Source organism: Scatophagus argus, chromosome 20 (assembly GCF_020382885.2).
Source record: "Scatophagus argus isolate fScaArg1 chromosome 20, fScaArg1.pri, whole genome shotgun sequence".
Classification (NCBI taxonomy): Eukaryota; Metazoa; Chordata; class Actinopteri; family Scatophagidae; genus Scatophagus; species Scatophagus argus.
The window spans coordinates 530,117-674,295 of NC_058512.1; the positions used below are offsets into that span (position 1 = coordinate 530,117).

The window sequence follows — 144,179 nt, forward strand, 5'->3', positions numbered from 1 at the left end:
CGTCTCCAGCAGGTGAGGCTCGGTGGCTTTAACGTAGGGCACCGACGCTGCCAGACGCTGCCACAGACTCAGCAGGTAGTGAACGCTGTTGGGGGCGAACTCCCAGTGCTGACACACGGCAGGACAGGAAGAGGAAAAGGACAGAAAAGAAGTTATTAGTCCAAATATAATTCACGTTACACGCTTCTGTGTACACTCGTCCAGGTTGCAGACTACAGGTGAACAAACCCTCAGGCCCACCTGCAGACTGGTGACGGTGAAGTTTGCTATGAGGCGAATAACCTCCGGGTAGTTTTCTACTTTGACCAGCTCGCCCAGCTGGTAGTTACTCTTCAGCCTCGCTAGCAGGCGACAGAACTCGTGGTAGTTATTTGGATCGGGCAAACACTGAAACACAAACGAGTCACACGGTCACAGCAGAGCAGGAAAACTGAGTGTGTGTGAAGCAGGAAGGCTGACACACCTGTGGGTTGGCGAGGATCCTCTTCACTCCGTCCACCAAATGTGAAAGAAACTTTGCTCGCTCTGCGTTGTTGAAGAGAGACCTCCTGACGGAGGCGATCTGGACCAGACATGACAACACCTGCACATAAACACAGCAGTCAGTCTGCAGCAGGAAGCTTCACACCTTATTCTGCATTACGATATTATCATGAAGTACTGAGCACCTACCAGCGGGGAAAGGGATGGAGGGATGGAATGATATAAATTGAAAAAGAGCTGCAGGGTGGAGGAATCAAGAAACGCTGCAAGACAGAAACAAAGCTGAAGTTGTCAGTACAAGGCTGTGGGAAGCTGGGCCAGAGAAAGCTCAGCACTTCTGCTTCATAACCACGTCAGTCATTTTGCAACCCATTAAAGTGTACAGTTACAAGTGGAGGTGAACAGATGTCGTCCTTAAAGCCATCACTCTGGGGGCAGACAGACAGCTACCTGATCTCCACGACGTGGGGATCTGCACGGTGCACAGGTCGTCCGACGACTCGTCTGTGGAGGTTCCTATGAAGTCGTAGTTGAGACAGTTGTAACTGAGTTTGAGCAGCTGCATCAGCAGGCCGTGCTGAGACTCATCGTTCAGGTTCAGGTTCTTCCCCGAAGCCTAAAACACACACACACACACACACACACACTCAGCCTGAGTCAAGCGGCAGCCAAAGAACTGATGGAACAGCAAGTCTCAGGTTCTGCATCCAAGCTTATGATCTTAAAGTCCCTTTAAAGTCTCATATTGAACTAATCAAACTAACATTTGGAACTGATTTACATCTGCGGTAAAAATAAAAATCTCTGTGTCAAAATACAGAACAACCAGTGACGGAACGTCAGCGAGCGACTTCAGTTTTGTACTTTGTTACATTTGTTAGATAAGTAAAGTTACTGGTTACTTTCTTTGGTTGTTTTGACCTGCTAGTGTGACATGTCAGGGGTTAAAGGTCACTTCCTGCTCTGTCAAAGTGCAGCATATAAATGAATGAAACGTCGGCCCGTCCTGGCGTTTGATTTTATCTCCCACTTCCTGTTTCAGATCGTAGACAGAAACCAGACGTCACCTGTTTGAGGAGGTTGCAGGACAGAGTGAAGATGTCGAAGAGCGAGGAATCTCTGAATGACGACGCGATCTTCCTGTGTTTGGTCAGGGGATGCGTCGTGTCAGCCTGTCAGGAGGAAACACACCGTGCTCAGCGTTTTCATCGTGACACACACACAGAAGAAACTGGAGGCTGCAGAGAGGAGGACACAACTCACCTGATTGATCTCATTGGTCAGCTGGGACAGGATGGTGACTCCGATGATGCAGTGCTCAACGCTGTCCTGTAATCACACACACACACACACAGAGTTACACAAACACAAAGAGAAGAGCCGCTGCAGGGTTTGACCACGTGATCAAACACACACACTCTCACCTGTAGAAAGCGCGTCACATCGGCGATGACGTTCCTGAAGACGTAGTCATCCTTCTGGCAGTCGAACCAGCCCAGTTTGGTGATCCTGGCGTACAGCTGGATCAACGCCTGGGTCACAAACGCTGCTAACTTTGGCCGCGTGGCCAAATAATTCAGCACGTAGTTCCCTGAAGGCCACACAGAAACAGCAGCAGTTTCACGAGAGGAGAACAACACACCCGAAAGACTTTCTCAAACTTATTTTCTATGATTCAAATGCAGGTAAACTGCACTGGAGCCTGATTTGAACCTGGTCTGTCTGCTCTTGTATTAACACACAGCAGGAGTGTTAGCATCAGGCCGTATGAGTCTATAGCTGCTGCACACACATCCTGCTTTACAGCTAAACCTGAGGGAAGAGCCGAGACGTGAGATGAAGAAAAATGTGGTTTGGTTGTGGTTTCTGAACGACAAGCCAGCGGAGCTGCAGGATTTCACCACAATAAAAGAACAAAACCACATTCCTGACTGTATGTTACCAAACATTTCCAAATGCTGTCTTTGTGTTTCTCTGGCACAAACGTGGGAATAAATAACATTTTTTGTCTTTAATTGGCTCACGGTGCTTCCTTGTCATATGCTGCATGTGTCTGTGAAGGACAGCAGAGGAAGAAATGTTCAGTTTCAGCTTGTCTGTCTGCGGTTCACAGGCCAACCAGGAGCGTCTGAGCAGAAAATGAAGCAGGAGTTTCGCTAACTGTAGTCAACTTTCCCACCAAGCCTGAGTCACAAGCTGTGAGAGAACACTGCAGACGTGAATCCACCGGAGGAACTTACGGATGTCAATGCGTTGCTCGAGGGGCAGAGGGTTGCTGGTCCGAGACACCAGTTTCGACAAACAGGTGGCCGCAAGCAGCTGGGAATATGATGACTGCAACAAGAGAGGAAAAGTGTTGTGCTGGTTAACTTTCACTGACATCCATCTTTTTATGAATTCCGATTTTTAGTTTGTGGGCTGCACCAAACTCCAGCATTAAATCAAACAAATGAAACCTTTACACAAACTCATATTTAACTTCAGTTTTATGATGAAAATATTTGCTCAAAAGTGTAAAAGGGTGGCTGTTAAAACACTTCAAGTCGTGTCGTAATTATCCCGTCTCAGGAATAACTCAGAAAACGTTTTGGGTCAGCAGACCAAACACATCATATTCAATTATTTATGTCGATTCTTTGAAATGTATTGGCCAATCACTGATCTGAAAGATTTAACTAACAAAACAGGTGATCAGTTTCTGTGCTGGACTGTTCACACCCAAACGTATGAAGTGAGTAAAACGTTAACACAATGATGTCACATCCACTCTGACTGGAGCCATTCTGGGAATACTTGTGTACTTGTACTCCTGTAGTGAACACAGAGTGCACGCTGAGTACTCACGCTGCCTCTCTCCAGCAGCAGCTGACATTTGCTGAGACAGTCGGGGCTGTTGGTGAACTCCACGAGAGCCTTCTCCGCCTGGTGTCGGACGGTGGTGTCGGTGGTCTCATACAGCTGCTTACACAGGATCTCCAGCTGGGCGAGGCCCTACGGAGACACCGAGAGCAGGAAGACACCGGCCTTATCAGTCAGCGACAGACAGGATAAAACTTTAGGAGCTAATGCACATCATGTTGACTTATCAATAAACAAGAGCAGCCAGACCAGAAAACCCCGAACATCTTGGGACTTCAGGAAACTGTGGTGGACGTTTGAGGGTTGACACTCTGATTAATGGATTAAAAGTTCTGCCTGTAATATGTTAGAAAACTGGAAATCTTAATTTCTTAAAAACCAAGATGACTTCATTAGTTTATTTTGTCTGACCAACAGTCAAAAATATTTTAAAACTGTTGCACATTAATCTTATTTCATCGACCGCTGACACAAATGAAGACGGCCAACGCGTCACGGATACGAGCATTTCAGCCTCTTTTTATAGCATCAAATGACAAATTAAAACCAAACTGATCAGAAAAACGAACACTTGATCAAACATCAGCATGATGAGAGCTACCTAAAAAGACAGACACCATCTTTGGGAAAAACTTAATTGATGTGTACTTTGAGTTTATGGTTTGGCTCGTGTCCCATCTGCTAACATGGACATAAAGTGCGAGGGACACATCAGTGTTTCCTGATATTTTGAACAAATAATCCACGTATTAATTTCTAATTAAAATAAATGCAGCCCTAATTTGCACAACACTCACTTTGAGTGACCGGCTTTCTGTATCTCGAATAACAAATGAGACATTTCCATTAAATATGCACACACCCATACATTTAATGATAAACACGGCTGGCAGAAAAGGTGCTGAGTCATGCACAGTCACAGTGAAAGGCCAGTCACTGATAAATCCAACATGGTGGGGTTAAAGAACAGAGGAGATCAGAGGTGGTGGACGATCTTCTGGGCTGTGGTGCACCTGACGGGGTCGTGTGCAGAGTTTGAGGTGTGGTGTGTTTGCTGGCAGGTGAACAGGTGAGCCTCAGCGTTAATGTGCTGCAGGTCGAATCGCGCGTGAAACTCTGCTGGCCTCAGATAAGAGCTCAGCACCAAACCCTGCCATCTGTCGCACCAGATGAAGCCAAACCTGATGGGACCGAGTGAGAACAGAAAAGCAGAGGACGTGACCACACGCACAGCACCGACACTGTGGACAACCTGGACTGAAACACGTCGTTTCCAGTCAAAAGGTTTGATCTGCGTCTTCTGAACGTTTACTGTTTTTAAACCCAAGTGTAGATCACCACAACAACTTCTACAAAGACCACAGCTATAGAGCCTTACGAAGGCGTTCATAAAGCTTTATAAACACACAATCCTGTCTGATAAACCAAACAGTCATTAAGCATTACAGACGCCACTGACACTGAATTATAAGTGTGTTGTGGACACTCTTGACTGACGGGGCTTACAATCAGCTGCACTGAGGACTCGTCGTGTGCTTTGACAGCCCTGCAGTATCAGAAGTTATCAAATGTGTGTGAGATGTATTTTCATGCGCTTAAAAGAATCTATACTGCTTAATAAGTGATATTGATGAAACTAAGAGCACCTCCGACGTCTTCATCTCAACCAGCGTCCATATTGATTCATCTGAGCTTGTGTCGGGTCAGCTCTGTGCAGACTGGATGCTTTCTGCCGAGACGTCGTCAGACGTTCAGAGTTTTGGTTTTGTTTCAGTGTGAAATGATCCCAGACATCAGACACTTCCTGTCGTTTTCTCCAGCTCGTCTCTCTGCACCGTCACTTCTTTATGTTTCATCAGTAATCATCGTGTGTGTGAAACACTGTGCTGCATGCACTCACAAGGCGTGAAGGTGAACATTTTTAACACCATCGCTTCCATTTTACACCCATACACAAAGTCTAGTGTGGATTCAACGCTTAACTCACAGGTGATGACATCAGTCAGTCCACTGCTTCAGCACGAGCTGATCATTCAGTCCATCCGTTCAACAATAAATAATCATTAGCTGCAGTCCTAATTTGTCTATAATGAATATTGAACAGGTAACGTTCAGTGAATGAGTGGAATAAGTCTCCTCTGTGCTGATGAGAGTCTCAATGGTCTCATCAGAAGAACAGGATGGGATGTTATCACAGTTGAAAATAAAGAACTTCATACAAGAATGCTGGTTGGTGTCTTAAATCTGATGCTACTGACAGCAATGTTAACGGTCCACATTCGTATTTTATTTCTGAGCTTTTGGGGAAATGCATTTAAATGAATATTTTACTGGATTTCTAAACAAATGTATGAGAGGATCAATAACACGCAGGGTTCTTGGACTGCTTCATTCAGGTCCTGAAGCCCCAAAGCTTCACAGGTTGTTTTCTCTTCTATAACACAATAACGTGAAATTTTTCAAACATTTGAACATCTGATGAGACTGATTTTTTTCCCTGACATTTTATAGAGCAACTAAAGCACTAACAGGGAAACTAATCTCAAACTACATCAGTAATCTTTAACGAGACACAATAGCTCATGACATCCGCCACGTGATGCTATGATGTTTTAAAAAGCCCCCAAAAACAACTGTACATCACGTGAAAATGTGGACGCTATGCAAAAATATCGTTAACAATCAGATCACGATCGCTTCCTCGGAGCTCATGTGACGAACCACTATGATCCAGCTCGTTTGGATCGGATCCAGAGAAACTCCGAGTCAATGTCAGGGCTGCAGCTCCTCCATGCTGCACGGCTCCGGCTTTAGCACGGAGGCTAAAGCTGCTCATGTCCACCGCGACTGCTGTCAGCTACCCCACACATTCAGCTCGCATCTGCCATGCTCGACCTGAGACGATGCGGCAGTTAAATTACAAGTTACTGCTCTTCGTAATCCTTTGTTAGCTACACGAGACCACAAGCTGCCAACACAACAATAACACGCTGCGTGAAGTTAGCTTTAAAACTAAAACGTTCATGTCTTTCTGGGGGCATTGCGGAGGACCGGCCGGGAAACTGAGAAATGTAAGCGGCATAGAACAATCTTACAGGTAAAATTCACGCAGTGCACCTTCCCCTGTCTGTGTGGCAGCTATTCCCACACATGTGTCCTGTCCAGACCACGGAGCAGCTAGCTTAAAGCAGGCTAGCTAAACAAAACAGCACTGCTTAGTTACGTACATAAACAACGCAGGGGTTAAATCCCCGATGCGTCCGATTTAATGTTTTCAATATCCAACATGGTGACAGCCGCTACGGGCCCGAAGCCGGTTTTACAGACAAACAATTAAACCAACCGAATCGTGTTTTCAAACGGACTCGGGCGGGAGAAGTTGACGTCTGGGCTGAAGCTAACGTTAGCATAGCTCGCCAGTCGTTCAGCTACCTTTAGCATAACTAACGAATACCTCCAGGAACATAAAGCTGCAACATAAGTACAAGTATTAGTAGCCAGCATCAGTTCTGTCCACACTGTGCGAGTTTGTCACTGGCGCCAAACTGACAGTTAACCAGTCGATGTTAGCCTGCCTGCTACTCGTCCGCGGCCAACCCATTTGGGTTTTATTGTTTACTTCAGTGAAATAAGCCGATAAAACAGAGCGTTAACCCGGTGCTGCTGCGCGCCCAGCTGACACGAACAACGGGGACTGTGCGGGTCAGAACCCAGAAGCTAGCAGGCTTCAGCTGTTGTTTTAGAGCCTGAAATCACCCTTGCAGCTAACGCAAGCTAGCTGCAACCAGTCAGCCCGAGCAATGACAGCAGGCCACAAGTCAACACAGGCAGTCACATCCTTTCTTTTACCGCCGACAGCCCAAACACGGCCGCCTCCGACCCGCAGCGGCCGCACACAGTCTCCGTGCCGGGAACACAGCGCCCGAATCCGCGTGCACACTCATTTTCACGCCCGTGGATAAACTGTCGGTTACAAAAACATGAAACCTCTGCTTACCTGCACATGATCCGCCATTTTTCTCCATTTCATGCACCTCTCACTCCCCCGCTTATGGGTATGGACAGTGACAACAGCGCCCCTGCTGGCGGACCTCATTCATTTCAGCCTGCTGACAAACAGCGCAAGGAATTAGTATATTTACAGACCTTTAACAGCAGTAAAAGGAATGACACACTGTAAATAACTTCACAATGAAATGATATCAAGACGATTAGTGTTATTAGAGTTAAGAATTTTGTGAATTTCCCTAATAAAGGCCCATCTTATCTTATATCATAAATGTGAGTCCAAATTAGGGGTGAAAATAGCTATCACCGTTGTCAGGTTATGTGCTGACTGTTTTCTCTTAACACAACTGTTTGTTTGTTTTTACTGTGTTATTCATATTTAGACAACACACATAATATCAGCACATCATCAACACATTTGTAGGGAAGAATAAAACGACTGGAATCAATCTTTAGTAATCCTTTTGAATTTTTATTTAGCATATAAATTTGTTACAGTTTAAAATGTTTTCCTCTGCCTCTGGCAGGTCGTGTTGTTTGTGGTGCCATGAAGAAATTTAATGAGACTGTGTTGTCCATATTCATTCAACTCATTTTGTTTTGTGACTTCATGTCATGTTGTCGCGCTTCTTTATGACCACCAGAGGGCGACACACTGTTGAACCGGCAGCAGCAGCACGCGTGTTTCTTGTTCCGGAAGCCGAGAACAAGTGAAAGCGAACAAGCAGGAAATCCCCATTCAAAAGCAGCGTCTTCCAATGCGAGCGCAGAGCGGGTGTGAAAACCGCAGTCCGGCCTCCTGGACGGGAGTTCGGGTTTCGGTGTGCCGACGGTGAAATGACAAATTAAACAAGTTCATACTGAACGAGTAAATGTGTGACGTCCGTCCGCTGTTTCAGCAGAGACTCGGAGCGGGCGGGAAGGGTGGAGCTGCAGCCTGGCAGAGTACACGACACGCCCACCGTGCGGCATGACACGCCCACTTCATCATCTTGTCCTGTAGTCGTTCAGTCAGATATTAAAGTTTTTGAGAATAAAATGGCAGGAAGTTTTGTGGAGGACAGGCTGAAGGCGCGGTGCAGCAAGACGGATGTCAGCTGATCAACAGGTGCAGCCGGAAGTTAATTAGTTTAATGAGTTTCAGTGTGATGAACTTCATAACTCCTGCCAGCTCTGAACATTTATGCTCAAGTGGACCAACATTTTCGTAAAAGCTGCAAAGTGGTAGCATGAACTGGTGTTTTGTTATGAATTTTCACATTTTTTCACAACTTTAGAGTTGCTCACAGTAAAGAACATTTCTGCTCCGATGCAGACATTTGAGTTAATGTTACTCAGTTTACTGCAGTCCTGATCGTGACATCCATTCATTCAGCACACAAGCACTCCATGGAGGATCCATTAACAATTTAAAGTCACCACCAACAAAAAAATCACAACTAAATTGCAACTAGATGAACAGAAGTAATTAAAAAGGCTTCTGTGTTCAGAGCATAAGTATTAGCAAGATGACTTCCCAGTCGGGATTTGTCTGGTGTTGAGAGCAGCAGGCAGTTTTCTGACTGTCAAAACGCTGGATTCTTACGAGGTTCAGCCTCTTCTCTGCTCTGGTTTTTGTCAGGTAAAGTCCTGTCGGAGTCATCAGGTGTGTTTCTGCTGACGTGATTCTGCTTCTGCTCGTGTGAACATCTGCTGACGCTGTGGGGAAACCAAAGGGAAGAGAAGTCACCTTGTCTTCCTGTGTCCATGTGTTCTGAGCATGTTGATCACATCTGTGGACAGCAAAGGGACGGATGTGTGGACGAGTTTAAGGAGCAGCTGCAGCTGATGGACGTTTGACACTTTGTGGCGTCTGAAGCATAAGAGCAGAACAAAGCGCCTTAAGATGAGAAAATGTCCCGACCGAGTGAAGAAAAGTCCAATCAGACTTGAGTGAAACCCTGTCCATCCTGCTGCTGGCTGCAGTTAAAGTGTGTCGTCTCACAGTCCTGTTAGCAGTGAGGACAGCCTGCCTGTCCTCGGTGTCCTCAGTGTCCATCTATGTGATGCTGATGAGGGCTCCTGATCCACTGACAGTCAGAATCACATCTCATGTGCACACAGCAGCTCACTTTTATGGAGCCAAATTACTGTCAAAAGTTTCATTCATTTGAAAAAAGATTTGAAATTAAAAGTTCAAATTTTGATGTTGAGCCTTGAAAACACAACATCGCACTCAAGCTAAAAATACATGTGGGAAAGTTTTTCAGTTTAAATATAATTTTTATTCAGTTCTGAATTATCACTATATTACATATTTCAACATTTGGTCTTATTTTTTGCAGTTGCAGATTTTAAGTTTTCAGGTGCACATCTTATTTTTTTACAGTTTCAAACTTTTGGCAGTGATCTGGCGTGGAGGCGTGGCATCAACTTAGAGGGGCGTGGCATCACCGTAGAGGGGCGTGGCACCGTGAGTGACAGCATAACAAAAAACAATTATCCTCAGCAACTTTATTTCATCCTTACGCACCTGAATCGCACCTGCATCACAGTGTGGATCACAGAGGACCGTCGGCTGTCCTCTCCCCTCCCTGAAGGACATTTACCTGCTGGTCACGCTGCCTCAGCAGAGTGACCAGCATCACCAGTGACGCCCATCCTGCCTTCCCTCTGTTTGACCTGCTGTCCTCTGGCAGGAGGTGCAGGTCCATCAGAACCAGGACAGACTCAGAAACAGCTTCTTTCCACAAGCAGTCATACATGCATACTGAACACACACACACACACACACACACACACTAACCACACACCATTCTGACCTGACGTGTGTGCAATACGGCTCTGCATCCATCCATAGACAATATTTATATTCATATTAACGCTCTGTTTTTGAATTATTTTTCTACTTATTTACACCTTATTTTATTCTATTTTTAGATTTAGAATAACACCACTCCAAGGCTGCTACAATTTCGTTGTATTCCTTGTATAACGACAATAAAGGATTCTGATTCTGAACTGTATGAGATGTAGTGTTGTAGTTCCTCCTGTGGCCACTGGAGGGCAAAACAAACAAGCAAACAGTTGAAAGACAGGACAGTCAGAACGCAACAACAGCGCTTCAAATTGAAACGTAAAATCAGCTTCCTGTCAGACGACTGTTGGGTCGATTTGACTCCAAACTGCGGTTTATCAGCTGGGGGTTAGTTGCCTTGCTCAAGGGCACATCAGCTCGGGGTGGGGGTGTTAAATAATTATTACTTTGAGGTACTAATTCAGCATTTAGAGAATCATTAAATTGACCTTCAGTAATGTTTTCATCACAGCGGCAGAAATGGACTGGAGTCATGAGATGCTGGTCCACATCACACTGGTCCACATCACACTGGTCCACATCACACTGGTCCACATCACGCTGGTCCACATCGCACTGGTCCACATCACGCTGGTCCACATCACACTGGTCCACATCACGCTGGTCCACATCGCACTGGTCCACATCACACTGGTCCACATCACGCTGGTCCACATCACACTGCTCAGTCACATCCTGCTGCTCGTCTCCATCAGTACTCACACACCTTAGTTTGAATTAACCACAACATGAAGCACATATCAGAGTAGCAAGCATCCATGTGAGTAACGCTGCTCCCACAGTGGCGCATTATGTCACACAGAGTCAAGTCACAGGAAGCAGCCTGTACTTTTACTGCTGATACTTCACATGAAGCTGGTAATACTTTTGCAGTGGTACTTAAGTACTTCTGATGAAGCAGAATTGTGAATAAAGAGATTTAAATTTGAGTATTTTCACACCCATGACGGTACTTTTGCTGAAGGATGCTGGTGATTTGTGGCTGGGAACTGGTGACACGTCCTATCCTCAAGGGGGCAGTATAGCATCAGGTACATCAGTGTGTTGGGTGTGTGTACGTCAGATGGCTGTGAACACACACACAAATCCCAAAGCTGATATGTTTTTGTCACATTTTTCCCTGCGCCACAGCTGCAGGGTGGTAGGGCGGTGGAAAGTAGATTTACTCAAATAGTGTAAATAAGTACTATTTCGAGGTATTTTACTGGGCCATTTCCATTTTCTGCTACTTAATACTTCTCCTCCACTACATTTATTTGGCAAATCTAGTTTCTTTGTACATTCAGATTATTAATACAAATTATAATCAAGTAAATTATGATGTATTGTTGCCGCTAAAATGAGCTCCTTGTTTAGCAGCTGCAACATTCACAACACAGTAACAAATACACTAACATGTTTAATCCTGAAATGGGCCAATCTGTATGAAGAGTACTTTAAGTACATTTTTATGCTTTAATACTTATGCTACTTAAGTAAGATTTAGAGTAACAGTATTTTTACTGTATATTTTTTTACTTCAGTAACTGAGTGCTTCTGTGTGGTTGTCACTTCAAGTGTGTTTGTGTGTGTGTGGTTATTAATGCACACACACACCTGCTGGCTGATTTATGAAAGAAAAGAGGCTCTGCAGACAGCGAGACAACGGAGACACGAGAGTCTAAAGATGAAAGACAGCAGGCACACGGACACTTCTACACACCGAAGAGAAAATGAAAGGGTGAGAGGACGAGGAGGACACCTGAAAGAGGGATGAGGAGAAGATGGAGAGCAAACAGAGGAGGGAAATGGACGTGAGCGAGCTTGAGAAAAGAAGAGGAAGACAAAAGACAAAATCATAAGCAGATATGAGGAGGAGGGGAAAAGGTCCTGAGGGTGTCGGGGCCACAGGTGGCCCCTCTTGACTCCATCACATGGAAGAGATTGTAGTCCAGGGTGAGCAGGAGGAGGATCGATGGGTGGAGGAAAGATGGAGACACAGCAAACGAGAGGAAATTAGCTGCTTCAAACATGTCCTCCTCTGTCCTGTCCTGTACTCGTCCATCATTTACTGTGACTGAGCGGAGACACTCGCTGAATAAAGTTTGTAATCCAGCAGACGACACATTTCGACACAGCAGCTTTTCTAACTCGTCTGAGTTAAAGCACATCCCTTCTTCATGTGCTGTTGTTGTTGTCTTCACATTTCCCTTTTTGCTCTTCTTCATTCTGGCTTCATCATCTTCGTCAGTCTTGTGACGTGTGCCACTTTACATCACATCCTGTTTCATCCCTCGTGTTCATCTGGACTGTAAATCCTCCTGACGTTTCAACCGGCCTGCACACAGCAAGCAGCAGCACGTGAGGTCACACACACACACACACACACACACACACACACACACACACACGGTAAGATGGAGGCAGTCCGTCCTGTAGAAATAAGGGCTTCAGTTTATCTGAGGAAATGTGTTCAGGGTCCCTCACGTCGCTGCCGTCTCTCACAGGAGCTGAAGCTGAGGAGAGTAATGAACATGTGTGTCAGCCGATGGGAGTGAAGCCCACGACAAACGTTTAGTGTGTTCGTCTGATTCAGAAGAGCTCAAGTTGTGTCAACCGGACTTCGGCTGAAAAGCAGGGACGTTTCACCTCCAATCCAAAAGGCTTCTTTAGTTTAGCAGCAACAGGTGAAATGTCTTCGCTTTTAAACTGAAGTCCAGTTGTCCCAACCTTCTGTCTGTTTTCAACTTCATCTTGTGAAGGTCTGGTTGGATGCGGGAACAGAAACTACTTGGCCAGGGTTGGGGTTGTCTTGGCTCAGCTAAGTCCCAGAGTCCACCTGTAATGCACATTTCCAGACGTTAACCAGCTAAGCTAGCTGTCACTTACTGCAGTCTGCATTGTAGATGCAGAACAAAGTGCCTTCGAACGCATCGCAAATAAAGAAGACATGAACAACGACTTAAAGACTGCTCCGCTGCCTTTTCATCTGTACTGGTTAGTGTCGGTCAGACGGACGGAAAACAGCTTCACTCACCGCGACACTCAAAGGTTAGCAACAGCTGCCACAACAGCCCGACTGGCTACCCGACACACTCAGTCAGGACCATACTGTTCGTTCTGCTGCAGTCCCTTTAAACATCTGTCAGTGGTTCGCCGTAACAGCAGTGAGAGAGCATGTGCTGACGGTATGCTGTAATGTCTGTGATCAGTGCACGTGAATGACCAGAAGAGTCAGGACTGAACGCACCTGCAGGGCAGCAGCGTCCCGAGCTCAGAGGCCGTCACCGCCGAGTCGGGCTGGACTTCACTGCTGTCGCCGTGTGTCAACATGCAGCACATCAACAGAAACAACATCAGCACCCTGAGGTTTCCATGAGGTGTGTTTTCTTACCTGCCCGGGGAGGTGTGTGTACAGAGCCGTCTGCTGTCACTGCAGCGAGGACACAACTGAAAACTGACACACCTGGGACTATTGACAGCATGGAGGGGAGTGTGTGTGTGTGTGTGCACTCGACACACAGTGAGGGCCGGAACAAGCTGTTAACCAACAGACTGAGGCCATGTTCGGACAGTTCAGGCCGGCGTCTAAAGCTTCAAACTGTTTTAACGGTTAGGTTGAAGGAACAACAGCTGCTCTTCCTGTTCTTGAAACCTTTTGATTGTGTTGTATTCTTTGGATGTGTGTCTGTTGTCTACCTTTATGTACACAGTTTTTTTAATTATTATTATTTTTTTATCTTTGTATTCTTTATCTTCCTGTGTGGTTTAAAATTGCTGTGGACCCCAGGAAGTGTTGTAACTACTTTGTGGAAGTGGAAGAAGATCCAAATAATTAAAATGATAATTCAGAATTAACTTTGCTTTTCAGCCAGATCGTACAGTCCTGTCCAGTGGAAGAGCAGCCCCTCTGCCAGAACTAAATGTGTGAACTGTTTCTGCACACCACAGATGTGTTACGTACGTATCACAGCAGGCTTTAAGCCACGTGTGTTATGTCACATTACACGTACATGAGCTGAATTTCTCGAGTGTTTTTCCTTTTCCCAGTCGAGGGCCCAGTGACAGACTGTGAAGTCCAGCAAGGTAAATTTGTGATTTGTGATACTGGGCTTTATAAACAAAAGGCAGGTTTGAAAACAGGGATTCTTCAGTGTGTGTCCATTATAAACTGGCACACCAATCAGCAGGATCCTTCCCCAAATCCCCATGGCAGGCAGACATGGAAGGAAGCTGGTGGTGCAAACACCAGACCGAAAAAGTCATGTTTTCTGGACCAGGATGCATTTCCTTGGCAGTGACAGAACTAAAGATCCTGGCATGACGTGATTGGCCTCAACTGACCACATTATTTTCCACCAGCGTGTTTTCCCAGCCAGAGAATTAAAATCCACGCAGGGATATGAGTGTCCACGTGGGACATAGTTTAAAGACCTGACATCAGAGAAACTCCCTCCCTCCAAACCTCTCAGCCACGAGACCGTAAGGGCCATCAGACTTTTCAGTGACAATCTGACGCTCACATGCACCTCACGTACCAACAGACTGTTAAACTGTAAAAAGGACAGATGATGACCTTCCTGCTCCTCTGCCAAACCTGCCGCTCACAACAACATGAGCAGCTCCATCAGAGTCATGAAAAGCCACCGAGAGGTCACATACAGCGAAGCTCTCTCTGCCAGCCTGCCCCTCATAGGTGATGTAAGGTATTGTGGCGCAGTCAGAGCTTATCAAAATGTGACAGTCGTAGAGAAATGGCAGAAAATGTTTCAGGGCTATGAACACCGCCAGGAGCTCTAAGTAATTTGTTTTGGCGAAGCGGGGCCATGATGGCCATTTGCCGTTCGCTACCATTTTGTACACAGCCTGAAGCCCATCAGACTGTTGTGACAACTTTCCTCTGCGATGCTGCTTCCTGCAGAGCGGAGCCCACACTAAAAAAGGTCTGGCTGTGTTCACTGGCTGAGTGTGGCGAGGCAGACTGTGGTCTGTTAGGTCAGCTGGAACTCTTCAGAGTATCAGCTGTCGATGTGGTCCAATCAACACGCTGTCGATGTGGTCCAATCAACACTGGAACTTGCGTTTATATACCACATAAATGTCACACTTAGCCCAACAGAATTCAATCTTCTTTCAGGCTTAACTGTGTCTTAAATGTGTCCCAGATGTACGTTAACGTTTCAGAAGCAATTCACATTTTCCCTCAGGTCTTGTGTAGCGCTATCAAACGATAATGCTAGCTGGTCGAATGCTACGGTGAGCTGTCACTGCTTCTGGTCATGAAGCAGTGAAATGATCATGAACTGTCAGATTACCTGCCTGAATTGGCACTGCAGCCCGGGACACACCTCTACATTACCCTCCTGATGACAGGATTTGAGCTCGCCTGGAAAATGGCCACCGTGCGAATATGACCAGCGGTTCAGTCAGTGTCCACGCAGTGAAACGACAGGCTGATGCTCCTCAGCATCCTGCCGTCATCACTGAACTCTGGCTGGCTGGCCTCTCAGCAGCCGACTGACTAAAATACTGTCCACTGTGTTCAGTAAGGGTGTCATTTAGATGATGACACTCATTCACGCTGAGAAAACCAACTACTTCACGTCTTTCTTTCTGTTGAAGGACACTGTTAGACCAATCAGGAGCTACAAGGTGTGACCCCACAAGAGGATCAACAAAGGAATGAATGGATTTAAAAATACAAAGAAATAACAGACTATAAAGAAGGTGAACTGTTTGACTAATTGTTTTTCCTTTTCAAAAACACTTCCGGCTGCGTTCAGAGCGAGCGCTCAGTCCAGAGGCAGTGCCGCTGGGGCTGAACCGGGCTCTCCGTTTTACCTCCAAGCCCCCCACACACCTGTTACACATGGATCACACCTGGCAGTGAGACCATCTGCTGACTCAAAGCTGTGCCATGACTGAGGTCTGTCATGCATCAATGTTTGAAACCACTGCACAGCAGCAGCTTTGTCATCTGCATTCAAATCTGCGTGGAAAACATGATTTTTTTTTACTTGTTAAAGCCACTTTGTCATTGTTTAAACCATCTTTCTAAATATTCTGATGACTTAAATGTTTGCAGAAAGAGGAGTTCAATCAGAGTGGTGGAAGAAACACTCAAATCTTTTACTTCAGTAAATGCAGAAATAACACAAAGTGAGTTTCCATGCTCTGGATTTTATGTGCAGTTTCACTTTTCAGTAAATTAAAACCTTACCTGAGCTCGGGTTTGTCCTACAGCTCAATCGGCTCTGGAGGCTCTGCAGGCCCACATGCGTCTCCATCCAGGATCTTTGACATTCTCAGCGCAAATGTTGCTGCATATAAACAACCGAAGCTGCTGGTTGGCGTTCATGTTAGTTTTGTTACAGAAACGTGACAGCTGGTGTTCCTGTGGGACCTGAAAGTTCGTCTACCTGCTCAGAGGTTTATGCTCCTTCACTGTCAAACACCGGATCATCTTTATGTTCGTATGTCCACACTTTGTAGGTCGTCTTCTGGTTCGTTCCATGTCATGACCGTAAGTCAGATCCTGAAGCAGCTAAATGGAATTCAGCCACAGTAGTATTTACACCAGAACGTTTCATACTCTGACACGTGTGCTGTGAAAAGGTCTGCGTTACTACATGGACATGGAAGAAGAAATGAGAGGAAACTGCAGAAGGTCTCTCACACAGGCTGAACGCTGTGAGCTTCTCTAATGGCAGACAGCCTGAAGGCGGGAAGCCGTCATTGGCTCCACCGGGCCCAGGCCAACGAGCACCACATCCTCCATGCTGTGCACACTAAGCCCATGTAGAAAGCTAATGGGTGCTGTGAGTCTGAAACCAGCAGCACTTAAAGCCAGCGCTGATGAGTCTTCAGTGGGCGACTTCACAACTGACGGCTGCTAAACGGCGAGCACCGGATCCAATTAGCTTCTCTCTTAAAACCCAAGGACAACATTTATTCTCAGTAAATGATCAATCTGATAGCTGATATAACTTCTTCTGTTCTGTATCTTGGTGGTGATTGTGAGAATTTTAATTTCACCAACGTTGTTTCCGCTGCGTCATTGTGTAGTTTATCAGCAGTTTAAGGTGTAGACCAGAGGCTTCACTTCAGCCATGTGTGACTGAGGTGTGGCTGGTTGGAGCGAAAATGGTGACCATGACAGAAGATGTCTCCAGTCAAAGGCCATGTGGACAGCACGATGGAGATCAGTCATTTCTGTCACCTTTCATGTGTCATCATTTTCTGTTTTTATCCACTAATAACCAATACACCTGATATTTTGCCTTCTTTTCAGTGTGTCTACTCAGGTGCACAAAGCAGGTGGAGGGAAAGACCCTAAACAACACTGCAGACGCTGAGGCGCTTCAGTCCGTTTGAATAAAGCATGACTCAGCATGCTGTCGGACACGTCTCTCATGTTTTGATTTAACTCCTTTCTTTGACACCAGTGTGGCTGATTAGCCGTTTCATATTTAGCGGTTCATGTTTGTATTAACACGTACAGCCTGAAGGTCTGTGGGTTGACCAGGGCAGAAAAGCAGAAACTCATCAGACTAACTACAGACTCACGGCTGTCCTCAACGCCACTAATTAAAACCTTCAACTGGAACAAGTGAAAACATTATTTTTATTCATTTTTAACTTGCTAAAATTGGTTATTTCGAGCTGCATTTTAAAATTCCATTCATCACATCTGAGACCCAGCTGGGTCTGGCTCCTGGCCATATCACAAAGCTTTTACCTCCTTGTCAGCTGAAGTGAAGCCTACGCTCTGCAGGCATGGCCCTTCAGGTCTTGGGTTTTGTTTGGTACACATGAAATGTGTACACAGAAATACAAGAAATAAATTTAGCTCCCTTGTGGCGAGAACATCAGCACCCTGATTTGACCCATTTTAGACATTAAAGGAAACACGTGATCACACATGCAGTCTTCCATGTAGAATCAAACATGCTCACATGAAGAAGTCAGACGACCGTCATTGTCTGGGTTTCCACTCTAAGTGACCATATATGGTCTTTATTTTGGACTGTTTCTTTTAAGGGCTTTCCAAAGACATCCAGTGCCTCAAATTCTAGACCCGTCCCCCAAACAGGACGGCGAAGGACAAAAAACAAACGAAAAGTCAAATTGTTATTGCATTTTCCTGTGGATGGTCACAGTTTTTATGGAATGTGGTACCTTCCAAAGTCCTGTTGGGGTTCAGAGGCCTTAAAATGAGCGAGTGAGCGTTCACATGAGAACAGCCAAAAAGCAGCAGCACATTGTCCACATTGTCACCATGAGCTTGTTAAACACAAAACCTGAATCCTGCTGACACAGGGAGGTGTGAGGTGAGCAGTTTCACACTGAGATGCATTCAGATGTGATGAACACGACTCAGTGAGTTTGCAGTGAAGACCACAGCTCTACTACATGCATGAATCCACCTTCTGATGACACTGATGCATACGTGTACGCATCTTCGCGCTGGCCCACACAACTTGGATCGGCATTATGGTTTTGTCTTACACAACACGAAGCCTGAACAGACGAGCGTAGAAACATACCTCTCCCATACACGTCAGGACGGGTCACTCAGCGGTTCCATGAGGACGAAGACCATGTGACTCGCATCCTTTGGGCTTCACAGTCATCAGATCTCGACCCAACTGGACAGGCAGCATCAAAACAGCCGACGAGAGAAAATCAGTCCTGGAGACATAACATCACAGAGACACATGTCACTGTGCAGGCTAACGTGTTCAGATCTTTGGGACCTGCTGGGATCACCTACTTCACAGCAAACTAGTCTTCACTTTATGTGTTTATTACTGTCACATGATCGTCATCAGGTGTGACAGTTCTCACACACAGCTGGTGTGTCCTTGTCTCCTCTGTGTCGTCAGCACAAACTGATGTCTTCTTTTCTGGACAGTCAAATAGCTTCGTAGATGCATCCTTGTTTTCACTATTTCAGCTGAATCACATCTCAGTCTTCTCTGTGAAGAGCTGTTCTATCAGAGCAGCCATGAACACACCGAGTGGTGGAGGAGCTCACAGACCTGCAGGATCACGTGACACGTGTGGTGATGTTCATGTTTTCACCTCAGTTCCTGTGTCCATCACGCGTGGACTGCAGGTTTTGATGCACGAGTCCCTTCATTACATGTTCTGTATTACTCAGATCTGTCAGTAGCAAACCTACCTTTTCAACTCACTTATGAGCGCTTCCACAAAGAAATTTATGCAGTGAGATCACATGAATAGCAGCTGATTCTTAACTGTAGGCAAAACTCCACACACGATTTCCTTTAGATAATCCAAATAAATTCTTCATGGCTAAAGCTGAGGTCACGTCCTCTCTCTTCTTCAGGGCTTCTGGAGGCTTTTGTAACCCAGTGGGAGCTGTAGAACAAGAGTTTGTTTCTGGCACAACTTCACTTACTTATGAAATGTATGGAGAAGGGATGTTAAGGGTCAAAACTTCACATTTTCTGTTACAGTTGAGAGTCTGTTGGCTTGTGACCTCAGTATTTATACAATCCTGTTTGACTGTGCTGTCAGCAGCATTACCATTCTCAGCTGCAGTCAGACTGCTTCTGCTGAAGTGTTTACATTGACACCATTTATGACTAACCCAATGTAACAAGGCTAATACTGTCAATAACATTAGATTTCACAGAAAACAGACTTTCATTGGCTGGTGGCTCACTAGGCCCCGCCCTCCTGGTGCTGCACGCTTTAAGTCTTAACCGTGATAGCAAATGTAGCCTGGCAAAATTTAACCACAGCCACAAAGCCAGGTCTTTGTGATCTTTAGGCTCATTAATAGCATTCAATACAGTAAAATAACTATACTGGCGTATTCTTAGTAAGTTATCATATTTATATTTATTGATGATTTTTATCTTACTTAGCTGATTTTGCATGCATATTTATTTTTTCAAATATATGTTTATATTTTTTACTTAGTGTTCTACTCACTGCAGTGTGGGTCTCAGAGTAACGCGGTTTCAACCCTCTGACAACAAGGCTGACTTTGCCTTTTCTTGTAATTCACTGGGCTCATAACTCCAGCATCAGTGCGTAAGCCTGAAACACTTTTGTCCGGGTAAAATTCCGGCACATTAGCGTTCAATATTTTATGATTTGTAGTCATCCGTTACACTTACGTGTTCGTGGTTTGAAATTTAATGCCAACTGTTACGTTTTACAGCAAATTTAACTTAACATACCTTAACCGTAACACCTCCGTATGTGCGCAAAAACAAGACGGCCTCCTACTTCCGGTTTCCTCTCTCGGCAATTCATTACGTCCGTTGCGCTCACTAGGTAACAGTCAGCGCCACCCAGTGGCGATAATATTTACTGCCGTATTTCCCATCTGGCTACACAGAAATTTACCAATTAACAATCTGGGCGGTTTTTAATAAAATAACGTTGCACCTGTGAAATGGTATGCAAATACTCATGCTTGGTTTTGGCAGCTGATTTTTACTAACTAATAACTGAGGAAAATCAAAGAGGAAAAAGCTGAATTACAAACCAGGATGATGTGAGGACCACAAGCACAAGCAACTAAAGCTGCAGTCAGGACTAAATAACAAGGACGAACTGACGACTCAGAGAGGAAACACTAATCACACTAATCATCTTCCACAGGTGAAACAAGTTTGATGGAATGAAGTTTGAAGCAAAACATGATACATGAAGAAATTGAACTTACAACATAAAACAGGAGCTAAAGGACTGCAGAAAAGCAGCAAAAGGTCTGTCTTTGTTCCACTGTTCAGGGCAGAATTATTCCATTTTGCTGTGGTGTTTGTGGTTTTGGAGAGCTGACAAAGAGAAGCCAAACTGCACTGCAGCAGCATGTACAACATGTGGAGAAGCACTGACGCTGACTGAGGACTTAGCATGAAGTGCGAACTGAACATGAACACTGAACGCACATTTGTGACGTTACTAAACAAAGCTGGGATCACAGGTGAAATTTGAAAGCAGGTGTAATAATGTGACAGAGAAATGGTGCAGGAGCAGCTGAGGTGACTTTAAAATAAACAGAAGAAAAATGATGTCATTCAGCGCGATGGCAGGTCGTCGATCGCTGTGTGACATGTGACATTAGCACCGCTGATTGAAATCTTAATTAGTCAATCACTGCTGTCAGAGTGAGCGGTGAACTCTGACACTTTGCCTCATTTTCATTTTTTTCTGAATGGGCCGCGGGGCAAACAGAGCGATTTATTCCACCTTTCACGTTCAAATCACTCCCACTCAAACCAGCCACAATGTGCTCATAATTAGACTGTTTTATGATTCTGATAAGAGCCTCAGGCAGCAGGAGATCAATACTTATTGACTGAGGAAAATACGATGAACAATTTAAGGACGCAGGGCCTCTCCACACACACAGGAGAGGTCGTGTCTAAGAAAGACATCTTGTGTAGACGTGCAGCACAGTGTGAGCTTCAGCGCACATCCATCACATCTGAGCATGTCACACATCACTCTGCTTTGACCGCCCGATGTTTCCGGCCGGCCGTCCTTCATCGCAGGGTCTCAGGTGGTTTCTGGTGTGAGACAAACCTGAGGACAAGCCCCAAGTGAAACCTAGAGAAACCGACCACCATCAAATGTGTCTGACAGTCAGAGAGGAGCATCAGCCTGACAGACAGCACAACGAACTGCTGGAGCTGTGGAGGACGACCACACACATCACACACGCCACGCCGGGGGTCACATGTTCGGGTACCGAAACAAGCAGACATGACAAACGACAGACGCAGACCAACTGACCTACCTGCTGTTTTATTCTCTCTGAGACAAAGTTACTCTTCAAAGCTTCATCTTACTCGCTCACTCAAAATGACCACAAGCTAATTTCCAAACTAAAATCCCAACACTCTGGGCCCTCCTGGTGCTTGGTGATCCATCTCTGGGAACACACGAAATCTTTTCGGTCTGTATCAATAATGACGAGTTAGCCATCGTGGCTGAATGAGAACCACAGTGGAGAACGTGCTTTTCGGTCTGTTCCCACCATGTGAGCGTCTGTCTGTTCGCCATGCAGCCGATGTGAAGACCTGAAACGCCTCTCAGGCCTTTTCTAATGAGGAGTGTGCACATGCACATGTCGGCGCTACGTACAGCATGTGCTCCAACGTGCGTCCAGCCTCCAGCTCTCCGTCATCCTCCCATCCGCCCAGACTTTCAGAGAGTTTGCTCTATCTCCGTTCACCAGCCTTCTTCATCCCTCCAGGCGTCCCTCCACCCCTCCATCACCGCTGCCTTCACCTGCAGCCACCGAGGCCATCGAAGTGACTCTATCTCTGCCATCTCTAAATCCTGCAGTGGGGTTACTGGAGTCATTTCATTGTGTGTTTTATAAGTAAAAGGCAGGTCTGTGTATATATGTGTGTGTTAATATGCCCGGAGCGAGGCCTTCTCGGCTGTGGAGCAGGATGAGGGTGTGTGTGTGTGTGTGTGTGTGTGTGTGTGTGTGTGGGATTGAGGGGTTGATATCACAGCCAGTTTATCAGCAGCTGGGGCTGATTGGAACTGGGCCTGAGGACAGGAAAGTAATATAGTGTTGAACTGAGATCTCTTCACATCAGATCCCAGGGCTCAGTGTGTGTGTGTGTGTGTGTGTCTGTGTGTGTGTGTGTGTGTGTGGGAGGTGTGCTTCTGTTTGTGTGGACCATGTTGTGTGTGTGACAGGCTGTAAAGGTTATGACTGACTGTTACTGTGTGTGTTCACTGCATGTGCTCACACACTCACACACACACCCACACACACACACATACACACACTGTGAGTAAGCCATGGAGATAAAAGTGAAAAACATAGAAGCAAACAAAACAAATGTTGTTGGCAAATTAAAATGCTGCTGTGTGCACTGAGTGAAATGAGTGAAATCTGCTCTGAGCTCCTCAGTGATTTTACTCGTCGTCCTGGATGTGGTTTGAACACGCTGAAGTTACATGATTTGCTTTGTAACGGACAGAAAGTAACTGAAGTCTCCTCAGGGGGGCACTGGAGAGCTGAAGGTGGGGATAAAGTTACTGCAGAAGGGTCAAAGAATGAGAAAAACACGAAGCATCGCAAAACTTTAACCTTTAATACACGTCCACAGTTAGCAGTTAGCACAAATATATTTTCTACACTGATGATTTTGCTCTTCTCAAAGTGAATTTTCATGTTTCATGTGATTTGCTTATTCAGAGCTAATGTACAAGCTGCGTCTGTGTGTTCAGCCTCTGACTGATCTCAGCACATCATCAGCATCTCTCTCATCTCCTCTTTTCTTGAAAACACAGTCAAAAAGGTGCAAGAAAAGCACAAATTATCTTCTCACCTTAACACATCCAACCACCTACTGTTTCATTTACGTATTTATAACACTCATAAATCAACACTTCAGTAAATATGCTAGTGTTAGCTAGCTGGCTAATTTTCATCCATACTTCCTCATTCCTAACCTATAAAGAAATGAAGTCATTTGATGAAGATGTCCTCATATCTGTTTCATTTACAGCAGCGTCCTGATGCAGATTCAAACAGTATGTTTTGACATTGTCTGTATGTGGAATTGTGGACACAGCTCGTCTCTTCCTTTTTAAAGTCTGTAGCTTGAACAACAACACAACCACACGGACAACAACACACCGTGAGCATACGTGTGTGTGTTTGTTGCACTGCATCATTACTCAGCCTCCTTTGGGGTTGCTATTGCACAACAAATTTGCTAGAACATTTCCCTGATTACAGCCTCGGGGTTGAAGAGTGTGTGTGTGTGTGTGTGTGTGTGTAGGTAGAGAATGAAGAGGTAAAGGAGTTCTGACATGTCTTTCAGCGAGAGCATCATCAGTAAATCGCTGTCTGCCCCCACATGACTCTGACTGCACTGAGCATGCTCTGTTGTCTGTGTGTTTTCTGATTTCCACCTGATTTTGAATAAACTTTACGTGTGCTGACATACCCACACAGGAACATATTGTTAATAATGTTCAGGTCTTCTATACGTCACACCACACGTAACACTGGTGACTAATGGCCGATCTCAAATCAAGCATGACGAAAACAGGCTTAATGCAAAAAGAATATTCTGTTTGTGTGAAGCTGCAGTAAAAAGACGACCAGGCAGACAGGAAGTGATTGTCGTAAGTGAACAGTAAAATGGTGATTCATAAGCAACCTAAGCAGAAACAGGTTCAGGCTGAGGAGGCTGGAAAGCAGAGGAAGTACCGACCATCTGCAGGTGGGGGTCAGGTGACGGTCACAGGTGGTCACAGGTCATCTGGTGGGCAGGTGGAGGACAAAGATGGAGATACGGACAGGTGAGGTGACACAGCAGCTTCTCCCTCTGACAGCTGCCTCAGAGTCTCTCTGCAGGACCCTGTCCAGGATCATCCTGTCACAACACCTGACAGGTGTAGCGTCACCTGAGGCCTGAACTACAGACACCAGGTTTTCCCAGTGTTGCTTACACTCACATAAAAAAAGTTTGAAGCAACTGACCAATCACAACGGCACACAGTGTGCTGACAGCAGAGCAGTTTATTTTACAGACAGATAATCCAGGCTGAAAGCCACACAGCTGCAGCTGCCAAACGCAGGAGGGACAGCTGGCAAAAACACACACTGCTGACTGACTGTGTGAGTTATTAACATTACAGCATCACTGCTCCATCATTAGGACACATCATCTGAATATAATTACATTCATGTACTCATTTACACTGATGTGTGGCTTTCATGAGCCAAACAGCGTGTGGTGTGTGTTTTCAACATAACTCAGAGCTGTACTTTCATATCTCGTAAGACATTAGACATCAGTGAAGCGGTTTGACAGGAAACAAAACGAACGGGCCGTCTCACATGGCAGGACGCCTCTGACTCAGTGATGAAGTCGTTCTCCAGAGAGGTGATTGGCCAGCAGAAGGTGCTTCGGGGTCACTTGTGGCGTACAACATAAGTTACCATGGTGAATAAGTGAAGAGGCGGCGTCAAGGTGAAGTCACCTCGTTAAGCTTCAGCCCTATCACATCGTCTGACATCTCTGTCATGTGACCTCCTCTCAGATTAGTCACGCTTCACTTCTCCTTCGTGTCTAACCTGTCGCGTCCTTCGCTCTTCATGTCCGTCACAGAGCAGCTCTGCTCTGATCACACGTCGTTAGCGGCTGTATCATTAAAGCTTTCTAATTATTTCAGGTCACTTCTAGACGTCCAACAGCGGGACCTGAAGCTGCAGCCTGAGACGTTCTGTTTCCAGGCTGTCCGTCCGTTTGTGATTGTGGGATTCCTGGAGAGGAAATTTCTTCAGAATCTGTAGCTTCTATGCAGCAGCATCCAAAGCTCATTGGTTTGAACATGAACATGTCCTTCCACGAGGCCCACTGTGATGAATTCATACGAAGTCCAGGAGCAGAAAAGGTTCCTCTTGTCTCTTACAGACCTGTAGACAGACAGTCACTGTCCTCAGAGCAGGACACAGAAACACAAGCTGTGCGTGAGTCTGCTGACTGTGGCTGCAGAGACACACGAGAGGAGCAGAGGACGAGCAGGCGCAGGACTGTGTGTGATTCAGGCTGATCAGGAGGACACTCGGGGGGACGGACAGCTCAGGGGCCCTCACTGATGTCTCTCTGAGTGAGTTAGAGCCTCTGATGGTCGGCTAATGAGGCCCTCTAACCTCCAGTCCAGCTGCAGGGGGGCCTCGTCTTCCTCTCCTGCTTTATTGATGCTATCAGACTCTTTCAGACACGATGAAACGTTCATCCACACTCAATTATCTCTGACGCAGCCTTTGTTACACACACACACACACACACACACACACACACACACACACACACACTGATAGAGAAATGGGGGCACCAGCTCTTCTGCCTGTGGTTACTCTGCTCACAGACATGGAAACACATACACAGGCCAAATTTACAAACCAAGACGTTCACAGATCAGGACTGAACTGGGACAGCGTACCGCTCTGCTGGGCTTTCTTTTCTCCCCTCATCTTCTTTTCCTTTTTCTTCCTCGTGCAGTAGATCTTCTTCCTCTTGTCATCCTTCCATCACTCGATGTTCTCTGACATTCTGCATATCATACATGCTGGCTGCCTCTGATGCATTTCAGAGTGCAAAGTCCACAAAGTGCAGGCCGTGTCAGAGGACCAACAGGAGAGGAACCTTTTCACCTTTCAGGGCACCCATCGGTGAATTTTTACTTGTTTATTCTTCTTTTGTTTGGGGGGGATCGGTGGCCATCAGAAGGCGGCGCCGGCGGTCGGCTTTGCCTTCAGGGGGTCACTGATCAGCACTGGTGCCCCACAGGATCATGTTCCTTCAGGTCTTCAGGTCTACTTTCCAACACTGACCAAAGGTCTAAGCAGGGATTCGCTCTGTGATTTCACAAATAAAAGTGACGTGACAGCTGCAGTCACTGCGAGAAAGTTTTCTGGGATGAAAGTTAAGTGTGCCGGTGACAGAAGGTGTTACAACAGAGAAAAGGAAGAGTTACGGTGTTGATCCAGAGAGGCAGATTAAGAGTGTCAGGTGAAGGGAAGCTGTGAGCGCCGTTACCTTGGGAACGACTCGCTCCTCTCTCACTGCTGCTGGGGCCCCATGACTTTTAATCCCCTTAATCTCAGCACAACCCACTGGAGTCGTTTCAAACCCTGTTTTGATCTTGCGAGCACATGTGCAGCTGTGTGTGTGTGTGTGTGTGTGTGTGTGCCATCTGCTGCACATATGCATGCAAATGTGGCTAAAGTGTGAGATTATGATAAAAAGAAGCAGATGATACAGAAACAGTCTGACTGCTGCACTGACGCTGTTTACCTAACCCAACTCGTCTTCTTCTTCTTCTTCGTTGCTGAGTTTCTGCTTTCAGCTAAAGAGAACATGAAGGATGCTGGGAAACACTTTCCACAGGTGAGACAGACAAACACTGACAACACACACACACACGAAGACTTTCATCTTGAAGCTTCAGATATCCCTAGCAGCCATTTCAGCTACTTGTTTGGGTTAAACGGTTCTTCATCAAGCTTATTTTCCTTTAATCCTTTGTCAGCTACGCAGCCTTCAGTGTCCTCTCTTTGATAAATCACGCCGCTGGGAAGACATTTTCAGAAGTTTCTTATTAAAGAAGAAAAAACACACACGTCACGAACATGAGGTGAGCGTTTACTGGCTGAACAAACTAAAAAACAGCAGCTAAAATACCTCAGACCTGAACTTTGAAAGTTCACTGAAAAACACACAGTGATCCCTCTCCAAACCCCCCTACGGTCCGGGACCCAGGTGAAGCGTCATCGCCACCTACTGATGGTTTTTGAAAAAAAAAAAAAAGGTGAGCAGAAGCGAAGGGACGACATCAGGGAGCCTTTCAATTTCCCAGAGATGTCAGATAAAAACTCAAGATCTGAACCATAAACTCCCATCCCACCCAAACCGGCGCCGGTAGAGCAGCCTGTGAGGTTCAGCCAATCGCCTGCCCCGTAAAGGAATCCACTGCTGACGGGGGCTTGATAAGACGCTCACATCCAGGCACCAGCTCTCCTTCATTGTCACACGTTAAGGTAAACTGTAATTTCACTGATTAAATAAGGCAGAAGCGTATCGACTGATTGTGGAGGATCCCTGCGCTCCGACGTTAGCAGTAAGTGGATGAGTTCCTGTGTGGGAGTTTGATTGCTGCTCTCCAAGAAGGTGCACAGCGGAGGTAAAGTTTAAAGTGTGGACCTCACATGAACGACTCAGATCCCTCAGTAGAAGTACTAATACCACACTGTGAAAATACTCCACTACGAGCAAAGGTCCTGAATTTAGCAAACTGTACTCAAAGTGAAAACGTAAAACAAAAAAAGCAAAGAAAAAGGAGAATAAACGCACATCTTCTGCTCAGACCTCCTGCGGTTTCTACATGAAACATGAGGACATTGTGTAATGATGTTATGATGAAACATATCCCCTTCAAACCCAAACGACTAAATGATCGGTTCACGAACTGAGAGGCACCGAAACCAAAAGGGCTTGTTTGCTCCGCAGCGTGAATAAACGTGGTGAACCAGAGGGAAACGTAACAGCGAGGATCTTCACATCCGACGACATGTGAGGGAAAACACTGGAAATCAGATTGTGACAGTAATTTGTTTTGACGGGATGAGTTCCTGCGCACTGTGTGGAGTGTGAATAAACAGCGTGAGGAGCTGAGGCTGATAATAAGACGAGCAAACATGGCGGCACCAGAGGAGCTGCTGCCTTCCTGGGGGTTGTGCTTGGCTTCAGGCTCATTAGAAAGTGTCTGATGCTTTTGATTGATAATTTTCTCTTCCCTCCTCGGTCTCTTTCCTTCTCCCTCCCCCGCTCGCTGTCCCCCTCTTCCCTCACAAACACACACGCAGTAAATGAGTGTGTGCATGAGAAAGTATATGGTGTGTGTGTGTGTGTGTGTGTGTGTGATAAGGGAGCAGCAGGTTGGTGTTGATTCAATAAGAAAGCTATTTTCTCTCCTTCTGCATCTGTGCTGGAAACAATCAGTCTTCAGGGTGATGTTCCTCTTACCCCTATTGATTTTAGCTCTGTGCGTGTGTGTATGTGTGTGTGTGTGTGTGTGTGTGTGTGTGTGTGTGTGTATGTGTATGTGTGTGTGTGTGTGTGTAGAATCACAAAATAATCCTCATCCATCCCCTCATTCCTCCCTCTCTGGTCCAGCTGAGTTAACCTATACAATTGCGGAGGGGGAAATCAATGGCTATCCAGCTATCCCTACCCCTTCACACACACACACACACACACACACACACACACACACACACACTGTACTCACACACAGTCTACATCCTAAACTATCAGACCTCTATAAGCTCAGCTCTGTAATAGCTCGACTGACGAGAAGATGGTCACAGTTCGTATGGATGCTGTTAATGATTTATCGCTGATGTACTGACTAACCTCACTCAGCGGCCGAAACGTCTGCGATAAAAAAATGATGACAGAACTTGTTATACTGCTAATTTTAGGTATGCACTTACAGTATTAAACATGAATGTATCTACTAAATAAAAACTAGAACTATCGCGGGCAGCGGTGACCCAGAGGGTTGGAGATGCGGATGCATTTCTGTGCGTGTGGAAACACTTTTTCCTCTTTGTTTGCAGTAATACATTATACATGTAAATTCAGTCTTTCAGTGATTCCATTAACATTTTTGGTAGCTATGAGCTAAATGCTAATATCAGCATGCTAACAATTAGTTATTTGATGCTATAAAAAGGGGCTGAAATGTCATGACTGACAGCTGAGTGTTGTTCCTGATTGGCTCAGACGTGTGTGGGCGGGAACTCGATACCACAGCTCCACCTCCTGATCACTACAGCACAGACTCTGGCTCCAAATGACATCGCCAGGACAAGATGGCAGCACTCGTATCAGGGATGTTTTCAAATGTGGGACAATTGCTTCAGTCCTGAAATGTTTGGCTCAGTCATGTGAAGCACATTGTAACTGTGTTTTGCAAAGTGCTGTATGAATAAAGTTTCTGTGTGTGTGTGTGTGTGTGTGTGTGTGTGTGTGTGTCTACAGAAGCGCTGCCCTCATTATGGTCAACAAGTGAGATATGCAGAGAGAGTGCTGAGCCTATCTGTAATTCACAGTTTTAATCAGCGCCATCAATCTTCACCCCTGTCCCCGCTCTCCATATGAAACACACACACACACACACACACACACTCCGTCTCTGTACTTTCTCCTCCTCTCTGCCGTGTGCTGGAACGTTTATTTGTGGGTACTTGACTCCCTCCCTCCAGATGAGCTGGTCTACAAGCAGGCTAATAAAGCGGCTAATTGTGTGGTTGTCAGGGCGGGACTGATTTGTCTGTTTCAACACTGATAACACAAGCAATCATCTCTCTCTGTGAAGCCTCCACGCACTGTGCTGCTCTGCTGTAACTGCTGACTTTTGACAGCCACAAGTGTGTGTGTGTGTGTGTGTGCATGTGTGTGTGTGTCAGAGAGATGAGCAGACTTTTGCAACAAACTTATGATGACAGCAAGGACAAATGAAGGTTTTTGGTGCTTTTTGTTTACCCCAAAAAGAGTCAGCGAGCGAACGCCAGGCAGCAACACAAGCTGCAGGACAAACAAAGCGAGGAAACATGAGAGCGGTGTTGTCTGCGACGGCGTGTCTCACTTTGTCTGCCTCCTGTAGACGAGGCGGATTGCAGATCTCGTAATGTGGACTGAGGCGGCACAGCTTCCTGTTCGATACCTCCATCAAGTCCGCAGCACAAGCAAACAGTTCACAGAGTGACATTATAATCCACGTGGAGTCGGGTTTGTGTCATCTGATGAATCTGAACCTGAGTTCAGTCTGTGGTCTCCACCACAGGATGTCCACCTGACATCCACCCAGACCACCACCCTGCGACTGCAGCGCTGTTTCTAAACGTACAAATGTATGAATCCTGCTCTGCTGGCTGTTCGCACGTGTGCTGATGTCTAAATGATGCAGCCTGTTCAAGAGGAATGTGTTTGCTAACATTTGACATGTTTATCTAGATTCTCCTCCATCAAATATAATCAGTCACTCTCAGGACGAACACATACGGCCGTGCGTCAGAAAGTGGGAAGCGATTCTTCTCAAAAATAAATCGAATGAACTGAAAGGAGCCAAACTCTAATTTCTCTTGTTCTGAGGAGGCACTGATTTCATAGCTTCTTCATTTAGTATTTCCCTTTGAAAAGTGCTGCTAATTAAAATCAGAAGCAACTCAAGGAAACCACGAGCCACAGCCAAACAAAAGGCTTAAAATGCTGTTTTCCCAGTGCATCCTTGAACACAGATTAACCCACGAGTCCCTGCGTTACACTGCTTTCACACATCACAGGGACGGATGTCTTCTTTCCTGTTTGTGACATCAAGGTTTGCCTATTTACTTCAAACGTTCACCTCGGGAGCAGAGCGGGACTCTGTGAAGACGGACGGTAAAGAAACAACAAACAGATTGAGGCGCTTCACAGAAAGACGAGTCCGGCCTGCGTTTCTGCAGATTCTGTTGGTAGACCCGTCAGAACCGTTCAGCACAAGGACTTTGATTCGTAACAATGACGAGGCACTTATTAGTTAGAATTAAACAGAACAGGATGCTAAGTTAGTTAGCGCACATGTGGTTTTGTTTCTGTTTGTCTGATAAAAACTGCAGAACAAATGAGTTCTACTGAATGATAAAAGCCTCAGGAGCTCTAAATCCTGCTAATTTACAAGCATTCAAACATTCAGAGGGTCCGCTGTTCAAGAATACGGACCCGAATCCGACGTAGACACAAGAGGAGAGGAGAGTCCGAGAGGGTGATTAGACCTGATCCAGAATGTGCTGGACCCTCACAGACAGAAACCACCAACACCAGCAGCAGCTGACGGTTTGTCAGTTAAACTGAAATTTATGTACTGACTGCTGGTTGGACAAGAGAAGAAAGTTGAAGACGTCACTTTGGACTTTGGGAAACTGTGATGAACATTCTGTAATAACTACAACACACAGCCTGCTGCTGCTGCTGCTGCACTCGTACAGGCTGATCTGAGATCAGTGAGAGGGTTGACAGTAACCACAGGAGGTGCTGAGGACACCTGGAGACTGACAGGAGAGGTCACCGCTGATCCTGACTCAGATTACTGAAACTCGATCTTTACATCCCCCTTCACTCCTCTCCGCTCGCACACAAATATGGAATGATATCTGAGTTACAAGAGGATCCTCACTGTGATCTTGTCAGACGCTCGGCGTACCAACCTCAGCCTGTGAGAGCATAAAAAAGCACTTTTGGTGAACCTAACGGTCGATTACGTCGTATTTGTTCTGTCGCTGTGGTATTGCTGCTTTGACGTGAGGAAGACATCTGAGTACTTCTTCCACGCGCGCTTCACAAAGTGGGAGTGACGCAGCATTCTCATTTGAAAGAATAAAAGGCTTCAAGAAAACCAACCTGAGCTCTTATCTCCACTGACACGGGTCACAAATCAAGTCCTGCCGAGTCCCCCGAGACTCCGTGAGGACCGAGAACCGAGCCGTGAGTGCAGGGGCCTCGCCATCATCCACTCATTACATTACTGAAACAGATGGCGACATCACCGGCTCATTAACTTTTCCAGCAAAGCACTGAAATCCAATTTTGATATGAGAGCCTTATTAGGAGAAGAAAAGCATGTTATTCTGCTGGCAATTACTCGAAAAGAGGACACAGACGCTAAATCACATTTCAGAGCGGAAAACAAAGGAGCAAAGTCAGTGAAGGTACTAGAGACGAGGGGGGAAAGCAGCAGACCAACACTGGATCCTCCGCTGCAGTGTGAGGCTCAGGACTCTGCTGTGGGATTCACAGTTTGTACTTTAATCTAACTATTTCATGACTTTATTATTGTCCTCATTGTCCTCACGGTTGAAGACAGACTGGGGATTTGCGTGTAAATGTTGGTCAGGGCTGTTGGCGCACAGCTCCATGGAGAGTGAACAGAGTGCTGTATAATCTCACTGCAGCACCTGACTCACCTCACTAAACCAGACTTATACCTCCCAGAGGGGGGGGGGGACAGGAAGACATAAGTCCGAGGCTTGGACCTCCAGGCAGGGATCACAGCAGTGATAAGGACACCGTGACTGACAAAATGGTGGCCAGTGAGCTCCTTCTTCATCTTGGGGAAGAGGAAGTAGCCTGATGGTGCCAACTCAGGTGACCCTAACCCTCAGGTGAACACGGCAGGTGGTGAAATCATCTCCACTGTTGTCTTGTGGAGTGTCGTTCGCTGCTCGTGTCAGCGTCCCGAGCCGAGTCTTCGTGATTCTGTCTCACATCTCTCAGTACATCACTTTGACCCCCAGGAGTCCATCAGCCACTTTGCATCTCAGGAATCGCAGGCCATCAACCTGCCTGCAGACCTCAGTGGTCTGTTATTTTGTCAGTGCATTTAACAGAAATTGTTCAGAAAATTTTGTGTTCTTGGCCTCCTCCCTCCTCTCCTGTGTTTATCTCCACTCTGGTGTGTTTTAACTCCCTGTGGAGGGCTCGAGTCTGCAGTAATCACACGGGTAAAGTAAATGTTTACTGAGCAGCTTCTTCTTCAGACCTCTGAGGGATTCACGTTGGATTGACAGACTGCAGATCTGTTTTCATGTTTCCTCAACAACTTTAAAGTGACATCTTTAAAAGCTTTTCACACTAACGAGGGTACGGGAGTTTCTCACATCTATTAAAGTGGTTGCTAGGAAACACATTCATCTTCTTTTGATATCCAAAACACAGTATATTCACAGAAACGCAGATGGAAGAACAACGATACTCACTGGATGCAGTGAGGAGGAATCGCAGCATTTGGAAAGAAAGCAAGCGACATCCTGCTAAGAGCTTCGCCACACTAAAACACGAGGCACGGGACAGAGAAAGTCCAAACATTTGTCCGTCTCTGAATACTTTTTGACTCTTCGGTCCACCTGTTCCTACACGTCTCACAAATGTAAAGGTTTTATGTTTAAGAAAGTAGTTTTCTTAAACAGCTGCTCACTGTGGCTTTTATCAAACAGAAAGGAAGAAGCGTGAACTTGCTGGGACTATTTCCAGCAGCGGAGACATTTGTCATCACAGAGTGAGAAAACCCTAGTAAAAGTACTTTGTTACTTTCCACCTCTGTAATCATGCTCATTAGCTTGAAGTAATGCAGTAGTTTATTTACACCATGTTTAAAACCTTTTCCTTTATTAAGGCATCAACTTCAGAGGATTTTGCCTCCCTGGAAGATGTTCTGTCTGAGTCCTTTCTAATTTGGTTCTGCCCTTCAGTCTGGATTAACTTTAATCCTGTGGAGTTTATTTGACATTTTTTCACGACTGTGTGAAGCTTGAAACAAAAACAAATATACAACATTCATAACTGAATGTGTTTTTCTGAATTGTGACTGTAAAGTTACCAGAATAAAAATGCATGTAATTACGTCCGGCAGCCGTGGGCAGGATAGAAAGCTGACGTCTGCAGGGCGGATTACGCTCGGTGCTTTTTCTACTCACAGAATAGGAAATTAACAGGAAAATGAATGTGTTCTGTGTGTGAGGAAGGGTCATGGGTTGGGTTAAAGCAACCACTTAGTGAAAGTTGGGACGCCTCCTCACCTGAACATAAACACTTGTTGTTACTGGATATTTCCTGTCATTTCTCCTTTCCCCCACTCACATCCCGGCCACCATTGAGAATGTTATTGTCCAAGACCAGCTGACCACTTTGACGGACAGCTGCCCTCCTCTTCCTCCTCCTGCTCCCACAGACACGCCGGACGACCTTCCTCGCCGCCTTCGTGTGACATTGAGAAAAGAAAGAATTCATAACAACCTGCTGACTCAAATTCTATTAAAATTCAGCAGGTTGTCAACTTCTTTGTTTTCTGCTTTGATTTCTGCTGAGTCTCGTCTTGTATGTGTGTGTGTGTGTGTGTGTGTGTGTGGGGGGGGGGGTCTTCTTCATTGTTGATGTGTGCGTGTGTGTGTGTGTGTGTCGCCTCCAGTTATGCTTTTTTGAAGTAAGGAACGCCTCCCTCCAAAATCCCCCTGCCTCCTCTTTTACCAGGCTGCTGAGAGGAACGATGCTTTGAACACACTCACACACACACACACGCACACACACACACACACACTGAGATGCAGTCACTTGTTTTATGTATGAGTCATTCTAAGTTTTTGTCTGATTGCTGGCCTTTAAGCCGCGCGTCAGTATTTATGAGTATGGATTTACATGCGCGTGTGCATCAGAGAGCTTTAAGGTCAAACTGAGATCATCTTCTGCTTGACGAAAGGCTTGATGTGGAGGGGGAACAGGCTCGTCCTGGTAGCTAAATGTTTGTGTGTTTTCCTAATTTGAGTCAGTGGGGAGGTGGAAAGATGAAAGGCGAGTGCTGCTTCCAATTTCCTCCTCACGCAGAGATCTCAACATGACAAAACACAAAGTGCGTCCTCGCGGAGAGACGCCCGCTCGGCTCAAAGACTCGCAGTCTTTGGAGTCGATTTTTCTTTCTGTGTCTTTTATTTCGGCGTCCGTTTGGAAGCTGAAGGCTGAACGCTCGCTGTGTTTACACACCAGTGTGATCAAAGCTGCTCTGTATGAAGGCAGCAGCTACAATTTGCCAGTGAGTCCACTGTAGGAATTAATATCTGTGTCTCATATATAAATAAATAAAGGAGAAGTCTGGAAAAGCTTACGGACGTGCAGTACTGCAGTACACACTGATAAAATAAAAGGTGGATGATGTACCTCAGCTTCACCTCTGAGGCCACATGAGGATTGTGGTGGATGTTGAAGGATATGAAAATATAACTGAAGTGATGTGAAATTTGTTTAAACTGAAAGCCAGATGGCAGAAACACATTCATGTAAGTGAAGACTGACACCATCTGATCCTTTTCCCGCTGCCGAACAATCATTAACCAGCACAGGAAGTGACAAGATGTGTCATCACTTTATAGCAGCTTTCAGTCTCGTGTTTTGACAGCTAACACACCAGTTAGCAGTTTTTCTGCTTTCTCACAGAATCTGCTGCATTTGTTTGGTTCAGATGGCTACAGTGGATTTGCTTGGCAGTAATTATGAATGAAGTGACAATCTGAAGTCAGTGTCACAATGTGCATCAGCTGAATCCAGACCAGCTGTTTCTCCCTGTTTCCAGTCTTTATGCTAAGCTAAGCTATCGGCTGTAGCTTCATATTGACCTTACAGACATGCGAGTGGCATCGATCTGAGCGTCAAAATGTTTAATGAAGCTTATTGCAGCTGCAGTCTCATTTTGGACAAACTGCTTACTCCTGTCATCAACCAACCTGCTGCGTCTGCTTTCCCTGTTCAGGGCCCAGCCTGCCCACCAGGAGCCTCCATCAGCCTCCATCAGCCTCCATCAGCTCTCCCCTGACTGAACATTCCTCATCTATCCCATATCTCCTGTTGTTAACTGCTTTCCCGCCCGTCCTGGGTGAGGGATCCCCCCTCTGCTGCTCTCCCTGAGCTTTCTCCCAGTGTTTGCTTGTTACAGGTTTCTGCTGGGAGTTTTTCCTCAGTCCATGTGAGGGTCGAAGGGCAGAGGATGTTGCTGTGATGTTATGTGAAGTCCTTTGAGACAAACTGCTTGTAAAAATGGGCTGTACAAATAAAGCTGTCTTGTCCTGTTTTCTGGTTTATTTTCCATGGCATTGAATAAAGCACCTGTGTGTTCACTACTTCACACCTGTTGGTTACAGGTGCTTCACGCTGACTGGTCTGCTCACAGCTGTGAGGCTGGAACATCCAACACTGTCACTGCTCACGCCGTCTGCTGCCCCTCCTGCGCCTCCACCCGACCTCCTCCTGATGTGGTTATTTCCAGATGTTCATGTCTGTGTTTACCAAATCTCTGTAACCTCTGGCTATAAACAGCTTATTCCTTGACCAAAGCGTCTCTGACTGAAGTGAGTATTGAGTGTCAGACGTACCTGCAGCTCTAGCTGTAGCTGAATACACCTGACAGAGGCAGATTAACGTTCCCACACAGAGGAAACAGCTTCAACAACATGGAACATAAAAACAACATTTTTCTGTTGTCAGGTGTTGTAATGTGTCTTATAATATGAGAGTGCAGGCGTTATCGTCATCAGACCTCTATCAGTGCGTCCAGAGCGAAGGAAATGGCTGACATTATGCCGGCGTTGAAATGTCCACGTTTCAACGAGGGTCGCCTCACACGACGCAGACTCCGCCAACAGCTATCTTCCTGCCATTTCCTAAAAGGAATGTAATTTCTGCAGGAGTCAAAACAAAAGCCAAAACAAATCTCTTCTGTGGCAATTTTCAGCTATTTACTTGTCAGGCTGAGCTTTTAAAGATGGCAGACTGATCAGACTCGACCGCAGACAGCAGCTGACATTCACAGATGCAAACAAATTACAGACGGACCCTTCAGCTGGAGAGAGCGAGGACGAGTATTCAAATACAATCACAGACTGTGGGCCAGTGTTTCGGGTTTCTCTCAGCCAGACGCAGACTGCACATTCTGCTCAGATAAATGTCACAATTACAAGCCGGCAGGTGGGCGAAAAGACGCACACAAGTGTGCAAACTAGCGACCAAATGGCGGCAAAGCAGGTACAAACAAAACTGGTATAAACACCAATAAAATCAGGCTTCGTTTTAAAGCAAACGTCCTGTGGTGGAAGACGAATTCACAGCTTTTACTGTAGGAGCAGAAGCACAATCAAAAAGGTGTTTTCCTCTGAGATAATATTGTGACTGTGTCGCCCACTGTGACTGTGGAAGTGACTCGCTGGATGTGGACCCCCCATTGGCTGCCTGCCACTGCTGGAAATGTCAGGTTAGTCCAACCTGGTGGCCAACAGCTGTTAGCTTTTGTTTTAATGTCAGGAACGGATAGAAAACGGATCCTCATGATTAAGTCAAGGTGAGCTTAGCCTAACAGTTTCAGTGCTCCAGAACACCTAAAGCCTCAGACTTCCTGTCCCATGGAACGTCAGGCTGTTGGCATGTTTGCGTGTGAAGACGCCAAAATGAGATATTTGAAGGTAATCTGCATGCTAACACACATTTCACTGTGTGCAATTCGTGCAATTGGCATTCAAGAAACGTGGACGTTATTTACATATCAGAAACTGGTAATTGCCGCAATTTCAATATGATGTGAACACGGCCTCACGCTCCAGCTGACCCTGACTCACCTCACTGCTCAGCAGAGTGGCTTTTTGTGTTTATCTCCACATTCTCCTGTCACATAATAACAGTGTTAATGTCCTTCAGAGCTTGTGCGATAATGACTGGACTCCTCACTCATCTGGAAAATGTCTCTCTGTCTGATAAATGTGAGAAACGTCAGAAGCTTTCTACATTTAAAGGTCAGCGTCGAGCTGTTTGAACTGGTTCTTGACGGTTTTAAGATGGCTCAGATTCGTTCAGGTGTGACAGAAATAGCAGGCTTGAGGTAAGAGCTGGTCATGATGTGATGTCAGGTTTTAATTGTTTTTGTTCATTTTATATCCATACTTTATTCATGAAAACATTTTGTATGGACCTTAGAGTTAAAATGGAGGGAGTTAAACACGTTTGTGCTGATTTCACAGATGCTAACACCAACATGTCGGCCCACTTGGTAACAGTTCAAACCGTCAGGAGAGAAAACCTGAAGTGAATTAATTCACATGTGACATTTTGAGGGTCAATCCTGTCCAACTTCCTGTGTGTGGCCCCAGGCCCAGCGGTTCCTACTGAAGACGCAACTGCAATTGTTCAGCAGATGAATTAAATGTTCCTTCCTGTTTAAAATCTTCCTTTAACATAGAAATCAGGCTTCTCATCGCACACAACAAAACAACCCACATATGAAGTTACACAACTGAATCATCAGAACGTGTTGGATTATCCCACACCGGAAGGCGTAACATGCATTTCCTGCACACCTACATGTTCAAACTGAAAACAATAACTCTTTTAACATAATATGAAGGTATTTTAATAGAATTTGTTATATCTTCTCATTTTAACCCATAATTAAATGGGGACCAAGCAACTTCAGGTTAAACACAAAACGCACTACAGGCTGATAAGAAATGTTGTTTCTGCTCCTTCACTCATTTACTGTTTTAATTCTACCACAAGCTAGCAGTCATTTAAAGGCCGGCTCTCTGATGGCGGGCTGAGGTCGACGCGACGGTCGCTCTTAGCCTCTTCTCAGACACACATTGTTAACTCAAGCCCATACGATTCAGTCTGTAGCTTCAAGAGAACAGCTAATGTTCACATTCCAGAGCTGAGCTTAGGTTCACCTTGTAGCCCCGTGTTAAGTCACTTCTCAGGGGATGATCCCGTAAACCCAAGCCTGCAAGTCGCTGGCTAAAGTCACTTTAACCCATTCTGAACCAGTGAGCCTCAGGTTACCTGCTGCGTGAAGAGCCGACTTCCCTAACTCTTTCTGAAATGGAAAATGCAGAGTTTGCTCTGTCTCAGGCTTAGCAAACTTTTCACCAAACCCAGGCTTAAGAGACCAACACAACCAAGTGACCCAGAGAACAGAAGGAGACTGACCGCTCAGTCCACATTCACAGACGAGCAGTCACACCAGACCAGATGTCAGCCGTCACTCCTAATGAGCCTCCAGCAAGTAACAGGAAACTGGCCTTGAAGCATCCTCAGCCACAGTTTGCCGCTGAAATGTAGCAGAGTACAAGTAATCTAAAAGCCAAAATACTCAGGTGAAATACCTCAGGATTGTATTAAACTTCAGCTCCTGAGTGAACATGAACAGAAGAGCTCAGATGGGATGTTCAGGAGACAGCAGGAGGCCGAGGGAGGTCAACAACAGGCCTGAAGTCCTCTAACGAGCAGACCGTAGTGATTAGACTAATAGGTGATCTGCCCCAGTGAATGTAAATCAATTCACTGACTTGTCAGTCAGCCTCCCATGCAGCGCTGCTCTCACGCACACACATGAGTGATCCATCTCCTCTTCCTCTTCCTCTTCCTCTTCCGCTGCTGACAAACAGCCGGCAGCAGCTCTCTTCAGCTCGTACACCAGGCAGTGCAGTATCAGCCCAACAAAGACATCAGCTCTCAGGAGGCTTTACAAATGTGTGTGTGTGTGTGTGTGTGACACACCGTAATCATGAATGACTGCAAGGATGTCGCTGGACAAAAGCCACATCGACTACATTATGAAAGAAAGAAATAAAAATTTACTGCAGCCATCAGATGAGGACATACGCTGCTAATAGACTCTGAGGAGCTTTAATGGTTCGAAATATTTTCCTCTCATTGTCCATCTCTCATAATCCAGAAGAGAGACGCTGTGGGCTCCACTGCTGAATTAGCTGTTAGCAGCTCCTGTTAGCATATGCAGCCTGTCTGTACAGACAGCCGTCACCCGTGTGGTGCTGAGCAAACGTAAAAAGACGCTTCATTAAAATGGAGTCAGAAGCCTCGAGCTGATCTATGACCAAATGAACCTGTCAAACACAGTCTGCTGCCCTCTGCAGACCAGGTAAATACAGGACCAGGACCTGAGACGTCTGACAGAGTCTCCACATTGTTTCACCGCTGAGCTTCAGTGGGAGGACGGTAACACAGAAGGGACATTTTGTACTTTGGACAACATGTGCTTGACTTGTGTGTCTTAGCCTGCTGAAGCCACTTATCTCCAGTGAAGCGAAGTGGTTTTGTCAGGACTCTGGTGTAGACACAAAAACGCGCCACTTCTTTCGCTCCGTGAGGCACTCACTCACTTCGCCAGGCGGCGACCACGTTCCCCCCGCCATAAATGAGCAATGCACAAACGTGTCACTTGCAGGATGCTGACGTCCTCCTGATCTCAGGTTGTGACGGCGCGCCTGATGTCTGCAGGCGGACTCAGGGAGTGGAGCTGTGGCGGCCCCTCTCGGGCCGGCGTCCTGCCGTGAGGCTATTAGAGCGCTCACAGAGAGCTGCCTTCCTCCTCCTCCTCCTCCTCCTCCTCGCTCGGCTGCCCTGCACTTCACCCCGCCCCTCCTCTGTCTCCATAGTTTCTTGTCTTGTACCTTCTGCCTGTGATTATCTCTCCTCTGCTGACGCTCGCCATGCGAGCGCTGGATGTGTTTATAGCGGCAGCGACGCCGCCGTCATCCGTCATGGCCCCCCTGCGCCTCGGTGTTTAGACACAGTGGGAGCTGCTCTTTGGTATTCAGTCGCAGTAGCTTCAAGAGTTTGGTCGGTGGGTCGGCGGTCGCCGTCATTTCGGCTCGGTCACGCCGCCTGGATCTGATGCTCATGCAGAAGCACTGACCGCGCACACGCACAGTAAAGTCATAGATAAGGTGTGAAAACATGCGGTGCAACATCGAGTGATTCTCTGATTGGTTGTGTGTGTTCAGAGATGACAGCAGGCTCAGTGTTTGATGTGCAGCGAGCTGTGCGATCACAGCAGGAGGCAGAAAGGCCTGCAGTGTGTGTGTGAATGAGTGTGTGTGTGTGTGAGAAAGAATGTGAGTGTGTGTGTGTGTGTGTGTGTGTGTGTGTGTGTGTGTGTGTGGTGACATTGAGGCGGGAGGAGACGCAGTCCTGATGCACTTTGAAGGTACTTTGATGTAACCTCAGTCCTTTGGTGCAGTAATCTCACTGTGTGCTTTAATGGCAGCAACAGGAAAATGAAGTCAGAGTCACATGACAGCAGAGGAAAAATATTCTCAAGTATTTTCTTCTCAGACTTTCTGGAAATTTGGTTAACATTTGGTTAACATTTGGTTAACATTTCTATGGGAACTGATGGCAGGTTTGAAAGCTCTTGGAGTTTAGAAGCAAAGAAAACAAGTACTTTTACTTTACTTGTGTATTTTCTCTTCGTGCATCATCTTAAAGAGAAGTCAGTTAGCTACTTTACAAACGTGACATATGGAGGGAAACTAAACTACAGTACAGTACAGTACAGTACAGTACAGTACAGTACAGTACAGCACCACAAACAGGCTGAACATTCAGGCTGCTGACGCTTCTTTGATTTCTGACCAGATGATATCGAACTGAACCAATCAGGCGCTGCGGTTGGCGGCAGGCTGACACTGAGCGCATGACTTAACGCGTGTGACTGAAGTCAGCAGGATCAATACAACCGGACCTGCACTGTCAATATGTACAGACACACACGCTCTCTAATTGTTCAGCACACACACTCACACTCACACACACTCACACACACACACGCTCTCCTGCCTGCTGATGAAAAGAAATAATTTTAATTGCTTTTGTGTAATTTGTTTTCCTTTTTTCATTTCAATCAGACCCGAACAAAAAGAGGCCGCCTGATGTTTTGCTGCAGCGTGGGCGTCTCTCAGGACGCCAGGTGAAAAGAAACATTCAGACAGGAAGCCATTTTGAACGCTTAGCTTTGCCACTTACTTCCCCCTGTTAGCGCAGCTGCAGAGGTTTGGTGCAGCTCAGCCCAGAACCTGGAAGACACATGTCCTTCTGCTGAACTGGACTGTGTCCTCCTGTCCCGGCGCTTCCATCTCCTGAAACAAGATGTCCTCTCGTGCTGCTCGCAGTGCTCTGAGACGTCTGCTGCGTTTCTTCTTCTCTTAGTCTGTAATTTTAAAGGTCGGCCGATGTTGATGTTTTAAGATTTAAAGACACAAAGCGACTCGCGCGTGTGCTGCACGTTTCCTCCCTCGTCGTTTGCAGGGTGTGTTTGCTTCGCCCGGTCAGACTGCGGCGTGCGAGCTGACCGACAGCTCAGACGCAATGACGTAAAGAAACAATTTGTCGGCCGCAAATTGAGATTCGCCGTAGAAGGACGACGAAGCGACTCAAAGTTGAATCGATTTCTGCTCTTCATCAGTCAAACGAAATCCACTATTGATCTATAACGGGGGCAGCCGTGGCCTCGAGGTCGTGATCGGAGGGTCGTCGGTTCGACTCCCCTACCGGACGGGCAGGAAAGATCTGGGTGTGGTGGAGTGATTAATGAAAAAAAATGCCCCCCGCCCTCCATTAGCCAGCTGATGTGCCCTTGAGCAGGGCACTTGCACCCAATTTGCTCCCCGGGCGCCTGACATGGCAGCCCCCGTGCATGTGTGTTCAACTGAGGATGGGTTTCAGTGTTGTCAGGACTCACAAACATTTCTTTTTCCAAACTAAAAGTTGAGAACTTTTGAGCCGTTTGCAGATGTGGAAAGTTTTCTGTGTTGATTTTTGTTTGCTGACGAACCTTAATAAAAACCATCTGATTTCAGTTGTGCAGTGATAAAGATTATCTTACGTACTCTGACATTTCACGGTTAAATGACGACAGGGTCAGAGGTTCATTATCTGCAGCCGAACACGCCGTCCACCTTCTTAAACGCTCCATATCAGGCCTCAGAGGACACACATTCTGATCCCCGCAGGCTTTAGGTGTAATTTAACCAAATAACCACGTCGACTCTCCAAAATAAAGGTCTGAGAGCCGCGGGCGGAGGTCTCTCCGCTCGACGTATTTGAAGTACTCACAGATAAAAGCAACAGTACAGGAGCTGCTTTTCTTCTCTTCCAGCGTCTGTCAGCCATAATTATACAGCAGTCACAGCATCAATCCTGGGCTCTCAGAAACACTTTTAACAGCCGGACCGTATCCATAACGACCAGCCACACGGCCGAGTCAGCAAGCACCTGCTCCTGTCAGCACTGCAGGGCCACGTACAGGTGAGACAGCATGTGCACGTGAGGACGGACAGGAAGACAGACAGACGCACTGTCGAGCAACACGACACACAGAGAGGCAGGCAGGCAGGCAGACAGACAGGTAGACAGCAGAAACAGACAGGTAGACAGCAAAGACAGGCAGGCAGGCAGGCAGGTAGACGGACATCAGAGACAGACAGGTAGACAGCAAAGACAGGCAGACAGGCAGGCAGGCAGGCAGGCAGGTAGACGGACATCAGAGACAGACAGGTAGACAGCAAAGACAGGCAGGCAGGCAGACAGCAGAAACAGACAGGTAGACAGCAAAGACAGGCAGGCAGGCAGGCAGCACAGACAGACAGGCAGGCAGGCAGACAGCAGAGACAGGCAGGTAGACAGCAAAGACAGGCAGGCAGGCAGGCAGGCAGACAGGCAGACAGACAGGCAGGCAGGCAGCAAAGACAGACAGGCAGGCAGGCAGACAGCAAAGACAGACAGGCAGCGGAGACAGAGACAGGTAGATGCTCCTCACAGTTCTCGCTTTGCAGAAAAGCCGCAGGAACACAAGGGTGGTGTTAAAAAAGTTAAAAGAGAAAACCTAATTAACGTTATCTGAACGTCCCTGTGGAGGAGAGTTGAAATTAAATTAAATTAAATCGCTGTTTGCTCGGCGTAGGCGGTGAGAAAGTGCCCACTTACAGCTCCGAGCTCGGTATCCTGACCAACACGTCTCACACTGATACGGCCTCACAGGTGTTCCCACAGGTGTGACCGTGTCACAAAACACAAGCCAGTAAAACAACCGTGAGAAAGAAACGGAAATCCTGGAAAAGAAGAGCAGCATGTGTGTGTGTGTGTGTGTGTGTGTGAGTGTGAATGTGTGTGCGAGTGTCCGTGTTATTATGATCTCATGGGGACAAAAACCTGTTTGCACAGCTACACGTGGGGACTCACCTCCCTTATGGGAACAAAATGCAAGTCCTCATGGGGACATGAACAACCTTTAGGGCAGGCATGTCAAACTGGTCTTGACTCATTTAATCAACTGATCTCCGTCTTCAGACAGCTGATTGGTCAAACGGTGTGCTCTTGGTTGGTTGGCACAAACCATTGTCATTGTCATTGATTGCCACGAGAGCACCGACCACCTGAAGGCCTCGATGGGTGCAGGTGACCCCTGCTGACCCTCCATGTCCACCCAGAGGGGCCACAGCACCGTGAGAACATTTTGGACGGACAGGATGATGTCCCTGAAAGGTGTGTGTCCTCGTGTCAGGGCTCACAGGGGGGGTGAACCTGCAGCTGGTTCATTTGTGAGAGTCTCAGCCCAGCAGGTCTGATGTCCTACATTTAAAAGCTTCAGTTACCCGACAGCGAAGAGGCCACAGCGAAGAGGCTCCAGGAGCATCTGGAGAACCCGCCGCCTTCAGGTCAGAGCCCGCTGACGGAGACGAGGAAGGCGAAGAAGGCGAGGAAGACGAGGAAGACTCCGTCTCTGTTTAGCCTACAGCTCGTTAAAGAAAACGACGTCATGATTTTCCCTGAAACAAGATGAAATGTCAGACTGGCCCAGAGTCTCCTGCGGGACAGACGCTGACCCGGACGTCCTGTCCTTCACAGAGCGGTCGCGTCTGAAACCAAAGGCCGACGACGGGACGGACAAAGAAAACAGGAAGCAGAAAGACTCACAGACGGAAGTCGCTTTCTCCACGCGACTTTAAACGTGAATTGCTGACATTTGTGCTCAGTGACTGAAACATCAAACCTGATCGTACGATCATGTTGAGTGACAGCACAAACAAACCAAACATGAGCTAAAATCATCTCACACATCGCGCCAGGAGCTCCATGAAGAAATGTGTTTCGAGATAAACAGAAAGGTAACCCAGGAGACATCACTCACAGTCATCACGTCTGAATCAGACAGACTTTCTGCTCAAACCGCAGAGCAGCAAAAGCTTTTCAGCTCTTAATTGTGCCTTCTGTTGAAAAGCTTTTCTGTTCGGTCCGGCCGCCGCGTCACTCACTTCAAACACTCGCATCCTTACGCCGTCCCAAACCCCACGCCTCAAACCCACAGGAACCTCTCGCTTCAACTCCGCGTTTCGTTTCAGAGTCAGGAAGGAAGTCGCTGGTTTGTACTGAAACCCCACGGATGGCGTGCACATCGCGGCTTTACGAGACGTTTAAAGCAGTTTTTCTACGAGACGCTGACGGAACATCTGAGTCGCCTTCCTAATCCTCTGCAACGCACACACACACACACACACACACACACACTCACACTCTCTCACACACACGCACACACACACACACACACTCACACTCTCTCACACACACGCACACACACTCACCGTTCAGGTGAAGCAGAGTGATCTGATCTGAAGTGCCGCTCAGCTTTGGTTTAGTTTAGTTGGAGTTTAGTTTACAGCTTTAACCTCTGGCCTAACTTTCCCGGCGGCGGGCGCCGATTCCTCGGCTGCAGACTGTGGGTGTGATTCGGTTCGTTCTGCCGGTCTGTAATTGTCCCTCCTAATGATGTCCAATCACTCTATCGCTGATGGATCCTCTGACTTCACCTCATTAATCAGTGTTAATTAGAACCTTTTGGAGTGGTGGCTGTAATTGAATTAGTGTCGGGAGGCGAGAGGAGGTCAGCGTGGCAGGAAGTTCAGGTTGGTGCTGCTGCCACAGAGGCGGAGCGGTGATGAACGGGTGGATGTGTGGGCGGCGGAGGATCATGACAGACTAATCCTGCAGCTGTCTGACAGCTGGCTCTTCATTGTGTTGTGAGAGTGATTTCCCAGCAGGCTGAATCTGGTTTGGGTTGTCACACTTTCTCCGCTTCATTTTCACACGTTTTTTCTTTTCGGCAAACCAAAACGTCCTCCTCTTCAGGAACCTCATCCTCATGTTTCAGCCAAAGTCCCTCTCAGTGAGATTCAAAGCCGCCTGTCAAATGAGATCACAACAAATGATGCACAACTTCTTGGATCTTGTGTTTGATTGGCCTGAATTGTTTGTGGCAGCAGCAGGAGAAAACGTGTGCAGAGGAAGAAGATGTCTTCACATCTTCACTGTGTGAAGCGAGGACTGATGTGGTCCAAAGCAGAGACAGGATGTGCTAACCTGGTTAGCGTGCTGACCTCAGTGGTTATCACAGAGAACCAGAAACTGTGCGATGACGAGGGCTGAAGTCAGACAAAGTGTGAGAGGAAGAGGAGGGACAGAGACACAGAGACGCGTCCTGTGACCAGTCCATCAGACAGCCGTCAGTGTGTCTGTCTGAACTGATGACGATGGTGGACTCCACCTACAGAGCCCAGTGAAAAGGGGGAAAGCTGAACTCTAAACCTTTTTATTAACCGCTGCCCTCCACTCTGCCTGATTTTCGGGGCCTCAGGCTCCACTGCAAAGCGGCGTCTTAGCAGAAGCTCTTATCTCAAACGGCTCTGGTGTCCTGTGATGTAAAGATGACTGTTTTACAGCCAAACCGGCGCGGCTGCAGAAACTCTCCCAGTGTTTGAAACCTGGCATCAGCTGACGCTCTGCCGCCGGCTGCGATTTCAAGGCCGACGCACGCAGCCTGCGCACAAAACTTCACGAATCAGAAGGAAAGCGTTCAGCTGTGCCAGCTGCTTTCTGAGCCAACGACAATCTGAAAGAGAGAAGAAGTGAAAAATCTCCACTGATGCTGATCAGTGGGAGGACATTTGCATTGGGACACAACTGCTTCACACCTTCAGAGGAACGCAGAAGGTGAGTAAAGAAAGATTTTGGTCGGCTGAAAGCTGGAGGGAACCTGAACACGTGCTGGTCATGTGAAATGTTCAAACAGGAAGCCTCAGGGGAACTTCTACAGGTCCAAATTTTGTTTTCTTTATCTTATTAGATGTATGACTCTGACAAGGACAAGGACACGAACCCACAGGACACCCGCACAACAAGTTCTGCTGGTAAAATGACGACTTTGTGGGGCGGAAAAAATACATCAACCATTCAGAAACACGTAGTGTTTGAAAATGAGCAGCAAATAAAAGTAATACGAATCACCTACTTTCAGGCAGACAGACAGTCAGACAGGCAGGCAGACAGAGAGACAGTCAGTCAGAGAGTCAGACAGTCAGACAGACAGTCAGTCAGTCAGTCAGTCAGACAGACAAGCAGGCAGACAGGCAGTCAGTCAGACAGGCAGACAGTCAGAGAGTCAGACAGTCAGAGAGTCAGACAGTCAGACAGTCAGTCAGGCAGTCAGTCAGACAGGCAGACAGTCAGAGAGACAGACAGACAGTCAGACAGTCAGTCAGACAGTCAGAGAGTCAGACAGTCAGTCAGACATTCAGAGAGTCAGTCAGACAGACAGTCAGACAGTCAGACATTCAGAGAGTCAGTCAGACAGACAGTCAGACAGTCGGTCAGACAGACAGTCAGACAGTCAGACATTCAGAGAGTCAGTCAGAGAGTCAGTCAGACAGTCAGTCAGACAGACAGCTGACGTGAACAGGTTCTTCTTGAGGAGATGTTGTGGGTCGTGTTCCCTCTCAGTGAGTTTTATTTGCAGCGGATGCACAGCTCAGTGCGTCCTGCTTCCTTTCATCTTGTTGCTGAATCTGACATAATGAGGGGGCTGCGTGCGGCCTTTTGTTGCAGCCTGCTGCTTGGATGAACACATCTCAAATTGAACGTATCATCCAGTTTGTTGGAGGGAGGAAGGGCCAGCTGGTTCACGAGCCCCCGTCTCAGACCGATAAATACTTCCACACTTACATGCAGTACACACCGAAGTACATTTAACCCTCCAGCTCAAAGTGTTACTCTGTGATGGGTTTTCTGCTATCTGGCCGCCTGGTTGGGGTTAACGAAGTCCCGGTGGTTTTGTTGTTCTCCACTCAAAAACAACCATAGAAAATGAACAAATACGTCTGAAAACACTTGGAACAAAACACCTGCAGCGGTTTGTCCTCCCTGGACTCCGTTCAGCCGAACTGCAGGCTACAGCGTGTAAAACACTGTGACTTCACTGTCCTGCGAGCTGTGACTGAGGCGTATAATACGTAAATATCACACGCACTGGAGTTTCTACTTAAATAAAAGTCCATACGCTTGTTTCTTAAAAGCAGCCAGCGGTTATCGAACCATGTGAGGGCTGACTGGCAGATCGTTCGCAGGGGATTCTGGTGAACCATGTGGTGAGCTAATCCAGACTTGATGGAAATTCGCTCAGTGAATGCTTTTAGTGTCACAATGCGAGAATACGTTCCCGCAGCGCGAGACACGTTCGGCCTCAGGCACAACGAGGAGCCCGGGATCACCTGCTGACATCTCACAGGCTATTTAATAGCTAAATTAGCTCAATTAGCTGCAATTTAAGAGCTAAAAATATGTGCAGAGAAGCAGCAGGTCTGCCTCTCGCCGTGCCAGCCGTGACTCACATTCTGTGATGTCGTAAAGTTTGATATGAAGCGCTGACTCATGAGCCGCATGCTAAAGCATGACGGGGAAATCATACGTGAATCACGACCGCATCACATCAGAAACCATCAGCAGTCATACACCAGTTTAACTTTCCTCTGAGAAGCTTCACCTCATCGATCACCTTGTCTGCTTTTAAGCGCACGAGCAAATTAACACAGAAGTCTTCTCGGCTCCATCAGCTCTCAGCACCACCTGCCACCAACCAACCAACCACCAACCACCAACCGCCGGCAGGCCGAGCTGCACTGTGGGAAGAATGAAAAAGAGCGTCCGTCCCGAGTCTGACGGCGTGACATGACAAACGTGTGGAAGATAAGGAGCAGCAGCCAGAGGAGCAACACGTGTGCTGAGGGTCCTCCCGCCCTGAGCTGCGCCTGACAGAAAACCCTGCAGACAGAACTCAGGGCTGAGGAGAGTCACTGCTGAAATCACGAGGTGTTCTGAAGTGAAGTCAGCGGGAAGAAGATGAAGTCAGAGCTGAGGCACGTGCACATTTCTGCTCACCTGACGTCACAATTCATCTTCTGTTTTTCACTTCACTGTGAAACCAAAACTGTGCCCGCGTGTGCTCACACTGGGGGAGCGCGTGCGCGGTGTGTGCGTGTCTGGTATTTGGGGTTGTTGGCTTTGATGTGGCCGCGCGCCTCATCACCTCGGGTCACAGTGCGGAGTGTGTGCACGCGCGCGTTCTTGTTAGACGCCTGGAGAAGTAACGCACGCGCGTAGAGTGAGCCTGTGTGTGTGCGCGCGCGCTGAGGGGAGGAGGACAGTGAAGAGGGGAGGCGGTTTCCAGCTTTTCCTCAGTGGTCGCACGCGCGAGGTTTGCTGAAGGAGACGCGAGCGGACGCGCGAAGCCGAAGTGGATCGAGAGCCACATCACAGGCAGGCGCGCGTGCCATTGCGCGTCAGGCTGCTCCGGTGCGCAGCAAACCGACTCAAGTGCGCACGTTGTTGTTTCCCTCAGTGAGACTGGTGCCCGTGTGAACGGACTGAGAGGGTCGGGAGGACAGACACACCGACCACCGGGAAAGTTGGAGGAGCGCGAGCGGACGGCGGTCAGGCGGCGCCTTGGATGTTTAACGTGTAGGGAAAGTGTTTGTTTCTCCGTTCACGAGCCGACCTCTCCGGATGAACCGTGGATACTCCGACGCGCGCCGCTGCACCGGAACATGCGGTCCGTCACGGACTCTGTGAGCGTTTGTCCCTCCGCGCTGCTCTGAGTCCACCGAGGAGGCTCCGGGCTCCCCGTCAGCACCGTCTCCAGGGGTAGTTAGTCGCTCCACCATGTCGGCGGCAGTTCTGCTGGTTTCCGTTTCAGAAAGAGACAGAGAGTGAGAGACGCCGGGAGGGAGAGGGGCAGAGCCGGGGCTGAAGCGGACCGGACGGCGCCGAGACCTGAACCTTCATTCCGTTTTACTGCCCCGTAGGATTACTGCTGGACGCGACATGATCCTGATTAACATCGTCACTTTGGTGTTTGTGCTAGGTGAGTAAAACAGTCTCACCCCACCCACGCGCACACAAACGTGCGCGCGCACACACGCACTGGACACACACCTGCAGGTGAGGGTCCACGGGCGGTCTATGTGGGACGTTTCCATTTCTCATTAAATCTTTGAGTCCTCAGGAGATGATTGAGATGTCACCCCCACACCTCCACCTCCACCCCCCTCCTTCAGCCCCCCCGCCCTCCTGCACCCTCCATCGCTCCGGTGAAGGTTCACGAGTCCGATTAAAACCACATTCAGTTGCGGGTCTCGTTTTGTTCAAGGCTCAGAGTTTCTCTTAAGAGTTAAGTAAGTGTTTAGAGGTTAGTGAGATCACATGTGTGATATCTGAGGTGTTCGCCTGAAACACACACACACACACACACACACACACACACACACACACACACGCAGACTTTACGCCACCATCGCCATTAAGTCAACACTGAGGGGGGGGACCAACCCTGCCGGGGGTCGGTCCCCTCCCTCTTTTCTCTCATGTTTTCCTGTGGCTGATGGCTGAGCTTGGACGTGAACGCAGCACAAACACAAGCAGCAGATCCTGTGTGTTCTTACAGGAAGTGTGAGGTCAGCAGGAGTGTTTGTTCTCATCTCGTTTTCAGCTTTATGTTCTCCGCTCCAGTTTTTCCTCGGTCCTCCTCTTATTTTCATTCATTCATTCTTATTTTACAACAGATTCGTATGGCCTGCGTCTCACTCTCTCCACAGTCCTGTCTCCCCTCCCTTTAGCAGGTCGAGACAGACAGCACAGTGTCGGAGACTGAATGTCCCCACAGCAGTCCAGCAACAGCTGCTGCTGCGGTACGGAAACACCACACGGACAAACCACAGCAGAACTTGAACTAGTGATCGGAATAACACGAATTTGTTTGTAATTACGGCGTTGCCCCAACCTTACACACCTTTGTCCCCAGTCAGGGACAGCTTTTGTCCCACATGGACAGGCCATCCCCAGCTCATTGGTCTCAGTTCTGAAATGTGTCCTCGCACACACACACACACACACACACACACACACACACACACACACACATATAACATTTACAGTACTTGTGCTGTATAGAATTGTGCATATGGTCCGGCTGGCGGGTGGGTGCAGAGTCTGTGCAGCAGGGCTGGAGGAAGTACTTACTGTCACTTACTCGGGTAAAAGCAGCAAAACAGCACAGTAAAAATTACACGTATCAAATTTTACTTAAGTACTACTTAAGTACATGCTGAGGCGGAAAGCTGGCTCCTGTCCTGTGGTGGAGCCTGAGGGAGGCAGCAGTTCAGAACCTGATGCTGGTCTTCATGTTTGACAGTCTGACATCAGACAAGTTTCCTCAAATGTATTTGTGACCAGCAGTTTGCAGTTGAACACTAACCTGCCCCCTGGTGGACGGACTGTGGAATGATGACACTGACTCAGAGCGCGTCACATTCCTCTGTTTCTGATCATTTATTGGCTGGCACAGGTATCAGGTATTGCCAGCAGCGTTTCATGTCACAGCTGGCTGAGGTGGAGCTAATTTTAATCTAAATAACCTACAGCACAGGTGTTCATCTCATCCGTTAGCCACGGTGAGTTGCATTGTGGGCAATGTAGGCGACAGGTTTTGGCCAGGCAGAGTCAACCTGAGTCTGACAGCGTGGCAGAATAAGTCAGTGGAGGAGCAGCTATTGCTAGTAGGCTTCACTGATACAACCTCCCACAATTCATTGCAATGTAGACGCGACGCTCTAGTTTGTCTGACTGCTGAGTCCAAACCAAAAAGCACATTAAAGACGTGTCAAACAGCAGCTTCATTAAAGCTCACAGCCGTGCAGTCTCAGACCGGACGTGACGACGGTGAACACGACGCATTACGTACGACTGACAGGCCTCGGAGGGTGGAGGTCTTTCCTTCCATCCAAAATGACATCTTCATGACTTTTCTTCATTATTTTGACTGAATGAATGGCTGACAGGTTTGATATTGAAACTGCTGAGTTTGATTTTCTGTTGGCTAACCGATCAGTCGTTGACTTTTTCCACCTAACGTCCCAAACGTATGTAAAAGAGTTTGAAGCCTGTAAAACAACGGAGGGCGAACGTCCTGCAAACAGACGCGACCTCAGCTGCCTCTCACAGGTAAACCTCACCTGTGACGCTCGGCTAATTAGACTCCACCTGCTTGTTAGGCCAGCAGAGACTGTCAGTGGATTATTACTCGTCATAAAGGCTGAACAGGGACAGCCTTCATCTCCAGGCTGCCACTAATGATTATTTTCATTACTGATTAATTGCTTAGTCTATTAAATGACAAAAACTATGAAAGATGCTCATCAGAGTCCAAAGTGACGTCTTCAAGTCCCTCTTTTTTCCAGCAATCCAAAAGACTCTTCAGATAGTGTCAGAAAATCCCAATTCATTGATTATCAAAACAATAAACAAACAAACAAAAGCACAAACCGAGCGAGCGTTTCTGTCGGGAGCATCTCAGATCGCCTCACCACAAACAGACGAGTGAAACGAGCCGTGAGACGTACGAACCGTCTCGCCGATACCCGATGCTCGCTTTGAGCCATGACGTCGCCGATGATGTCGCCGATGTCGTCGGCGAGAGCGTAAAAGGCAGCGGGTGACAGCATTTAGAGAAGCTTGTCTCAGCTGGAAGAGAAAAAGAGCTGTGCTGAGTGCTGCAGCGTTTCCCTTTAGATTTACAGCAGATGAAATCAGAGCCTCATTCAGTCAGGATCCAGGTCTGTGGAGGAGGTGGACTCACTGGATCATCACCTGCTCTGCTTAGTGATTCACACTGAATGTGGGTCATTTAATTAGAGCCACCATGAGCTCCTGTTTCTTTGTGGACCGGCTGCTCCTCGTGTCCTTTAAATCCCGTCTGGGGTCACGTCCTTGTGACTTAAAGTGGATCTCTTAGTTTGAGAAGAGCTGCTTGTTCTTCGTCTTTATTTTTAGCAGCTGAGTGTGAAATTCGATCCGCAGGTAGACGACGTTTCACTGCATCTCCTGGCCCTTCAAAATAAGACTTCTGAATCCTTTTGTTGTGAGATTTTGAGTCCCAAAGTAAGAGCACAGTAGCTGCACCTCCCTGCTCCTCCCAAACCTTTTTCAGTTCAAGATCCTCATAACAGACACAAATTAGTCCACAGACCCCCGTTAGTGTTGTCACAGGGTCCTCTTCTGATCAGAATTTTATTACAGAACAGCCAAACATTCTGTCATTGCGTCACTTATGGATGAAATTAGAGTGAAAATAAATGATTTCCCCTTTTTGCCAGGACCCCCTGGAACACCCTGAGGGACCCCTGGGTGTCCCTGGACCCCGCTTTGAAAACCACTGCTGTAACCTGAGCACAAGCACACATGAAGCCTCATTAGCAGTTCACAGTCTGAGTCGTGTTTGTCTTTCCCTGCAGATGTGTGTGTGTGTGACTCAGAGCTGGGCCCCCCCGGCTGGAGGGAACCTCTGGACTGCGTCCGAGCCTCTGAACTGTGCAACCAGAACAGCCAGTGCAGCTCTCGTTACCGGATCATGCGCCAGTGCCTCTCTGGGGGGGACAAGGAGCGCAGCGCCATGCTGGCCTCCAAGGAGTGCCAGGGGGCGCTGGAGGTGCTGCAGGACTCGCCCCTGTACGACTGCCGCTGCAAGAGAGGCATGAAGAAAGAGCTGCAGTGTCTGCAGAACTACTGGAGCATCCACATGGGTCTGACTGAGGGTAAGCCGCCAACACAGACTGTTAATTAGGCCTCCTGCTGCCTGTTGATTTCTCCTCAATGTTTGGAGCTGGCAGATGAAACAGAAAAAAGTTTCTTTGTGAGAACTTCACATATGCAGAGACAGAAGAGGGCTCAGCATCAGTTGTTGTGTGGGTTTCAGTCTGAATTTTGCCTGAAGTGTCAGGAGGGAAAAACAGAAAAGAAGGAAAGTGTTGCTGTTGTTTCTGCTCTCATTTTAAGATAAACTCCTTCATCATGTTCAAGTCAGTGTGTGTTTCCAGGTACTGTTGTTCTACTGCACGTGTCAAACAAGACGTTTCAGTTGTTTAGTGTCTCCAGGGGGCGCTGTGTGGCGTCTGACAGGTGTCCTCGAGTGATGTCAGAAGTTTGGAACTGAAACAAATGTGCGGACCAGACCTGTGGAGTTTAACATAACACACACAGCGGTCAGCAGGGCGAGTTGCATTGTGGGTAACGTGGGCGTGGCGGGTTTTGAGGGACATGTGGAGTAAAAAAGACCATATCTGCGGTTCTGCTGCATGAAACATTTTTTGAAAGCGAGTGTGGCGGCAGCGACACACCTGAGGAGGACGTTCATCAGCAGCAGCTTCCTGTGCTGCTGCTCTGTTTATCTGCTGAGGGAATTTTAACAGAACAAACATTCTCTCACTGCGGAGCTGCTGTGTTTGGAGTCACCTGGCTGATGTCCTTGGTTGGTTCAGGTCCCACTGCTGGTCCTGCACTGTGATCTGTGTGTGTCAGCACACACACACACACACACACACACACACACACGGTCTGTTGGCTGGCCTAGTTTGGGTCTCAGCAGTGGCAGAGCTCATTAAGAGCCTCTCGCTTTGTTCTCCAATCCACTAAGGATGTCTCTGTAGTGCCAGCAATGCTCGCAAAGCCACTGCATCACACACACACACACACACACGCACACATACACACACACACACACAGACAGGACATGCATTTAAACAATGCGATGCACAGAAACACAATCACATTATGTCAGACATCCAAAACACAGCATTTGTGTGTCAGTTCTGCGCGTGTGTGTCAGTTCTGTGTGTGTGTGTGTGTCAGTACTGTGTGTGTGTCAGTACTGTGTGTGTGTGTGTCAGTACTGTGTGTGTGTCAGTACTGTGTGTGTGTGTGTCAGTACTGCGTGTGTGTGTGTCAGTACTGTGTGTGTGTGTGTGTCAGTACTGCGTGTGTGTGTGTGTCAGTACTGTGTGTGTGTGTGTGTGTGTGTGTGTGTGTGTCAGTTCTGCGTGTGTGTGTCAGTACTGTGTGTGTGTGTGTCAGTTCTGTGTGTGTGTGTGTGTGTCAGGACTGTGTGTGTGTGTGTCAGTACTGTGTGTGTGTGTGTCAGTACTGTGTGTGTGTGTCAGGACTGTGTGTGTGTGTCAGTACTGTGTGTGTGTGTGTCAGTACTGTGTGTGTGTGTGTGTGTGTCAGTACTGCGTGTGTGTGTGTCAGTACTGTGTGTGTGTGTCAGTACTGTGTGTGTGTGTGTCAGTTCTGCGCGTGTGTGTCAGTACTGTGTGTGTGTGTGTGTGTCAGTACTGTGTGTGTGTGTGTGTGTCAGTACTGTGTGTGTGTGTGTCAGTACTGTGTGTGTGTGTGTGTGTGTGTGTTTGTGTGTGTGTCAGTACTGCGTGTGTGTGTCAGTACTGCGCGTGTGTGTGTCAGTACTGTGTGTGTGTGTGTGTGTGTGTGTGTCAGTTCTGCGCGTGTGTTGAGGAGCTGACTTGTGCTGTTGGAGGGCTCTATGGGCGCAGTAGAACAGTGTGTTATAAAACACTTCTTAAATGTTTTGGCTCATTAACTCGGTACACAACTCGACGCCGTGCGACGACCTCCTGACGTGGACTCACTCTGTTATCTGTTAGTCTTTTCTTTTTTGTGGTGTATTTTTTATTTAATTACTGCAGGATGTTGATCAGTTTACGTCAGGTCAGTGCAGTTGGGATTAAAACCAGAAGTGCAGGTGGGAACAGACAGTAAAGTGCTCAGCATGGGGTCTGTTTCTGCAGCAGCAAACACTCTGTGTTGTTGGTTATTGATTATTAGCTGTAGAGCTGATGTGATTGGTTGATTTATCAGTAAGTAGATCAACAGAATATTCATGGGCAACTTTTTTCACGATTAGTTTAATAATTCATGTTTTTGTTTTTAAACTTAAACGCAGAACAGAAACTGTATTGTTCAAATGGATATTTGTGTTCAGTATTCACTGACATTAAACTAAATATTTGGGGAGTTTAGTTAAAGATAAATCAGTTTTCTGAGCCGACGATTAGAAGCTGTGTTTTCTCACTTTAACTGGAGGAAATCTTCACATCTGCTGATGTTGAATTTGACGGGCATCAGAGAGGTTATTGATCACCATAACCAATACAGCATCATGAATGAAGTGACCGAGTGGAAGGTTCTAGACTCGAACCCTGCAGCAAAGCTCCGAGTGCTGTCAGAGTCCGGGGGGCTGAAGGAGAGGTCAACCAGGACAGTGAAAACCACTACAAGACCACATCTGTGATGACTGAGCGGGGGAACGAGACTGAGACAAGAATCAAAACCAGAGAGACGGCAGTCCAGACAGGCGGATCCGACAAGGAGCAGGCGAGAATCCTCAAACTAAAGTCAGGCAGGCAGGCAGAAACAGTTTGAGCCGAACTGTTCAGCTTACAAGGAAACCGTCAAGCTCCCCAACGAGGCTCGAAATGATCCGAAAGCCAACCAGACTGCAGGGCTGAAGAAGCAGCATTGTGATTTAAATCTAAACCGCAGGCCCAGCTGTAGTGTACGCAGCATTAGACGACATATTAGTGATTTCAGGAAATGTTTGACTTGGACTGGAGGAAAACCATCAGACACTTATTACTATTAGGAGACGACCCCTGCTCATGAAGCTTTCTCATTGGACGTTAGCGTCGTCCTCCGTCAGCCTTGAACAGGACCGTGCGTGTGGGGGGGCAGGACAGCAGGCTTTTTGAGAGCACTTTAGAGGGCGGGATTACAAAGGCACAGGTAAACGGGCTTATGTTCAACACACATGTAAACACAGCCGCAGTCTGTGCAGGTGTGTGCCCTCTAACACCAGCAGTTTGTTCACAAAGGAGCTAAATTATCTTTATTCCTCAGAGGAAGCTCGTGTGCCGCATGCTGAATTACATCACAAATGATTTTATATATGACTCGTCGACTTTGTGCTCCAGCTGTATTTTTTGTCTCTCGTGTGACAGTGAACAAAAGAGTTTTTCCTGCACTGCTTTTCTTCTGTCTCGCACTCGAGCATGAATATTTAACAAAGCAGAAGAGGATTTGTTGGCTTTTCAGCTTAAAACTTATAATAGAATCCAGAGAGGAAGAACAGGTGAGAGTGAAATAAGTTTCACTACGTCCAAGGTTAGTTTGGATTTAGAAGAAGGGATTAAAAATTCAAGAAGTACAAAGTCATGATTCGTTGGAGAGAGCAGACGAGAACTTTCAGCCAACAATACAGATTATTTATACAGTCCTTAAAACCGTGTTACAGAGTGCTTTACACAACACAGACTACAGAAAGGAAATAAACAGAACAGACACAAAGACGAACACCAGTGAAACAGACACAAGATGATGACTTAAAATATGAAATATAAACTGCAGCCTTTGACCTGACAGGCAGGTGTTGAGTGCGTTTAGACGCTGATGCTGCAACGCGTGAGTCACTGAATAGCGAGCCACACTGTGATGTTCTGGACCTGGACTTTCTCTCAAGCTGGACCCCCTGTGCTCGGGCAGCGTACCTGGTGGTCACTTTGTTACTGTCCAGATGTGCACACCTGGCGGAGACCTGCACTCTACTGAGTTTACTGTTATGATGTGAAAGCAACCGTGACTGACAGCAGCATCCAGCTGTCACATGGTGGAGCAGATCCTCACAGGGCGGCTCACAGGGTGGAGAAGTTGGTTGTGGGCGGAGAGAGCCGAGTCGTTAGTGCAACCTTTCCTTCTTTCTGTCTTTTTGTTCTTTGAGGACCATCACTACCAGCCTGAGAGCCTGCAGAGGAGATTCTCTCCCTCATTAAGGTTCATCCACCTGCTTTATGTGCTTTCTGTACATCCGGCTGTGGTGAAGGTTGACCTGCTCACGAAAAGTGTGCGGTCAGAGGAAGCGACATGAGTGTCGTAGCCATGATGCTAACAGGACGATAATGTTAGCATCCCTCTCCTGCTCTTTAGTGAACGGCAGGTTGGGGATGTTTTCACTCCAGAAAGGCCACCACGCTTGCATGTTATCGAACATGAAAAAGTCAGATGCAAAATGAAAAGCGAAGGACGCAAAGCAGCCACAGAGGCCAAACGACCGAAGAGACTCCATCTGACCCTGTTTAAAAGTCAAAACACTGAGGCTGAGGGTGCTGAAGAGGTCCAGCCTTTGTTGCTGGTTCCAGCTTTCAGCTGACGAGGAAGCTTCCTCATTGCTTTTCAAGAGACGCCTTTTCATTTTGCTCCTAATTCTGGATTCATCGCCTCCCGTCTGCCAGAACGATTTTCCACCCTCATGCAGAACATCCTCAGCAGCAGACTTTCATTTAGGTAAACAGGGTGGATCTCAGACATCTGAATTAGGATGCGTGAGACTCTTGGCTCTCTTCTCCACTGCCCTACTTTATACTTCAGCCTGAACAAAACGACTTTTTAAATATAAATCTCGTCTCATCCAGTTTGTCACCCAGCCTTACTTCTGTCGTGTCATCACCACGATTTGAGAGACCTGCTGCCGGTGACCCTAAGGGGCCACAGAGTTGTTTAGAACTCTGCTATTTATCATTTCAGTGTGTAATACCTGAAAATACGACATCCACGAGCGTAGCCATCACTTCAGAAGTGAGGGGGACAGATTGTTTGGGAGGAAGATGAATTTATTTAGTGATTTATTGGAAGATCCACTCCCATTCACCCGCGCATTTCCTTAGCAGCAAAGGCACCAAACCAAACAACCAATACACCTGATAAACAGGGGAAAGGCCATCTTCTGCAGCGGCAGCAACAGTACCACAAAGCCTGTCCTGAAATGTGCAAAAGGCTCTCCAGTCACTGCTGTCTGCCTGTCCGGCACATGTTTTAAATGAAAACATATTAACAAGACTTTCCAGCAGGAAGCTCGCTAGCAGGCTTGACATCATTTAGCTAATGTTATTAAAAACATTACTCCTCAACTTACATGGGCCGCTTTGAAAAAGAAACGCAAGGTTTTTTGTCTCTTGCTAGCTGGTCTGTACATGTCAGAAGTTAATTTCTGCATATAATTATGCACTGCTCCTCTGCACTCACATCCTCCTCGCTTGGCGGCACAGACTCCAAACTACTACTAAAATGAATTAGAGTTAGTTGTCCCTTCGGAATTACAGGTCGTGCAGGGGACAGGGGGGACAGATGCAACACATGCAGGGGGACAGGGGGGACAGATGCAACACATGCAGGGGGACAGGGACAAGGGGGACAGATGCAACACATGCAGGGGGACAGGGACAGGGGGGACAGATGCAACACATGCAGGGGGACAGGGACAGGGGGGATAGATGCAACACATGCAGGGGAACAGGGGGGACAGATGCAACACATGCAGGGGGACAAGGGGGACAGATGCAACACATGCAGGGGGACAAGGGGGACAGATACGAGACATGCGGGCAGACGGTCTAAAGTTTAAGCCAGGCGGAGGAAGTCAAAGAGCGACAGGTTAACTGACGTGACACGTAGCATCATCACACGTCCTCAGCGATGTTGTGACAAACCCTTCATTCAGTGCTGATTTACTGTTCACAGATGCTAAACGGTTGGTTGAAATGATGCGTTCGTAATTTTTTTTGTCAACAGATTTAATGCGCTCAGTCGTCCACAGTCCCTCAGTTTAACACAGTCTGCAGACTAATCGAAAAGGAAGAGGCCGCTGAGTGGCAGACGGACGAGCTGAGGGTATCGGAGGAGGATCAGTGCAGATAAAAGAGTGATATCCTGGGAATTAGATGAAAGCACGATGGCAGCAGATGACGGAGGAACAAGCAATTTGAGGACGAGGAACAGAAAAAGGAGCAAATGGAGTACAGCAGGGAGACATCAGAGAGATGGGATCAGGTAGACGAGGAGGCCACGGAGAGCAGACACAGGATCAGACCTCCATTTATCTGTTTTCTGACACACTTTCTCTGTATTGAAGGACAGGGGACAGTGTCTCGACTCAGGTTACACCAGCTTCCTCCTGCTTAAAAAGCCCATTTGAAGATTATTTGCTGTCACGCTCGACGTTTAAACTGTCTGGAAAACTTTTGTGGTTGTAAAGTTTTATCGTCTGTTCGGCGGCAGAAACAGTGAAACGGTCAATGAACCGCTGTCTGACTCTTTGATTACGGCCCGCCGACGTGCCGCTGAACACACCTGAGCAGATATATGGACATTTGATTTTTGATTGTCCCAAAACGATCTGCCACTTTGCCGCTGATGTGTGACATTCGCCTGGTGTTGGGTGTGATGGTTGTTGTTAGCCGGTCCATTAAACCACACTGGAGAATGGCGTCATTAGCCTCTGTGTGTGTGTGTGTGTGTGTGTGTGTGCTGCCACTGCAAACAGCAGGGACAACAGAAATAAAGAGGGGTTATTTCTTCAAAGAAAACCAGAAAAAATCAGACACTTTATAAATCATTAATATTTAATTAAAATATTTGTTTTTATGTCCACACGCTGCAGGTCATGCAGATCACCTGAGAAACTGACAAAACAGGAAAAATACCAGAAGTTTAGCGTTTAGTTAGAACAGTGAAAGTTTAGCAGCGTTTAACAGCTAACACGAACACAAAGATGAACTGTATTTATGAACTATGAGATTTAATATACTATATGGACAAAAGTATTGGGCCAGCTGCCCATCACACCAACAGGGACTTTAATGACGTCTCATTGTAAACACACAGACAGCTTTGCAGCTCTAACAGCTTCCACTCTTCTGTGAAGGCTTTCCACAACATGTTGGAGTGTTTCTGTGGGAATTTGTGCCCATTCATGCAGTAGAGCATTTGTGAGGTCACACACTGATGTTGGACCAACAGGCCTGGCTCACAATCTCAAAGTTGGAAGCATAGCATTGTCCAAAATGTCTTGGTGTGCTGAAGCATTAAGATTTCCCTTCAGTGGAAGTCAGGGGCCGAGCCCAAAGAGGGGTGTCTGGATACTTTTGTCTATCTGTATGGAGGATTAAAGTTTATGCACGCATATTGGCTTTACTGTCTGGCTTCTTGTCCCTGAGTAGCTGCGTGTTTCCTTCTGAGCGGTGATACATAAATAAAATAGTTCCTCTGTGAAGCTGCTCATTCGGTCTTTGGATCATCTTGAGCAAACCTGCCATGATTTCTGGAACGAGACGTCGCAGTGGAGCTTTTCAGGTGTAGTTTATGGCACTTTGAGGTCCACAAGGGAAACGTCATCTAGTTCCATTTCGTATTTTTGATTTTGGGGTTAATATTTTCAGTATCAATAAAGACAATTTAATTGTCGATGTGTCATTTCCATTCAGTCATCATGCATCAGTGTGAAACCGCTTTGATTTGAATAAACTCGGCTGTATTTTGCAGCGAAGCGTCCGGCTGTGCGCCTCTGAAATAAAACGCACCAACAACAACGTGTGCTTTTTAAACACTCAGTTCTGTGGGAGGAAAAGAGGCGAGCGAGGGAAATGAGATATAAATGGCTTCCTTCCTGAGTCACCATTTTTCAGAGATGTTCAGGGCACACCTTTCTCTGCATGAACAGTCGCTCTTATGGAAAAAATACACAGCAAATGACAGAAATGGAAGCAGACAAGACAGGCTGAGAGAAATGGCTGCAGAGGAAAAGTATATTACCAACCTTATCACAAAATAAATGCACTCGAGACAGACTGATGACATGAAGTAAAGTCAGAATACCTACAGGTAACTCTCAGAAAACATCCTCACATATGACTTTTGAGGAAAAAGCTCTTTAAAGTGTGGATCAGCAGTTCTTTCCACTGCTGCCTTCCTTATCAGATGGAGGGGAAATGGAGGCTGGCCTCTCAGTTAACTCGTGGAGAGCAGAGAGATTCAGGTGACTGATGGCTCAAAGACGAGTGAGGAAAAGCTAATTCATCTCATCTTCAATCGATTTGATACACTTCTGAAAAGCTTTGATAAAAGAGAAACAGTCTTCATTGATTTTTAATCTCTTTGAGAAACTGAATTTCGAGCAGCTGGGACAAAAACAGTAAAAATGAAGCTGTTTGCCACATCAAAGCATGACAGACGATCAGACCGAACACGTTTGTTCTCAGAAGAATGAAGCCTGTGTGAGGCTATAAGGCAACACGAAATGTATAATTATTGTTTTATCTCAATGAGAAGTTTGGCTGCGACTGAAGGGAGGATAGAGTGCGGCGGCTTTGCAGTAATCTGCACAGGGATTGGTCTAAGCTGTCCCTGGAGGGAGTCGCATACCAGAGGGCAGGCAGCAGGCAGCAGGCAGCAGGCAGCAGGCAGCGGCGTTAGTCATGGTAGCTCTCTGCACGGCGAGCCGATTCCTTCACCTCTGCTCCGAGCTCCTGGTGGGACAACCGGGCCGGAAAAACGGCTCCACTGCCTGCCATTACTGCTGCTGCTGGGGCCGTGGACGCTGAAGACTGCATCAGTCTGCACTCAGACAGCAGAGGACCACTGGAGGGTCTGAAGGTCTGAGGATCCGAGCCGAGCGTCTCAGATGTCCTGGTGTGGGACACCTGGATTATGTCCCAACACGGTGTTCCTCTGAGTGAATGAAGCACTACGTTTACATTTGAGGTGGTCAGCCTGGATGGTGTCGAGGGCATTGGGGTTTGTGATTTTGAGCTGCGTCATTATAAAAATAAGTGACTTGATGTAACCATAACAGTTAAATAACGCCATGGTCACAGCATACAGAAGGCGGTACCTTTCCAGTTATGTTAATTAACAGTGTTTCCCCCATGTCAGTTGACAGTGTAACTCAGCTGCCAATACGTTTCCCTGAAAGCGTATTTGCAGATTAATTGTGCAAACACGAGACAGGACTGACTTCTAAAGAGGAGTTCCTGTCAAACTATGGCTGAGTCGCCTGCTGATAGCATAAGCAGCACTGGGACACTCGTGATCCTCAGAGGATGAACCTTTACCTCCATCACCGTCATGATGCTGACATTTGTGCTTCTGTGAACGGAGGAAACAAGATCCAGCCGTCTAACGTTGTTGTGTTCACACTGTTGTTTCATGCAGCTCAGCTGAATGGGAAACCTTGGACCCGTCTGTAACGACTCACAAAGCGTTTTCTCCGTGTTCACTTTTGCTTGTCATGTCGTTGAACCTGACGAATGTGATCATCCAAGTTTGCATCGAGATGTAATTATGAAGTCATTAAGAGAATAATGTGGGAAACTCGGAACCCCAACGTACTCCAATTATGTTAATGTGATTGACTTAGCCATCAGAGTAGATACAAAACGCTGTCATGTGATCACATAGTTTCACCAGTTTGAACAGCTGTTAGCGCGCTGCTCCGTTTGTTATAACGTTTGTTATCGTGCTGATCAGAAACATAATGTGAGCAGCACAGTGTTTCTATTAAAATGTACATATTTTTACAGAGCGGCTGTGTGAACACGTAGTTTTAGGAGACAAACACTTTTAAATCATGTCAGATAAAGAGCTGAAGTTTTTACATTTCCTGAGTTTCATTCCAAACAGTAGATAAGAATAAACTGAATTCACCTCTGCCTCCAGAAGATAACGACCTTCAGAAATATGAAGTCGTTCTGTGTTGAACAGATTTAAACCCGACTGTCAGGCGACAAACAGTCTGCTTTCTCCTGCACTCAACAAATCCACGATGATGTCATATTACAAACTAAGACGAAACGTTATTGATCCCCGAGGAGAAATTCACAAGCTGCCCAGCTGATAAACTAGAAAAATAAATGGTTCTTTACTGTCTTTACAACAAACTTCCACTTTCACAACTTCACAGAATTATCTTCATCACACATGATTCACGTCACAATTCAAACTGGATCAGAAAATGATTGTCTTGTCTTTAACTACTATACAGTTTTTCTCAGTTCAGAGACTGAAAGAAAAGAGTTAACAAAAATGACTTATTTAAATCAGACCAAAGGGTTGGAAACTGTCATGGAGTTTGACGTTTGGCGGCTGCCTGCGGGTCCTTACAGGTGAGACGGACCTGGTGCGGCGCCGTCGGCTCTGCTCACTGACTGCATGTCCACCACTGACTGCTGCCAGCTGCTCTTTGTTAACAGACTCTGTGGAGGCAGAACAGACCAACATGCTAACAGACAGGACTGTCCAGAGACTCCCGGTGCTGAGGAGACAGCTTCCGGTCCCGGCTCTTATCAACAACACACAGCAGGACGTCCAGCACTCCTGAAGCAGACTTACAGCACACATGTCTACATGATGAGACGGACTGGCCATCACTGTCATCAAAACAACACAGCATGGGGTCCATACAACATGACAATAACAGCACGGTCCAGACAACCAGGTTCAATACATTGAACCGGCATTTCCTGGGAAATTTCCTGAAAATCTGGTTCCATTTCCCAGCTAAAGTTCCCCCGGGATCTGAGGTGTGTTTGTGTCTGTGTCTGTTAACTGCTCCCCTCGAACCAGATCATATTGTTTCCTGAGGAGCTCAGCAGGGAGTTAAGTAATTATAACACTGGATGTAACAGGAAGAACAACCGTGCAACAATAAAATCACAGTGCACCTCAGCTGCCTCAGCAGGACCCCCACCCTCGAACCACCTCAGCTGCCTCAGCAGGACCCCCACCCTCGAACCACCTCAGCAGGACCCCCACAGCTTTAAGCTGAGCTGCTGAAACTGCAGAATGATAAACTGTGCTTCAAGCACACAGTGACCAGTCAGTGTTTAACTAATTGCTCCGACTAGATTCCCAAATCCGTTAGCTAATAGCTGAGGGCACTCAATATCGACCGCAGCTGTTTAGCATGCATGCTAATATTTCAGGCTTTAAGTATTCTGTCCAGTGCCTAATCACAGAGGTGTTTAGAGTTCAGGCTGCTAAATTACACATTTAACACTGACATTGGTATTTAGCATGCAGTCAAATAAATGGCTAATTTATGAGTCTGACTAATGACTGATGTGTTTAGCATGCGGGCTAATGAGCAAGGTATTTAGCATGCGGGCTAATGAGTGAGCTGGAGGCTGATTAGTGTTGCTCCACAGAGAGAAGCCGCTGTTCACTGTTTACTCATCTCATTCTGAAACGCACACACAAAAACACACTGCGAGTGTGCTGAGCATCAGCAGAGCTTGCAGAGAAATGTGGACAGTGTGTGTGTGTGTGTGTGTTTAATGCATCGGCGTGTGCAAAAGACTGTTAGCTTAGTTCAAACTGGAGGATTTTGGTGCTCGAAACACTTTGTTTTCTCTCCTCTGAAATGGCTGTAATCACACATGAGTTTGGGTTCATAAACCACCCACATCCCCAGGTTTGTTTTAAGTAGCTGGCTTCTCTGTTCACTAGTTTGCATCTGGACGGGAGAGAAAGTCAAGCTTACCGCAAACACGACAACAATGTTGATGAGATGTTTTGAGCCTCAGTAATGTCATGAAAAACTCCTGACTTGTGTTTGATGCGTAATCTGTTTCAGAACTTCATGCAATGTAATGTAACCTTGGGTTTTAGTAGAAAATATTATGTTGCCATGGAGCTGCTCCTGTCAGCTGCTCTTGCTAGCTGCTCCTGTCAGCTGCTCCTGCTAGCTGCTTGTGCTAGCTGCTCTTGCTAGTTGCTCCTGTCAGCTGCTTGTGCTAGCTGCTCCTGTTAGCTGTTGCTGCTAGCTGCTCTTGCTAGCTGTTCTTGCTAGCTGCTCCTGTCAGCTGCTCCTGCTAGCTGCTTGTGCTAGCTGCTCTTGCTAGCTGCTCCTGTCAGCTGCTCCTGCTAGCTGCTCTTGCTAGCTGCTCCTGTCAGCTGCTTGTGCTAGCTGCTCCTGCTAGCTGCTCCTGCTAGCTGCTCCTGTTCGCTGCTTCTGTTAGCTGTGTAGCCTTGCAGCTATCGCTGTGTTACTCTGACACTGAAGGAAACTTAAAGCATGAAGGGAGTTCTGCAGTTTGGTTGGGTTGGTTGTGAAAGATGTGAGACTTTATTTTAACGAACTGGCTGCTAATAAGCTCGCCCTGAAATAATCTAAATTTCTGCACTGTGGGACTAAGAAAGGATTATCTCATCTCAGATGATCACACTACGTTTCACCGCCTGTAAGATGAATCACAGACAGACTTTGCCTGTCAGTATTCACTCCTGCTTCATGGAGTTTTATTCCCACCTCAGAAGTCTGTAAGAAGATTGTGTGCCATTCGTCTACTGACTGGAGTTCTGAGAGACTGAACTGAGCTGTCGGATCTCCGTTCAGGTCAGCCTTTACTCACACTGATGTACTGTGTGTTACAAACCGAGAGCGAGTGAGAGGTGACGGAGAGGCCACCGCCGTGAGCTGCCGTCACCTCCGTCACCTCCGTCACCTCCGTCTGTGGTGTCAGATGTGATCAAATACGAGCGTGTGTTTGCAGGCATCGTCGTGTTTGTTTGCTTCATAGTTACGTCATCCACCTGCAGATTGATGTCTGTCCATCTTTGCTGGTGAGCTGTCCTCTTCTTTTTGTCTTCTCTGGCTTCTCGTGTGTGTTTTCTTCTTCCTGTCTGGAAGCCAGTTTTCAAATGGAAACACTGAAGTGCTGTAATATCAGCAGCAGTTCAGTCTGCTGTAAGCTGCTGATGGATATGAACCTGAGAGGAGCACCTTTATGTAACGAGCTCTCCTGGGTGCACACACAGTATGTATTTTATGTAAAGTGGAGCTACTGTTCTCTCTCTCACACACACACACACACACACACACACACACACACTAATTACTGTTATTAGTGCTGAAATTATTCTCGGTTTCTTCTTTGACTCAGCTGACTTTTTTTTTCTCTTTCCAAAACTTTTCATCTTGAGAGGCTGACGTCAAACCAGACAGCACAGTCTGAACATCAGCCTGACCACATGTTACAGGTGAACACATGGAAAGAAAGAAGACATAAGAGGAACAACAAGCGTGAGCAGAATCAGGGCGTATTGACCGCTTTTGTGATTTAAATGGCCTCTCGGGGCCTCTTGGGGCCTCTCGGGGCCTCTAGGGGGCCTGGGCCTGCATTGCCCAGCATGGGGCTCCACGTGGTGTCAAACGTCTAGTTTGTATCGTAGTATCGTAACATGAGGACGAAAGTTGCATGATGTCTTCTGTCCGCTTGTCTCCAGCAGAGACGTTTACCTCCAAGTGTTGGACCTGAGCAGCACAGCTGGGCTCCGAGAGGAGCTGCAGACTCAGCTGATGGCTGTTTTAACATCTGATCGTTTGTTATTGTACAAACACAATTAAAAGCTGCTTCGGGGAGGAAAGACGAGAAGCAGCACGAGGGAAGAGAAACGAAGAGCTGATGTCGCAGCACTCGGTCGGATGACAGAAGCTGATGGGATATAAAATGGAAGACGACGCGTGCTGACGGTTTGAGAGCGTTTCAGAGGGTGGACACACACCCGTCTCCTCTGTCAGTAATAATTAAACGGGAGTGAAAGCTGAGAGGAGCAGCCAGGAGGAGTGCAACTAAGCACTTTGAGATTCCTCACATTCAGCTTATTACACACACACACACACACTTCCTACATGCGTGCAGCCTGCCACCTCACTGCAGTGCTATTAAATGGGTGTGTATCGTAAAGCAGCTTTCCTTCACAGTCGTATAATGAAATCAACACAATTCAAAACACACTTGAGCATTTCATTACACTCAGACTGACTGAAAACATCTGCTGTCAGCGCAGACGAAACCCAACAGTAAGTTCTGACCGTCCTTAACCGTCAAACAGGGTTTCAGCAGACAGGAGGACGAAGTCACAGCTTCCTTCCTCACTCTGAGACTCTCCTGGAAGTGACGGCGACAGGAAATGAAACGCAGCAAGTGTAACTAACGTCGAGTCGTTTTAACTCATTTTAACAGAGAAATATTGCTGATTGTGTCTTTAAGTGTATTATGTTTGTATGTGGACTTCAGTAAAAGTTTGACTGCTGGACATTTAAGTCAGCAGCAGGTTCAGGATTACACATTCACACGTCTAAATCAGCTCTTTAAAAAACCTCTGAAAACCGGCTGTCTGTGTGCGCTCAGGAACCTGGTCTGGAGGTCCTGGTTCCCCCGGGACAGCTGGACTCCACACACCTGAAGATCAACCAACACAGCAACTACAGCAACACACTGAACTGCAACATGAGTACTTTTACTTTAACACCAGCAGCATACGACAAGTTCAGATTCAGCACGCTTCCATTTGACCTGATCAGTGTGTTTGCAGGTGTGTGTGTGTGTGTGTGTGTGTGTGTGTGTTTGTGTCCATGGCTGCAGGTAAAACTACTGCTGCAGCTTCATACATAAACATCTGCCCTGTTTTTCACCACCTCACCTCCACCCTCCGGCTGGAGATCCAGTTCACACACACACACACACACACACACACACACACACACACACACACGTCCTGCTGCCACACTCTCTTGGTTTCAAGGTGGCTCGTAAAAGAAGAACACGTCTCTGATAATTAACCTTCAGTGTGTTATCACGAGACGCACGGCTGAGCAGAACATCTAAATGAGTCCACACTCCAAAATGATGTGAGTGCTGTCACGCAGTCACGCTTTTTTCACTCTGTTCTGGTTGATCGATCGATCGATTTTTGCAGACTTCTGCCTCTGCGTCACAACAGCAGAGCTGAATTGAGGTTCATTCTGTTGAAATAAATCGTCAGGTGAATTCAGCGTTTGTGCTGTTCAGCCGTCACACACGAGGACGCGTTACGCCGCAAAGTTTGTCTTCCACTGGAGGACGAAGGCTGGCTGACGTTAGCATGGAGCTACAAGGTAAAGTACACAGAGTGATGCACAAAGGTACACAGAGAATACCTGGCTGTGTGTCTGTTGATTGAGCCAATCAAATGACAGAACCGATGCTGTCAGCTGGAATCAAAGTTTGGAGATTGGAGACCTGCAACGTACGAGTTCCTGTCCTGGCAGAAGAATATTTCAAACTAAAGTTTCTTCTGTTTGGTTAATGCAGCTCAGGATGCAGTGCAGCAGTACAAACGATGTGAAGGTCGCTTCTCTTCCCTGCACTGAGTGCTAACCGCCCAATATGGACGGAAGTCCCAGGACTAACAAAAGCTCCAAACTGGCTGCTGCCGGTAATTGCAGACACACAGCAGCACTTTTGCCAAAGCCTCCGTTGTTTTTAGTATTCCTTTCATCTACCCTCAGCATCAATCTATGGACATCAGCCCAAAATAGAGCCAAGCAGTGGCACTCAGACCTGGCATTAGCTCCTGTAAACCTCCGGAGGCGTCCGCTGAGATCGCCTGTTCACGTGTTGGACATTTTCTCCACTCGGTCTCTACATTAGGTGCTCCAGTTGTCTGCGTCAGCCTTGTTTGTCTCTCATGAAGTATTATTTCACTCTGTGAGAGTAAATTAGCTGAAGCTCCCCAGGAGGTGGTGATCTCAGCTCTGTGACTCCAGGCAGGAGCTGAGCCAGGCGAGCGGCGGGAGGCCCCTTCGCCGCTAAATGCCAGACAAATGCTCACGGGTGGCATATGATTGTAGACAAAAATTAGGGCAGGACTGAAATAAATCAGCAGCGGAGTTTGCTGGTGTGGGAATGTGTGGTGCAAAGATTAAAGACACAACGGCAAATGAACAAAAGTTGTTAGCGTGGAGATCCTGGCGCGGCACAGAGTCTTCCTGCTGATGCCAATGAAAATGTCAAGCTGCAGTGTGAATAAGCTACTGTGTGCTGAGTGTTTACCTGAAGGATAAAGCAATCTGCCGTAATCCTCCGTCCATTTCCTGTTGGAAGTAAAAAGAAAACAAGCTCTTTGATCAGCCGCCGTCGGGGCGATGCTGAGCTCATGTGTCGGCGCCACATTTAGCGCTTCACTCTGCAGAGTCGTGTTCAGACTGCTGCACTGTCTTACAGCGTGAGGTGAATTCAATTAGGAAAAAAGCTTTTGTGTCAAAATGAAAAGCAGCCCTTTAATTCCCCCACTGCATATGAACGCGTTAAATGGTTTATAACACATCATAATGCTGTCGTAAGCAGTTAGAAGTCTTAATTAATGTCCTCATCTACAAGCAAAACTCCTGCCATGGTGACCTTAATGGACCAAATGTGAAATAAGATCAGAAGTTAAAATATGTATGAAATTTTGATGGCCACTAAATGTACTGCAGGAGGACGACAGAAAGGTGAGCAGGTGGTTGGGGCAGTCAGGTGATGGGGTGTGGTCAGAGCAGGGGTTATTACAGGTCAGGAGGGGTGTGAACCAACAGGATGACATAGTGACAAAAGCCTACCACTAATCAGGGGCCCCTGCTCACAAGGGGCCCCTCAGGTGCAACACAAACTACTTCCCTGCTACCACTTTCATATTACTGCACCGATCAGCAGCCAGTAACACATCATGATGTGTGACAGTGAGCCAAAGGAAGCAACGCAGGACGCAGGGGAGCCGAGCGCAGACACCACGTAGGCTTTAAATTCTCCAAAATATCAACAAGTTTCCAAGAAACTCTGCAGGGAACAACAAGTAAACACGAAGCAGCGGCTGCAGGCAGACACGCTGGACTTCCTGCTGTAAACATCACGTAAGGTGTCAAAGGCAGCTCACACACACACACACACACACACACACACACACACAGCTGAAGGGAACCGTTTGTCTGTGGGCTCAAGGCACAACATCACCACATGCAGCAGCATTCAGCACTGATAGAAACATGACATAATGACTTGTGGAGAAGCGGTTGGCGTGTTGTTGACTTGCTGTCTGTGCACAACAATAAGAACAGAAGTGAACGAGTGGCTGCTGGCTGATGTGTTGTACTGTAACACATCAGCCTGCCACGCTGACATCTACTGTGTGTGTGCGTGGGAGAAAACCAGCAGCCTTAACGCTGAAGCCTTGGTGACGCACGCAGGATGTGACACGCGAAGAAGACCTTCAGCCCCACGGAGACGCCGGAGACACGTGTGTGACGCTAACTTCACGCTGAATCCACTTTCCGAGTCAGTAAGTTACATGTGGGGTCACTTTACAGTCCTGGTCCCCTTCCGCGGGTCAGTCCAGTCCAGCCACACAAACACCACAGGACGTTTCTGGAAACTGGACATGCTGACCGCCGCGTCTCACTGTGCTCAAAACACAAAGGAGTTTGTGAGTGACCGCACTGGGACTGGTTTGAGTCGTTTGTCTCCAGCGGCACATCATCACACCACCTTCAGTCGATGAAGGTGGACCGCCAAACAGGAAGTCATCTGTATGGTTAGATTTTTTAAAATCACATCAGGTTTGGGCATCTTCATCCCTGTATCAGGGATTTATTTTCCCTGTCAGATTACTACATTAAACTGATACTAATCCACTGACTACAGGAGCCAGCGTCTCAGTGATAAGAGACAACACAGACGTGGATCTGAACGTTATCACTGGCTTTCATTAAGACTGACTCAGAGACTCAGTAAGAAGAAAAGCGTCGCTCAGGTTAGTGTGTTGTATAACGTGAACCTGTAAGAACACCTCAGAGAAACGGTCTTATCCGTGAACATCAAATGTGCTTTTATTCTGGTGGGTTTAAGTCAGTTTGTTTGCAGAGTACAAAAAAGTTGGGGCTTTTGACTCGCTGTTCAGTTTAGGTTTGATAAAATCCAAAGAAAACGCAGTGTGTGTATTTGTACTTATCATATTTTATGACCGTACTACTGACGTGTTTGGTGAATATTGTGGTAAAGCTGCTCACTGTGGCCACAGTCACTCTGCTGTGAAGCTCTGGCCTCATCATCAGCAGTGACTTCTGTTCACATCACTTCAGGTCAGGGTTTTTGGAAGCCGTCTGTCCTGCTGGTTCGGGCTCAGGTGTCTCTAAGCAGGTTTGTGGACATTCATTTGATGGACATCAGAGGTAAAGACGTCCTCAGGAAGCCACACTGAATCTACGTATACGTGCAGCATGTCTGTGTGTCCAGGTTGGACTCAGTTGTGACACACATCCATCATACCTGTACACACCTGACTCTTCCACCTTTACCTGACGTCTCACTGCCTACTACTCCTCAGGATGATTAACGTGTGTTAAACATTGTTTTTATGTTGGGGATTAGACTGACTGAAATAAAATCCATTCACACGAACAGTTTGAAGGTGGAGCCAGGTGTTCAGGTGTGCATCTGGCCTCACACACAAAGCTGCTGTGTGTGTGTGTGCGTACACGAACTGAACTCGTTTCTGCTGTTTTTCAGGGGAGGAGTTTTACGAGACGTCTCCCTACGAGCCGATCCATTTCTCTGAGGAATTCCGACACGCCTCCATCATCTCAGGTAACACAGTGTGTGTCAGACTGAACACACACACACACACACACACACGCTCTTCACTCAGCAGCAGTGAGTGGTGGTCTTTGGGAACAACAAGTAGAAAAGCTGTGTTGCTGCACTGCTCAGTAAGATGAACTGAGCAGCTCTCAACCTGCTCGCTCCATCTGTGTGTGTGTGTGTGTGTGTGTGTGTGTGTGTGTGCACGAGTGAGGTGGTTCTCCACATGGTCCTCATTATTGCAGAGATGTGATTTTTGTCCACTCAGGATGTTTTTATTGTCCTTACTGATCACCTGATCAGCCAATGAAGGGGCAGCCAACCAATAACCCTGATGATGTCATAGTGATGTCACCTGGGTCATCCTGTTGGGGGTTTCACATAGAAGATTGAAGGTGACAATCATTTAGGAGGTCTTGAGGTTCTACTGAAGAGATGCTGCAGAGATGCATTGTGGGAAATGTAGGATTCAGTTAGCCTTTGACTCAGAGAAGTTTTTGCAAGCTAAGCTAAAATCCTTCCTGTCCATCCAGAATAAACGTCCCTGAAATCCGCCTCAGAGGTTTTCTTCAGCATCTGAGTGAACCAGAACATGAGCAGATGGAGGACAGCTGACCTTTTAGAATCCGGTTCTGCTGATGGTCTTCAGTGGTTCTGTTCTCATGTCGGTTCCGTTCTGAAGCAGTACAGAGAGGACGTCAAACCGAGACTCAGCGGGGACACCGGGCTCAGCATCCATACAAACTGCCTCCACTCATGGACACTGAATCAGTTGAAGATGTTCCAGATGTTCCACCAGGGTTAGGTCACATTTCAACTGAGACCCGAAAGAGCGAACAAACCGTCTGCTCAGCGCCGCAGCCCACACACACTTTACAGCAAGAGACACACATGATCAAAGCGTGTGCTGCTTCACACCCCTCATCCTCACTCTTCATCACTGTGCCAGCTGACTGTACTGCCCAACACACACTCTGACCGGCTGTGTGTCCGCCTCACACGCCATGCAGGGGACTGTTTAAATGTCAGGAGCCCCGAGCAATACATCGCCATTTACACTGTGTGTGTGTGTGTGTGTGTGTGTGTGTGTGTGTGTGTGTGTGTGTGTGTGGTCAAACAGCTGTGAAATAGACTCGCAGCTCTGTAAATTGGGTTCTGCTCTCTCAGATTAACACAAGTACAAACACGGTCAAAGCAGCGACCAATGCAACTTCAAAAGCTCTTTTTCTTTCTTTCTTTCTTTCCTTCCTTCACTCTCTCTCTCTCTTCCCATCTTTCTCTCTCTCTCTCTCTCACACACACACACACACACAGTGCAGCGGTGCAGGTGATGTGTAACATTTCAGTAATTTCCATAGCATGGCTGAAAAACATGACTTCGGCCTCCACCCGTCTCCTCCGCGTGTGCGGCGGCGGCGGACGGCGCGTGTGTCGCTGCACCTGTCGGGTGCAGACTGAAAGCCTGATGTGAAGATCCACAGTGAAGGAGCCTCAGAGAGCAGATAAAGAGGAGACAGACAGCGAGAGGAGGGTGGAGGAGATAAGAGGATAATGCAGCAGTGTGTTAAACAGCAGTGGCAGAAGAAAGAGCACTGGAACATTAAAGTATGTTTCAGACAAGAGTGTCGCAAATTGATTGGAGGGGAAGGCGAGGCGTGACAGAGTGTTTGTGAATATGGAGCTGGAGTGTGTGTTTCTCACAAGTACTGAACTAAAGCAGCATTAAACTTCTCAGAGTGTGTGTGTGTGTGTGTTAGTAACAGTTAGCGTCACAGAACACACTGAACTGATTAAAGAGGAGTTTTGACCAGACCCGCGTCCTGCGCTCACGCGATTTACCCAAAGTGCTGGACCATGGGTCCTTTGGGAGAGCCGTGTGAGCTGAGGTGACCTGCTGGACCAGTTCCAACACTTTTGGTGGGTGTGAATCATTTAGACAGCAGAATGTGTAAGCACAGAGTTCAGCTGTAACACTGGCAGCTATAATCAATATTTTCCTATGAAAGATGTATGAGCTGACAGCGTGTTGGGGTCTCTGCTCGACCTGCCGACGGACACAGTGAGGGACGAGCTGGTGGACAGCGTCGGGCCGAGGCTAATGCGATAAAGATCAGGACACACTAAGGTCATGGTGTTTTACTATGCCGAAGTGTTTCAGCCATGTTGTGGCTAAATGGGTTGTCCACACACTGCTGCATTGTGGTTGGACCCGATCCTGACCGGCTGCGTGAAACTCGTCCAAACCGTTTCCGTGGAGAGCAACCAGAGTCCGAGGACGACGATGAACCCAACAGCCTGAAGTCATTAGCATGTTGTTTGTCGGCTCTGAATCAGACACGATCACTTCAACTGATGATCAGCTCATCATCGCCTCTCTGCTCTAAATAAATGGCTGGTCTTCCTCACTCCTCATCTCAGTCTTCATCTTTTTAAAGCTCTGTCAAATCTGCATCCGTCAGAGAGGAGAGAAACAAAGTGGAAAAGAGAAAAAGAGATAAGGAGGAAAGACGAAACAAGAGAGAAGGAGGCGAACAGGAACCGTGAGACGAGGGGCTGGGAAAGCAGAGGGGAGTGGATCATCTGTCCTCAGGGGAGGAAACAGAACGACGTGTCCTCCTCTCGACACACAGCTTCATCTGTGTGTGTGTGTGTGTGTGTGTGAAGCAGCACAGATGCTTTAAAATACATGAAAATTCACACAGCCATAACGTATGATATGCTGTCAGCGCTTGTAGCTTTCTCCTCATTTCTTCAGGTTTGGTTAAAGATGTCAGAAGCGCTCACCTCCACAGTCACAATAAAATTAAAACATGACTTTTAATCTTGGCTAATTTTGGGTGAGGATGCACTTGAGGCTCTTCGGGATTAACAGCGAGTTACGAAGTTACATCAGTCCTAAATGTTCCTGGCAGCCACTGAAGACACACTAAAATGAGAGCGATGAGTTGTCCTCTGGAAGGAGTTTAGCAGCAGACTCAAGTCAGACATGAGGACATGAAGACATGAAGACAACAGCTGTCAATCTCCATCAGGTCACGTTCTCAAAGCTCAGAGATCCTACAGTGAGAGTCTGGTTTCATGTGTGGACTTTGTCCACGCTGAGGTCAGACTTGGACAAGAGGACAAACTCAGAAAACATGTGAAAAGCTGTTTGATTTGGACTTTAATGGGCTCGATTAGGATTATCTTGGATTAGGATTTGGATTAGTATTTGGATTATTAGGATTAGCGTGATGCTACACGATGCAGCTTATGTTTTTCTTAGGGGACCTTCTGGTGAAAACCATGAATGTGGTTTCCCTAATAGTCTGGAGTTTTCACATGTTTGATGACACGCTAAAAACTTTTTATTTTAAGGCAAAAAATAAAAATAAAAAACAAAAAAATGAACTGCAGTATGCAAAACATGAAGGTCAAACATTGCAAATGCAGAAAACTTCCAGCTCTGACGCTGACAGGAAGTCAGGACTCTGCTGTTAAAAGCTTATTGGTGGGAACTGAAAGGTTTCATACGACTGAAACTCAGTGAGGTGCGAAAGCCCGCAGGTCACTTTGGCCTCAGAAACCCACGGGAACGTAGCGCCGTGTTCTGCAAGTTCGTTTTGATAAAAGCTGCGAAACAAACGTGAGCGTTTGCTGAGTCTGTCGGGACTGCAGCTCTGCGGTTTCAGAGCGAAGACGCCTGATCCTCGGTTCTTCTTCACGTCTTCCTCCGTCCTTTTCATCCCCCCTCCAGTCCTGCTCTCGACCTTGTTAGATCATGTCTCAGCGGTGTACACACAGCGGATAAATCTATATGTGTTTGTGTGTGACGGAGAGCGGATGTCGGAGCGCACAGTGTTTTAATAAAACATTAAGAGTGTGTGTGTGTGTGTGTGTGCATGTGTGTGTGTGTGTGCACACCCCAGGGCAGGGCTTTGTGTGTTGATCCTGTTGAGGTTGTGTCTGAGGAAGATAACAGGACAACCTGAGGGCAGCTCTCTAATTGGCCCGCACTCCTGCCCCGGATACTCGCTCTTTCTCTCTCTATATATATCTGCTCCTTTCAAACGCTGCTCTCCTATTGCTGCTGCTACTTCTTCTTCCTTTTCTTCTTCTTCTTGTGCTGCTGCTGCTGCTATCTGTGACGAGGAAGTGTGAGCCAGGCGATGCATTAAAGATGCAGGGGAGGAGGGGGAGGAGGGGGAGGAGGGCGAGGAGCGCGGCTCAGAGATGAGAGAAGGTGCCTCAGGTTCAGAGGGTTAAACAGGGAGGCCAACGCTAATGAAAAATTCCCTGTGAAAAATGTGAAGACAGTTACTGTACGCAGTGTGTGAACCACTGAAGAGCCGCGAAGGTCTGAACGTCGAGCGTGGAAGGTTTCACTCGTGAGGGGAAAGACGCTTTGCTCGGTCTTATTTTTAATTCCCCACTTTTCTGAGCGAATAAGTTACACATGCGGTCACTTTATTACACTCAGTACTGATCCCGGAGGGCCGAAGGACAGCAGCATTTGAGGCTTTGTAGTCCACCACAGGCTCTTTGGTTTGGATGATGCTGAGCTTCAGGTAACGAATGTGATGTGATGAAGCTCTCTGTCGGCGTCTACAGATTTCACTTACGTGAGTCTGGACAGACTGGATGGAAACTGAGACTTGACTGCTGGTGGAGGCACACAACAATGAGGAGGTGATTCTAGTTTAACTGTAAAAATCAGTCAGGTTTGTATGCTTTATCGCAGCTGCTTGTGGAGTCACAGCTCTGCAGCTCTCTGTGCTACCTGACAAGTAGGATTCATTGAGTTTATAATCATGTTGTCCGAATGAGTTCTGGCTGCTCAGAGTCTGTGGACTGAAACTTTGTGTGAAAATGATCGGCACATCACACCTTGAATGAATGACTTTTAGTCGGTCATTCTTTTGGAAAGTGTAATAAGGTCACAGATAAAGTGTTCATACTCGTATGAACCTGCACAGACTTTAATCTGCAGTCATTAAGACGAGCATCAAAGTGGAGCTGCTCAGAGCGTTAAGCCAAGTGTGCCTCCAGCCTGTTTCATTGCACACAATCACCAAGCTGCTCCACAGGGACCAAACGTGCTCATTTACTTGTTTCCTGCCTTAATGCAGTCATGAGAAACACTGAAGGGGCTGGAGTTTTTGTATGGGCATGAAGCACAAGTTTCCCATCTGCCCCTGAACACATCATTAAATGTTGTGCATAACAAATACTTCACAAACCTCAGCGGTGCCCAACCACCTTCATTTAGCTTTCTGGACGTCTACAGTTAAATCCTTGTTGTTGTCTCCCTGACTTCAAAGTCTGCTCTGTTTGGAGGAGGAGAAACTGAGTTCATCTGTGCCTTCTGTCGAGAGGAGACGTGTTTTTTGTTAGCTGAAACAGAACATCTTTCTGAGAGTCTGTGGAAAATAAGACCTCATGCAAGAACCACTCAAACCAATAGATTTGGACTAAAGTAGGACATCTGAGTGTATACAGAGTCAGGGTTACTATTGGTCACCAGCAGCTTTCAAGGCCTGGAAGAACTGAGCTTAGAAATGAAATGTCTTTGCTTTATATCAGCTTTTTGACACAACAGTGTTCAATTTGTTGCCCACTGATACAAAACTGCCCATGACAACAACAGCTGGTTTAATGATTTGGTTCATCAAAGCAACACAGCAGATAAAATAAGCAGAGCAGAAACATCAAATGGATTAGAGGTCCAATCCATTTGATGTTTGACTACGTATCTTTAAATCCTACAGAAATGACAAAAGAAATAAACTATTTTTCTGACTTCACAAGGTGCAATTCAACCACCACCACCAGGAAGTGAAGCTGGCGATACATGATATCACTGTGATTCAGTCTGTTATAACCAATAACACAATGATGGTCAAAAAATAAAACATCAAGACTGTCGCTCTTTTGTCTGATCTGACTGAAAGCTGCTCTTAAAGACTTTGAAGTTTACACTCCATGTCCTCCCTGCATTCACCTCTGCTTCTCTCACCCCTTCCTGTCTGTCTGTCTGTCAAATGTTTTCCACACTGTTGGATAAAGTGAAAAGTTTTTGGTACTCAACCCAAACTTTCCTGCCGCAGCTCTGCCAGACTCTTCTCTGCTTTCACTCTTCACGAAATCCAGACACAAGAAGAAAACATTCAGTAGAACATAAACAGTCTACCTCCTGTTCAAAAGCGAGTCAAACTTCATAAGTTTAAAGTTAAACTGAGGGAAAAGGGTCAACTTGTTCATTTAATGTCACTGAGATCTCATTTGCAAGAGAGTAAAGAAAAGGAAAATGATATTCAGATATAACACAACATCATCTGCATAGAAACAGATATTCTGTGTTTTAGTGATTTTCTTTATGTAGAGTGTAAACTGTGAAGGACCGAGCAAAGACCCCAGTGGTGCCCCCTTTATTTGTTCTGAGTTTGTTGGGGCAAAATGTCATCTGTGTTCTATCAGATGACTCAAAAACATCAACCTGATGGTGGCACTAGGGGACAACTCAGAGGCTCACCAAAGTCTTCAAACTGTGGATTATTTGTGTTCTGCTGGAAGTCTTCATGAGGACTCAACAGAACAGAGTGCACTCAGTGGGTCCGCCACAGCTTTGTGTTTGTGTGCACTGAACTGCCAGTAGTTTGACTTTAAAGAAGAATATATTCCACTAGGGGAGACTTTGTCAGAGATAATAAAATACTCTGAGGGACTGCAGTACTTCCTGTCTCGCACAAGTACACAGACAGACAGCATGTATGTGAGAGACACAAAAATGTTAATTGCGGCCATATTTGATCACATCTGACACCACAGACGGAGGTGACGGAGGTGACGGCAGCTCACGGCGGTGGCCTCTCCGTCACCTCTCACTCGCTCTCGGTTTGTAACACACAGTACATCAGTGTGAGTAAAGGCTGACCTGAACGGAGATCCGACAGCTCAGTTCAGTCTCTCAGAACTCCAGTCAGTAGACGAATGGCACACAATCTTCTTACAGACTTCTGAGGTGGGAATAAAACTCCATGAAGCAGGAGTGAAGTAGCAGGCAGCCTGATCTACACCAGACTTCACTCTGACAGGATGAACATTACAGGTGAAACGCTCACTGTTCTCCTCTATAATTTGACTTCCACTTCCTGAGGATGTCATTATCTCTGATGTCGAGACAGCAGAGTTCAAGCCTTTTGGCCAGGACATCCTTCTCAGGGTCTCATCTGATGTTCATCCAGTCAGAGAAAAGAGAGTCGTCATGTTTTTAAGTTTCCTTCAGTATCACAGTAATCCAGTGCTGACTGCATGTGCGCACACAGCTACGCTGCTGACACGAGCTGCTAGCACGAGCTGCTAGCACAAGCTGCTAGCACGAGCTGCTAACAACTAATTCAGCTGAGTCTAAATGGAGACTGTCTCAACTTTAAAACATAATGCCAGATCAGACTCTTGGACGATTTTGTTCAGCTATTCTAACAGTGATCCCATACTCTACGATGTAGAACAGGATGAACACAGATTACGTTTGCCGTGAAATTATATGAGTTGCAAACGATTGAAGATTCAAAAAACACGAGCATGAAACTCACACTGATAACATTTCATTAAAACACACTTAGCTCCATAAATAAAAAGGTGCAACGTCATAATTTCAGATTTTATTCTGATTAACAATTTTGTCCATTTAATTTCACCTCCCTCCAACAGAACATACTCCAGTTCAGTGATAAAAACGTGAGACGAGACTGCAGCTTTGACTCGGGGAAATGTCATCGTGCCACACTTTAAAGGGCTTTCCTCAGGCCAAGGTCACAGTTGTCTTTTCCATTAGACTTGTATAATTGGATGTGTTTTATTGGAATTTATCAGTGTCCACATGTGTGTGTTCACAGTGGATGGTGTGATGTGACACTGTGATCCAGCTCTACAGCACCTTCCCCTCCAGCTAACGTGGCGCTCGGTGCACTAAGGGGCTTCTTCTTCCTTTCTGTAGATTCTGATTTTTTCTGTAAAGGTGGCAGACATCAGCTCATGTCTGAAGAAAAAGCAGCTTCACAGACATTCACCGCTGCTGTCCCCAAAATCACTGGGACTCCACTCCCTCCTCTCCAGGACATTGCAAGGAAACGCTGCCTGACCAGGGCCCACAACATCACCAGTGACCCCTCCCACCCTCACCACGGTCTGTTCTCACTGCTGAAGTCTGGCAGAAGATTCCGCAGCATGCGGTGCAGAACAACCAGACTCGCAAACAGCTTCTTTCCATATGCCATAAGACTACTTAACTCTACATGATCACTTCCCCTCCTCAACCACACAAACACCACTCAGGACTACAGCCCATTTATTTACCGTGTAATATATTTATATTCTGTACATCTACAAAAGTACTATTTATTACAAATACTCACTGTGCAATAATAATTACATATGTATATATGCTGACTGACTTTTTATACAAAATACCTCATTTTTCAAGTACTTTTTACTTCATATTTATTGTGTGTATATATTATATTTTTTACTTTTTCTTTTAAAAAGAATATGTCAGTAATTCCTGCTATGCTTGAGCCACTGTACAGAAATTTCGTTTGCGATGAAAATCCAAATGACAAATACAGTAAGTCTAAGTCTAAAACAGTCCAGAGTGAACCCCGCCTCTCGCCTGTAGTTGGCTGGGATAGGCTCCAGCTCCCCTGCGACCCTGACGGATAAGCGCTATAGAAAATGGATGGATGAATATTAAACTTCAGAAGAAGAAAAGTTCAGCTGAATGGTTGTGAGAACTCCAGGGTGCGTCTCAGTTTGTCCTGAGGGTTGTGGTGCTGCTACGTTCTCATGGGCTGGATAAGAGCAGCCAAGTCAGGTGAAACACCTGGTGGTACCTTTGCGTTTGTAGTTTAGTAGAGATGTTAAAACTACTCTCAGCGACAGGAAGAAGACGAACTCTGCGGCAGGAAGGCTCCGACTCGTTGGCTGACCGTCTGTCCCTGTGCTGTTATTTTGCCCAGTGATCTATTACACACTTTCATCGGCTCGCCGTCCGTTCATTACGGCCCACTTAAGCTGCTCTTAAGATTTTATCGGCCCGTAGTCGCAGCAGCCTGTTATCAGTAAACACTGCTATCACATGTCCACAGGTCCTCTGACTCAAGATCAGCTGGTCTGGCAGGGTCTGTGGGATTTTCCTCTCAGACACTTAAAGGTTTTATCTTTGTGATATAACTACTGTGCATGTCAGTGAAGTCTCATCCATTTTACATTAACGACTGCACTGTGAATGTAATGAGATCAGAAAAATGGTCCACACAAAAACCTCGATTCACAGAAACTGTGCTGTTGGCCTTCAGTGTGTTTCAGGTTAATGATGAACAGAAGGCTGACCAGTCAGAGGCAATAGAGACATAAATACAACATCCTCAGCGTGAACGTACACCCAGTGGACAGGATGGGCCTCAAACTTTCACAATCAGGTCAACACAGAGTCAGTTTGAGTCTCGTTGTCTCTGTCACGTCCTGTTGCTGCAGACTTTTGATTTGGATGTTCTGATTTCATTCCTGCTGTGTTCACTCGGCCCCTCTGGTCACAGTCACTCATGTTTTGCTTGCTTGCTGCTATGCACCCATGACACTGGGTGTACTGATAAAACACTATCAAGTCTTTGTCACCTGTGATTCAGAATATAATTTCATCCTAATTCCCCCAGTAGCCTGGCAGGATTTCCCAGGGAAAATAAGCCTGGCGTTATCGCTGCTATTATCAGGGCTCGACTTTTCACCATTTTTCTAAAAAAAAATCCTCATTTTATACCTCACAAAAAGTTTTTCATACTGTTTCTAGGTCAGTTAGCTCAGGTGTAGTTGGGAAAGGATTTCATTTGACTCCCAGGCGTATTGAATCTCAAATTGAGTCTCCAGATTCAGTTAATCTGAACTTTCTTTACGTGTGCACCATCCTACCACCCACATCAGCAGCTGCACAACATGTGGGACTGCTTACATAACAACACAGAGCGATGAGGTGTTTCCACTGCACAGCGATCTGCTAACAGCACAGAGTGTCAGGCCTCCTCACCCTCTGAGACCAAACAGTCTGGAAATGTTTTTAATATTCATCACAAACGCCACCATCAGGTTTGATGACTGCAAATTTGCTTTAAATTTATTTTTGTTTTTTCCTGTTCAGATTCGTCTTTGTCGAAGATGAGCCCCTGCTCGGAGGCGGGGAAACCCTGTAACCCCTGCCTGGACGCAGCGAAGGCGTGTAACCTCAACGAGACGTGTAAACGTTTGCGCTCCGCATACAACTCCATCTGCAGCAAGGCCACGCCCCCACAGCCCTCTCTGGCCAATCAGGAGCCATGTAGCCGGAAAAGATGTCAGAAGGTTAGAGCACAGCGATCGTTAATTTGTTGATTATTGACATTAATGAGAAACAGCAGAGGGAATACTGACTGAACCTGCTTGGACTTCAGAACCGACCCAAGTTTATATGTGAAGAAACATGACAGAGTGGTGCAATCCCCTCCCCCACGGTTACAGACTGTGATATGACTCACTCTTTTCAGTTTCAGGAATTTTCTGGGGATTTCAATAAAGTAACCTTTTTCATTAGAATTAGACAGCAATCAAAAGTCGCACACCAAAACACTCAGTTTTTGCGTGTAAAGTTAAGTTGTTAGTTGCTGCTTGGTGACAGGAAGGCTTCGCTCACTGCACACAGATGCTGCTGGCAGCGTATTTAAGGCTAAAAGGTTGTTAACATTTCATTTTGTGCTCCTGTTTGTACCGATTAAACATTGAAGCGCTTACTGGCTGCTAACAGCTAAATGTGATTTCTCGTCCTCGCCTTTGCTCGAGCTGTTCCTTTGAGACGTGACCTTCACGCGGCTCCTGGTCGTTTCCTGTGATGTGCTGCATTAATCCCTGACGGTCTGTGTGTGTGTCTCAGGCCCTGCGTCAGTTCTTCGAGCGGGTCTCGTGGGAGTTGAGCTACCCTCTGCTGTTCTGCTCGTGCCCGGACCAGGCGTGCGCCGAGCGCCGCCGCCGCACCATCGTCCCCTCCTGCTCCCACCAGGAGAGGCACAAGCCCAGCTGCCTGGAGCTCCGACGCACCTGCCGCTCCGACGCTCTGTGCAGGTGAGATGTGTGGCCTTCAGCGGTCAATCAGGTGTGATCGTGACCTGCAGGGTTATTTTCCCACCCACACAACTCTGGCAGACTTTTCAGCTTGATGCAGCTCGTTTCACTGATTATTATCAAACGGGAGGAGGAACTAATCAGTGAAATCAGCTTCTGGAGTGTTTAATTAGAAAGAGCACACTCTTGGGTCAAAATTGCACGTTTGATTGATAACGACTGGCTTTAAAGGTTAGAGGAGCTTGAAGTGGGGGAAGTGAACGAGCTACACGCGAGGTGCCCTTGAGAAAGGAGACGCGCACACGCATGATTGGTTAACTTTGCCCAGAGGAGTTTATGTTAAATACGGCGATGGAGGGAGGAAGAGGAGGTTTCTGAGGGGGCAGGGTTGAAGAACGGGGCACAGGAAGTTCAGATGGGGGAGACAGAAAGACACTCAACCTTTGTGGGATTCTCAGAAATGTCCTCTCCATCTGTACGTCCACGTCCTCCGTTTTCACTGTCGCAGCTCCATAGCCAACATGCTCAGAAACAAACTTGTAGAGAACAAAGCTGCTTTGAGCTGCTTTTGGCTGCAGACGGCAAACTGAGCGCAGAGTGAAGGTTTGAGGTTGAGCTCCTGTCAGGTGATCTGCTGCCATCACGCTGCCGTCCCCAGGCTCCAGCGCTTACAGCATGCATACGGCTCGGCGTTTTCAGGTTTACACGTTCTCACCAAAAGCTAAAGCGGACACGTCGGAGGAGCTGATCATTTGAAGCAGAAGCAGAAGGTTTGTTTTCTGCTGTGAAACGAGGCTCACGGTTTGCACAAAGTAAAGTCCTCCAGCTCAGAGGATGTGAGCTGCTCATCAAGCATCAGAGCTGCTGCAAATAAGAAACAACAAATGGCTCAGCTGCACAGTTTGGCTTTTTAGAGCCAACTGTCACCCGGAGTTTTTGCATTTTACTTTTGATCTGTTTTTATTATCCAAAACCTAACACAACATGATTTCACGTCCGTCCTGAGGGAGCTGTCCACAGACGGACAAGTCTGAGTCCACGCGGCATCACAACGTGTCTCCACTGAAGTAAACACACGCATCACTGGAACAAACTCAGAAGTAACGTACAACATTTACAGATAATTACGAGTTTGTTCTAAACAGCACATCACCAAGACGTATCTCTTCCCGTGTGGTAAAGTCTGCACATCATTTAGCTCTACTGGCTGGGGTGTTTCAGAGATCCTCCTGTCTCAGCACAAAGCGGGACAGTCCTGAACGAGCTGCCTCCAGACAATCAGAAGATTAACTGCTCTTGCATACACCAAGTTGCTCTGCATTTCCTGTCCTGGTTAGGCGTCACAGACTCTGTGAATCAGACCCACAGAGCCTGCAGACCATCACAAACCAACCCCAAAAGTCCTAACGAGCTCTGACCCAAAAGGCCGCCGTATTTACATCCCGGGTTGAGACAACAATACATTCTGAGGCAGGCGACCGCTTCCCACGTAGAACATGAATCACATTTGATTGCGTGTAAAAAGGAAGGCAGAGTTTCTTCAGCTTTTCATTTTTGTCTGCATTACCTCCCGATGGAGAGCAGAGAGCTGCATAATCACGGAGTCCTGCAGGTCCTCTGGGTCTCAACAGCCTCTCAGGGGTCCTCCTCACCCGCCGCGGCGCTAACTGCTCGAGGAGCACTCTGATTGACAGAAAGAGTAATTAAATATGGTCCATTGCCACGAGTAATGCATGAGGAACCCACAGAGAGCTTTAAAAGGACTGAGGCGCTCATTTAAAGGGAAATTTCACCACTTTTTGTGATGCTGATGGTAAAGGGGATGTAAGAGAGAAAGCTGAGTTGTCTTGCTTCACCAGTGACGTAGTAGAAGAACCACAGGCTGTTTCTAAGTGCCAAACTGACATCCCATAATATGAGCTCAGAGGACGTTATGGACGATGGATGGATTTGACAGCATTTTGGCTAACTTGGACATTCAGCTGAAGGTCAGCTGCTGCATTAGGAGTCTTCTTCCTCCACATGAGGATAACCCAGTGGATTAACTTCATTTTTGATGGAAATGTCCTCACAGCCACTGAAAAAGTGGAGCACGTGAGGATTTTACAGACTGAGCACATTAACGTCAGCTGTAACTGGCAACAGTTTGAAATGACAGAAAAAGACAAAATAACTGATGGAAACCAAAGTAACACATTTAGGAAAATCTATTTGCACACTTTGCTTGCAGAGTCACAGATTCTCACAGAAGAGAAAATTTGTTTGCATCCTGCTTTAGATTTCAGTTTGTTTTTGAAACACTGCAGATCAGCAACACACACGGCAAAGTGTTTAAACCATTTAAAAGAGCTAATGTCTTCCTCCACAGGAGCAGCACATCGAGCCACCATAGACGACACCTTTTTTATCACATTTTTCATCCGTGATCCATAAAACCATAAATCCATAAAACAGACGGCTGAACTGAAGTGCCACACTAAGACAAACAGAGCATCAACAGACATCATACAGTCGCATGCAGCCATCACGTCAAATATACTGAAACAGGAAACAAAGCCGTCCACACAGTTTGCTCCTTTGTTTCTCTGTCAGCTGAGCTCATCATGTTGCTTTGGCTGAAACTTCTCACACTTCACATCCAAAGACCCAAACTGCAGACAGACACAAAGAACAGAAGGAAACTTTAACAAACTTACTGACGTAGCGGCTGAAGCAGGCGACTGGAGGTCCAGGTGAAAAACCAGGTGAATCAGGAGCCAAACGGTTTGAATCCAGGAGGAAACCAAAGCAAAGCAGGAACATGCAGACTAGCAGCAAAAGCTGGAGACAAAGACAGGAAGTGACAAGTTAAAGGGGACACAAGAGGAGAAAACTGGGAAAATAAAACAGGAAATGAACTGAAAAGATATTTCCAGACAATACAGCTGCCTCGAAAATAAAAGCAAACCGAAAAGCAGCCTGCAACACCAACCTAACTCAGACGCATTTCAGCCTTCCGTGACTGGATTTGATGATTGACATCGAACTGATTTCTGAACGTATTTCTGCTTCCTCTGCTGCTGGCTGATGGACCTCGATGGACCTGATGGCTCCTCGTCTACGCTCTGAGGGAAGGAAGCAGTTTAGTGCAACACAGGATGTGAAGGAATCTGACTTACAGTCTGTTTATTTCTTGTTGGGTTGTAACAGAACATCTTTGGACACCAAAATAAAAATGTGATCAACAGTCATCGTCCATCAGCACAGACAGTGAGTCAGTGCTGCAGGTATGACGTCAGGTCAGTGGTGCAGGAAGTAAACCCGCCCACTACAGCTGCACCTCTGACCAGCAGTACTGCCTCGGGACCAGGACCGATCGAGTACTTGGCTGAGGGCAGACGTGGAGCAGCAGGGATTATTCTCAGTGTTGATTTATCCATCAGTGAACAGATTTGTTTGTTTGTGGGCCAGCGTTTCCCGCAGCCCAGCCGACGTCCTCAAATGTCCTGTTTTGCCCACAACCCAAAGACATTCAGTTTGCTGTCACAAAGGAGTGGAGACAGCAGGAAGGATTCACAGCTCGGCAGGAAGACACAGATAAAACATCACCAGATTTATACTTAAAGTGCGTAACAGAAGAAGAGTCCGCAGGCCCGTGTGTCGTATGTGCAGGGTTACCCAGACAACATCGTTCTGACCGCGTGTGGGTCGTTTCAGCTTTATGTGCTCAGGTTTTTAAACATGCCAACCCGCCCGCCGTGGACGCCCTCAGACGGGGTCAGACTGAGAACACACAGCTTATCCTCTGACAGACCTGCTGCAGGTTTCCATCAGGACACATCTGGCGGCTGTGAAGATTTACATCATTCAGCTTCCTCCTGACCCCATCAGAGCGAGAACACTCCCACTAATGACAGTCGTGTGTATGCAAACGCACAGGGCCGAGCGCCGACGCGTGCCGAGCCGAACTGCTTCTCCAAAGCCGCCGGCAGCAGCTGAGTGGCGTTTTAAGGCGAGGCAGCCAATCTAGCGCCCGCGTCGCTCCATTACTCGGTCAGTGAGGTGAGGTGGTGAAGTGATGGAAATCGCTGCCTCTTTTCTGGAGGTCGCAGAGGACGACAGGAAGCTGCAGCAGGAACCTCCGTGTGTGTGTGTGTGTGTGTGTGTGAGTTTACACAAAAGCTCCCTGATTCATCTCATTTCCTCTGCGCTCGTCTCCGTGTGGCCCAGAGAGGCGAGGAGCGACGGATGAGTTTTTGAAGGGAGGTAAGGCGAGCGAACCCTCAGGAGGTGGAGCTCAGGGTGTGACCGAAGGCAACCTGAGCTGCTGCTGATGGAGAGCAGCCACCCACAACTCGCACAGATGTAAATATGCAAATGAGCAGTCCCACTTAGGGACAGTTAATTAAAGAGAAAACAAAGCAGCTAATCACCAAACACACACACACACACTTACATAATGAAGGAGGAAACCAAGCACATGTGCTTTGAGGTTAAAGACATCTTGACAAAAGCCTTCAGTGGTAACCACACAGCAGCGTCATTTCTCATATAATTTCCATCATAATGACACCATAAATCAAAGAGGAGCATCACAGCCGCCTGCGAGCTGCTGCTGATGTTCATATTTAGAACAAACAAACAGAAACTTCCTGCGTTGTGTCTGCACAACATAATGAGATCTAAACCCTGGAGACATTTTATCTCCACAAACGCAATTAGAGAAGCGTTGTTGACTTCAGTGTGCAGCTTCAACAGGAAACCACACACTCCTGAGCTCTCGCACAGATTCATCATCGCACTCCTCACTCACGATGGACAGATTTTTAAAAAGACGCGAAAACTTCCAAACCTCCTCAGAGCCGAGAGGGAAGAATTCGTCCGTCCACTTTCAGATTTGAAGGCGAGCGCTGATCAGGCTCAGAGCAGCAGCTCTCACTGCGATCCCCAGAGGCCGCAGGCACAAGGCAGCTCGCTAAATACCTTTAAACGAACGCTAACGGCTCATCTCATCACTTCAGCGTTCAGCCTGGACTCTCAGGCCATGACGCTCACACACCAAATAACGCTGAACGATTATCTTCTGGTTTAAAGGGGACTCGCACAGAATGAAAATCTGTGTGTGTGTGTGTGTTTTGTTTCTAACTGAATAACATGTGAGGGGTCTCTGAGTCCGTCACAGGACGACTGCTGAGTCAGGGTCACAGAGTGAGGTTTAACTCTGACAGCAGACCTCACCGTGCATACCTACGAGGTTTAACACGCACGTGTGTGTGTGTGTGTTGCTCTCCATACACACTGCTGCCTGACAGTCAGTAATAAGGCCATTTGCAGTCACTCAGCCTCGCTCTGATTTCATGTTAATATTCCTTCACCTCCTCTGACACGATGGAGGGCGTCGCGTGCCGTCACATGCGCTCGTTTTACACGCATGAAAATGTCACGAGAGCAAATAACTGATCCGTGTTTGTAATGAGTGTGATTTCTCCGACGGCCGCTTCGCCACGTCTTTACATGTGGAGCGTAAACTGGAGGAATCCATCTGTTTCCATCTGCTCCGCCCTCAGATGTTACTGAGTGACAGTCAGACCACTGCGCTGCAGTCAATATGAAGAAGATGAAGATGAAGATGCACAGGGCCAGACTTTAGTTTGAGTTTGTGCAGAATTCCCGTTAAATTACTTCAGATAAGACGTCTAAATGTGGCCAATGTAAGGAGTCCAACAGTTACAGGAAGTCCGAGGGAAAAACTACGCAGAGCTGAGCTGATGTGGCTTCTGAACGACTCATCACTGACTCAGGATCAGGGCTCGTTAAAACGATGTCCTCACCGCCGTGCGTTTCCGACAAGTTACTGAAAATGGCCTCCTGCTCATCACTCGCTGCACGCCGTTGTTAACGAGCCACACAAATCCAGGTGTCTCCTCTCATGACGAGGAGATCTCATTATCTCCAACGGCCATCCGCAGTAAATGTGCAGAAACCTGAAATCAGACGAAGACGACGCTTCGCTCAGCTGCCTGAGAATCCAGTTTTCCTCTGGATCAAAGGGCTGCGGCGTCAAAGAGCAGAATTAAGAGCTGGAAAGGACGCGTGCAGTGTGGATATCTGCATGTGCGGACTTTTGAAAGTTGTGCCAGTTGCTGATATGGAAGTGAATATTAGCAGTAATGAAAACACGAGCTGCTAATTGATCTTTAAACAAGGCTTTTTGATTGTCTGAGAAGCAGTTAGCAGCAGTGACAAGTGAAGGTCAGAGAGTCTGAGACAGACTGTCTGAGGACAGTTTGACAACCTCTATTTCATTCAGCAGGTTCAATTTGGGCATTTTAAGCCATTTTCCAAATAACATCTGAACTGATTTCCGTGACGTCTGCGAGATTTTGAGTGAGCAGCTCACATAAAACCTGCACAGTTCAGGTCCACTTTGAGCCCTCTGAATCTCTGTCCACAGCTCACATTCTCATCAGTGAATAAACTGGATCAGGTGTTAAGAAGGGGGACCTCGTCTTCCTGCACCAAAGAGGCAGAATGAATGAAAAATGAGAAGCATTGCGAAGGCGCCGTCTGGTTCCACGTACATGCAGCAGTGCAGTGTGTGTTAAGCTGTGAACATGTTTGACATGTGGGCTGGGAGACGCCAACATGGACGTGTTGTCCTTCAAAATCAATTCAAAAACTGGAGTCTCCACAGCCATCCGAGTCACCGCCTCTCACTGCAATGTGCCCTGTGTGTGTGTGTGTGTGTGTGTGCCATGTAGACACTCAAAGTGTGTCTTCGTCAGTGTGGCTGATGTTTACGTGTCTTTTGTCTGCAGCTGACATCGTTGGCAGGATTACTCAAGCAGGGTCAACACACACACCCACACACACACCCACACGTGCACCCACACACACACAGGTGCACCCACACACACACACACACACACCCACACACACACAGGTGCACCCACACACACACTGACCTCTTTGTGAAAGTCAAATGCGCAGCACTCAGACCTGTCAAACGATATCATTCTCTGCAGTCGACAGACAGACAAGCAAACACAAACACTCTCACGTGTGTGAGCAGGTTGTGTGTGTGTGTGTGTGTCAGTGCTTCACACACACAGTTGGACTGTGTCTATCACGTGGCATCGAACAGCGACAGGATCACACCTTTCTGTCACCCCGCTGATCGGACCTTATGACATCTTTCACGTTTCGTCTTGACACTCAGCGACGCTCGTCAAGACAAGAAGGAGAAGAAGAAAAAGCAGGGGGAGGAGGGGGAGGAGGGGGAGGAGGATGGTGTGAGAGAAACGAAGCAGCAGGGAGGCTCAGGACTTAAAGAGGACCGAGAGACGGAGACAGCATGGAGGACCACAGAACGGGGACAGTAGATGAAGCTCAGTGCAGTTATTGCCTGTGACAGTTTGTCATGCATTAACATATGCGTGATGTGGTGGATCCTGCAGGACACGCGTGCTGGAGACGCACACATAATCTCCCAGACTCCTGCATGAATCAGCCAGGATTTTCAGGTTTCTGCTCGTCTGTTTTATGTTTTCTGTTGCTTTTCAGAAGGACTTTAACCATAATGCAGTTACAGATCTCCTGTGTGAAGGAGAAGAGGAAAGAACTGAGTAAATGAAACGGTGAAAAAATGTTAGAAAACAGGAACACAGATGCAGACGGATCATGAATAATTAATATTATGAATCAGCGTGTGAAATAGTCTCTGTCCCCTTAATCATCCCCTGAAAACGGCAAATGTTTGGGTCGAAAAAATGAAGCTCTTTTCTATTTATCAGTCGTGTGAATCTAATTTGTACGTTGAAGTGATGAATTGATTGTAGGTTACATTCAACAGCAGACACTTCAGCTCACTTCATACAAAACTGAAGCGCATGTCCTGTTGCCGCAGGTCTCGGCTCGCCGATTTCCACATGAACTGCCAGATGACGTCTCACACCGTCACCAGCTGCCCCCACGATAACTACCACGGCTGCCTCATGTCCTACGTCGGCCTCATCGGTGAGATTAATCATCAGATTCTCTGCGTATGTGTGGCAGATGGTAGTCGATACCTTTGCAGGTGCTGAGCTGTGATTGGACAGTTTGTGCATGGAACAGTCAGTGAACTGGTGAATGAAGCGGTTTTCTGTTGAGCTGTCCTGTATGAACACTTGGCAGAAATTTCACATTAAATTAAATGTTGCATCCTTCTGTTTATAGGTGGGCCTTTAGTGTGAAAACAGATGAGGAAGTGTTGAGTTTGGTTGATAGATATCAAATGGAATTATTATTTTTTTATAACATGTCCCTGTTGCTGTCCAGGACCAACCTTTTTATCTTTATCTTATTCGACAGTCGGCCACTCTTTGAAGACCATCTTTTGTTTGAGAATATACAGTAGATGCTGTTGTTCCGTGTGACTCACATCCTCGCTGGAAATCATCCAGTGATTCAATTCCCAATTTGCAAAAATCCTCTTTACCTTTCTTCCTGGATAATCTCCATCCTAATTCTTATTCCTCCCCCTCTTTCTCCCTGCCTCCCCCGCCTCAGGCTCAGATGTGACGCCTAACTACAGCGACAGCAGTCCCTCCAACATCACCATCAGCCTGTGGTGCACCTGCAGGGGCCCCGGCAGTCAGGAGTCCGACTGCGACGCCTTCCACCGGGACTTCACACACAACACCTGCCTCAGTGAGTCCTCAGTCTGGCTGTCACCTCCACACTAGTGAGGAAAGTTTAGCCACAAAGCCTTGAAGTTTAAAAAGCAGCCCCTCCAGCTGGGGCTTGGCTGTGGCTTGACAGTAAGATTCAGTGCTGCATTTAGCTTTACCAGTTAATCTGCGGCTTATTCTCTCTGTTCATCCATTAATCATTTGTGCCGTTAATAAATAACATCAAGATGGCTGCCGTGTCTCCACTCCCTCCCACTGTACTAAAGTGAAGCCAAAATGTCCCTGATACGGCTGCCATCTTGTTCTGGTGATCAGTGTGATAAGAACTACCTAAAATGACAGAAACCGTCTCTGAAAAAAAATGATTTGATGTGTACTTTGGGTTTTCAGTGGGTCCTCACAGATTCTGATATGTGCCGGTTTGAGTTTGCCTCGTGTCCCATCTGCTAACATGGAGGAGGAGGGGCTTATGAGCTGTACTGCAGCCAGCCACCAGGGGGCAACACGGATGTTTTGGCTTCACTTCTGGGGAGCTCTTGTCATCCATCTTTATATTTACATTTAAATTATATGTACATTTACATGTAAGATACTTTTAACAGCTGATTTTTGGAATATTTGCTTGAAAAGTGACTCACATTTATTTGTCAAAATACTAATACAAATATTGATCAAGGCCTTATTTTGAGTATATTTGGTCACAAGTTTTCCTCTTGTGTAATTTTAGTCATCTGTGATCACATCCAACCCGGTATCACAGACAGAAACACCACAAACACAACAATAACCTTCGCTCAGTCTCATCTGAAGGCAGCCGTCGCTTCATGTCGAGTGGTTTCAGTCGCAGGTTCATCAATCATTCACCAAACACATCAGAGTGGATTGAACCACATACAGCAAACCCCTGCCGGGAGCTTCTGACGACTCTGCTGACTTGTTTTTGTGGAGAGTGTTGAAGTGAAAAGGTTGTTGGCTGCTGTGGTCAAAGTGCTGTAAATATACTGTATGTCTATATTTGTACAATATACACAACGCTGTCCTTCATTCAAGTCTCCATTAGCTTCCACAAACTGGTCTTCCTGGGGTTTGTTTTAGTTGATTCATCTGCTTCAAATTTCATTTTTTTATTTGTTCCTAAACCTTTGTTATTTTTCGAATTTGGTTTTTTATTATTTCTACTTTTTGCAGGCATTTTTTATCAAAGCTTCTGTTTTGTACTTCTTGGTTTGTTGGATCTTTTGTCTGTGTTTTATATCCAGGTGTATTGTCAGAGAGGTGTGTTTCTAAGCTGAAATAAAGGTTGGAAGAATGTCCAAGGCCAGTGAATATAATGCTGTTTGAAAGATGTCAAAGAAGCCTTAATTGTCCATAAGCCTCGAACACACAAGCCGTATCAAACGTGAATACACAGCAGCTGAGAGAGACTTCCATATTTTCGTCAGTAGCTTTTTCAGTTGGTTTTTTTTTTGGACACTTCAAACTAACTTTATTTTCACCTTGACATCTTCCCACTGCATACACAAACTCCTTTATTTAAAATAATGCTCCCTATGAGCTCACATGCTGATGATGACTTTTCAATATCATTCACGTTTTGTTTTTTTTTACCGTAAACTCCACCTTGGCCTCCTGCCGTTGCACATCCGCCAGGTTTTCCATAACAATTCTGAATTGTACCTACTCAGTTCAAAGCCATTTGTAATGTCTCGCCTTTCATTCACCTTCACCTGACACTCATGGTGTTATATAGACTTACTTCCTTTCCACTGGCTAATGTAGGTACGTAAAAAGTGTTCATGTGGTGGGCAGCAAGCAAGATATGGATTACACCACCAGCAAACATAAAAACAGGAAGTGAAATGTCTTGGTGAGCAGACAATAATTTTGCTGTCACTGTAATTTGGCTAATAGTGGGATTAAAGAGGGTCAAATATGTATAATGCTGCTGTCTCTTCACCTGTTTCTCGTGTTCACTCCCTCTGCTCTGCTTTCTTTGTCTCTGTGACAGAAAATGCCATCCAGTCGTTCGGTTACGGCTCAGAGGGAGGGACTCTTTTTGTCACCGAGCCGTCGTCCACGTTCTTACCCCCCGCCCAGCCGCCGGTCATGTCCAGACCTGCTCCCTCTCTGCAGGGCAATGCAGTCAAACCCCTGGACAGCGCTTGTATGTTTTCCACCTGTGCTAACCTGCAGGTGAGTTTTCTCTCATTGGATGTGTTCATGATGTGGGAGGACCACTGCCCCGCAAAACTGAAACAAAGCAACCTCACATTAGATTGATCCCTGCAATGGTAATTATTCAAATAATCAGTTGAGTCGAAACCTCACGTCAGTGACTGATTTCAGTGAAAAGAGCAGCTTGTCATTTAGCTGATTGATGATGAACAAGAACTGTCGTTAAAGAACATAATGATGTGTTAGGCAATAACAGTGTCATCACTTGACACATGTTAAAGCAGCCAGAGCTCCACAGATACACACACAATAGCACACCAAGGCGTAATGCTAAAGCTAACAGATCCCAGTTTAAAGCTGCTTTACTCGCTAGTTAGCCACACAGAAAAAAGCTTCACAGTAACACGCACAATTATAAGGTTCATTAAAAATAGCATAACTGGTTGACTGTGGAAAAACAAACTTGGACAAGAAACACCAATTTTGGACAGATTTATGCTTTACTGTTTGTAAGTTAAAACGCTTTGAGGATGGAGACATTAACGCAATCTAATAACTCCAGCTCAGTGTGTTAGCATGATGTGCTAATGTTAGCAGCTTACATTAGAACTATAGACTGTAAAAAATCACCATGAAAAACCGCAGGAAGAGTTTTGTGTTCTCACCTGACCAGAGAAAGAGAAATGAGGAAGTCCAAGCAGAGCAGATTTCTTCACGCACTTTAGCGTCATCCTGCATTCAGAGAACATGGAAACCCATCCGTTATGTGCAGGGCAGAGGTGGAAGGCCAATATAAACTGCTATCCATTATGTAAGAGATTCAAAGCATGAATTACAGAATGCTTCAGCATGGGCAGATGTAGACATGTTCTGCTCAACTTCTATAGTTTTTACTCATTTATATTGTAAATGTTAAAGAAGCCAAGAAAACAAAATCCTGTCATTATCTACTCTGACCCATACTGATGAAAAGGCGGGTGACTTCAGCAAAGGCATCAGAACACTTCAGGAGTGTGGTTTTTCCACCTTTTTATTTCATTAATTCTCATTTCCAGCAGACCACAGTTGGAGCCGCAGCCTCCCTCCTCCCACAGCTCGTGCCTCCTGTCGGCTCATTGTGATTCTCCCTGAAGGCAGCCATGCCTCGGGCTTGGTGGTGTTTCCCTTTATGTGGAGTCTCGTTGCACTCGGGTGGTGTCTGGTGCCAGTGGCGCGCTCGATACACAGTGGGGTTTTTTTGGGATTTGGCTGTCTTCCACCCAGCTGACGTGACTGAGCGGCTGCAGATGCTGCTAAGACAGGAGTGCAGATTATTAGATTCTGTCAGAGTGCTCTTTGATGAGGACGCTGTGGGTGGGCCAGGATTCTCTTGAGACAACAAAGATGAAGTCGAGGAAGACCTGTGAGCCTTTATAATACACAACCTCGGCCACATTTTAATATTCTCTTGAGCTAATATTCACGCATTTTCCTCCTGTTATTATTCTCTCTTGCTTTTATTTGGAGGATAGTTGATCGTTTTTAAGCACAACGTGTGATTCAAACTGTTTTGTCTCTGATTTTGCCATTGAAAAACAAAGCTGCTTTTGTGAGAAGGAAGGAAAAACATTCAGTGCGTCCTCACACATTCTGATATGTGCTGGTGTGAAGTGCTGGATGTGAACTGTTTACATGAGGGCTCCACAGGGGAGCTTTAAGTGTGAGCTGAAGCTAAGCCTCCACACTAATAGAACTGTTCTGTGTGAGTGCGAACCCTGATGTATTTAGTGTGATGTACTGGCAGAAAGGCATTTCAGCTCCCCGAACTCGAGGAGGTGAAACTCAGCCTGGTTTCTGGTTTTTGCTGAAGCAACATCACATGGACGTGAAACCTCCATCTCAGCATCTGCTTTGTCAAAGCTCGTGAGTCCGGATTAGCAACATGGAAGTACGGCATAGCGTAACAAATACTGATTTCACTGTTTTCAGTGGAGTGTATGTCACAGGGATGAGCACATCACATTCTGTTTTATTTGTGTTGTGCACAGAGTATCGGCTGTCTTGGAATCAGGCTTGCAGATGATATGAATCTGTAAATTACCTGCCCCTCGGGAAGCCACACCCACCTGACAGGAGCACTGTGAACTCAAATGGTTTGCAACCTGCTTCGGATTGAGTTTAGCTTCAGAAAGGCTGAGTAAGATGTTACTATTCTGTGACTCCCCCTGTGTACAGTTTAACCTACAACCTGGATTCACTGTGGCAGCACCTGCAAACTGCTACCCGTCAACACCTTGAAAAACCATTTCTGAATCCACAGCAGCAGAGATGAAGTCACATGTGGAAAGAGACGGACAGCCAATGATGACATGCGAAGAGGGAGATGCAGAAACACAGCGTCCCTCTGGATGCTGTTGATTGCCTCATGCAGGCTGCTGTTAATCTCTTTTCCAAATTGTATCATTTTCCTAAAACGCATGAATACAGAAATGATTTTTGTGTGAGCCGTGCTGAGCAGTCAGTTTATAGGAAACAGATCTGCAGAGGCGTTCGGTGTCAGAAGAGGTTACTGCAGCAATAGTCAACATGATAATGATTCAGCCACATGGTTTAATGATCACTATAACAACCTGGTGTACGTGCACATGAATGCATATTTGTGGACATCATCGTCACTGAAAAGAGTTTTCTTCCTCCCCGCCGAGTGATAAGATCTGATTGGTTCTCCTGCCCAGGTACCGGGAGGAGATATGCTAATGAAACACTGACAAAGAGGCTGATGGAAACAGGAAATAAATGATGTGTGTGTGTGTGTGTGTGTGTGTGTGTGTGTGTGTGTGTGTGTGTGTGTGTAAGTGTTATGTGTGCATCTGTGTTGACATTCCTGTTCTGCATTTCAATGACTTCACTGTTTCCTCTTTGAGACGTTCACCTGAAACTGAAACCATCCACAGTGTGACGAACTGCAGTGTTACTCACAGTAAATACTCCTTCTGGATAAACTAACCGTCACCGTAACCATTTTAGTTATTTCAGAGAAACCTGGCAGACAGCTCTTCATACTACAGTACCCATGAGCCTTAGCTGCCGGTTCTGTATTTGTGTGGTAAAGATGGCAGACGATTAATGTGTGAATCAGCTCACCTCTCTGTGGCCAGCACATAATCCTTAAAGTTATTGCAGAAGCGAGTTCTTATCTAAATGTGGACTGGTTGATGGTGTTTGACAGGAAAGGACGGTCATGTTCCTGAATGGTTCCTGCAATTATAATGTGAGAGTCAAAAAAAAGTTCTCCTTTTAATGAAACTGAGTTTGTTTGTCCTGACTGTGAGTGGGCGGATGGTGAGGAGTGTTTTCTGATATTTTCTCCTGATAATCTTGTTTTACAGGATGGAGGCCAGAAGTGCATCCCCTCTGATGAGTTTGAGTGTGAGGAGGTGAGGAGCTTTGATTACACACTTCTGTGTCTTTAACCCTTTTAAAACTGATTATGGAAGTTACAGTTTTGTTTTGTTTTGTTTTTTTAAAAATATTGTATTCACAACACCCTCTGAGTTTCTCTCTCTCTCACACACACACACACACATATGTATTCTTATATGTTTGTGAGGACCCTTACACTGAAAGCTAAACCTTCAGTCCAAGCCTTAACCTTCAAACAGTCTGTGCAGCCCAAATGTCCTCACTTTCCAAAAATGTCCTCACTCTGCTGGTTAGAAATCACTGGTCCTCACAATGTGCACACAATCAAACACAAGTATCTGTCATAATTTATCTCTGTGGTTTTTGTTTTTAGTTCGTTTTTTTGCTTTTGTTTTCCTGTTTTCCCAGCAGTCAGTTGATCGATGGTGTCTGATGTCTGTAAGGTTCATAAAACTATTCTATGCGTACATGTAAGTGAAAAACAGGTGCAATACATACTGAATGAAATGCAGCAGATCAGATGGGTGCTTGTGCACAGTACACACGTGTACACGTCGTACGTATACAGTCTGCGGGACTTATATTTGATGATGATGATGTTTCAAATGTTTCATCTGTCTTTCTACCCCTCCCTGTTGAACCTCCTCCCCCTCTCCTCTCTCTCTTCAGACTCTGTTGGCCCAGGGGTCAATTGACTCTCAGGACTCTGCGGGGCCCAAGAGCAGCAGCCGGCAATCAGCTCCACTCATCCACCACGTCTCCGTGTGTGTGTCCATCCTGCCAGCATTTCTACTCGTTGTCTCATAAACATGAACTCTCACACACGCACACACACACACACAGACACACACACACACACATATAAATAAATGGCACATAAATGGCACGACCCAGCGAAAGTCACATGACTCGGCGCCCTCCACTATGAGAAAATGTCAACCTCCAAACAGCAGCTGTTCGAGGATGCAGAGCACACAGATGATGATGAAGGAGAAGAATGGAGGAAGAAGAAGAGGAGACTGAAGGACTGTGTGTTTTGTGAGGGACAGAAACAACAGAGAGACTCTTGGGAGTTTGGATCACAGTGATTTTATTTCCAGCGCTCTGCGTCTGGATGGTTTGGTGCGTTCTGTGCAGCTCTGACTCGCTCCCTGCAGCTTTTCTGGATCTGAGACAAGCTGGGCTGAAACACAGGGACTTTGGCTGCAGCACAGAACCGCGGACAAAAAAATACTGACAACAAGTCTTAAAATGGGCAGCATGACGGAGAGATGACTGGCTGGACAGATGGGGAAGATCCCTCCACTGTGTTTGTCAGCTCAATTAATCACTTCTTGGACCTCTCTTGTGGCAAGAAACCTATACTGCATACACACACACACACACACACACACACACACACACCCATACACACACGCACACACACACACACTGTCCCTCCCCTTACACCTCGTTAGCGGGCAAACAGGGTCCCCACACGAACACTCATGCTGTACACCAGTGTGCTTTTTGCGGGTCTTTATCTTAATTTTGTTGTTGACATTCTGTACAAACTTCATTTAATGTGGAATATGAAAAAAGTCTCTCCAGTCTCAGTGGAAGAGTGTGTATTTCACATACTGTGAGTATACTGTAATAGTTGTGTGAGTGCAAGTGTGTGTGTGTGTGTGTGTGTGTTTGTCCTTCTTTATGTGTGATTGTTTGGGGAGTGTGTGTGTGTGTGTGTATTTCTGTGGGTTGTGTGTGGACATTCGTGTGTGTGTGTGGCAGCAAAGAAAGACAATAATGACTGAAATCTTTAAAGCAGCTGAATACCAACCTGTGAAATTGTGCTACTGTTGAATACTTAATGTTGACATTTAAATATCACTGAACTGGTAGAACTGAAAATGTGTCCAGAGGGTAATTTTCAAGGGGTAAACATTCAAAAAGTGGAGTTTAAAGAGCAATTTGTAGGTTAAACTTCTTAAAGATTTTACACTTAAAGGTGCGATGTGTAAGATGCAGCCATAAGTTTAGTTAAAACATTAAAAACATTCCAACATCATCATCAGACTGTGAAGAAACCACAGTGTTGACGTTCTGTCAGAGACGTCTCTGTGTTGTCTAGCAGATGTCTTCTGAAGTTAGCATGCTAACAGCTAGCTGCAGACCGGCCTGTCTGTAATACCACTTTGTACCACCAGAGGCCCCCGTACTTTCTGCTGGAGATGAATACGAGCAGCAAGATCGAAGAAGTTTCACAAGCTCTCTTAGAGTTCAGTGCGATAAAGAAACAAACTCACAAAATGTCCAGAAAATCAAACCACACACATTTGAACTCAAGTTTCTGTCTTTTACCAAACTAAGATGAGACAAACCTGAACATCAATCTGGGTTACCAATGAAAACAATGAATCAATCAGACCTCTGTCCAATCACATACAAGAAAGACAAAGTGGGAGTTTTTGAACCCAAAATGTTTCCATTTGTTTAACTCCAAATAACCACAAAGATTAAATAAAATTATAAAATCAGCATTTAGAGTTCGATAGTAGACAAACTTCATAATTCAGTATTCAGTTTCTTATAACATTCAAATAATAACGTCCTTCTTTGCTTCCATAAATGTGTTTAACTTCTGTGTGTATGGTTTCTTCAGTGTGTTCTTTACCTCTGGCCACTCTGTGGGGTATTTTTTATGTTTCATAGAAGCTAACGGGAAGTGGAACAGGAATAAAGACCTGTTGGTAAGACGGCCACCAGGTCAGGGTCTCGAGTGGATCGTCACCTCTTGCCCTCCATCAGCAGGAAGTAAAAGAAAGATCAGTTTCTGTGACTATGGTGTGGCCTTACTTTACTGTTCTTTCTTATATACTTGAAAGTGGCAGAGTGATTATTATTATTGTTGCCCCGCCAGCGGCCAGAAAGAGGATTCCAGTGTCCAACACTTGGTGCAGAGCAAGACTGTCCAAACCAGCTAGACTGCCATTAAATTAGGCACCATGGTCACCACAGGGTGAGTCATATTACAGCACCACCACCTGGGCACTTTTTCTCTTTTTCTCTCATTTGCATGCTAAAATTTTAAGTTTGCAAACATGATCATAAAGTCTACTGTAAATGTGAGATTTACGTGAAATTAGCTACAGATTTTCATGGTTCCCAGAAGATGAACTTTTAATATTTGGGACGGAGACTTACTGGTCAGCTTTTGTTTTCTGCTGTCGCCTGGCTAAACTGAGAAATTTTTACAGCTAACAGCAATCTTTGTCGTCAGGATTTCAATTCATTTAGCTGTATATATTCATGGTCCCCACAGTTCCCATCCTTTATCTCAGCTACTGTTAAGGTTCCAAAGAAAAGTTAACTCATTAGTCTTTTCTTCAGTTCAAAACTTTTCCTCTGTTGGCTGTAATGAAGACTGCAGCCACTAGGGGCCGCTAGCGGGGCTTTACACGCTTGGCGATTATGAGGAGGGAGAAACGAGGAGACGAGTGGGGGAAAAGGTGAAAGTGCGGATGTAAATTTGCTGATTTATTTGTAAACTTTAACAGCGCTACAGCAGTGTAACTGAAATCTGTGTCTGGAGATCTAAATAAAAGTAACATCTGTAACAACAGCTGTGTCCTTTTTAACAAAACTGATCGACAGCGACGTTCAAACAGGCTCACCGATTATGACTTCCTGTTAAATGTCCACAGAGGGAGAACAAAAAGCGACTGGAGCTTGACGGAGTGCAAAAGGTGGCCCGGATCAGGTTCCACCACAGACCTGATAATAATGAATGGATGGAGCGACGTGGCGTGTGACGTGGCCATCTGGTTTGTGGACTCCCGTTTTGAAGCTTCGGATTGACGTTACTGCTGTCACCATCGCGGTTTTTTATTTTACTTCTGCATTTATTTTGTGTTGTTGATAATGACGAGACAAAAACTTACATCACTGTTACAGTGTAGAAATACAAGTAAGTGCCGCATTCAAAATGTGGCTTATGGAAAAGTGCAAAAGCATTAGCGACATATTGTACTCAACGTACAAGTAAAAGCACATGAGCTCTTTGTCTGTTATCGGACCACCAGGGTGACGTGTCAGCTGGCAGAGATTTGTCATCACACACCAGTTGATTTGGATCATATTGAATGTGTGAAGTAACTACTGACCACTGTTATTAAGCATAAAGTACATTTTCCCCTGAAATGTAATGGAAGTACCTCTAAGATATGCTTACTTACAGCCTTTGAGTAAATGTCCTTAGTCACACACACAGGGAGGGATTTAAAGTCCTTTTTCAGAAAGTATTTAAGTAGATTTTTTGGTCAAGTGATTCAGGATCTCGTTGTCTCCTCATCAACCTTTTCCCAGTGTAGTCGGACCCTCCCGTGCTGTCACGATGTGCTCAGAAAAGTGAGTAAGAGGCTTTTAAAACGTGACCTCTGACTCCTTTTGTTTTTGTTCCATCTCTTTTCTCTTCCTGCGCCGCGAGAGCGCTGAGTGATTCATAACTGCAGCAGCCAGGAGACGAGCTGCTGATGGAGACGATGATACACTGATTAAAACCTGCGTACACTCACACGCTGAGTCCCGCTCAAACAGATTAGTGAAGACACACAGAGACAGGCGTGTTGACAGGCGGGACTGGGTTTGACAGTCAGGCTTCAAAAGGACGATTAAATGAAAAGAAAAAAACAATCCAGTGACCATATGTGTGTGTGTGTGTGTGTGTGTGTGTGTGTGTGTGCGCATTTCACAGCTCTTATCTTTCCATTTCACACAGCTCTGTCACTCTGTCATTCCTTTACGTCTCCTCCTCTTCTCCTCCTCGGCGTCACTCTGCCTAATCCGAGCACTGAGTCTCTCAGTTTGATTCAGACGACACTGATAGCAGGTTGTGTGAAATCTCCCTCCATCCATCCATCCATCTCCATTTCCTCTGCTTCCACGCCGAGTCCCTCTGTCACCTCAGCTTCATCCCGCTTTACATCTCCATTTATGAGATCTGTTTTCACCCTCCATCACTTTGACTGTCCTGCTGATTATTCTCTCATGACTCACTTTACTTCACTATGTTCTCGAAGTACACTATGTAGACAGAACTATTGGGACAGCTGCCCATCACACCAACAGGGACTTTAATGACGTCTCATTGCAAACACACAGACAGCTTTGCAGCTCTAACAGCTTCCACTCTTCTGTGAAGGCTTTCCACAACATGTTGGAGTGTTTCTGTGGGAATTTGTGCCCATTCATGCAGTAGAGCATTTGTGAGGTCACACACTGATGTTGGACCAAAAGGCCTGGCTCACAATCTCCGTTCCAGTTCATCCCAAAGGTGTTGGATGGGGTTGAGGTCAGGGCTCTGTGTGGGCCAGTCAAGTACGTCCACACCAAACTCATCCAACCATGTCTTTATGGAGCTTTGCTTTGTGCACTGGGGCACAGTCATGCTGGAATAGAAAAGGGCCTTCAACAAACTGTTGGCACAGAGTTGGAAGCATAGCATTGTCCAACATGTCTTGGTGTGCTGAAGCATTAAGATTTCCCTTCACTGGAAGTCAGGAGCCGAGCAGAAACCCTGAGAAACAGACCCATACCACACATGAAGTCAATAATAAAGAGGTGAGTTGTGTCCCAATACTTTTGTCTATATAGTGTGTTTAGTGTGTGTACACACAGTATCACTGCTCTGGCAGTGCTCCTCCTGTTCCTCCCTGCACAAAGGTGGAGTTAGCGGTGCTGCTGCTGGGTTGTTGCCCTCCTACGTCCTCCTCCACGTCTCCTGGTGTACTGGCCTGTCTCCTGGTAGCGCCTCCATGCTCTGGACGCCACGCTGACAGACACAGCAAACCTTCTTGCCACAGCTGGCATTGATGTGCCACCCTGGATGAGCTGCACTACCTGAGCCACTTGTGTGGGTTGTGGACTCCGTCTCATGTTACCACTAGAGTGAAAGCACCGCCAGCATTGAAAAGGGACCAGAACATCAGCCAGAAAGCAAAGGAACTGAGGAGTGGTCTGTGGTCACCACCTGCAGAGCCACTCCTTTACTGGGGGTGTCTTGCTAATTGCATATTATTTCCACCTGTTGTCTGTTCCATCTGCACAACAGCATGTGAAACTGATTGTCAGTCAGTTTTGCTTCCTAAGTGGACACTTTGATTTCACTTTGATTGATTTGAAGTGTGACTGACTTGGAGTTACATTGTGTTGTGTTACAGTTGTTGTGTTGTGTACTACAAAGCAGCGTATATACAGCGTGTACACATTTCTATCCTTTTGTAACACAAAATGCACATCATTTAGAGCGTTTTATTGTTTCAGCAATTAATATCATACGACACATCTGGGTGATGAAAAACACTGTCTGTCACACGCTCCAATACCTTTGCTCACTGAACACTGGGTGATCTGGCACAGAAGGCGCAGTTTCATATACTGTTTATGTGATCTGCATGTAAACACCAGGAAATAAAAGCTTTCGTCTCACATTGGTCTTTTGCAGTGCTGTGGGAGGACACGGTATCCATACGCTGTGTCAGTTGACTCTGTAAACACACGTTTGTCTCAGCCAGAGCGGATCAGTCTTAAAGCACTGGCTTGGTGTTTCGGCATGTTGGGGTTAATGGAGCTTTTCCCAAACACAACAGCTCAGCGAGGGTCAGAAGAAGATGAGCTTTAGTGGGTCTAACTTTCTCTGCGAGTGTTTATTTTAAATGTCAGTACATCTGAACACACAGCACAGCTGCTGTCTGACTGTGTCATGATTATAAAGTAAGCCTTTGTGGTGTTCATGAGCCTCAGTGCAGGTGAGCACAGGCAGCAGGTGGAACAGGTTCAACATGTGTGGCAGCAAAGACAAAGTCACAACTTCTCTAACCGTTTCTGTGAGCCATCGCTTTAAATGTCAGCACAGCCGGTGATCAGCTGTTGTCGCTCCTCCGCATTAGGACTGGTTCTGTCGACGTCCCAACCACAAAATAATGACGTGAGAGTCCCAGTCTTCAAGTTTTGCTGTTTTCCAAATGAAAGAAAACGTGGGACATGCGTGAATTAAGAATCACTTTATTGACAGTATATATATTTATACACACACACACTGAATTGGTCTTCTGCATTTGACCCATCCTTAGTTGAACACACACATGCAACACCCGGCAAATTACATGCAGTGAAACACACACAGGAGCAGTGGGCAGCATCAAGCGCCCGGGGAGCATATTGGGGGGTTAAGTGCCTTGCTCAAGGGCACATCAGCCGGCTAATGAAGGAGGGATCACAAGCCACTTCTGCCTGAGATCTCCTCTTTTCCTTTCCGTTGCTCTTCCTCCTCTCCTGCAGCTCAGAGCAGGTTGGAGGTAAGCGCTGCAGAAGTCTAACCGAGTTGGACATTTACTGTAATGATTAATGTCAGCTGGGCTTGCAGCGACAGTGTTACTGCTCCACCTCGTTTCCATCAGGGCGCAGTGGCCGGAGAGGGACTGGGGAGGAAGCCATAATTTAGCCACCAGATGAGGTTAGGTGAGTGCGGGCGAGGCTGCGGGGAGGAAGTCCGGGCTGTGGTTAACGAGAGCTGACGCGCCCGGCGAACGGGCCACCTCCAGACACAATAATGAGGTTTAAGTCTGTGTGAAAATTGAGGCGGCGTTAGTAAAGATCTCCTCACCGACTCGGGGAGCGACTGAGGCCTGCAGCCTTCACACACGTGAACGTGTTTGTGTGTGTGCGTGACTGTGGAACTTCTGTGGTTGTGAGAACCAAACTGAGTCGCAGACCTTCAGGATTATAAAATTTAGCCATCATTAAGGTTTCTGACTACAAGCCTGAAGCCACCTCAGTGGCCTCGAATGCCTCATTCGTCTACGAGGGAACGTGGAAATGAACAGCCGATCTGTCGTGAGTTCAGTTTTGTTCAGAAAAGTCATTTGTGTGTCCAGTTAAGAGCCTTAATCCCATAGAGGCAACAAGCAGCTGAAGTGAGAAGAAATAAATAAATAAAGATAAACAGAGAGAGGATGAACTGAGGCAGTGTTTTGATTCAGCTGTTTCCATGAAAATGCACATAAAAATAACTTGACAGAAACACAAAGAATACACAATAAATACACAAAGACACATGCCAGCATGTACTGCGACTGAAGTGCTCGAGTGAGAGGCTCTTGTCACAGTATGGATGTGACGTCTGGCACTAAAGGGACACTCTGTCTCTTCCTGTCACTATAGCAACAAGCGTGTGTGTGTGGGGGGGGGGTGTAATTATGAAACAACAAAGAGAGAAGGAGAGCAGAGGTGCTCGGAGAGGCAGAGGGATTAAAGAGGAGGAGAGTGACACGGCAGCCAAGGAGAGACAACATTTAAAGGGCCTCCTTCACTGCTGCTGCCTCATTAATTCTCGGCGCGACGGTTCGGTGTGTCCATCTGTTTGCTGCGTCCTCTGTGATCTACACGCTGTGTTGTGCCAATCACACAGCCAATCAAATACTGGAATGCAAATGTGCAGAAAATGAAGACAGGGAAAGACTTCCTGTAGGACTACACAAACACGTGTACATGGAGACACGTACGCAGACATGGTGGATGTCTCAGGCCAGCGGGTGGATGTAAAGGAACTGGCCAATCGTTTGGTCTGCCTTTCCAGCACAGGGCAACATCTCCACAGCCACTGGCCAGATCGTTAACCGTGGACCTTCTCTGGGGGCCTCCTGGATTATCATGAATGTGTACAGAAGGTCAGGAGGAAGAGGAGGACAGAAGCTCAGTGGCTCAGAAGCTTCAGTCAAACTGAATGAGGATTTCCACACCACGGCGTGTGTGTGACGTGTGTGATGTGTCCATGATGTGGAGACAGTCTCAGAATCAAGTGGACAGAGTTCTGTGACGTTCAGGTCCAATGAACAGGTCACCAGTCACTCCAGCTCTACCAGGATATTCTGCCTTTGAGAATGTGCATTCATGCATTGCAACAACACGAGGCTGCTGTTGACACTGTGAAATTGGAAGGGAGGAAGTGAGAGGTGGCAGCGGGGATTAAAAGGTTGGAAATAGCAGCTAGACGGGAGGTGGAAATATTCCCAAACACTGAATTTCACATGCAAACAGAAAGACAGACAGACAGACAGACACACAGGCTAACTGGAGCAGCTGATGACCAGAAAGCTGACAGACGCGACACACGCTGATGAATCAAGAAATACAGTTTGCTTCTTGGAAAGCAAAGCAGTCTGGGAGATATTCACTGTATGCAGACATGTTCAGCACACACACACACACACACGCAGGCGAAGTGACCGGGCCGAGGATGTCAGCAGCCACAGTGACACATTCACACACACGTGAACACTCACTCGTTCTGTTGTTTCAGCCGACACGCCACTTCACGGCGAGGGCGAACCGTAGCTGCAGGAAGCTCAACATTTACATACCTGAACAATCCTCGTCGAGGATGAGAGGGTGACACATGCAGCTTTCACGTCCCGAGTGTGAAATGTGGCGTGGGAGCAGCGCCTAAAAATAACCAGAATTAATGAAACCTTTGGAATATAAAAAAGGATAAACGAAGGCGCGAGCGTGTCGCAGAGCGTGGAGGAGCCACAGGAAGCTGTAATCACTGCTGAGCGGGTCGCAGCGCGGCCGAGGCCCGTGGAATTAGTCAGCTGTTAATGAGCCCGAGCAGCATCCACGGGAGGTGACCCTTGTTAACGTGGAGCGCCGGGTCCAGGTCCTCAGACTGAAGGGCAGCACAGGAAGTGATGAGCAGCTGTGATACGCCGAGCGCTGCACAAACACTCAAGCCCCATAACTCAACACGATGAGATCAGTTCCCAGCACATTGTGACAAACTGTCGGCGACGCAGGGCCTCAGAGGGATCCTGATTTCACTCAGAGGTTAATCAATAATCATACTGACAACATGGTTTTTTATCTCGCCTGTCACAAAACAACAGGATGAACAAAGTACCCCCATATCCAGCTGCTTCACATGAACAGAAACGCGCTGTCATGCGGAGACCAGTGTGATGTTGCGTTCAGGGTTCAGTAAACGGCTGCGGCTTGTGTTTACGTGTTAAAAGAAAAGCTGGGAGGGCAGCAGCAGTTGTGTCCTCTCCAGCCGAGTTCAGGGGATGAAGAACGCCGAGTCATCTGAATCCTGATGCTCGTTTGATCCTGCAGGTCTGCCGTGCTAAATCCAGAACCTGCACACAGAGCTCATGGGTGGATGTTCCTCCACCTTCAGATGGTCATTGATCAGAGCTGCGGGTGTGGATGTAATAAATCCGATGCTTCCCTCTCCGTATCGATACGACGCACTCGGCCGACTCCGATCATTACTCGGGGAAATCAGCAGCTCTCCTCTCATTTTACCCTCCTTTGTTCTTCTTCATCTTCATTTTCTTCTCCTCTACGGCTGCAAACATGAAGGTCGGCTTTCTACCTTCAGCACAGGTAAACATCTTTGTGTTGTTTAAAGGTGACATTTCCTCCCATCACTTCAACTGACAGACTTTTCTGTTTCTGGGGTTTTAATCTGTGTGTGTGTGTGTGTGTGTGTGTGTGTGTGTGTGTGTGTGTGTGTGTGTGTGTGCATTCAAAGAACAGCTTGTTGGTTTTATCGGGGTGATGACTTGCTGTGTTTAAAGGTGCCGATATCAGCTGAATCTGCAGTCCTACTGGAAGAAAGAACAAGAGCATCTGTCAGCCACCTGATACATATCTGCTGGATGGGGGGGGAGGAGGAGGAGGAGGAGGAGGAGGAGGAGGAGGAAGGGTTTCTCAGTCTCTCCAGTCATCTCACTAAATGTGAGCATCTTTCCAAATTAAGTCGGCGTTTCTCACAAAGCACACAGCTGCCCGTCACGACATTCATCCTCCCCTCCAGATGTTCCTCCACATGTTTGTGATCTCCTGGGCTGAAAACAATGAAGATGTTCCCACTGACTGTCTTCACTCCAACACCATCTGTCACCATTGGCAGGAAACCTTCTGACCTTCTTTACATGGAGAGAACAGAGAAGTTCCTCCTGCTATGTGCTCAGCATCATCATCACCAGAACCAACATCATCATGATGCAGCCGCAGACCGAGTTAGGTTAACACACGTGTCGCCTCACATCCTGCTCGCTTACCTTCACAGTAACATCTGAAAAGGTGGAGGACGAAGAAGAAGAAGAGACAGAGCAGAAGAGTCTGATCTCCCCCAACATCAGACTCCTGCTCCTGTTTCAGGAAATGAACAGAGAGAACAAGAGAACAATTCCTCTGAGCCACTTTATCTGATCCACACACACACACACACACACACACACACACACACAGATTCTCATCAGTCAAACATCGACTCCAGCTTTACATAGCAGATTCCAGTGTGGCTGCACTGAGTGAGTTAACAGATGCTGATGTGAATCCTCTCAATGTGTTTGTGATCACGTTGAGCTTTGGACTGTTGGCTGGACTGAACAAACTCTGTGAAGGGACTTTGGGACGTCACTTTGGGACCACATGTCTCACCAGTTTCACCAGTCTGACAAACCAAACAATCAGTGGATTCAAAATAATCAGCAGAAGAATCATCAGCTGCAGTCAACAGGAAGCTCCTGCAGGAGTCACAGCCAGCTGATCTGAGGTCAGACTGGACAGGACAACAGGGGACGCTTTACTGCTGTAAAACAGTGTCCTCGTCCTCGTCCTGTTGCTCAGGTGCAACGACCACACAAACAGATTCCAGCTTTCAGATTCAAACAAATGACTGAAAGTTTTGAAGCAGCCTCAGCATCTGTCCAGAGCGCTCATCCTGCAGTCATACTGTGAGGAGGAGGAGGAGGGGGAGGAGGAGGAGAAGGAGGAGGAGGAGGAGGAGAAGGAGGGGGAGGAGGAGGAGAAGGAGGAGGAGGAGCAGGAGGGGGAGGAGGAGGAGAAGGCGGAGGAGGAGGAGGAGAAGGAGGGGGAGAAGGAGGAGGAGGAGGAGGAGAAGGAGGGGGAGAAGGAGGAGAAGGAGTGGGAGGAGGAGGAGGAGGAGGGGGAGGAGAAGGGGGGGGGGGGGAGGAGGGGGAGGAGGAGGAGGAGAAGGAGGGGGAGAAGGAGGAGAAGGAGTGGGAGGAGGAGGAGGAGGAGGGGGAGGAGAAGGAGCAGGAGGAGGAGGAGCAGGAGGGGGAGGAGGAGGAGAAGGCGGAGGAGGAGGAGGAGAAGGAGGGGGAGAAGGAGGAGGAGGAGGAGGAGAAGGAGGGGGAGAAGGAGGAGAAGGAGTGGGAGGAGGAGGAGGAGGAGGGGGAGGAGAAGGAGCAGGAGGAGGAGGAGGAGGGGGACATAACTTTTCTCCTCTCTGACTGTGTTTAATGTCTGCAGTGTTTGTTCCAGGCTAATACGACTGAGTTGTGGTCTCCGTTATCGAGACGCAGTGCTGGAAAGTACTTTTACTTCACACTGCCAGGCAGATTCTTCAGACTGACTGACTGGCAGCACTAATGCCTGCACCTGCACAGGATGCAGGAGCAGCAGTGAAGAACACGAGACACTCAGCATTCAGAAATGTAAATGTTCTGAGAGGGAGGGAAAGCTTTCAGAACAGAAATGTTCGCTCACTTTAACTGTCACACCTGCATGAATATGATTGGACGCTAGCAGCCACACAGCCAATCACAGCTATTTCAGCGCTCTGCCTGAAGAAAGCGACAATAGAAAGTCTGTAAGCTGTAAACATCAGGCAGCTGTGAACAAACAAACGATTTCTCTTAACAGCCAAACGTGAGTGAGAAGAGAAGAAGACGAGAGCTGAGAATATAATTACAAATGTGTTCACATGAACCGAGTGGAATCCAGTGAGCGATCTGTGTGGAGATGAAACTCTGTCCGTCACTGCATGCTTTTCATTGTATATAAATAAAATCCTTGCATGTGTCAGATCTCCATATGTAAGTGCCTCACTGTCACATGATGGCTTGTGATGAAGTCCCGTGGGCCGGCGGAGCTGAAGAAGTGCGCAGGAAAAGCTTGAAGTGAGCATCACTGATGACAGCTGGAGATTCTAAACCTCATCGTCCCCTCATGAAGCCCTCTTAAAACATCCCGAGAGGACAGGGCAGACTCAGTGCGGCTCAGAGTGAGACGTCGTCTGAAGAAGAGGAGCAGCGTGGAGAATCGGTCCAGTCTCACAGACCGGATGCTGCGCCCGTGTCACACAGTCTCAGTACCAAACGCAGAGATTGTCCACAGAGAGAGGAGGCCGGGGTGGACGCAGGGGTCAAACACAGGACCTCCGACCACGTGGACGGAGTTTGTGTCCCGAGTGGAACCAAAAGTCCACACTGACTCACATCATGTACCCAAATCCTAATCTTTAGTAGCCTTGACCGAACTGCAACTACCCAGAGGTGGTTTATTACTGCTAATATTTGCTCGAATTGTTCTCTAAGATCAGACAACACAAGACTACTTTATTTGTACAGAACATTTTTACAAGCAGTTTGTCTCAAAGGGCTTTACGTAACAGCACAACATCCTCTGCCCTTCGACCCTGACATGGACTGAGGAAAAACTGAATCTCCACACTGAACTCTTCCTCTTCATAAAGCAGCTTTGTGCCTGTGGACGTCTCACCCTTCAGTCTCTGTGTTTTGTGAGCACAAAGAGAAAGGAAGGACCCGTTAGATCTGATCGGGACGGGTTCCATCTCGGCTCACACTCGAGCTTCCCTCGTGCTATAATAAACACTACCAGTCGGCCAATTAGGTTCTGCCGCTCCTCGATGGTCTCCGCAGACCTCCCTCAGACGGCGAGCGGCGAGGAGCGGAGCTGTTTTCCTTTAGGGCCCACCAGTTTTAGAGCAACCTACTTACCGGTGTCAGAGTGTCAGACTGTCTCAGTATTCAGGCAAAGACACGAGCAATTTATTTTGTGCCTATTAGAGTCTGCCTCCGCTCCCTCCTCACCCGCTGTCTGTTTTTCTGCTGCTGGTCATTTATTTTGTTCACTTAAACAGACTCTGTGTTGTCTGATGCTGCTATTCGTAGGCACGCCGGCCGCAGAGCTGCTGGCCACGCAGAAACTGTGTGCTCTGATTACACTCGCATTGTGTTAATCGCTGCTACTGTCCTGAATTTTGAAGTATATAAAGACGGCCGACACGTCTCCACGTCCTCCCTCCCTGCTGAAGTGAAACTAAAATGTCCCGGATACGACTGCTGCCATCTTGTTCTGGCGACATCAGTGACTTCAGTCCGTTCTGTTGTTTTTTGCTCCTTTCTCTGTAAAACAGATGATTTTTCATCCAAGCTGAAAGTGGATTCTTTTCGTTGAATTTGTATGCAGCTGCATCGCCTCGAGCGTTTGCCCTGCGTTCCGTCTGAAGACTCGGCCTTGTTGTAATGAGCCTTTAATTGCTGGCTAAACGCTGCTGACCTGGGAGCAGCAGTGTGTGACGTGTCCATCATGAAAAGCGATCGGAGTGTCTGCGTTCTGCTGGTGGCTTCTGGAGGCTGTGAGGCAACACTAACATCTCCTCTGTATTCAGCTCAGTCGAGCTCACTTCGCCATAACAGTGAATGGATTTAATTGTGTGTGTGTGTGTGTGTGTGTGCGTGTGTGTGTGGTTTACACTTGCTGAGTTCTCTGCTTATTTGCAGTTCAGTGTGTTGTTTAAAACGCAGCTCTGTGCTAATCGCTGTGAAATGAAACTCCAAACTGTGTTAAAGACTGTTGACGTGGTGTCTGCGCCGAGCGGCCCTTTGAGGACCGCCGCAGATATCAGCGCGATCGGAGCGGGATGACGGTGCTGCAGGGCCAGATTACCAGCCCACGGTGCCCGCTGTCCTATTAAATACACAGTGAGCCTCAAATAAAGCATGTGTCCCATTGAAGGCTGCTGTTGGGAAATAAAAGCGCAGTAACATGACACTGCTGTTCCTGAAATAGCCCAGAAACAGAACAGCGACGCAGCTTGTTGGCCCGAGGACGGAGACGAGAGGGAGTGTGGTTAGCGGGAAGGAGAGGGGAGGGTTTAGGACGGAGTCTAAAAGCCCTTCCCAGTGGTGGCTTTCGGTGCAGACCCCCCCCCTCCCCTTCTGTAAATGCTCAGATGTAAGTGTTTGTGTTGTGTCTCTGAGGCTCCACGTCAGAGTGCCGTGCACCAGTGAGAGCAAATGTCAGAGACATTAAAAGTGTGAGCTGTTTTTAAAAGGTTCGCTTTCTGCTCAGCGTGAAAGATACTGAGGCTTCAGTAACAAGAGGGGAGACTCAGCAGTGATGCTCTGCAGAACCTGAGCAGGATGAGCAGGGCCAAGAAAACACATGCAGGGGTGAACTGGTTTGGAACTGCTGAGACAGACTGACTGATACAGTAACTTCTGTAAATCAGTGAAATGAGTGATGCAGGAGTTTGTGTGCCGCCGTCACGACGCTGAAACTGAACACGCAGACGAGCTCCTACAGGAGCTTCAAAGCAGCCCAGGTGAGCCTCCTCCTCCTCCTCCTCCTCCTCCTCTCACTGACCACCTCCACTCGGCCGGGCCTCCTCCTGAGAGGGGAGGAGCAGGCCGAGCGAGGGCGACGCCACCTCAGACGTCTGCACATGGACTCCCGTCAGGAGATTTATGGAGCGATTTGCTAGTTAAACACACAGAGAAATGTTCCTAATCTTCTGTTTGCATTTCAACACTTCAGTCTGCTGAAGCCCTCGGTGGGCCTGTAAACGAAAAGAACAGGACAGACTGTGTTCTGTCTGCAGGCTCGTAACGCAGCCAGAGCAGCTGTCGTTATGCACGGCCGACTGTTTGTACACCTGTACCGTCGGTTCATCACACGCTAACACATCTGACAGCTTAATGAGATGTTTGACTCAAAACGACAGAAATCATCACAGATTTCTGTGCTGCTATCAAAACAGATTCCACGAAAATCAGCGGAAATCAAAAGATCACAAACAAGACCATAAAATTATGCAGGTGTTTGATGCAGGGCAGTAATCGTATTAAAATACGGGGGGGCCACAGCCCCACACACAAAACCCTCTGCCAAAATCCCCGTCACATTGTGTTCATCACCACCAGTGAGTGCACTTCAGCAGATCTGCGTGTGGTTTGTCCGCGTGGTGTTGCCGTACTGCACCACCGCTCAGACTACATTTTCTTTGTCTCTGGCTTCTGCAGCTGGAGGTCAACAGCAGCCTGTAGCCTCTCACAGAGCCCTTCGATAAGAGCAGAATGACCTCCGTTAAGATGCTCTTGGCTCCGGCCGCTGATGCACGCAGTGTGCCAAGCCTCCACCTGCTCCAGCACGATCTGCTCAGATCGTCGTGGCTGTTAAAGCGAGCTGCTGCTCTGAACACACACTCTGAGGCCCCCCTCGGGGTTCAGCATCCTGGCTGGGTAAGCAGGGAGCAGCTCGGTGCCGAGCCACAACACGACTGCGTGTAGCCAGCTGCTGCTTTAAATGGCTTGTTTCCTGTAACACGCCGTGCCCTCCACCTTTCTCTGTGTTATTTTCTGTATTTTCATCAGTGCTGTGGCTGCACAGATTGGGCTTCAGTGGGGTGTGGAGCCTTCTGCACATGAACATGGACATGAGGACCGCACTGGAAATGTGATTTCTATCCCATTAAATCAGCCTGTTTCACGGGCTGCTGTACCCTCGTAGTGTAGAAGTACACAGAGTGTAGAGTACTTCATGTACACATGATGAATGTACCTCAAGTGTCATGTTTTCAGTACAGAGAAACAGATTTGTGTAGCAGGACTTTTTTCTTCTTTCCTCTCGCATTAATCATGTGACGACCCCTCAGGTTAATCTGGTGACCCCTCAGAGGGGCCCCTCAGGTTGGGAACCGCTGGATTAAACTAGCCAACTGTATATAAAAGCTCCAGGTTTGCTGGAGAGGCTCGACGTGGATTCTTTTCACACTGATAACTGATAGTTTCCTGCTCCTCATGGCTGAAGCAGATCAGATATCTTAAAAATTCATTTCTGAGGGTAAGAAAGGCCACAACGTGGTGAGTGAAGATGGATGTTGGAATATTCCGGAGCTCCAGTAAGATCTGCTGTTTCCTCGTCGTGTACGCTACGTGATGTGGTCTTCTGAAGCTGTAAAAAGCTTCAGTGTGTCGCGTTATCGACTGACAGTAACAGAAATTCATCATCATCGTGTGCGTCCTGTCATGCATCCTTCTGGGAAACCAGGGAAAGTGTTTACAATCCTGAACTGAACCGAAACCGAGTCCTCAGTGAGGACAGCCGTCCACCAGCGCAGCAGGAAAACCTGCTCTTTCTGCATGCAGGCAGAACTGAATTGTTCCTGTGTGTGTGTGTGTGTGTGTGTGTGTGTGTGAGATAATGATGGCGAACAGCTGAGGCCACTGAACAGTTTGTGCTGACCATCTGCAGAACAGCACCCTGGGAAATTAAGTAAGCAAACACTGTTAATGAGTGGAAGATGTTTGTGAATAAAAATCATTTACTGGTGATGACTGCATGTGTGTGTGTTATTACAGCTGTGGAAGAACAAACACCCGAAGGACAACGTAAAAATACTCCACTACAAATCCTACGTGTGCTGCACGTGCTCCCTGACTCCCCTCCAGCCCACATTCGTTTCACTCTCGGCTCCGCTTCGTCACTCCGGACTGAATGTTCTTTATCGGACGTAAAAACCAGCACAAAATGGAATCCAGATATTAGAATGCAAATGGTGCAGAAGTGAATTAGACTCCAACGGTGAGGAATGAGGTTTGGGCTGACAGCTATAACCTGAGCGTGTAGACAGGTAGGACCTCCTCCATGACTCCATTACGGCAGCCCACAGACGTGGAAGCATCCGACTGTGCTGCGACATTAACGTCCGTCCCCTGTGACGGTCCATTCCTCCTCGTCCTCTGCCTTCCCTCCTGTTCTTCATGTCGGGGTCACACACGAGAAGAGATCCTGACAGACCTGACATGCTGCACTCACTGTGCTGCTGCTGCACCTCTCGGCGAGGACGGGTGGAGGAAATCATTCCACGTTGCGTCTCCTAGAATTTAAATGTGAATTGAAACGCTCCCATAGACGTCCCAGCTCGTCAAAATCGATCACGTTTGCAGCTCGAGGTGTCAGTTTGTCTTCGGCGTCAGCTCAGCTACAGTCAGCAGTCGTACAGTCAGCGGCACGTAAAGCCATCGGATAAGCTGAACTCGGGACACGAGCTGGAGATGAGCAGTGAAGTTCATCGTGAAATGTAGAAAATATAAACTTGTGCCTTTTGGCCAGATGAGTGGCTGCAGGAGGTTCAGTGCTGGACGGGATTCCTATCAGCTCAGATAATCAATCAAGTCCAGAATCCACATGCTGACGGCCACATCAGCAACAGACGGGAGACGACGAGCCGAGGACGACGACTGACGTGTGTGTTGTGTTGTTGTGTGTTTCTGTGTTGTTGTGTAATGAAACGGTGACCTTTAGTCAGCCCAGCTGTAACTGGCCAAATCAGCAGAGCTTTCCTACGCTCCACAAAACACAATTCACTGGATTCACTCTCCATGACGTGTACACACACACACACACACGCACACGCACACACACACACACACACACGCACACGCACACGCACACACACACACACACACACCGAGTGTTTGCTGGCTGTGGCTGCACTTGCTTTTGCTATTCATAGCGAGCGTCACAGTCCTGACTGTCTCACTCACGGCTCTCAGAGGTCCTGCTGCTGCTGGTCTTCATCAGCAGACCTGATGAGGTCTCATCTGGATCCGCACCTGCTGAGCACTCGAGCACACAAAGAGGCCGTGACAGGAACCTGTACATCCGATCAAAAGTTTTAGGATAATAAAAATGTGTTCAGTAGTGCACATTTTTATTATCCTTTATGTTTCTCTCTTGAAACAGGAAGCTTCAGCTCCTCCTGCTCGCCACGCTTCCGTGTCGTAGTTGGCACTTTTCATCCTTCGTGTCCTCTTCATGTTTCAGACGTGTTTACAGGGCAGCACAATGCAGCCAGTGTGTGGGTCAGAGGAGTGAGTCAGCAGTTTCCTGCAGTGACTCAGCTTTCTGAAGTCCTCCCTGAACGTCAGAAACACGTCCTCCTGCCCCTCCAGGCTGATGGCCGCGAGTCATCACGTCGTGCACCTGCTGCACTTCACAGGTGAAAAGGTCACTGACAGGAAAGTAAAGGTTAAGTCCACTGACTGAGAACAAAAGGGGGAGGAGGGGTGGGGTTCCTCACCTCATCTCCTCTCCCAACGCCTTGTCTCCTTTCCTCTCACCTGTTTCCTCTCCTCCTTCTCCTCTGTCCTCCTCTCTCCTCCTCACTCCTGCTCCTCCTTCTGCTCCTCTCTCCTCCTCCTGCTCCTCCTCTTCCTCCTCCCTTCTCTCTCCTCCTCTCTCCTCCTCCTGCTCCTCCTCTTCCTCCTCCCTTCTCTCTCCTCCTCCTCTCTCCTCCTCCTCCTGCTCCTCCTCCTCCTCTTCCTGCTTCTCCTCCTCTCTCCTCCTTCTCCTCCTCTCTCCTTCTGCTCCACTCTCCTTCTCCTCCTTCTCCTCCTCTCTCCTCCTCCTGCGCCTCCTCGTCCTCCTCCACCTCCTCCTCCTCTCCTCCTCGCTCTCAGCTCTCTCTCTGTCTCGGTGGATGGAGGGATTCAGGCTTCATAACGACCGTCGACCCTTCACACCTCCACACAAGTGGATGCACAAACACTAATGGGTTGTTAACACACACACACGCACCTACAGCATAATGAAATTCAACCTGATGAAAACGGCCTGTGTTACCATGGAGAGAAGGGGGGGGGTGTTTTCCTCTGATGAAACGAGGGAGGAAGCAAATCCTGAGGGAGAGGAGAGGAGGAAGTGAAGAATCTGCAGGCTGCAGATAAACACAGAGGTGAAGAAGAGTGGAGAGGGAGAGGAGTGGAGGAAAACGCCGAGTGAGAGGCTGAGCCGCTGGATCCACAGCTTCTGATTGGACCCTGACCTGAAGGCCGAGCGGTTAAACCCTGAACACATCAGCGCTGAAAGGAAGCGAAGGAAATCCAGAACATGAGAGCTTAAACCTGGACTCACTCAGACCCACACCGGCATCCCGCTCTACAGCACACATTCTGACACACTGGGAACTCCTGAAATCTGGGGCTGATTACACACCAGTGATGGATGCCGACTGTGTCGACCCGCTCGCATTTCGGAGCTTTGGTCATTTTTTGTTTGGTTTCAGTATGAAACTCCTCTCAGTAAAAAAGTCAAAAGCAGCGTGGGATCATGGGAGCTGATGAAACTCTATCGAACGTGACTCAGGTAGAAAGAAAGGCCGAGTGGTTTTTAGACTTTAATTGTTTATTGTTATTTGAGATCATCAAGTGAAAGACAAACTGGTAAGATGAATAAATCACAGCAAAGTCAAAGGCTTCGCTCAGGCTAAATGCTAACATCTGCATGTTAACGCAGTGACAATGCTAACATGACCACCATCCTGCTTTAGCATGTTAGCATGCTAAAGGCTGCAGTAGACTGTGGTTAGCTCTGTAGGTTCCTGGACAAATTAAAGGAGTCGTCTGGAGTTTTCCTTCAGTGTCCGACTACTGGCCTGAGTCTGTGGATTGTGTGTTGTTGTGTGTACCAGTGTGTGCACACTAAACAGGGACGTACAAACTTTGCTCCACAGCATGACCAAAAACTTCACATGGCGTCTTTCATGTTTTGACCTGAGGATGGCGCTACAGGAAGAGGACTGGCACAAAAGTTTAGAGTCATGTAGATGTGGAACGACTTTCCTGACAGTCCATTTAATGGTTGTGAACTGAACAAGCTGCTAGCACGGCTAATAAAATAATGTTCAAATTCTGAAAATACATATTTTTAGCTACAAAGCCACAGGTAATCTTCCAGGTAAAAGTAAATCGATTCTGTTGAGTAAATACCTGACTCTCAAATCCTGGTATTAAACTCTGTTTGCCACCAGTGAAAATTCCCACCCATGAGCTTTTGAGCTTCCTGTTTTTAGGAGCAAACCAACTTTAGGCAGTTCTCTGCATCACAAGTGTCACAGCGTTGTTGAAGAGTCACCTCTGATGATGAGGTTTCCCTCCTAATCCCGTCCTGCCACCAGCTGAACCACAGGAGGGGTGACAAGAACATCAAACCTGTTAAAACACAACCTGTTAGTGGCGTTGGATGCGCGGGAACGAGCCGAATCCACCCGCCCAGCAGGTGAGGCCTGACCTGACCTGTCAGGCAAAGGCACTCAGGACCTCTGGGGGGGGGTTGGATCCTTTGGGTCCTGTGCATTGAGGGCGGGGCTTCCAGGTGGGTGCACTCCACAGATTCTTGATCAGGTTGGGATCTGGGGAGTCTGCAGGCCCTTGTTGTGGTCTTTGAGATGCTCCTGAGCTGTTTGCTGTTCGCTTCCACATGATATCCACAGGTTTCCCTGCAGAACGCTGCTTTGAACGCAGACGCCTGTCAGTGGTGTCCATGCTGGGGCTGATCGGTGTGTACTGACGAAGGGACAGCACAAAAATACACACAAGGTTCATCCATTTTCCTGCATCACCAAGTGAAAAGACTTTAAGACGGAGCCGTTAAAACAATTGGTGACCCGAGTTGTGCTTCCGGCGTTCTCGCATGCAGCACAGAAGCATCGTTGCCACGCTGGTCAGGGTTAACCGGACACGTTGTGCAATAAGACACAGCCGCTTCCAAAAGGACACGTCCTCGTCCTCCGGGTAAACACACACACAGATTCCTCCACTGTCTTTCACACAACAACCGTGACAGGAGAGGGGACAGCCAGCCCCGAGCCACAGTCCTGTGAAAACCCTTCAACAAGCAGCCCAATCTCTCCTCCATTATCCCGCTGCCAGCAGACCACCGTCTGCACACACAACATCTACATGCTGTAATTTGTCAGCAACATTAACACGACGCACAATAGCAACTCAATACGCTACGAATACAACGAGTTCAGCCTGTGAGAAAAGGACGGGAGGACGAGAGAGAGAGACTGAGCTGGGACTGAAGGGGGAAAACCTGATTTACAGGCTGAATTAGACACACACACACACACACACACACACACACCATGTGCAGGAACGTGATAAGAAACGGAGGATCATTCATCTGTTTGCTGGAAGTCTGCCTCTCTCTTCCCTTTTGACATCCATCTTTTTCTCTCCTTTCTCTCCCCCCTCGCTCTCACCTCCTTCACCCTCCAGCCAAGGCGGAGGAGGCTGCTTTACCTGTAAACACCTTTCAGACACACAGATCATTGACAGCGCTTCACATCGACCACAGAAAGGCATCCAAAGAACATTCAGGAAGAGTCTGCAGCCGTGCCAGCCGCCGAGGGAGCCTCTGATCAGCACGGCGGCTCTTCCAGCTAAACGTTAGCACACAAGCTAACAGTGGCTCACAGTGAGCGCATGGGAGGAGTCAGGTGAGTTTTTATAAATATCTTACCTCTGGCTGATGTGAATGTCAGCAGTTCTGCAGGTGTTTGATCATGAACCAAAGTGTTGGACACTAAATGTTGACCTGATGGTGGCGCTACACTGAGGAACATGAATGTGTGAAGCACATTTCACCACAGTCCATCACATGGACTCGTCCATGGGTGTTGAGACGAGACAGGACAAATGAGACTGAGGTGAACAGCGTGGATGCAGCAGACATCAGTCAGCCTGTGTCGTTGTTTGCCCAGCACTCTGCCTTTCAGAGGAAAACACATCAAGTCAAGTTGACAATTAGCGAGTAAAGCGGATGAAAGCGCACATTCGCTCTTTTCCTCTTCATCCTTTCTCTCCTCTGGCAGTTCAGCTGCCTTTTAAATTTGTTAAATTTTAATGTGGAGTGTCTCTTTATCCTCTCTCCACTTATCTCTGCTCACTCTCTCTGGGGAGATTCCTTACTATCAGCAGTGATTCCTGTCGTTCTGTACGGCAGACTGTAAAGCAGCACTGTGGCAAAACATCTTATTCAGATGCAGTCTGACAGCATACAGCCATCACAGTCAGTCGTTTCTCAGCCTGCCACCTGCCAAACTAAGTTAAGGAAATCCTTACAGTTTGTCTCTAGTCAAGTTCTGGGTCCATCCAGGGGGTTTTCTACTAGTGGATATATGAAATATACTATGGAGACAAAAGTATTGGGACAGCTGCCCATCACACCAACAGGGACTTTAATGGCGTCTCATTGTAAACACACAGACAGCTTTGCAGCTCTAACAGCTTCCACTCTTCTGTGAAGGCTTTCCACAACATGTTGGAGTGTTTCTGTGGGAATTTGTGCCCATTCATGCAGTAGAGCATTTGTGAGGTCACACACTGATGTTGGACCAAAAGGCCTGGCTCACAATCTCCGTTCCAGTTCATCCCAAAGGTGTTGGATGGGGTTGAGGTCAGGGCTCTGTGTGGGCCAGTCAAGTTCTTCCACACCAAACTCATCCAACCATGTCTTTATGGAGCTTTGCTTTGTGCACTGGGGCACAGTCATGCTGGAATAGAAAAGGGCCTTCAACAAACTGTTGCCACAAAGTTGGAAGCATAGCATTGTCCAAAATGTCTTGGTGTGCTGAAGCATTAAGGTTTCCCTTCACTGGAGGTCAGGAACCGAGCCCAAACCCTGAGGAACAGCCCCATGAAGAGGCGTGTCTGGATACTTTTGTCTCTATAGTGTTTCCCAACAGCTACTGCATGGATTGACATTTCATTTGGTTCACACTGTTGGAGTGAGGAGATCAGTATCAGCGTTTTTAAAAATGTGACTCAACTGCTTTGTTTCCTGTTAAATGTGCTGGCTGATGTCACGACTGAACTACGGACCAGAACCCAAACACACGACTCCCAAAGTTTCAAAATAAAGTCTTTATCCAAAAAGTACAAACTGAAAATCCCTCTTCACAGAGCAAAAACACACAAAAAAGAAACAAAAACTCTCCAGACTGAAGCTTGGCTAAGAAAACCACCAGAACAAAATAACAAGACCTGGTAACATCTGACACAAGGGACAAGACCAACTGGCACAGGACAAAGGGAGACGAGGACTATATATACACACAAGGTAAGGACACAGGTGGAAACAATCAGGGCGGAGACAGGTAATCCCAAAGGAGGGAAAACAGACAAAGGGACAAAGCAAAGCTGATGACAATAGACACAGACAGGAAGTAGTGACAAAATAAAACAGGAAATCACAAGACAACATAGACATGAGACAAAACTGATTAAATAAACTTAACAACGTTTCCTGTGGTTCAGGTTTGAGTTCTGGTCCTGAAGTCCTGCGTGTTTCTTAGTGACAGAAAAGGTTTGTATAGTCCTACAAAGTCTTTGTGGACTGGTGGGCTTATTAAAATGCATTTTGTGTTTTACTTTAAAATCTCAGGTAGATTTACATTATTCACAGCACTGAAGTATTCTGCTCATCGCAGACGTAATTAAATAAAGAACAGCAATGCAGGTGGACATCATTACAGGCTGTTTGAGCTCAGGCTCATGTGAACGCTGATGAAATGAAGTGTGCAGTCTGAGACATCACAGGCAGGATGATTGTCCATTAATGTGCATTCATTCATTCATTCATTCATTCACACATTCACACGCACACGCTGATAAAGTGCAGCACCAACACCTGCCTTCTCCACCCTGCTGCACCGTGGATGCAGCCAGCTGTGTAAACAGACTCAATAAAGCAGAGAATGAGGAGGGATTACATTCTGCCTAATAGTTTGCAGATTATTCTCAGTTATAAATTGAATATAGGGCAGACAAATAGAGCCTCTAGTATTCTGAATACATATTTATAAAGCTGACTGAGTGGTGGGATTTGCTCCACCACATACACTTTAACTGCGTGTGCCTCCACACAAAGAGGCCGAGAGAGAGAGGAAGCTGCGGCAGACATGACCTTATTGTGGAGGCAAATGAATTTCATCTCTTGTCACATTCAAAATTCATCGGCTTTGTGCGGCAGAAAGAAAACACAGTTTATCATCATTTCGGTTCATGATCTGAATTTACTGAGCGCGGAAATGAGCCGAGATCCGCTTAGCAGTGTGACTGCAAAGACACAAATTAACGGCAACACATTTAGATACGCAGAGCGTTTCAGTCCGTTTGTCCGGCGGGGGAGGGGGGGACCTGAACGAGTCACAGCTGTGGAGGACGACTCGGGTTCCTGGAACCGAGTCAAAGGACTCAATTACAAGTCCTGCATTCAGACTCCTACTCAGCCAGCTTAATCCGAAAAACAATAAATTGTAATTTTCATAAGACTTCAAGTTTTCATAAGTAAAACATTAATTGACAAAACAGTGAAATGAATGCAGTGCAGTAAACTTTAATAGAATATAAATACTTTACTCCTTGATGTAGTGAAGCGGAGGTGCAAAGCAGCAGAAACCAGAGCAACCAGAACCGATTCAGTTCAAGTACTGGTTCCTGTCTGTCCTGACACGCACAGCAGACCACGTCCCTGTGGCAGTGTGGACGGTCTGTCCCAAAGACCTGATCTTTACCTGCAGTCTGAGCCAAGCCACAGACAAAATTCAGGCGATAATTGATGAAGGTGTTCATTTAAACACGGTGAGGAGCTGCAGTCGCTGCCTCCTCGCCGTCAGATGTTCACTCTGTGTTTTCAAGGTGATTTTCTCAAATCATAGAATTTATTATTTAAAGGACTGTTCTGTTCTTCTTACTCCATTTGATCATTTATTCCATTAACTTCTTCAGCTCATCTTTCATCACGCGGTTTGGACTCAGAGAGCTGCTGGACTCAGGACGAACCAAACCTAACAAGCAGACTGACAAACCTGAAGGAATTTTCCAGTAAACCAAACGACTGGAAGCAGAGTAACACAGGAAGCTCCTCACAGGAAGTGTGTGTGTCCTTTTATAAAATGCCAGATTGGTCGTTAGTGGAAACTGGGCCTCGTTACCAGAACCGCTTCAGTCAAACGTGCTGTTTTATTCATGTTTCATCTCACAGTAGTTACTCACATCATCCAGCACCACTGCACACACCTCCCTGACCCACTTCTGCACACACACACACACACACACATGAAAGGGGTTGTTTTGGTTTGTTTTTGTTCATGTTTCCTGCCAATTATAACAATTCAATTACGACTGCCAAGTATAACAATCATGAGAGCTCACGACGTTAAACTGAAATGGAATGAAATGCCTGCAGAGCAAAACATTAGCACATTAGCATGCACAAGTGCAATCAAAAACAAACAAGTATACAGTAAACAGCGTGTCGGAGGGTTCGGAAGGGAAAGGTAGCAATTACTTCCCTGCCGAGGTTGTTTAGTGTGCCGTCGGCTGATTCGTCAGCGTGCGGCAAAGGAAGGAAGCTGGTGATAAACCGAGCACAGGAGGCGATGGTGGGTGGTGAAGCTGTCCAAGTGCGGGTGGAGGATGAAGAAACCCTGGAAACCTTCAGTGCTTCTCATCGAAGGATATTTTTATAATAATAAAGTGTGAAACGAAAACATGAAGGCGTCTGTGGTGCTGATGAAGCTCAGCCTCAATCCTGCTTTAATTAATGATATATCAATCAAATATAATGTCAGCATTTAACGACTAGCAAGCTAGTTCTGCTTCCGCAACACTAAGAGTGGAACCTGGTTCTCCACAGCGACAGACGAGGAACTGAACCACTGGACTCCACCACACGTTCAGGATCCTCCCGGTGGCGTCGAATCGCTCGGCCCACCGCAGAGTCGACCAGAACCACGGACAGCAGGCGGAGGACGTCTGCCTCGGGTCCAGGTTCGGAGCGTGGCCCGGTGGGTGGAGGGGTGCCACGTTCCCCTCCTCTCCAGCCGTGTCCACTGTTGGTTTGCGGCTCCAACAGCAGCAACTCTGGTCTGTCGATATGAATCTGCCTGTTAATTAAATGCAGAGAAAAGCGTTGAGCATCTTCCTGCGATCTGAAGACTACCTGAGCAAACAGACGGGGGGAAGCACTCAGCGGACCCGAACAGCTTGCCAAATATTAATTTCCTGAACCTCAAAGATATCAGCGACACACACCTCTCTGAGGATGTCGCTGCTCACACACACACACACACACACACACACACACACAGACTAATACATTTATTCAGATTATTAATTCCCCACGTTATTCTCTCTGTTATTCAGCGGCTCCATCCTTTCAGCGCCTCCCGTCTCCTCCACTCGTTACTCCAGTGGATCTAAAGGAGCCATAAACTCAGTTTACAGTTACACACACACACACACAGATGAAACCTCAGGAGGACTCAATCTGGAGCTCATCAAAAAGCCTCTTATGGATGCGTGCAAGAGCAGCCACACACACACACACACACACACACACACACACACACACACACACACACACACACACACACACACACACACACACACACACACACACACACACACACACACACACACACACACACACACACACACACACACACACACACACACACACACACACACACACACACACACACACACACACACACACACACACACACACACACACACACACACACACACACACACACTCCTCCTACAGTCTGACATCAATGTATTTGTATTTGTGTATTTTTGTTCATCTACATATGAAGGTTTTCTGTTTGAGAAATGAAAGAGGACTCATGTGGGGTTTGAACCCAGGATCTCTCACACCCAAAGCAGAACTCAGACCAACAAGCCTGATGCCACAGGGCCAATGTCATCCTGAACCTCTGAGGTGGTCTGATCAGTGTGCTCACCTGAGACCGTCTGAGCTGCACTCAGGACTTCAGTCCGAAGTCTGGACTCGATGTAGTCCAGCTTCCTCCTTCAGTCTGATCTTTCTGAGCTTTCTGGTCCAAAGTGGATCCAACTCAAACAGTCTTCCACGAGTTTAAAACCTGCTGCCAGGTGCTGCCCTTCTGATTGCCTGGTACCTGGTGACCCTCTGGTCTCCATGTCTCACATGTTCCAACACACCTGATCCAGGTGATCAGCTCTGCAGAAGGCTGATAAGAGGCCTCTCATCTGAGTCAGGTGTGTTTGGCACCACCTGGAGCCAGCAGAGCGACAGGTAGCATCCTGCTCAGGCTCGGCACAAGAGCGCCACCTACTGACATAAAAGTGTATCATCTTTAGATGTTAGATGTGTTTATTAAGAGTTGGGGGGTGGGTTAGTCAAACATTTCCATACAAAACATATAATGTCAGTGACTCAGGAAGCATCTGTCAAGTCTGTAGAGTCACAGTGTGTTGTACTGCTGCTCCGGCTCACCTGGCCCAGGTGTGACTCACATCCCAGTCAGGTCTGCAGCCCTGCAGAGCGGAAGCACCGCAGCAGCAGTCGACTTCCTGTGTGATACGACTGCCATGTGTTCTGTTTATTTCCACATTTAGAAATCCTGTTAGTCTCGAGTGAGTCCCACATGAGGCGCAGACACTCGACTGTAAAGTCTGTCAGTCCGACAGTTTGCTCCCACTTTCTTCTTCTCCTGTAAAAATACAACAGAAACACAACAAACAAGCTTCCAGAGAGACAGGAGGCCTCGGAGAGACGACAGTGAGACGGGCAGAGCCGACAGGGATTGTGTCCCGCTGGGCGCCGTATCAAAGTGATGGCAGCCATTTCTCCCAGCTGACACCCGAGTCTCATCGCTGTGCGTCCCCGCGTCCTGTACGTCCCCGCGTGCTGTGCGTCCGTCCGTGTTTTGTGTCCCCACGTGTTGTGCGTTCGTCCGTGTTTTGTGTCCCCACGTGTTGTGCGTCCGTCCGTGTTTTGTGTCCCCACATGCTGTGTGTCCGTCCGTGTTGTGCATCCCCACGTGCTGTGTGTCCCTGCGTGTTGTGCGTCCGTCCGTGTTTTCTGTCCCCACATGCTGTGCGTCCGTCCATGTTTTGTGTCCCCACGTGGTGTCTGTCCGTCCGTGTTTAGTGTCCCCACGTGCTGTGTGTCCGTGTTGTGCATCCCCACGTGTTTTGTGTCCCTGCGTGTTGTGCGTCCCTGCAGGTGCAGACATACTTGTGCAGCACACGGCGGAGGGGGACGGTCTGGACTGGACTGTGGTGATGATTACAGGCTGGGAGGAACTTAAAGTCAGGAGAACAGAATAGAAACTGGAGCGCAGAGTCGAAGGGAAGACGTGATGAGCGAGCAGACGGTGAAGTACGCAGTCAGTGATTGACGCGACCACGAGTGTTAATCACAAACGGCATCAGGAAGAAGTACATGAAATGTCAGCAATCAGAAACAGCAAACAAGCGTTTCCTTCAAGTCATGAGGTGGTAAAGTGGAGGGAAATGAACCAAAATAAACTGCTTCTGATGACAGTCATCTCCTGTTCCTGTTTCACAGCTTTGGGAGAAGCGAGTCCACATGAAAAGACGGATATTTTCTCTGATGAAACAAGAAACATCGGAGCTCCGTTTATTTTCCCTCGAGTCCTTCCCTTCTGGTGACAGGAAACAGTCGGCGTCAGGAGGAGCACATGATGTCAGGCTGGTTGATGAAACGACGTCAAAGAGCAAATAACACAAACGTTAAGGAGGAAATCGTGGGGGAAAAACATGGACTCTGACGACTCAGAGACTGACGATGTGTGTGCGTGACGAGTGACAGAATCTCGTTCCACATTTTGAAAACATTCATGTTGGATTTTCCGTTATTAAAAAGGGATTTGACCCGGTGAGCTCGTCACAGCACCAGCTAACCGCTTCCTGTCTGAGCTAACCTTCGTGTTTTGGATGTCGTGGACGCAGAGAGCTGAAGTGGCTCCTCCCCTCCAACACACAAAAACATCCATTTGACTGAACTCTGACAGGCCAGGTTTGATTTCTGGAACAGAACGTGGATGTTCTGCTTTTACGGCTGGCAGCAATGGATCTTTACATGTCTGTGATGATCCTGAATGTCGCTCCAGTGGCTTCTTACGTCTCCCATGATGCCTTTCAGCACGGAGACATTCAGGCTGTCTTTAAAGCCTCCTCCACCTCCCATACTCACAGGATGCAAACAAGAGCAAAAGCTGCAGAGGTCCAGAAATCCCATGAAAATCCCAAATCCCATTGATCCCATGTCTCCATGTGGCGTCTTTAACCATCGGACCACCAGCGAGACAAAGAGGATCAGACTGAAGGAGGAAGCTGGACTACATCGAGTCCAGACTTCGGACTGAAGTCCTGAGTGCAGCTCAGACAGCCCAAAGTATGTTTGTACCATCCTGTCAGCATCTTGCTGACAGCAGAGTGAATATTGCTGACACATCAATCTTTGCACTGGAGCTAAAAGACACTCGTGTCACACAAGCCGGACTGCAGTGTGGTGACGAGAGTCGGGAGTGGAGAGAAAACATCGGCTCCACGGCGACACGTTCGCCATCAGATTCAGATTTAGCTGCTGCTGATTCTGTTTTGTTGGTCCTTTGAGTCGGTGGATTAGTTTCGGTGAGCGTTTGAGTCTCAGATTTTTATCTCCCTCTCGTCTTATCTTACATCCTACGAGCTCAGCTGGTGGAACTCGTTGCTGTGCATGTGCTGCAGCCAGATATTCCTGTCCAACAAGAACACGCCAAGTATTATATGAAGAACACACCTGAGACCAGAGCAGTGAGGTTCTGGTCTCAGGTGTGTGGGGGGACGACTACGAGCTGGCCGAACATCACGATGCTCAGTGAGAAACGGTCAAATACCGGCAGTAATCACAGTTAGTTTCCCTTTGAACAGTCGCTGTTGTCTCTCATTAAACGTAAAGCCACGGATGGTGATTTGTGATTTATTTGTAACATCTGATTTTTTCTTTTGTTATAGATGATTAAAGCACACGACTTCTTTTTCAGTGTTAATCAGAGCTGTCAGAGGGTTTTTATTTTCTGCCTGGCTATTCACACTACATGTAATCAGACTCCATCGCCACGTCGGCGTGAACTGAAATCACGACTGGGTCACGTGGTCCGACTTGTCAGCGAGCGAGCGTAAGAAGCTCATCAAGATGGATTCTGTTGTTGGTGTTCGAGGCTCACACAGAAGCCTGCGAACGTGAAGACAGTTCTGTCTGCTGATCGTACCGTCTTTCACTCGGACATCTGCTGCCTGCCGGACGAATTTATTGTGTCGTCAGGAAACAGCAAGTGCCAGAGCAGCTGCAGAACCACATCAGCATCAGTGATAAGGGCCAGCTTACACTTTCACACACAAACAGCAGAAACTCCACTGTGTTCGCAGTCCAACACTGTAGACCCGACCAAAACTCTTCTCGCTTTCAAAGGCTTTCAAAGCTGACGTGAAGCAAAACTTCATGTGTTCTCTGCAGAGTCCGACGCCCTGACAGCTGATGCTGTGAGCTCTACAAAACGTCTTCACCTCCTCCTCCTCACTCACATGTGGTGCTCAGCACTTTGTCCATATTAAATGACAAAGTATTTCGGATGGTGATGCCACCATCGGGAGGACAACGCTTGTCAGAGTCCGCCAAAGCCGGACGAGTTCAGCGTGGACTCAGCGAAGGTGAGCCTCCCTCCACCATCATCATGTTCTTACAGTGGACAGGTGCTGCAGTTGTTCTGGATTATTACGCGTTTGTGGCTTTTGACTGCTGTGGTTTGTTGAAGTCGAGCTCAGCTGTAAACGAGTTCCTGACTGAACGCATTTGGTTTCAAAGAGCCGCAGGCCGAGAGGACAGACGAGCCGAAGCTGAATCCCGTCAGGCACATCACAGAATTCCCAGGACTGTGTTTACTGGTCTTTCCTCTCACCTTTTTATTTCCAAATCCATCTCTATCTCCAATAAAAGCGAATTTAAACGATCGTTAATCAGCAGCGTCTCAGCTTCGCTCTGACGGGTGTTTTTCTCCAATCCGTTTTTCATTGTCTTCCCATCGATCGCTTTCTCTCTCAGTCCATCCTGCTGTCGTTCGTCTTCAGCAGCTTCCTGTCGGCTGCGTGAATCCTCACGTCGTGTAACACGTACAGCTTATGTGATGCGTCCCTTCCAGCAGCTTGACCGCTACGACGGCGTGCGAATGTGTGACAGCTGCCTGTAGGAGCCGCACAGCATTCATCACACAACAACAACAACAACAGCAACAACAAAGCTCACCTGTTCCACATTAATCTGCTTCACAGACACAGACGCTCCCATAGCGCCACATCACGCAGTGAACCAGGGCCGACACGACGCACAGAGCTGTTTGCCCACTCAGAAAGTGCTGAACAAACCTGAGCTGAAGCAAACTAAAGAGCCAAACAAGCCGCAGTCGGCAGCAGACACTCAGCTCACCAGTTGGAAGGCTGCTGGTCATCAGTCATGATGTCCACATTCATCACAGGCTGAGCACACCGACGGAGTTCGGCCAAAGACGTTAGGTCGATCAGTGGGAGACACTGAGGCGGGACAGGCGGCCGTGTCGTCCGACAGGAAGGACAGAATCCGGCGTAGCAGTGATGAGAAACATGGCGAGAAGAGTCGGGACCCAACACAGATCCCTGTGGTACCCCACCGGTAAGACGTGTTCTGAATGATCAGTCTGTCAGGCAGGACTCAACAAGCAAGGATTTGTGCTTCATCATGTCAAGGCTGCCAACAAATCCTGCGAGATGAGAACAGATGACTGGGCTTCAAGACTCGCCAGCCTTAGAGTTTCTATCAGACCAGGAGTGAAACCAGACTGTCACGGATCAGGCGGATTAGTTTGGAGAGGAAGTCTGAGAGTGAGGTGCAGAGCTGTGGAGAGGACAGGAAGTGATGAGACTGGACTGTCGTTTCCAACCTGACATGAGAAAGAAAAATGAAATGACTTTTCAGTGAGAGCGAGGCCGCCGGGCTCTGCTGTTACCTTCTCTCGTGTTAGCAACATGCTAACAGGTGACATCACGCAGACAAGACAACAGACGACGAAGGAGAGGAAGATGGAGAAGGTGTGATGAGCTGCCGTCAGCAGGAGATTGTGTTTGGCTGAGATCACAGCGCGAGTGTGTGTGTGTGTGTGTGTGTGTGTGTGTGTGCACATACGATTCGTTCATTTCCTCTCTCCTCTATGAGCTCGTGCCAAAATAAGCTCATTACCATCACAGGAGCCAAGGCTGAAATTCAGAAATTCATTAGCTCAACGATTTGCATAGACTCGCTTTCCCCTGCAAATGTGTGTGTGTGTGTGTGAGTCAGTGTGTGTGTGAGCGTGAGTGTGAGGGTGAGTGTGAGGGTGAGTCCGCCTGTGTATGTGTGCGTGTGAGTCAGTGTGTGTGTCTCTCTGTGAGTGTGTGTCTCTCTCTCTGTGTGTGTGTCTCTGTGTGTGTGTGTGTGTGTGTGTGTGTCTGTGTGTGTGTGTGTCTGTGTGTCTCTGTGTGTGTGTGTGTCTCTGTGTGTGTGTGTGTCTGTGTGTCTCTGTGTGTGTGTGTGTGTGTGTGTCTCTCTCTCTGTGTGTGTGTCTCTCTCTCTGTGTGTGTGTCTCTCTCTGTGTGTGTGTCTCTCTCTCTGTGTGTGTGTCTCTCTCTCTGTGTGTGTGTGTCCCTCTCTCTCTCTCTCTCTGTGTCTCTCTCTCTCTGTGTGTGTGTGTCTCTCTCTCTGTGTGTGTGTGTGTGTGTCTCTCTCTCTTTGTGTGTGTGTCTCTCTCTCTGTGTGTGTGTCTCTCTCTCTCTGTGTGTGTGTCTCTCTCTCTCTGTGTGTGTGTGTGTGTCTCTCTCTCTTTGTGTGTGTGTCTCTCTCTCTGTGTGTGTGTGTCTCTCTCTCTCTGTGTGTGTGTGTGTGTGTCTCTCTCTCTTTGTGTGTGTGTCTCTCTCTCTGTGTGTGTGTGTCTCTCTCTCTCTCTGTGTGTGTGTGTGTGTATACCCGGGTTATGTGTGTGTTTGGCAGGGCTCGCTGCAGGCCCTCTCACACACTCCTACCTGCTGCTCTGTCATGGTTCCTCTCCGCTCTTGTGCGGCTGAATTAAAATGTTCCCCTTCGCTGTGCTGAAGGTTTGAGCTCCAGTGTGATTCATGTTCAAAGAACTCCAGCCTGAGCAGCACACACTGACAATTACTGCGACAAAGGCATGACCGACAGGGAGAGGAGCTTTAATTGAGTTAAAATTGAGTTTCTGAATAGATCATTGTGTTAATTTTAGAATAAATACAGTTTGCTCCTCGCAGGGTGCACTTCAGCTCAGGAGAGGGAAGATATGAAATCTTTCTCATGGTCCTTTTTCTTACTTCTTTATTTCTCAGCAGCCTATTGGTTTTCTGTGCTGACGCCTGAAGTGCGCTTTGCCTGAGGAGCAGACCGAACATGTGGCTGAGAGACGTCTGCAGCTTCGTTCTGATGACTTTATCAATGAGCGGCTGAGCTGAAACTGTGGAGATGAACAAGGCGAGTCAGTCGGCCAGTTTGCTTTCCCGCACTGAAAGAACTAATTTGGAGGCCTGCTCGTCGGCTGCTAACCACCGGGTGTCACGTGACTTCCTGCTCCTGAATTCTGATGAATGCTGAATGTCTGAACTTGTGTTGCAGCTAAAACGAGGTCCTTCCTGTCCACGGCTCCTCCTCACTGTAGGGCTCACGAGTCAGGATCTTACAAGGTTCTCATATTTTCCTCCCTTTGTGTTTCTACGTTGTTTTTTATTCTCCAAAACAGCTTATGCTGAGTGCCGACTTGTGTTTGTGGGAGTTCGGACAGGTTTAGTGCGGGTGCCGTCTCACCTGACTCACCTGGCAGGTCGTCACATCACTGAAAGCCAAAGTGCCAAACTGGATGTCCCCATGAACAGGATGCGTCCTCAGCGGTGGTCCAACGTGCAGCAGAACGTGATCAGTGTCCTCTGCGGTGTCCTGCTGTCCTCCTGCCTTTCACACAGTCTGCCGCTGCTTCGCTCGTGTGTTTACAGACGCAGAGATGTAATATCGAATTAGCCAAAACACACACTTCCTGCCACACACACACACACAGTGAGGTCCCAGGTTGGACTTTGTGGCTTTTGGTGTGATTCGTACTTGGCAGGAGATAAAGCGTGGACTGTGTCTCAGCCACGTGTCCTCTGAACGTCCTTGGACGTCTCAGGTGAAGTCCAGCTTGATTTGGAGTCCGCTGTGAGCTTCAAATGACCGGACAGGATTCAGGTGAGTAATCCCTCAGGTGTCGGCCGTGTGCTCGTCAGAGAAAACAGGAGCCGAGGTTTAAAGCTTTCTGGCTGATTCAGAGATCGCAGTGCTTCGATTGGACATTTTACTGTAAAAAAGACAACCTTTGATGTGGGAAACACCTAAAAGCTCCATCACTTTGCGAGGTGTTTGCTGATTTCTGTTTCCCCTGAGCAGCCTGATGTGATCACACAGGAAGTGACATCGTAGCTCTTCTTCTTTCTTTAAATGACATTAACAGGAACAAATGAGGCAAATGCACAAACGAGTTGGCTGATATTAAAGCCTGATGAAACGTGTTGCCTTCTCACTCACACTGAGGGAATATTTAATGTGATGTATTATCACCAACAAACGTTGTTGTTACTCTTACAGATTATTGGGTTATTGATTATCTGGGTTTCCTGGGTTGTTGATTATTATTTATTATCATTATTCTACAATATTTGCCCATGAGTTTCTCTTCGTGACTGATGAGGCACAAGTTCATAAACACAACAAATGTTAACAAATGTTTCTTCAAATGCACCTTGGCGGACCTTAATACACCTGGACGGCCTGCCCAGGTAAAGTCAACCGCTGCAGGTCCACTGTGCCCGCATCCTCATTGGAGAACATTCAGGTCCTGAGCCTGTCAACTAAAGCCCAAAAGGAAAAAATGAAATGTTATTGAACCATCAGTGATTTCATGTGGAAAGTCAGAGCATGTGTTAACGTGTTCAGGTAAGATTGACACGTTGACACTGACGTGCCAACATGTTACGTGTCAGTTTCACATTTTTGGTCCTGCTGGCCTTCCATAGCAGTCGTGACTGTCCAGCGTACCACTCAGTGCTCTTCTCTTGTCATAACAAAGTGCAGGTGAAGGATGACGTCACAGGAGGAATGTGGCAGCAAGTGGTTTTTATATGTGAGTGTCTTTGTGTTTTTCCCCATTCAACAGGCTCTATTTTCAGTTTTCCAACATAACTTAAACTCCACGTGTCTTCTTCAGACATGCATTTCGTCTTCAACGTACTGTCCATCCCCCAATCTGTACATGAAAGCAAAATAATGAGTGAATATTCTGAAAACAAAGTTATCTCTCTTTACAAATTGCTTCAGTGATTTAAGTTCTGTTTGTTCTCAGGGCTGACGGTCTGATGGGCTTAAGACCTTCACAGACTGTAAAGATTATTGTAAAAATCCACAGTGAAAAGCACTTCATCATCACACTCTAAATCATGACCACGTGAGCTTTCATCCACACCTCCTGAATGAGGACGAGCATCAATATGCTGCTCGTCTTCCTTTCACACACACACACTGAGCACAAAGAGCCCTCAAGGACATAAAATACTTCACTGGATGTGATGAAGACGTTGGCTGTGAACAATGGTGACCTCACCAGCAGACCTTCTTATTGTGAGATCCTACCAAGCAGAGGCCCATTCACTTTTTGTCCATGTTCAGTCTCCAACATCATTCAGTGCTTCTTTAAAAATCGACAGGAACGACGAGTGCCGACAGGAAGGCGAGAGCGCCGAACCGACTGCACTGTTTCTGTTACAACCCGCGGCCCGACTCTGGACGGTCGGTCGCATGCAAACAGAGGATCTGAAGGTGTCACTCTCAGGGGGGTTTGATGAACAGTGGAATCAAAATCCACTCATTTAGTGCTCATATCAGTGGTTTCTAACTGTAGCTCGTTCAGCAAAAGATAAACTCAGAGGTCCTTCAGTTAAAGCTGAAGTCCTGCATTAAAATTTCTGCTTAAGCAGCCTATTATCTGCAAACTCTATTGAAATATCAAAAGTAAAAGTACTTGTTATGCAGACTGGCTGCTGTAAGAGTTCATTCATGGTCCCAAGGATCTTTTTAATGTTCTGAGCAGAAAAGCGTCTGTCTGATTGTCTGAGCCACATGCACTTCAACACCGTAAGAACTAAATAAAATGACAGAAACCATCTGGGAAAATTTTTTTGATGTGTACTTTGAGTTTTCAATTTTAGTTTGAGGCTCATGTCCCGTCTGCTAACGTGGAGGGGGCGGAGCTTGTGAGCTGCGCTGCAGCCAGCCACCAGGGGGCGATGTTTGCAGCAGCTCTCAGGATCTCGTTTGGCCTGTGGAGATCTGGACCAAAAAGCGTCCAACTGTCCATCTCTCGTTGTCAGTCATCAGTGTGGATGCTCACATTGTTATTAGAAAAGTCATTATTTTAGTGTGGCCGGCCCTTAATTCATTAAGAAAACACATCATCCCCACAGCCAACCTCGAGGAGCTCCGGGAGGCTGAGAAGCTGCATGCATTCACACCTTTCAGCAGCAAAATTAAAACTCTGCCAGACTGTGAAGATATTACACTTAACAGTTTTGTTTACAGCAGACTCAAAATGGTGACAATTTGCTTCGATTTGAAATGACAGCTGGATCACACTGCCATTATGTGACAACAGTCTACTGTGTACGCACAGCAGATTCCACAGTCTGAAACAGTTAGCTGTGATTGGCTCACCTTACTGTTGTCTTACACTCGTTCCAGGAAAGAGGATGATGGATGATGGCAGACGAAGTGAGTTTCACATTCACAAGAAAAATCACATAAATTTAGCTGCTTTGAAGAACTTTGATCCTTGACTTGACTTGTGTAAGTGTTTTAGTAGCTTTTACTTTGGTTTATTCAGCGATGCTGGTGGCTTATTGGGTTGGCGGCATTAATCATGAAGTGCAGCGTGTTTGAATCCGCTCAGGGATTGTTGCGAGTTGGTTCCCGTTTCTCTCTCGTCCTTTTAAATAAATAACAGACTAAAATGGATCTAAAAAAACACATGAAAAACTTATATTTAATTAAAGTTAGACATAGTGAACTCAAAGCGACCTCATCATCGGCCAAACCTTTCTGAATCTAAATCTGCCTTTGATTCTCTGTGCTGTCGGCTCTGCGGACTGTTGAAGTGTCTCAAACAGAGACGATTCAGACACCGGAAGAAGGTCACACTCAGGTGGTCTTAAGGCTCATCACCATCAGTGGTCATTGGTAATCCTCTGACTTCTCATGTAGCGCCACCATCAGGTAAACATTTTCATTTGTCCTGAAAAACTGGTGACTTTCCCAGTTCGCATTCTGGACTGGATGTTAGCTTTCCGCTGTGTCTCAGTGAGTGTTGTGGAGTTTTATTTTCAGCTAACATTCTAACCCCCGAGTGATTTATCATGAGTCCGAAAGGTTTCCTACATCCATGGATGACTTTGGCCAAAGGGGAAATAACAATCCCGCAACATACAGAAAGTAAACAACAGGAAATGAACAGCAAATCTTTAGTGTCATCACAGACTGCAGGTGGTTTTCCAGGTGTGTGTCAGGGGTGTGTGTGTGAATGTGTTTCCAGCTGATACACAGCATGAGCCAGGTTTTCAGTATCAGGAATGCTGCTCTCCCTCACCCCCTCACCCCCCTCCTCTCCCATCGTCCCACCTGTGCTCGTCCTTATCGCTGGTTTAAGGCTGCCGTGGTATCAGCTCCGCTCTAAGGCCTGTCTGTTTCTGCCTTTGTTCTTGTCCCATCTGCGTCAGATGGGATTCTCTCCCCCTCCCGACCTCCCTTTCCTTGTCTTAAAACTATCCCTGCTTCCAAATTCACCTTCTCCCCCCCTTCAAAGGCAGAGAAGAATATCTCTCACGCTGAGCTTTCCTCTGGCTGAGAAAAGGTGATGTTTTGTCCGTGTCACAGCCTCCTGTTGGAGGTTTTCCTAACAGGACGAATGAAATGCAACTCAAAGTTTTGTTTTTTTTTTGCCAGAGTATCATAAATAAAATACATAAATAAAAACAAGAGATTGGACCCAAATGCAGACACCAGCGGCAGATCTGAAGCACAGCACAAAATCCCAAGGTACAAAAGGTCTGACAGGATGGTCAGAGAGAGCAGGAAAGAATCAGAAATCCAAAAACAGGCAACATCCAGGATCACTACACAGATGAGCTCAACACAGCTCGAATGCTCGACACGAGGAGCGAAGACAAAAAGGCTCAGAGAGACGATAAACAAACTAAATAGACCAATGAGGGAAGGCTGATGAGGGACAGGAAATCCAACAGGCTGGAAACACTAAAAGACTGAAAGTAAATAAAACAGCAAGCCTTGAATGAATGACAGGAAACAAAGTAAAACAACTCAGGCAGCAGATAAGGAAGGCTGAAGGACGGTGCAGCTCTGCACGATAGCCTGGATGCTAATGACTCTGAAGAGCTCTGGGGGATGGAGATTAACACTGAACTGCTCTGGAGTTCGATGCCGGGCTGGAGGTCACCAGGAGATTCAACAGCAGGTCGGGACGCGGTGCAGGACTGGAGTCTAGGGGCAGGTAAGCCAGAAAACCCAGGGAAACAGGAGGCTGCTGCAGCCCCAGAACAGGATTTTGCAGGGATTTATAATCCCTGGTTCATAATTTAGCACAATTTATATGCATGAATGTGTGTGGAGCTGTGACTTTATCTGTTATGCAGCACAAGCAAGTTTTCTGAATATCAGAAACTTCCCCTCTCTCACCTCTCGTCCTTACCCATCCCTCTCTCCACACGTGTGACAAACCTTGGTATGCCTTCATTACACACAGACAGGCACAGACAGATGAACCAGATGTGCCTGGACGCTGACGTTCACAGTGCTGGAAGGAGTACTCACACCCAGGAAGGGTAGAAATACTCCATTCAGAGTAAAAAGTTCCCGCAATCGCTGTGCACCTGATGAGAGTCGTATTAGCATCAAATTACATTTGAAGTGTGAAAGTAAAAGTATTCATTAAATCATCAACCCACTAAACTGAATGGCCCATTTCAAAGTCACATGTTACTGCATTACCTGATGCATTGCTGTGGAAGCAGCCCTTATGTCGCAGCTGGTAACGATGACAGTAATTACGGTGACCCCCCCCAATCTGAGGCTGTGGTCCACGTGCTAACCGAGCTAATGGTATCTGTAGCTACAGCTGCTTCTATAAACCGTGAGCTTGTACTTTAAAATGTCAAAGGATTATCTAATTTAGGATTATCTTAGCATATTAGATGTCATGATGAATAAAAGGAGGAGAGCAAATCATCAACATACACATTTAGTTGAAGTCAGAGTGACATGGTGAGGTTGAATGTCCCTGTGAGTGGATGATAGCAAACTAATCATATTCCAGTAAAACCTAAGCTGGGAGCACAGCCTGCGGAAAGCAGATCCTCTCCCGTCATTTGTTTTTCTTGTTGTTTTTCAGGTGAAAAAATACGCTCCACAGGTATTAAATTGTCCTTGAGGTATCGAGCCACCGTAGCCACCGCAGGAGATGATCTGAAACTCCACTCTCATCTTTGTTGGGTTTTGCGGTTTGAAATAATTGACTGCTCTACGTAGCAGGCAGTGAGGCAGTCATAGGCTGGGCAGGTTGTAACGCTGCTGCAGCGACTGACTGCTAATGAGCTCTTAGCCAAAAGCTGAACTCCCTCTGCTGACGTGCAGAAATGAGGCAATTAGTGTGTTATTGTAACCCTGAGAAAAACAATGGACGGAGATTATCTCTTCCTCCATTAGGACGCAAGAGCCTTTGCGGTGAGTGTAAAGGCTTCAGAGACACAACACGTCCTTCACATGAGGTGCGTCTGTGTGCACGGCTGCAGAGGACACGTCACCCCGGGTGCATCGGTTCGATTCTTAAAGAACTATCTGCCTCTTTTTTCCATTAGTCATTAGGACTTTGTCCTCACCACACAGAACAGGTGAGAACCCAGAAGCACAACCCAGTAACCCTCAGGTAAATATTCAGCAATGAATGACAGCGTGAGCTTAAAGGACCGTGTGATATACGAGAGGCTGGGACTAATCGGTGGGAGCAGGAAGCAGGTGTGTGATTGGGACAGGTGAGGGATGAGGTAGCTGCAGGGCAGGAGGGAGTGGCAGCATCTGAGAGGTCACTTCAACATGGCCTCCACCCCCAGTGACCCAGTGAGCAGCATCTCAGCACGTCACATGTTGGGATGTTAGGGTTCTGACCAATCAGGAACCAGCACTTTAAGACTCTGTACCCATCAAAACTTCAGATTTAATCAGTTCGATTCAAAATGACCCATTGGAGTCAGAAACCGAACCTCCAACGAGCATCTCTTAGAGTGAACCTCCACCGCACTGGGATCAGTACGTACTCTTCATGTTTATCTCATTTTAACTCATTCACTGCGCTTGAAAACTTAATTATCCAGCTGGCTTGTTAATAAAAGTTGTGAATAAACGATGCCTTCCTGACAGCACAGACGTAAAAATCAAATCATTTTCCGTGTTGAACCTCGCAGGACGTGATGAGGAGCGCGGCTCGGATCACTGAAACATCTTTAAATCATCTTCATCGTGTGTATTACAGAAACAGCGACTGCACTTCCTCCTCTCTGCACGGCTCGCCGGCGGCTGCAGATGAGGATCTAATAAAAGGCAGCAGAGAAAATGGCTTCACGTCTGTGTAATACATCGGGGTTAAATGGGAAGGAATTGGCTTTAGATTGAAGTGATTTGCGTGTTTTAGCCTGCAGTTCCACCACTACCGCTGCAATAATTGAATTACTTCAAAAATCACACCAGACTGAATTCTCACTCAACACACACACACACACACACACACACACACACACAACAGGCGTTCCCTGGGAGATGCGTCCCTCCCTTCATCTCTTTCATGAGCGAGAGGCTTCAGAGGATAAGCGTGAGATCAAACACAGTACCGGTTAAACCACAGCAATTACACTACTCACCTGAGGGAGGAAGAGGGGGAGGGGGGGGGGGGGGGGGGGGGGGGGCGGGGGGAGGTGGGGGGGCCGATAAAGAGGGAGTGTGTGAGAATAAGTGTAAATGAGAACAGATTGCAGATCAGGAATTCAGAGCACTGCTGAATGAAATGGGTTTGGGGAGACAGGGATTGTTCAGGTAATGTGTTTTAATAAGATACGATTCGCTGGGGTCTGCAGCGTGCACGCAGGCGTGTGTTTTCTGTAGCACACAGGAAGTGTGTGTTCCTTCTTACTGAATGATTTCTGACCATAATAGTGTGTTTGTGCGGATGACATCAACTGGATGTACTCTTAGGTTTGTTGACGATGCACAACAAATTAATATGTGAATAATGAATTAAGCGCTTGAGAGGAAACCGCAGTTCACTCAGCTGCTGATTCACATCAGTGTGTGTGTGTGTGTGTGTCAGCCGGAGAAGTTATTAACACAATAACTGGACGGTAAAAACTGCATCATGAACAGAAACGCCGTTAAGCAACAACCTTCACTTCAAGGATTCCTGCAAAACCAAATGAATACAAACATAAATAATAAACGATGGGTCCACCGACTGCGTGTGACGATGGACGACAGGAGAGCTCATTAAAACATCTGTATCGCCCCCTGGTGGCTGGCTGCAGTACAGCGTATAAGCTCCTCCCCCTCTTAGTGATCGTGTGTGGGAGCATCTGAATGGCTGAATTGTCTCCTGAGGGCTTAAGGCTTTTCATGATCCTCTGGGCTGATAATGTGTGAATACACCTTTACGGTCTTTAAACTCACCGATCTGTGGCACTGACTTCCTCTTGACACGTCAAACCCACCCGATGCTTCAGATATCGCACCACACAGGCGTCACGACGGGCAGCTGCTCGGTCACGTCCGACGGTGATGAAGCTGAAGAGGAGCGTCGACGGAGAGGAAGGAGCAGAAAACCACCAGAGCGCCAACTGACACGTGTTCTCGTTCCAGAACCAACATGGATGCCAAACAAGAAGCCTCAGCCGTTAGCGGCGTTTGTGCTGAGACACCTCCAGGCTCCACCCGTGACGCCCAGCTGCAGCCCTCCCCATCACCTCCTCACCTCCCTTTGTTCTCTCAAACTCTTCAAGGAGTCGACCCAACCTTTTCACGGCTGTTCAGTCGCTGCTGGAGACCGCAGCCACGAGACTGTGCTGTCCCTGCGACTGTACAGACTGACAAAAGAAAGCAGAAGCTTCTTCCTGTTTGTCGCCTTTGAAGCTGCAGACTCTCGTGCCTCCCGCCTCGGTGACTCCCGTCCTGTCACGCATCATCACAAAGCTTTTCTGTTGTTTGTGATTTACTTTCACCTCCCATCTTTATCTTTTTATTTTCCTTGCTTTTGTTTCCCCTCAGTGCTTTTCAGGGAAGCGTGAGTCACCTGCAGCAGATCAACCGTCAGCGCTGGTTTAACTCGATCCTTCGCCTCCTGACGCTTCTTTAAAAAGTGTTTTAATATAATGAAAGTGTGTCAGTTTGTCAGCAGAAGGCTTCAGTCAACACCAAACTGACTGACATGTTTGTATGAAAATACTGCAGCATCAACTGCTATTTCCACCTTTATGGCATTAAGAGCTTAACAACATCAAGTCTAAAATGAATCCAAATGAAAGGTGGTGCTGATGAAGGCCTAACCGAGCTGATCGGACTGGCTCTTCTTCTACTGTCTCGCAGCCACGTGTAACGTAGCCTACAGCGCCACCCTCTGGTGAAACTGAGCCGTCCGTAGTGTATTCTTCACTTGTCTGAGAGAGGCTTGAGGGGTGACTGAGATTTTCCTTCTCAGTTTCTCTGAATCAGCTGCAGGACTTTAAAACTGCGGCATCGTGACGAGCGGCGAAGAGTCACGAGTCGGAAACGAAAAGTGAGGATTAACAAAACTTTGTGTTGCACGGTTATTTTTGACATACATCCTTGTTCTCCGGTCCTTCATCTGAAGACCCCCCCAGGTTTAGCTCGTGACCCCCTTCCCAGTCCTCCACATAGAAACCACCTCTCGCCTGCTTTCCTCAGATCCTTTAATGCTGTTATGAATTAGCATGAAGGTTCTGTTTCTTAGCTCAGGTGCTTTGTGTAAGCTGGACGTTTTCACATACAGGATATGTACGCACATACAGTACATGTACACAGATGTGTATCCAGCATGAACACACACACACACACACACACATTCACAGGAAAAAAAGAATACAGCTCACTTCTGAAATGCCTGCAGCGGATGGATAGAAGTGCCTATTATGAGCCATTATAGACAATTTGAAGTCATTATGAGCACTCCTCGGCTATCATTGTGTGAAACGCTTCGGTATCTTACAGACCTGTCCAACTGTCAGAAATAAGTAGAGTGGAGAGGAGGCGAGTGGCAGAGAGCAGGCAGGGAGAGCACCGAGAAAACAGCAAAAAGACAAAGAAAGAGAGAGACAGATTATGAAAAGCTGAGGGAAAGGAGGAGGAGGAGCTGTGTGATTATCGTCAACGTCGCCCCGGCTGGGATATTGTCTTACTGATCCATCTGAGATAAGAGCTGACCTCAGGTCAGTCTCATACACTCACAACACACAACACACAACACACAACACACATCACTCGAGCTAAAGCACAAACGTGACAGAGAAGAACGAAGAGCAACGAACCGAGCTGCCGCACATCTGAAAATAATCAGGCAGGCAGACAGGCAGGCAGGCAGAGGACAGACAGACAGACAGGCAGACAGGCAGACAGGCAGGCAGGCAGAGGACAGACAGACAGACAGGCAGACAGGCAGAGGACAGACAGGCAGGCAGACAGGCAGACAGGCAGACAGACAGGCAGGCAGGCAGGCAGGCAGACAGACAGGCAGGCAGACAGACCGACAGGCAGGCAGGCAGGCAGGCAGGCAGGCAGACAGAGGACAGACAGGCAGACAGGCAGGCAGGCAGAGGACAGACAGACAGGCAGGCAGACAGACAGACAGACAGGCAGGCAGGGAGACAGACAGACAGACAGGCAGGCAGGCAGACAGGCAGGCAGGCAGAGGACAGACAGACAGGCAGGCAGGCAGGCAGGCAGACAGGCAGACAGGCAGGCAGGCAGCCAGGCAGACAGACAGACAGACAGGCAGACAGGCAGGCAGACAGACAGACAGGCAGCCAGGCAGACAGACAGACAGACAGATCGCTAACTGGTTGTAACGTTGCTAAAAACCAGCATGAAACAAACAGTTTTTACGACAAATCAACAACATTTCAGGCAGGAAGGCAGGAAGTTTTTCATACCAAAATGTGTGTGATGCTCAAGTGTGAAAACACGTGACGTTTGAGGCAACTCCCGCCAACATTTACTTAACTGCACTGAAGTACTGTGAGGTACTTTGATTGAGTATTTCCATTTTTCAGTACTTCCAAATCCACACTTTGGACTTTGCTCTGCTGCTAAAGGGAGACTTTCTAATAGAGGAAAACGTTTTCAGACACGACACGAGGAAGTCGACTTTAAAGGCAGTTCTCCTACTGTTCACTTACATTCATTTTATACCCTTTTGTCCAGCAACATCGGCCCAATTATCAAACAATACTGTTTGATAAGTCAGAATCAGTCTGCTGTCATCTGTTGTTTGCCTCAGGATTAATTAGTTTATTCAACTTTGTTAAGAGTTCCGAACGCAATGTGATACGTCCTTCATCTCCGAATTAAAAAGATAAACGATTTACGATTCCTGCACCCAACAATGTGGTTTTCCTTTCAAACTAATTGTGTGTGTGTGTGTGTGTGTGTGTGGACTGAAACCCTGGGGATTTGGCCATCGGCCTGCGTCTGATGAATCTCTACAGTGCAAACAGAATATTTACTGTTAATGAGGCTGGCTTCCAGAAACAGAGCAGAAAGTTTTAATTTGTCTCCTCTCGGGGTCCCCAGACGCCTCAGTGTAATCACTTCAGCTCAGCCCCATTTTACTTCAGATGATAAGAATCTCAGACCTCAGCTGAGAGACAAACAGTCTCCTGTTTAACACTAATTATTATCATGTGTACCAAGAATATGAAGACGTCATCCTGAGGCAGCCGCTCAACGCCGTCACACAAACAGAAGGTCGGGTCGAGAGTTTGGATTAGTTTAAACCTACGAGTATCTGCTCCTCGGGAACACAAATACAACCTGCTTCACCCTCATGGAGTCAAACTGAACCCAGGCTGACTGACATGAAGCCCTGGTTTGTCTGGACTGATCACCAGTCACGTTTCTATCCAAAATCAGCAACGTGATCAACAAATCAACATTTCTATTAAAATGTCCACAAAAATGGTCAAAAGAAAATGAAAATTAATACTTGTTTGGAGATAAACAGCAGGTTTGGCCCCTGACCTCCAGTGAAGGGAAATCTTAATGCTTCAGCACATCAAGACATTTTGGACAATGCTATGCTTCCAACTTTGTGGCAACAGTTTGT

General features: G+C 47.1%; 2 protein-coding genes across 2 annotated transcripts in view; one reads left to right on the forward strand and one right to left on the reverse strand.

Annotated features, from left to right (window-relative positions):
- The window catches only part of xpo7 (exportin 7), a 15,561-nt gene extending 8,110 nt beyond the window's left edge, over positions 1–7,451 (reverse strand). The window contains exons 1-11 of the mRNA XM_046374911.1: positions 7,340–7,451; positions 3,328–3,474; positions 2,724–2,817; positions 1,908–2,074; positions 1,747–1,812; positions 1,551–1,655; positions 934–1,099; positions 673–746; positions 464–583; positions 241–387; positions 1–108 (exon numbers count right to left, since the gene is read on the reverse strand). The exon at positions 1–108 is cut by the window's left edge and continues 65 nt beyond it. Of these exons, the coding sequence (XP_046230867.1) occupies positions 1–108; positions 241–387; positions 464–583; positions 673–746; positions 934–1,099; positions 1,551–1,655; positions 1,747–1,812; positions 1,908–2,074; positions 2,724–2,817; positions 3,328–3,474; positions 7,340–7,438 (1,293 nt within the window). The 5' untranslated portion in view covers positions 7,439–7,451. The remainder of the gene's footprint in view (positions 109–240; positions 388–463; positions 584–672; positions 747–933; positions 1,100–1,550; positions 1,656–1,746; positions 1,813–1,907; positions 2,075–2,723; positions 2,818–3,327; positions 3,475–7,339) is intronic.
- A 42,145-nt stretch (positions 7,452–49,596) lies between these two features.
- On the forward strand, positions 49,597–101,513 carry gfra2b (GDNF family receptor alpha 2b). Its single transcript, XM_046375380.1, has 10 exons — positions 49,597–50,326; positions 53,751–54,050; positions 72,498–72,575; positions 82,741–82,940; positions 83,506–83,693; positions 91,579–91,688; positions 92,223–92,363; positions 94,353–94,537; positions 97,888–97,935; positions 98,591–101,513. Exons 1-10 carry the CDS (start codon positions 50,287–50,289, stop codon positions 98,726–98,728), a joined length of 1,428 nt encoding a protein of 475 aa, XP_046231336.1. The 5' UTR covers positions 49,597–50,286; the 3' UTR covers positions 98,729–101,513.
- The last annotated feature ends 42,666 nt before the right edge of the window (positions 101,514–144,179 follow it).

Bases quoted from the DNA above. Each gene is read 5' to 3' on its own strand.
- gfra2b (XM_046375380.1), top strand. From the start codon at position 50,287: ATGATCCTGATTAACATCGTCACTTTGGTGTTTGTGCTAG. The intron at 54,051-72,497 runs GTAAGCCGCCAA...GCTGTTTTTCAG, and splicing joins CCACATGGGTCTGACTGAGG to GGGAGGAGTTTTACGAGACG. The intron at 94,538-97,887 runs GTGAGTTTTCTC...CTTGTTTTACAG, and splicing joins CCACCTGTGCTAACCTGCAG to GATGGAGGCCAGAAGTGCAT.